Source organism: Microplitis mediator, chromosome 9 (assembly GCF_029852145.1).
Source record: "Microplitis mediator isolate UGA2020A chromosome 9, iyMicMedi2.1, whole genome shotgun sequence".
Classification (NCBI taxonomy): Eukaryota; Metazoa; Arthropoda; class Insecta; order Hymenoptera; family Braconidae; genus Microplitis; species Microplitis mediator.
In genome coordinates, this window is record NC_079977.1 from 19133740 (window position 1) to 19259762 (window position 126023).

The following is a 126023-nucleotide window of genomic DNA, read 5'->3' on the forward strand; positions in this document are numbered from 1 at the left end:
GAAACTGATTCTGATTGTAACGGAGTTAAGTTTGCCGAATGTTCGACAACTAGGATTTGTACATGCTCATCAAATACATTTGCTGTTAATGAAACATCCTGTGTACCAATTTTAAATTTATTCTGCGTGGATGATGACGACTGCAAAGTGGATAACTCGAGGTGTTTCGGTAACTTTTGCGAATGCAAACCAACGTTTCAAACTATTTCTAATACTGAATGTAGAAAACGTAAGTTGAAAATTATTATATTTACCTTATAAACTTGATAGTATATATTAATTTTTACATCTTGTAGAACTAACGATAAGTTTTATAGTTGTGTGTCAGATTAGGAAGCAAGTTGTAGATGAGTGATATCAATACACGAGAGCACAATACTAATTGTTATTTAATAATGAAACTAGTCGAATGTTGGTTTACTTACAATTACATTTCAGCAATTACAATACAGTTGGATTCCATTCACTTGAAACTATTCCTTAACCTTGCCCCCTTCTAAAAACTTTGCCATCTTCCAGATGATTACCTGACCGTTGATCCGAGGACAATTAATCCGCGACAATTGATCCTTGCGACGATTGATCCGCCGATAAAATATACTCACACACATATAAATGTGAAAAATTACGCCCTTTTTTCACTAATTTTGTGTGCGTGTAACATAAAAAATATACTCACACACAAATTTTTCACATTTATATGTGTGTGAGTATATTTGATCGACGGATCAATCGTCGCAAGGATCAATTGTCGCGGATTAATTGTCGCTGATCAATTGTCCTCGGATCATCGGTCGTGTCACCCTTCTATATAATACCCCAAGTTTGCATCTGTCTCTTTATTATAATAAATGCGTCACTCGTGCAGATGCGAAAGCCTGTGCGTTGTAGTGTACTGTTTAAAGCAGAAGGGGCATTCGATAGGTTGGAATTTCTAGGAAAATTCCGCTCCTTCGTAGGCTAATAGTTCAAATCAATGTCATTTGACTGCTATCGGTCGATTAGTTCAATCGTTAATCCCTAAGTCACTATTTAAAGTAAGCTACCTAACTGAAGACCTCCACCAAGTCTCTTACGGGAAATTGAAACGAACTTGAAGAAGATGTATTTCATACCATTACATTTTGGAGATTTCATCAAGGCTTACTTCAAATTCTTTTTAAACACTTTATTATTATTATTTTTATTTTGATTATGTCCTTAATTTATTTTTTATTTCTTAGCACACTTGGGCATGGATTGTCGAGAATCCACAGACTGTCATGACTTCCTAGACCGCTCAGAATGTTCTGATGCATATAAATGTGAATGTCCTCTAGGATACTATGCAATAAGCAATGAGACGTGTGCACCAGCATTCAATGAAGTATGCGTACATGGAGAAATATGTGCACCCGAAAACTCTATTTGCATCAATCATAAATGTCAATGCAAACCTGATTATGTTTATCGAGGATCCAAATGTGTGCCAAGTATGTGATCTCATTTAATTTTCGATAAAATCAAAGTGTAAGTCCTTTGTCAAACTGTATTTTCGTTATTTACTGTAGAACTTTTGGACATGCCATGCCAAACCGAGAGTGATTGTGTGGGAATTCAATTTTCAACGTGTTCCGATGATAATATTTGTGTTTGTGAATTGAATTACGGGGGACGTGATTTATTAACTTGCTCACCACTTATAGGGGGTGAATGTATAGAAGATGATGATTGCATCATTCCAAATTCATATTGTTTACGTAATAAATGCGAGTGCATAGAAAATTATTCTGCTCATTCCAATGATCTATGTACACCGCGTAAGTTTGCTGATAATAATTAAAAATGAATTGCCGAATCGCATTTATAGATATATATATTCTTTTTAATTTCAAGTTTCACTAAACACTCTATGCCAGACATTAAACGACTGTGAACACATTCCAAACTCGATCTGCTCAAGGCGAAAGAGGTGTCAGTGTAGCGAAAATTTTATTGCAATAAGCGGCACAAAATGTGTGGAGCCTCTAGGTCAATTCTGTACAAAGAGTAAACCGTGTACTATTGAGAATTCTATTTGTATTAATAATAAATGTCAATGCGATATTGGTTTTGTCAAGCAGTCAAATGCTGAGTGCATACCAAGTTAGTATTAGATTTAAATGTTGAAATATCTGAATTTAAACTTCTCTGCTCATGTTCATGTATATTTAAGTTATGAGAGATGATTATTTTTATGAATCATCTATTTTTTTGACAGTAAGACCTACTCAAGTTTGCAATACAAATCACGATTGCCCAGGTAGGGGACAAGAGTGTTCTAGTCGAAAATGTGTTTGTAAAGCTAATCATATTGCATTGTCGAGCATAGAATGCGCACCAGTTTTGGATGGTTATTGTGTAAGGGACAAGGATTGCTACGTCAAGAATTCAGTTTGTCTATCAAATAGATGTCAATGTGAATTCGATTATTTGCCGAATTCTAAGTATGAGTGTGAATCCAGTGAGTATAAGTTCTAATTTTGAATTCTAAGTATACAAGTGAAGTAACATTAATTTTGATCACAAGCTACTATAACTGTTGGAATAATAAGTACAGATCAAGATATACTGAAAAAAATTAAAAATCATCTTAGATATTATCAACTTCTCGCTAAAAAAATCATAAATTTGAAAAAACGTCTGGGCAACAGTTGTCCTCGCTGGCCAGCCCCAATACTTTCCGCTGTTTTCGAGTCCAAGAAGCTCGAATACATTGTTGTAAATGCATTTTCGAGCTTTTTGAGCACGAAATTACTCTTGGATGTTATCATCATTAAATTAAGTGTTAGTATAATAAAATTTAAGTCTATGGGAGAATTTTTAAGTTAACTTGGTTGAGACATTAAAATTTTACTTAAGGCTCCAGTACGAAATATTAAGAAAGATATCGAAATAGTCTTATGTGAAGCTTTGCCTTCGAGGACTTTACCTAGTAAACTTTCCATCGCAGTGCAGGTGCGCTTATGAGAGAGAAAGACAGATACTTGTTTATCCGTTTGTTTTTACTTCTATTTCACTTTCTCTTTTTCCGCTGTTTTCGAGCTCTTCCACCTCGAATATGTACTTTAACGAAATTAGTTTCGAGCTGAAGGAGCTCGAAAACAGCGGAAAGTTTTGTGGCTGGCTTTTGCAGGGTCAACCGGTACTCAGATTCATTTTCTTTGAATTCTACGTCTGAAAATTCAGACAGGTTCACCGTAAAAATTGACTTTGATCCACCTCCTGATTTTCAAAAATGTAGTAAAATATTGTTCATGGTATTTCATTTTATAATACTCATTTAATACTTTATTCAGTTTCGTTAGGAAAAGTGTGTTCGGTGGATACGGATTGTGAAAAAATTAAAAATTCAAGATGTTCAGCAGAAAATATATGCACATGTGGTATGAATTACTTTGCAGTTTATGAAATTCGTTGTCTACCAACTTTAAGTGGATTTTGTTTAAATGATAACGACTGTTATTCTGATTCATTCCGTTGTACTGATAATCAATGTCAATGTAAAAGTAATTACACAGGAGTATCCGTTGACAAATGTGTTGAAAGTAAGTACAATTTAATCATGGTTAATTGGAGAAATCATGAAGTTTATTAGGAAATCCAGCAATTAAATTTATTTTCATGATACCAGCATCGAAACTTCAAATTTGAGTGTCTCTACAGCCGATCGAACCAAGCTAGTTCATAGCCGATGCTGCAATCAATTACTAGCGAATTTGTAATTCACAAACAGTAGGCAGAAACATTCGTGTTTATTTGCAACCTGATTACTCTCATTTGTTTGTTTGTCACTTCAGTTTACTCATTCCATTTTTCAAGTAACACGTTTAATTAACCATATAAAATTACTAAAAATGAGTGAAAATAATATTTTTGTCTTATTTACTATCTAGTAAGTGACAGTAAGTCACAGATTTTTCATTCTCTAACAGTTCTCCGCATCGTCGGCTTGAAATTAACTTGTTTCTTACTGGCTGCTGACACCGAATCTTGCAGTTCCGATGCAGGCAATCATGAAAAATATAGTGCGTGACTCAGGATGAAACATGATTTCAGACTGCGGGTGATGTAAGCTCTCGTCTACAATTCGGGCAGCAATCTTCACCCTAGCCTGAAATCGCCTTATTCCATCTCTTTTTATACAATATACTGTGATTTATGAATTGGTCTTTACAGCTCACTTGGTTAGTTCTTGTACTGATGTCTCGGAATGCAGTGATTCATGGCATTCAGCCTGTTCACTTGAAGGAAAATGTATTTGTGCATTAAATAATATAGCAACCAAAACTTCAACATGTCTGCCAATTTTAAACGGATATTGTTGGAAAGATGATCAATGCATGGTTATGTACTCTGTTTGCAATAATTTCCGATGTCAATGCAAACCAAATTTCATCGCTGTCGCTAATAATCTATGCATGCCAGTTAACTAAAAGAAAATCTGAGTAACAGTGGATCCTATGAACCATTTTCAACTTTGTTTCTGTAGATTAGGTGTTCTATCATTTACAATAGAACATTGTAACACTCAATAAAATTAAATATCATCATAAAGAGTTTTTCTTCTTAATCCTTTAATAAAAAATTTATGAAATATTAGTCACCCTTTTCCGAATACCTGATTACTATCTGATTCCGCTTGAAGACAGCGGAAAAATAGGTGACAGGTAGGCAAAATGGGATCGCTAAAGAAATAGTGGATTAGCGAATTCTGATACAGTCGATCCTTTTTATTGACTTATATTTGAAGTTATTGAATAAAACTATTAGTTGCCACAGAAATAGATCACTTCCATAAAACGTTTGAAAAATTTTTTTTTAGTCAAAAAAATGACTATTATAAGATTGGTTATTTATAATCAAAGAAAACAGAGATCTGCATGATACAGATGCCTGGAAAACAAAATCATTTAAGATAAGTATTTTGTATAAAATTCAATCATAGCAAACAAGACACCGTATGTTTTTTTTCGTGGTCAACAATATTTCGAGTTCATTAACAATTCCTGTAAGAAAATTAAAAACAAAAATAAGGGTCAATCAAATTGTACAAAAATTATGATAAGAACTAAATGACAGTCATCACGGTACAGAGTGAAAGTAGTTTTGAGTTAGACCATAACCTTAAAATATGAAATATTTGATAAAACATCAGAGAACAATAATTTCTGTAATGTTTTTCTGACGATAGATTCTAAAATAACAAACCGATTACAATAAATTGTGCAGCAATCGAAAAAGACCGTAAAGGTGAAGACCTGGTATATTTTTTTAACCGTTCAGTACATTCGATTGTAAAGTTTCCATGAAAAACGTTATTTTTAGAATTTTAGAATCAATTGAAAATTGTTATCGACGCGTTTTATCAAATTCTTATGCTGATTAGATTTTGGAATCGATTCATCAAGTCGTTTCTCAAAAAGTTTCAAAAAAATCAGAAAAATTTTTTTTTATATTTTAAGAAAGAACCATCTAAATCAATTAATTTATTAAAAATAGTAGAATGATTACACACACATACACTCACACGTACATACACGTTGAAAAAAATTCGAACTTGACCATCTTGCAAAAAGGAATGCTTACTATCTGTATGTGATAATCGTTATCATGCTTCGAATTTAACTATTCATTTCGCTTATAGTAATAATTACTATTGCCGATAGTAATAGTTACCATCTAAACAGTAATGTAAGCTACTCTTTCCTGAATACTGAGCCGTTCGCTCGGTAGGCATCTTGAGGCCTGCAGCCTCTGACGTCAGGAGCTACCCCCAGCCTGTGAAGGTTCACCTTCACTAGAGAAGGGCAAGATGGACATTGAGGCGGACGAAGAAGAGGCATTCCGACAGAGCCCTCCGAGAGGACCCAACGTGACGTCATCTAGCTATACTCACCCTTTCCCTTATTACGTTATTATTATTAACTGTTCATATTATACGATCAGCTGTAAAGTTTAATAATGTTTAATTGTTAAATAAATATTTGGTTCTATCTACTAGCAACCCGGGAAAAAATGATCAGACCTGACCATGCCTGTTCATGTATGATCAGGCCTGAAATTAGACCTGATCATGCCTGCTCATGTATGATTAGGCCTGAAATTAGACATGATCAGGCCTGATCATACCTGTCCATGCCTGTTCATGTCTGTCCATGTCTGAAGCGTTGAATACACTCAGGCCTGATCATGCCTGTTCATACCTGTTCATGTCTGTCCATGTCTGAAGCGTTGAATACACTCAGGCCTGATCATGCCTGTTCATACCTGTTCATGCCTGGTCATGTCTGAAGCGTTAAATACGCTCATGCCTGATCATACCTGTCCATGCCTGGTCGTGTCTGAAGCGTTAAATACGCTCAGGCCTGATCATACCTGTCCATGCCTGTTCATGCCTGGTCATATATGTTCATGTCTGTTCATGGCTGTTCATGTCTGCTCATAGATCTAAAATTTTGTTGACCAAGAATCTATCACGTATAAGATTTTTATTACTTGAAGTTCATACGAAACTTACTTTTCAACTAAATCTCTTAGGTCAGTGGGTAGCGAGTTACACTTTCGAGCGCAAGGTCCACGGTTCAAATCCTGCACACGCCCGAATTTTTTATTTTTTTTATTTTTATAGCAATAATTATATACATGTATAATTGAATATAGTTATACATAATTATATATAATTATATAGGGCCATTTTTTATATATAATTTTTTTACCCGGATGGGCATGAACAGACATGAACATACCTGATCAGACCTGAACATGCCTGATCAGGCCTGGTCAGGCATGGTCATTTTTCATGTCTGATCAGGCCTGAAGACTCATGCCTGTTCATGTCTGATCAGATCTGATCATTTTTTCCCGGGAAGTGAAATATAAATGTGTATCTTTCTTACAGTACTATTTTCTATATCTGAAAAATTTTTAAATTTTGCCTTCTGAGATAGTAATGAGTATCATTTAGGATAAGAATGCTTGCCATCTGCGACAGGAAAAATTACCATAAAAGAATGAGAATCATTAAACTGTAAAGATAGAAATAGGTATTTTTTTGAGATGGGAAGTATTACCACTTTTTTTTCAGTGTGTACAGAATGTTAGACATCATTTTGAAAATAGTCATGTAGTTTCCTAGGACCTAAAAACGTCAACATCTAACAGAAACACAATTTTTGAAATTCGGGGTGAAAATAAAAATTCCCCGAATTCATCGAAAATCGCCGATTTTCGTAACAGAAAGTTAAGTATTTCGAAAAAATCTGTCTATCAGTTGACCCTGTGGGCCAGCTCCAAAACTTCTCGATGTTTTCGAGCTCGAAGATACTTTTGTGTGCTATTGTTTTCGAAAAAAAAAACGTTTTTTACCATTTATTTCTTCAATGATATCTCTCGAGCGAATTGACCGAATGAGATGGTTGAGGCGGCAAGTGACGCATATTATTAAGTTCTACGGCTGATTTGATTTTGAAGTCGATCATTCAACTCGTTCCGGAGAAATCTATAAAAAAATTTTTTTTGTTATTCGCAAATTCGAAATGAATATATGACAGTCTATTTTGAGCTGCAGATTCTAGAAACACCGAATATTTCAACTTTCTGACATCTGAATTAGTATAGGCGTGTGAAATTTTAAAATACTCGCAACTACTATAACAAAAAAACCTAAAATTTATTTCTTATCATGTAAAACTTTGAAATAATTAATTTTTATATTATTGGTTTTAATACGTAGTTATTAAAAAAGTCTATGGTAGGTCTATTATTTATCAATTTTTAATTATCAGTTTTTAAGTATACCTTGAAGCACAGTAATATTTCTATGTGGGAAGTCATTAGACTTTGTGACATTGAACTAATTAAACCTCAAATCACTGAAAGCAATCAACTAGTAAAAAATAATTCTCTTCTGTCTAAAGTACGTGACCCTTGTAGCAGTGGTTTTAGTGTGGAAATAATTAATTCTTTAAAGCTTGATTGGTTTTATTTCACCAATCATACTGGATAAAATTGGTATACAATGTCAATGCAACATTTATTCTACACTTTGCATATATATTTAGCTGCATTGACAGTATGGATGATTTGTGCACAGGAAAAAAATGGAAGTGGGATTAATCAGTGCGCCAAAAACAATGAAAAAGTAAAATTCTATAAGTAATAATTTATGAATGAGATATAGTAGGAAAGAAAAAGGCACCTTTGAATACTTTCATCTTATTTATTTATTACTTTTAATGTGATAAAATATGTAATATCTTTTACGTCTTAATCGATAGATTGTTAATTTGAGATAAAAGAATTTTGTTCAAAGGTGGGGCATCTCGGAACAAGCCTGGGGCAGGTTTGAACAATCTATAAGTCCCACCAAATAAATTACTATCATTACATTCATAATTTTTAATATCATTCTTATTTTTCATAAGTAAGTTTTACATTTATTAGTTCAATTAAAATTTATAAAATCTTTGAGATAATTATAAGTGAACGAAGTTATTATATAGTTATTAAATCTTTGACATCAATAACTGTACTTATAAATGTAATTTAATAATCTGGCTTACGAGACTTATTTCATAATGTTAATCGTTATACGTAGATTTTTCTTAGGTATTCCTTACCCGGGAAAAAATGATCAGACCTAATCAGACATGAACAGGCATGAGTCTTCAGGCCTGATCAGACATGAAAACTGACCATGCCTGACCAGGCCTGATCAGGCATGTTCAGGTCTGATCAGGTATGTTCATGTCTGTTCATGCCCATCCAGGTAAAAAAATTATATATAAAAAATGGCCCTATATAATTATATATAATTATGTATAACTATATTCAATTATACATGTATATAATTATTGCTATAAAAATAAAAAAATAAAAAATTCGGGCGTGTGCAGGATTTGAACCGTGGACCTTGCGCTCGAAAGTGTAACTCACTACCCACTGACCTAAGAGATTTAGTTGAAAAGTAAGTTTCGTATGAACTTCAAGTAATAAAAATCTTATACGTGATAGATTCTTGGTCAACAAAATTTTCGATCTATGAGCAGACATGAACAGACATGAACATATATGACCAGGCATGGACAGGTATGATCAGGCTTGAGCGTATTTAACGCTTCAGACATGAACAGGCATGAACAGACATGACCAGGCATGGACAGGTATGATCAGGCCTGAACGTATTTAACGCTTCAGACATGAACAGGCATGGACAGGTATGGTCAGGCATGGACAGGTATGATCAGGCATGAGCGTATTTAACGCTTCAGACATGAATAGACATGAACGGCCATGAACAGGCATGACCAGGCATGAACAGTCATGGACAGGTATGATCAGGCCTGAGCGTATTTAACGCTTCAGACATGAACAGGCATGAACAGACATGACCAGGCAGGCATGGACAGGTATGATCAGGCATGAGCGTATTTAACGCTTCAGACATGACCAGGCATGAACAGGCATGACCAGGCATGAACAGTCATGGACAGGTATGATCAGGCCTGAGCGTATTTAACGCTTCAGACATGAACAGGCATGAACAGACATGACCAGGCATGGACAGGTATGATCAGGCATGAGCGTATTTAACGCTTCAGACATGAGCAGGCATGAACAGGCATGGACAGGTATGGACAGGCATGATCAGACCTGACTGTATTTAACGCTTCAGACATGAACAGGCATGATCAGGCCTGAGTGTATTCAACGCTTCAGACATGAACAGACATGGGCAGGTATGATCAGGCCTGATCATGTCTAATTTCAGGCCTAATCATACATGAACAGGTATGATCAGGTCTTATTTCAGGCCTGATCATACATGAACAGGCATGGTTAGGTCTAATCATTTTTTCCCGGGTACTCAAAATCTGAGACGTTGGCTTAAATCAGAAATCTATACAATATATTCAAGATTGAGTTGCTTTCCCAACTACTTTACGCGATAGAATATGGTACCAACTGTCCCTGGTGGAAAAACCGATTCACTTCAATAGGATTTCAATGGAAATTTCCGATTGAATCCTATTGGAGTGAATCGGAATTTTCCAACAAATTTATTAGTTTTCGATTAATACCGATTAAATCTAATTCAAAATTTTTAATCGAAATGAATCGATTCTTTTTGGAAAATAATAACGAAATAAGAATATTATTTTACGATCCAAACCGATTCATTCCGATTAAGTATTTTGAATAGGATTCAATCGGAAAATAATATTTTTGTCATATCAACCGCGAAAGTTGGATTTTCAAGCAACATACAGAGGGCGCAAACTATACGATTTCTGGCAATCTATAGTTTGGTTAACTTTTCGTTAAGGGAAAAGTGACCTCTCTCTATCTGTCTCTACATTCCTACACCACTTGAAACATTTTTGACTGTTTCTCTCTCAAATTCAACTTCCGCAGTTGATATGACAAAAAATTTTGTTCGATACTTTATGCTCAAAGGTAAGACCCCTGACCGACTTGCGGGCACGCGTTTGGGGCAATGGATACATTCTCATCAAGACCTCGTACTATATCCGGTCTTGATAAGAAAGCGCCCATAGCCTCAAACTCGTGACGTCACTTCAAGCCGTCAGAATCCCTACCGTTCCGTATACGTATCGACAATAACTATTTTATTTTTATGAACTTTTTCTGATTTAAACCGATTCATTCCAATTTTACTCAATCGGATGCCGATCGAACTCAATCGGAATTCTTAACCAGGGCGTAATATTATGAACATTTGTAGCATCACTTAGATGCATCGTCGTATTAATTACATATATTATAGCTTTTCGTGTATCATTTTCATTAAAACTGCTTGTCCACTTTTATATTGTGATTCCTAGCCATAATTGACCTTCAAATTAAAAATTTATGTAACAACCATAAATTATGGATCATATATTTTTTTATTCTAATAATTTGAAAGGTAAGAAAATATACACAAATTATAATTACTTTTATTTATTTAAACGTGTCCCCCCCCCCGTTTTTTGTTCAAAGCTGCCCCAATAGCATACTTGACGTAAACAATTTATATAAGCTAATTGAAAATCAATAATATTGAAATTACCCGGGTCGAAAAATTTGATCTGATTTGAGTCTAACTGGACTGTATTTGGACTACTTGGTCTGTTAATGAACTTCGATAAAAATTTTAATCTGTTTTTGATCTACCCGGACTGAAAAATTTGACCTGATTTTAGTCTGATTGGACTTTTTGATCTGATTTTGATCTTTTATGAAAATTTTAAGCTGTTTTCGACCTGCTACTTTAAAAAACAAACGAGTTACGAGCAGACTAAATTAGAGTAATTCGTGAACTTTAAAAAATTTTAGTTCTGAAAATTTACAAGGACAAAACTAGATTAAATCATGGACTTATAAAATTTTTATTTATGGGCAATATTTATGAAAAAATATTGAGTTGCAGAATTGATTATGTTTTATTTACTATCTTTTGTTTGAAAATGTCGGCAGTTGATGAAAATTTGACAGCTTAATTTTTTAGTTGTCTTCATTGAATATTTATATCATTGAATAAAAATGATAAAACAACTCTTGAAATGTCAAGAATTGTCTCTTATTCACTGGATAAAATTGAAAATATTTTGGCATAAGAAAACATCAAAATTCTTGTGCTACGGAGAAAAATGTTGGCTCGAAATCTATCAATTTTTATTATGCTGTCAACCAAACTTGAAACAGAAAGTAAAGTATCCAAAAAATTACTATATGCTCTTGTAAAAAATTATTATGCTGCATCAAAATTATTGTAATGTATGGAAGTAATTGATATTGAAGCTCATCGATAAGTTTCTCGCGCGTAATAAGTAATGTGATACAGTATAATCATTTTTTGTAAGAGCACGATAATTTTTTGGATGCTTTACTCCCTGTTTCAAGTTTAGTCGCCAGCATTGTAAAAATTGGTAGGTTTCGAGCCAACACTTTCTCTGTATGACATCTTATTATGGAAGCGCATTAGCATGTTTTAAATACCAAGAAAATTAAAATAAATTAATAAATCTAGATTATTATTATTATTATTATTTATATTTATAAAAAGTCCTGTATTTGTCCTTAAAAACAATTGAACACAGACTAAATATTATAATAAAAAAGTCTGTTTTTAGTCTAAACGCGATTTAAAACAGACTAAATATCATACGAAAATAAGTCTGATATTAGCCTGGATAAGGAATAGTACGGGCAAAAACAGATTAAATTCTTATATAAAATAAATACGATTTATAAACTTGAATTAAAGGAAAAATATTTGAATTTATCATTTATTTTAAAACAGATCTAACTTTTTGACCCGGGTATTTATTTTAATTAGATAGTAAAAGATATACAAATTAAATTACACTTCATACATTTTTGAATCTATAACTATTTTAACTATGAGATGCATACATAAAAAAAAATATTGTAGAATCGCAGCGTGAAATCAACTATTAATTGTAGGTTAAGTTTAACCCGAAAAATAAAACAATTATTGATGGATTCTAGTTTGCAGCTGTGTTGCTATCTTAAATTTAACATTCACGGTTGGAAAACTTCTTTTTTTTTCTTTTCAATAAACGTTGTTTAAAGCTACCTTTATTCGAAGCTGTCCCCTTTAACCTTATATTATATAACAATGAATGGAACAAGATGATTTCAGACTAGGGCGAATTTGGCTGCCCGAGCCGTAGGTGGGGGCTGACTTCATCAGTTGTCTGAAATCGTGTTGTTGATTCTAAGTAACACACTATATTTTCCATGATTACCTGCATGGAAATTTCAAAATTCAGTGTCAGCAGCCGGTGAGAAACTAGTTAATTTCAAGCCGATGATGCGGAGAACTGTTAGAGAACGAGAAATCTGTGATTTGCAGTCACTTATAAGATAATTAATAAGACCAAAAAATTGTTTTTATTTATTTTTAGTAATTTGCTTTGGTTAATTTAAAACGTCACTCAAAAAATACAATGAGTACACTAAAGTAAGAAGCAAGAAATGATAGTACTCAAACTGTGTACAAAGCTAGATGACGAAACGTTTGCAAATACTGGGATCTAGATAGCTGGGAAAATTCAAGTGATTTTCTATGCTCGTTATTATAATTTATATTTATTACATAATCGTAAAATTCACTATATTTACATTCACATTAATTTTATTATCACAGTTATATTTATTTATTCGAGTCTATATAAACTTAATTTGCAGAAGCGCGGTAAAAGTAAATCACTTTTAGGTTCCCTGATTAAAAAAGTGAATTGAAAAGTATTAAAAATTATTTCAATTCTTTTCAATCCCTCGGCGGTTTTGGAAAGTATTGAATGGAATTGAAATTTCGATCGTTTGAATACTTTCCAATTCCAAAGTGGAATTCGAAAGTATTGAAAAGAATTCAATCTTTCATCATTTCAATACCTTCCAATTCCAAAGTGGAATTCAAAAGTGATCCGAAATATCGGATTATTTAGGTATTGAGAAGGATTCGGAAAGATTCAAAAATTTCAATTCATTTCAATCTTTTTCAATCCCACACATGACCCGAAATATCGGATTATTTAAGTATTGAGAAGGATTCAGAAAGATTCGAAAATTTCAATTCATTTCAATCTTTTTCAATCCCACACTTGATCCGAAATGTCGGATTATTTAGGTATTGAGAAGGATTCAGAAAGATTAAAAATATCAATTCATTTGAATCTTTTTCAATTCCTCGGAAGTTCAGAAATTCTTTTATTATTTTGGGATTGAAAAGTATTCATTTTATGTCAAAATGAATACCTTGGGGTATAGAAAGTATTCGAAAGGATTCATTTCTCATCTTTTTCAATACTTTTCAATTCACTTTTTTAATTAGGGTTAAGCACATGCATGCCATGCGGTCGAGAATTCAACGCCGAGAACGGATGCTGAATTTATCAAAACCGCGATGCAAAGTTGAAACCGAACACTGATGACAATGGAATTAATGTCACTATAACAAACTAAAAAGTAATTAGTGTAATTTATAGCAAGATTGATTACTTTTAGCGAGATTAGAAAAAGCAAAGATAACTTGTTAGAAAACGTGGTTTTTGCAATAAGAGAGCAAAAGCAATAAAAATTAACAAAAGATAAGCTAGAGAGCGCCTGTTGCACAAGTTTGCGACTGATAGGACTCCACGTGGCGCAACTAGCAGGCTTAAGCGGGGCTGAATCGATGGTGCAGAGATCTACGGTACGTGCGATCGAAGCGACGGCTGAGAGAAAGCGAGGGAGATTTGAACAAACTGCGAATGAACATTAAACATAACAAGCACCGTGCTAAAACAATTGTGTTTCTGCCTACTGCATAAAAGTGATTGTGAATTACGAATTCATTAGTAGTTGTTTGCTGCATCGGCTCGAAATTAGCTCGTTTCAACTGGCTTTAGAGACACTGAAACTTGAAATTTCGACGCTGGTATCGTGAAATTCTCAACTCTAATGTTAATGATATTCATTTAATTTATTTAGTGTAATCCTCGAAATTCAATAGCGTGCTGTGATGATAATTTCACCTGTGAACTGAAAGAATCGAGGGGTGAATTCTTCTGTGGAGAAAAAGGTAACGAACTCAGATGCCCTGGTGGATCCAAATGACGGTAAATTACTGTAATTTACCACATTTTGCTACAATTTATGCTAAAATAGGTACTTCTTCGGCAAACATGCTGCATTTTGCGGTAATTTACAGTATTTTACAGCGACTTATAGCATGTTTACCGTAAGCACCATATGCTATTCTACTCTTACAGCTTTTAACGCGTAATACTTTGCTTTACATAAAAGTACTGACGGCTTGCCGCATTTTTTAAGTTAATTGACGTTATTTCACCGCAAATTCAAGGTAAAATACCACATGATTGACTTAAAATGTCGTATCTATAGAAAGAATAAACACACGCATGGAGGGAAAATTATAGTATCCGTTTCTAGTCCATTGATAACATATCAAACCACAACGTTATGGTAATAATTATGGGATTTATGGAATACACTCCCATAGTCTTCAGGAAAAGTGACTATATGTCCTAGCAAAATTTCTATAATTATGGTGTAACAGAGTATATCTCAACTTTGCAAAGAGTTGGCCCCTTCATTCATTGATCTCAACAAGGGCGGGACTAGAATAAACTCGGCCTCCCAAAACCGGGGTTGTTAGTTTCGAAAATCTGAGTTGAATCCAACAGGAACGGTGTGAGGAGTCCTCTTGGCAGGCTGGTCTGGTTCTCTTCTTACTGATTACTGTTTTGCCGTTTTAACTAATTACTTCGCGCCCTCACAAAAGTCTTCGGAAATTTGCCTCCCCTTCTTAATTTCTAATTAGGTCTTGGGGAAGAGCTCTTCAAATTAGTGCGCCCGGTGACAAGTCGGTAAAATAGTCAACGCTTACGGAGTACTCAGGGTAATTAACCAGCCGTGGGAAATCAAGTTGATTTAAATTCGAATATTTGAATTTTACCCCATTACTAATACGTCCTACATTGTATGGAAATTAGATTTTGGTAACAATTATCATACTCATGGTAGTAGTTCCCATAGTCACATCGAAATAACTACTCTGCATTGTGGTGATGGGTTCCATGATATATGTAGAATATTCCCATACGATTATGGTAATCGTTACACGGAGAAAATTTTATGGTAAAAGTTACGATCAAGTTATAGTACAATTTTTAAACTGAATTATATGATTGATAATATCATTTAAATTATTAAATAAACAATCTGAATGGTAGTATCTACCATCTATATGGTAAAGTTTACAATTATTTATGATAGCCAAAAATTATAACTGTTATTATCTTAAATAATTACTACTATTATAAAAAATCGTAATTCTTAATGACCTGATGGTAATAGTTACTATCAGCCAAAATAATGATGACCATCTAAGCTAATAAAAAATTAAAATATAAACATTATAGTCTGACGCTTGTCCATGTGTTATTTGATTAAATGGGGCAGTGATTAATTTCACACACACACACACGCACGCACACACACACACACACACGCATACATATATCTACACACGTGCGCGTGCACGCACACATGTACATACATACGGGGTCGCACGCTCACCCGCACAATGCGCACACACCCGCACCCATGCGCACACTTACGCGCATGCATGCGCACACTTACCCGCACACTTGCCCACACACATGCACACACGCACGTACAAATGCGCACACTCACTCGCAAACATGCACACGGGTGCGCACGCACCCACGCGAACACATGTACAGACACGCGCACACATATACCCACGCATGTACACATGCTCACACTCACGCGAGCACATACACATTCTCAGTTAAAAATGTTTACAACTTTGAATGGTAAGAGTTACCATCTTTTATTGTAACAATTATAATTTTAAATAATTGCAATTAGCATCTTCGATAGTAACCGTTACCATCATCAATTGTAACTGTTATCATTTTCAATGGTAATAATAATTATTATACCCACTGAAAAATGTTATTACCATTTTAGATAGTTAAAATTACAATTTTTGTATTGTGAATACAATAATTAATTTCTCTCCGTGTACTGTACTACTATGGTAAACATTACTATCGTAATGTATAATGATGCCCGATGACTGTCCACTGAGTTGATCCATCTAATTAATCTTGAGAAAATCTTGATGTTAACTTAATATACTGTAAATCGATTTCAAGATTTGTGTGTTGCTTTTTATGTAATAGTAGTAATTCATAACGACTCAATTGAAATTAAAACAATTTTTGATTTATTTTCCATTTACGTACACCTCTAAAAATCGTAAAAAATAACATTTTGAACAGCTTTGGAGGTATAAATGATTTCATTCAAAACTTCAGGTTGCATGACAGTCAGAATTAATATAAATTAACTCATTTTACTTCAATGATTTGATGTACTAATAACCTTGCCCTTTCCTTGAACAAACTTCTTATCAAATACAATCGTTTGAAATTAATTAAATAATCTTACTTAATTCAAAATGCAGTAAAAACTGTATATTCCTGTCAAAACGACGACGATTGTGAGAATATACATCATGCAATATGTTCGAGAAAAAAGATTTGTGGGTGTTTATCAAATCATATCTGGTTGAATACAACTTACTGTGCACCAGCGTTGAGGGCGTTTTGCTGGGAGGGTGAAAAATGTGCAACTGATCATGCTTCTTGTATCGATAATGAGTGTCAATGCGATGAAAATTCCGTACAGCAATCCAATAATCAGTGCTTACCAAGTAACTAAATAAGTTATAATAATAACAATATTATCGTTTTAAGAATCCGGGAGGCGTTCTTCACAAGGGCAGTTCTAGTCGTAACATTCCGAAACAAAAATCGATACTTTAACAGAACTCTAAATTGATTTATTTTAAGACAGTATAGATTCCTCCGGTGTTCGGTAATTTTCAATGCTCTTTCTAGAGTTTGTCAATTTCTGAATTGAATTGCTAACAATCTTGCAGTTAAATGTTTCAAGTATCATTGGGTTATTCTTATGAATTTTAGAAGTTCTGCATAAGTACCGAATGCTGCTTCAAAATGTCCTACGAGCGGAAAAGTTCTTCGGAAGAATCACTCCAGGATTGCTCAAAAATTTTTTTTTTTTTTACATCGGATTGTCGTTTTTTCAGAGCCATTAGGTTCGTCTTGTAAAACTGATTCTGATTGTGAAAGAATTGAGTTTGCCAAATGTTCGAAAACTGAGATTTGTATATGCTCATTGAATACACTTGCTGTTAATCGAACATCCTGTGTACCAATTTTAAATGAATTCTGCGAAGATAATGCAGACTGCAAAGTGGATAACTCTGAGTGTTTTGATAACGTGTGCGAATGCAAATCATTGTTCCAAACTATTACTAATACTGAATGTAGAAGACGTAAGTTCAGAATTATTATAATCATCTTATTAACTTGATGGTATATAATAATGTGTACATCGTACACTGAGAGAAAAATACTATTTCCCAAACAAGAATTTCTTGGTTCAAGAAATCCGTTCAAAATAGTTATTTTATTGTTATTAATTATTAATTTCTTGAGGAAAGAGCATCAAATTTATTTTTGTTGTTATATGATTTTGATATTATATTATGAGTGAACAAAAGAATAGCTTTACTTGAATTAAATAAAAATTATTTCTTTCAATTCTATGAATTCTTGAGACAAAATTATATATTCTTGGAAATTATCAAAAATATATGTTCTTGTGTCAAGTAAATGTACTTGATAAAAGTATTTTTTCTCAGAATAGTATAGAACTACCGATGAGTACTACAGCTGTGTCTCAGATTAGAGAAATAAGTTGTAGATGAGTAATATCAATACACTAGAGCATAATACTAATTGTTATTCAATAATTAAACTAGTTGAAGGTTGGTTTACTTACAATTATATTTCAGCAATAACAGTACAGTTGGATTCCATTCACTTAAAACTTCCCCTCAATTTTGACCTATACTACGAGCTTCGCTGTCTTCCACCTGATACCCTGAATTTGCATGTATCTGTACATAATTATAAATGCATCACTCGTGCGAATGCAAGCACCCATGCGTTGTAGTGTACTGATTAAAGCAGAAGGGACATTCGATAGGATAGAATTTCTCGGAAATTTCCGCTCCTTCGTAGACTAATAGTTCAAACCAATGTCATTCAACTGCTATCAGTCAATGACTCCGATCGATAAACCCTAAGTCATTAAGCAAGTTACCTAATTGAAGACCACTTACGGAAAATTGCAACGAGGCTTGAAGGAGATGTATTTTTCGAAAGATGTTTTGGAGATTTCATCAAGTATATCTTAAGATCCTTTCTAAAGACTTAGTAATATGGTTGTAAATCAAGCAAGTCTGAACTAATACGATATTCACGTTTCTTGGTCAGATTTGTTTAAGATATCTTGTAAAGGCACTTGCGGTAGACTTCTACTAGAGTGACTATGTAAACTTGTAAAAAACATGAGATTTAGACTCCTACAGAATTCAACTGTTATTTATATTTTGATATATCCCTGATTTATTCTTTATTTCTTAGCACATTTAGGCATGGATTGTCGAGAATCCATAGACTGTCAAGACTTCCTAGACCACTCAGAATGTTCTGAAGAAAAAAAATGTGCATGTCGTCATGGTCATTATGAGATGAACGATACGACGTGTGCGCCAGCATTTAACGAAGCATGCCATTTTGGAGACATATGCGCATCCGAAAACACTATTTGCATCGATGATAAATGTCAATGCAAACCTGGTTATGTTTATCGAGAATCCAAATGTCTGCCGAGTATGTGATCTCATTTAATTTTCGATAAACCCAAAGTGTAAGTCCTTTGTCAAACTGTATTTTTGTTATTTACCGTAGAATTTTTGGGAATGCCATGTCAAACCGAGAGAGATTGTGCGGGAATTGAATTTTCAACGTGTTCAGATGATAATATTTGTGTTTGTCAATTGAATTACGGGGTACTGGATTTATTAACTTGCTCACCACTTATAGGGGGTGACTGTTCAGAAGACGATGATTGTGTCGTTCAGAATTCTCATTGTGTTCTTAATAAATGCCGGTGCATAGAAAACCATTTTGCTCATTCAAATGATCTGTGTTCATCGGGTAAGAACGCTAATAATGAATGAAAATAAATTGCCGAATCGCGTTTATAGATATATATATCCTTATTTAATTTCAAGTTTTACTAAACACTCTATGCCAGAACTATAAAGACTGTGAACACATTCCAAACTCGTTCTGTTCGAGGCAAACGAGGTGTCATTGCAGCGCAAATCATATTGCAATAACCGGCACAAAATGTGTGCAGCCTCTCGGTCAATTTTGTACAACGAGTAAATGGTGTACTACTGAGAATTCTATTTGTATTAATAATAAATGTCAATGCAATTTTAATTTCATCAAACATATGAATGCTGAATGTATACCAAGTAAGAATTCAAATACAGTTATAAAATATTTTAAGTTATGACAAAAGTTTCTTTTGGCGGATCATCTATTTTTTCGATAGTAAGACTTCCTCAAGATTGTGATGGAAATGACGATTGCCTGGGAATGGGACACGAGTGTTCTAATCAAAAATGTGTTTGTAAAGCTAATCATATTGCATTGACGAGCACAAAATGCGCACCAGTTTTGGATGGTCATTGTTCAAGGAACAAGGATTGCTATGTCAAGAATTCAGTTTGTCTATCAAATAGATGTCAGTGTGATTTCGATTACTTGCCGCATTCTAATTATGAATGTGAAACCAGTGAGTATAAGTACTAATTTTGAATTTTAATTATATACAGAATGTAACATTAATTTCGAATATAAGCTACTATAACTGTCAGAATATTTAGTACAGATCAAGAAATGCTGAAAAACATTAAAAATCATCCTAGATATTATTAATTTTTCGCTGAAAAAATAAAAAAAAAAGAATTAAAGTCTGGGCAACGGTTGTCCTCGCAGGCCAGCCTCGATACTTTCCACTGTTTTTGAGCTCAAGAAACTCATTTCACTGCAACCCTAGAAATTGAATCATTTTTTTACGAGATTTCGTTACCGAAACACTTTCATGTAGTTGTTTTTTTTGAATCAAATCAATCTCGTCTAATTGTTTATTTCAATAAAATTTTCCGCGTTAAAGACTGAAAATCGTGTCGAATAATGCCTCGATCGTTAAAATCGGTCTATTAGTTCACACGATATCGGCGAGGCAACATTTAAAACATGTGAATTGTCCTCATATTTCCTTGATGACTTGCAATGTAATTTATTAAATCTACCTAAAATTGAACCAAGTTTACTCTATTTATAGTCTCTGTTGATCACTACAGATTTAATTGCAATTGTTTCATCAGAACACGTAACATAATTGCAAAAATTTGAGAAAAATCACTGTATTTTACACTTACCTGGGATATTTTACATATTGATGCTCTGATCTAATTCAAGACTCACTAAGCGAAATCGTGACATTATAGTAACAACCGCTCATTGCAGCTCAAAGAGCACATAAATAAAAACGTATTGAATATGTATTCCAGCTTGAATATGTATTTTAACCAAATTGTTTTCAAGCTGAAGGAGCTCGGAATCAACGGGAAGTTTTGTCGCTGGCTTCTGTTCGGTCAACCGGTACTTAGATTTATTTTCATATAAGTCTGAAAATTGAGACGGGTTCAGCGTGAAAATTGACTTTGACCCACTTTCTGATTTTCAACAATGCATTGATAAATTGTTCATGGTATTTCATTTTATAATACTCTTTCAATACTGTATTCAGTTTCGTTAGGAAAAAAGTGTTCGATGGATACGGATTGTCGAAGGATGAAAAATTCAAGATGTTCAGCAGAAAATGTATGCACTTGTGATGTGAATTACTTCGCAGTTAATAAATTTCGTTGTCTACCAACTTTGAGTGGATTTTGTTTGAATGATAACGACTGCTATTCTGATTCATTTCGTTGTTCTGATAATCTATGTCAATGCAAAAGTAATTACACAGTAGTATCCGTTGACAAATGTGTTGAAAGTGAGTACAATTTAATCATGTTTAATTGGAGAAATCATGAAGTTTATTAGGAAATCCAGCAATTAAATTTATTTTCATGATACCAGCATCGAAACTTCAAATTTGAGTGTCTCTACAGCCTATCGAAACAAGCTAGTTCATAGCCAATGCTGCAAACAATTACTAGCGAATTTGTAATTCACAAACAGTAGGCAGAAACATTCGTGTTTATCCGCAACCTTATTACTCTCATTTGTTTGATTGTCACTTTAGTTTACTCAATTCATTTTTCAAGTAAAAGTATCGATTAACCAAATAAAATTACTAAAAGTGAGTGAAAATAATATTTTCCTCGTATTTACTATCTTATCAGTGACTGAAAGTCACAGATTTCTTATTTTCTAACAGTTCTCCGCATCATCGGCTTGAAATTAACTTGTTTCTTACTGGCTGCTGAAACCGAGTCTTGCAGTTCCGATGCAAGCAATCATGAAAATATAGTGTGTGACTCAGGATGAAACATGATTCCAGACTGCGGGTGATGTAAGCTTTCGTCTACGGTTCGAGCAGCGAACTTCACCCTAGCCTGAAATTGTCTTATTCCATCTCTTGTCACACAATATACTGTGTTTCATTAATTGGTCGTTACAGCAAACTTACTTAGTTCCTGTACTGATGTTTCGGAATGCAGTGATTCATGGCATTCTGCTTGTTCACCCGAAGGAAAATGTGTTTGCGCATTAAATAATAGAGCAATCGGAACATCAACATGTCTACCAATTTTAAATGGATATTGCTGGAAAGATGATCAATGCATGGTTGAGAACTCTGTTTGCATTGATTTCCACTGTCAATGCAAACCAAATTTCGTTGCTGTCGCTCATAACCGTTGCATATTAATTAACTGAAATGAAATATGAATAATAGTGGACCTTACAGACCATTCGAATTTGCTTTTGCAGATTAGGTGTTCTATGCGTTGATAATAGAAAATGATTGTAATACTCAATAATAATAATTACTTCATTAAATAAGTTGTTTTTGATGACGCGTATAGTGGCAATTTTATTGTTTAATAAACATTTTTCAAATTTAATTACATTTTGAATCACTACTAATGTAAAAACATAAAAAAAAACCTATTATTATTTCTCATTTTGTCTCAGGGCATCTCGTCCGTACGTCAGTTGGGGATTTTTTTTTTTCATTGTGCCTAATAAGTACCATCCTCCGATTTTTTTAGACTGGTCTAGGGTCAGATGATAGCAAATACTGGCAGGAAAATAATTGATTTGGTCCTAGAACTTTTGCAGGCTTCCTTATAGACAAAAACCATGTGGGAATCAAGCGTAGATTCCTATGCGGATTCGTCCATGGCGTTGTCGAATGGATGTTTATATGGGTTTTTATAGAAATCAAATATCGATCCCTCTATAGATTCTTACGTTATTTTCCATGGGAATCCACGTCATCCCAAAACCCTGGGGAAATCTAGTGAAAATTCAAGTGTGGGTTTTTACAATGATTTCCCATGGAAATCCACACTAAACGAGAATCTTTAACCGGGAAATGTATATTACATCTTCTCTATTGTATTGTTTGAATTTGCCTTGTTAGCCATACTACGACTGCGCGCTTGGCTACAGAATTCATAATAATTTAAATCCAGTTCTTGTCATTTACTTAAGTCAAGATCTTGAGGAAGGCTTTGAGGGTGCAAGTCCAAACTATAGCGGGCGTTCCACCAGCTCATAAAAGTCGGGAACACTCGGCCTCTCTCTTTTCGTCGACTGGACACCATCCTGGAAGGACTTTCTTTTCCATCAGCCCTAGGAAGCCTCGATTTCTGTCATCATTTGCAGACGCCATATTCGGATTGCGGTGCAACTTGCCACATATCACGATAACCTCAGCTGTATCACTGTCATCTTAGATTCGAGAGCTGGACAAGTCTTGGTTGGCGGGAAAGCTCTTGTTTACTTAGCTTATGGTAAATATTGTATCAAGGGAACTAGGAAGGTTATATCGCTATGGAGGTATTGGATTAGCTCGAGCAGAAAGGATAGACACCTGGACACCTTGCCTTGGATTTGGGATCACAAGTGTGCAGTAAGATTATATAAGTGTGTTGTACGCGAGGTAAACCGTTAATTGAAGTATTGTCATTGTAATTAGTTTTCCGGGTAAATTTATACTTGTAAGATGTGTGAGAGTGAGTCAGACATGTGGGCATGAGTTTTAGTCCGCCATTTTGGGCACATGTTATAGTAAGTGAAGTAGAGTCCGTTTAATATTATCAGAATCGAATTCTTAACATTATAGAGTGACGTAGATTCTATTTAATGCTTCAATTTAATAAAATCAATGTTTGATTTACTGTTTATATTATAACCACTGTGTTGCGTAAATTTCAAATGTTCGCGCCAGAACACTTGACAACTCTACGCTCTACTATACCAGAGGTGCTGCTATCGACGCGCCCTCTGATACTCGGAATTTCAACTCGATAGCCAGCTACGCGGCAACTGGCATTACTCTACAACACTTGTGATAGAACACCACGTGCTACCAGTTTTTATTGTAATTCAATTACATCGTGTTAATTACTCTACACTATCAAGTACATCATTCTAATTGTAACTCGCTGATACACCATGTATTTGTCATCATCTATATTCTTCAATTATATCTGTTTTGTCATATATAAACTCTGTGCTCATTGCTGTGGTGACCGCGTGTTAAACTAACGTGCGGGCTATATCTATTCACATACTCGCCATCACGTGACTTTGCAGCCACAAATAATTTATTTCAATTTACAATTTACTTTATTACTCATTGCTCAATTATTTACTCGTACTCGATGCCAACCAGTGTGACTGATGTCATCATTCAGTCATCCAGTAATCTTAATCTCAAAAATCAATATCAAATTTTATTTGTGACTGCAAAGTAATTATTATACGTTCAGACTCGGCTCGCTAAGCATCTATTAAGTTCATACTCGGCTCTTACTCGTTCTCAATGTCGCGTATCAAAATTAATTGTGACAAAAATGTATACTCGAACTATTGATGATATTTGTAAATCATTAATTGTTAATAATTTACTCTTTATTGCGCTCTTTTGTATAAATTAATTCACGTGTATGGTGCCGTGTAAATTTATAAACTCGTATTCATTAAACTCAACAAACTCGATCTTCAACTACGCTCTATATGTATATAATAATGTTCATGTGTACGGTGCCATGCAATTTATATAAAACTCAATTAAACTCAAATGCAATCGAATAATGTTCAATAAGTGCTCTAATATGAACTCGTGATCGACTCTTGTACTCTACGCTATTATCTGTGATTTATTTTTATTAAATATGGACAATACACCAAATAAGTGAATTTTTATTTCTTTCACCATCCCGATCCAGCAAACTAAATATTTAATGTAGTTTTTAAGTTAATATTTTACACACTGAGTATAGGCAATCAAATTTCTTATCCTTCAATTAATTATTCCTGGTGACCAGGAAAAGGGTGGACACCCGACCCTGGCAGTTTCATTATACATAAGCTAGCTTAATGATCTGACTCAGTACCAAGAGGATGGGCTGACTGTTAACAATTAAAAAAAACTCTTGGTGGCGCCTAACATGTAATCCTTACCAGTCGCCATTGTGATCGTCATTTGGAGGTGTGGGTCACCTTAGCACATCAAAAAGTCCACAGTTATAAATCAATATCAGAAATTACATTGTTCCTTATGTGGATTCCTACATGGATTCCTACATGGAGTCTATATCAAGTCAAAATCTATATAGGAGACTAATATGAGTTCCTTTGTGGATTATGGCAATAATTTCCCGTGGAATTCCACTTGCTCGACATCTTGCTGGTAATCTTGCTTGACATCTTCCTGATGGTCTCACTTGTCGTCCAGCTAACGGGCATGTTCACAATTTCGCTGACGATCTTACTCGTCGTCTTGCTCGACATCTTGCTGGTGATCTCGCTTGACATCTTGCTGATGGTATCGCCCACCATCTTGCTCGTCATCTTGCTGACGATTTTGCTCGTCATCTTGCTCGACATCTTGCTGGTGATCTCGCTTGACATCTTGCTGAGAGTATCGCCCACCATCTTGCTCGTCATCTTGCTGACAATCATACTCGACATCTGTATCAACTGTAACAAGAGTGATAAGATTGGTAAAACATCTAAAGAGAATAAAAACTGAAGAAGAAACCGGCTTTGAATCAAAAACATATATCAGCATGACTTTTATTTGCTAAAGAACATTTAAGTTGGACACATAAATGGCTAAAATAGAATTATAGATCGAAGAGATCCTCAAAAGTTTGAATTAATTTGGATACATCTACTTTGATCAATGCAGATTAACCCTTTAGAGTCAGAGGATCTCGAAACGTCTCCGTGTGAGACTAGTGGGGAGAGCGCGAATCGTAGAGTCCCGTGAGCTTGTATGAGTGACATGTGAGAGTAGTAGTGTGTCTGTGAGTACCCTTCCACTCGTTTGAATCTCGCGCTGCGTTCATCGACAGAACCGTAGTTAGTATTGTTGACGTGAGGAAATAGTCTCCAAAAGTAAGGTTAGAAAAATGTAAAAAATTTTATACATTGCTATGTAATTGCAATATTACTTAAATATATTTATAATGAAACCAAATGTTGTTCTTACTTCGAATTTAAGTCCTTCGATATTTATTATTTAATAAATAAAAAATTAAAAATTAAATAATTTTCAATTCCCGCTTAGGTGAAATTTTTTCTCTTATAATACGGCCCTGACACATTTGCTTCGCGCTCTTTCTAATTCTATCGGGCTCCGCCAGACCGAAGAGTGGGGTTTCAAGGTCAGACTCTAAAGGGTTAAACTCACGGAAAATTCCAATCTTTGTCGTTCTCATTAGATTAAGCTAAATCTAAAGTTATCTTCATTTTCGGCAATCCATTTTTGCTTACAAACAATAATTCATAAATCTATGTGGTTTTAAAAGTTTAATAAAATTCAAAGTAGTTCTAAAGAATCCCAGGAAAATCGAATCATATATAATCACATATGGTTGTGTATGGCCATTCAACTGTATCTAAATAAATACAAAAGACTTTGTATTTCACGTTCATCACTCATCGTAGTGGTTAGCGCGCCAAACTTCGAGTCTAAAGGACCCAGTATCGAGCCCCTAACGCCGCGATTTTTCATCGAAGAAAAAAAATAATAACCTACTTCAGAGACTATTAGATTACATGAGACATTTCATTGTTATGATTTTATTTTTCTCATCATTTTATTAATTTTTTTGTTTGAAAATATAGCACTATATAAGGTCATATATGACTGTTTATGGCCAAATATGTAAATTGGAAATGTATAATCATATATGACTACAGATAGTCATATCTGGCCATATATTGCCAATTATCATCAATGGTTATATATGATTTGTTTTTCCCGGGGAGGCTATTCAGGTGACGCAGACTGTACATTAAAAAATTTTTTTGAATAAATAAATAGAAAAAATTAGTCAATTAACCCTCTTGTAATGAGGTCAGATTAGTTATACTTGCAATTCGAGAAAAATGATAATATTTAATTATATATAATTGGCTAAAACCATACGTAGTTATATATAATCATATATAATTATACATAATCAGATATGACTTTCAAGGCCGGAAAGTAATGATTCTATAAACTATATATGATCATGTTCAATCATATATACTACAGTTATGTACAATTTATCCAAAAAAAGTTGGTGTTATGTCACCGTTTATAGTCGTCATGTCAACGGTTGTTAAGGAGACTGTTAGCATGGCAACTGTTGTTAAGGAAGCCGTTGTCATGGCAACGGTTGATATGGAGACTTCTGTTGTCATGACGACGGTTGCTATAGGGATGGTAATGTGAGTGGCTGATTGGACATTGAGTGACCATGATGAATAGTTTTATAACGACTTTTTTTATAAAGGGAGCATGATAGGTAGTTATCAAATCATTACAAGAGAAAAAATCGGTCTATCAGTTGACCCTGCGGGCCAGTCCCAAAACTTCCCGCTGTTTTCGAGCTCAAGAACCTCGAAAACATTATTGTGAATACATTTTCGAGATCTTCGATCTCGAAAATACTTTTGTATGCTGGTGTTATCGAAAAAAAACGTTTTTCACCATTTTTTCTTCAACGATATCTCTCAAACGAATTGACCGATTGAGATGGTTAAGGTAGCAATCGACGTGGATTATTAAGTTCTAGAGCTAATTAGATTTTGAAATCGAATGATTCGATTTTGTTGAAGTTATCCGAAAAAAACGTTTTTCACGATTTGTTTCATCAACAATATCTCGTAAACGAATTGTCCGATTAAGACGGTTGTGGTAGAAATCGGCGTGTTTTATCAAGTTCTAAAGCTGATCAAATTTTGAAATTGATTTATCCGGTCGTTTTTCAGAAATTTCAAGAAAACCAAAAAAAAAACTTTTTTGAATTCTTTCGTCAACGGTTTCTCTTAAACAAATGAACCGATTCTGATGGTTGAGGTGGCTTTTGATGCGGCTTATAAAGTTTTAGAGCTGATTAGATTTTGCAATCAATCCATGGAGCAAACTAAAAATTTTCCAAATAAAACATTTTTGAAAAAATTTTATTTTTGATATATCTCCGAACGCATCCTACCGATTAAGCTCAAATTTTTACAGCTTCAAGATATTAACAAGCCGCGTCGAATGACACCTCAAAGATCAAAATTGGTTTGTCCGTTCAAGAGTTATGAATATTTACATACAGACATACGTACACTCGGACATCATCGTGAAATTAGTCAGGATAGCTTCCTAGAACCGCAAAACGTCAAAATCTGATAGAAATTCGGTTTTTGCAAATCGGACCGAAACCAATAACTTCCCGAATTTTTGAAAATTTTTAATTTTTTTAGGGGGAAGTTAAAAAAATAATGGGTGCGCGTCAGCACGCAAAAGTCTTCTAGTTATATACAAAGTTCCGGCATAATTTCAATATTTAAATTGAGTTATTTATAGTTATACATAATTGTATATGATCATCTATAACCATATCTGATCTTATAGACTCACTCGGGTATATAAATGATAATTACATATGACTCTATGCTCTTCAGAATGCATCTATTTTATTGCTCATTTTTGTAAGATGGCATGATTATATATAATTGTATATACGTCACAAAAGTAATTATATAAAATTACACACAACTATATATAATTATCTAATTGCATATAATTAAATGTAATATAAGTTTAACTATTTTTTTTTGCATGAGGGCGATCCATGACCGATGTGCCTACTTCTGGCCAAGACATAGACGAACAATTCATAACCCTAAAAGCGTTAAGAACAGCACATATATTTTGTGACAATTAACTCCAAATATATTTTTGATTTTCTGTAGTTAAGTCATCACTCAGTTGTATTAAGTAGATGTTAATTTTTATTTTTTATTCATTCAGTTATGCTGAGAAAGTTGTGTTCACGAGACACGGATTGTAAAAAAATTACAAATTCAAAATGTTCAGTAGATAATTTCTGTGCTTGTAAAATGAATTATTTTGCGCTTGATAAATTGCTTTGTGTACCGACTTTAAATGGATTTTGTTCAGATGATGGCGATTGTTATTCTGATTCATTTCACTGTTTTGGTAATCGATGTCGATGCAAAAGTATCACACGGCAGTATCAATTGACAAATGTGTTGAAAGTAAGTACTATTTTATCGATGTCAATATATAAAATTATCAAAATTATCAGAAAGTTAGGTAATCAAATTTATACATCGTTAATTGGTCGTTACAGCTCACTTGCTTAGTTTTTGTACTGATGTTACGGAATGCAGTGATTCATGGCATTCCACTTGTTTACCCAAAGGAAATTGTGCTTGTGCATGAAGTAATATAGTAATCGGACCATCAACATGTCTGCCAATTATAAACGGATATTGTTGGAAAGATGATCAATGTATGGCCGAGAACTCTACTTGCATTGATTTCAGGTGTCAATGCAAGCCAAACTTCATTGCCGTTGCTAATAATATGTGCGTATCGTTAATCAGAAAGAAAACCTAAATAAAGGTGGACCCTGTGTGCCAGGTGAAGGACATTCTTCCGTACGATAACGATGTTGCAATTTCATCAGTGTAATATTGTAATGCTTAATAAAGTCTACTAAGTTGACATTTTTTTCCGTTATTTGTCGCTTTAATTTTAAACAACTAAGGCAAAATGAGACATCGTGATTGCGATTCTCAAGTGTTGTTTCCTTTCCTCAAATTTTTAGTTACGATCTGTAAAAAATGATGGGGCAAGTTGATCACCGTGCACCCAAATTAAAATTTATGTAAATTATTTTTATTTTCAAATATTCACTATCGAAATCATTAATTGAAAAATAGAAAATTCTAGTTTTGAAGTAAAATGGGCATCATTGTCGAAGACAATAAAATATTACGTGTAATTAATTCTTCTATAGTGTGTCTTGTTACAAGGTCACTAAATGATATTATATCTTTTTCTTCAAAATTTGTCAAATGTTGCCGAGTAGCTTTGACGACTGTTGTTAAGACGTCTATTTTATTTCTAATCAACGTCATTAACTTCTGATATGAAGCTAAGTATGACTCCATTCTATAGGTATAATAATCACATTAAACAAAAAATAACCGCAATGTTGTAATTTCTGTGCACGATAATTGTTAAAATTTTTTTTCTGTAAAAGAAATTAAATATTTTATTTCTGCTTGTCTTTACTCTACAAAGTACAATTGATGAAATTACCAGAAAATGTTGATAAACAATTTAGTTTACAAATTGCACGTAATTTTAGCTGTATTGACAATATGCATTTGTCAATTAGAAGCAAATCATGGAACTGGGGTTAATAAGTGTGCCAACTATAAAGAAACAGTATTTATTTATGTTCATATATATTTATATATATATATATATATACATATAATGAACAAGACAATACTAAACTGAATTTTTTGAACTTTTTTAGTGTAACCCTCATCATCGACCAGCATGTTGTGATAGTGACTTAACATGTAAGCCGAAAATGTCTGGAAATGATTTCTTTTGTATGGCAACAGGTGACTGATTACTGATAGATCTTTTAGTTCTTAGTTAGTATCCTCGGATTTTTAGTGTCATAACCATAATACCACAATAACTACCCTTACGGAAAAAACCTAATGAACATTATTGAATATTCATTAGTGTTGATAAGTGTTTTATGAGTAATCATAAGTGACCATTAGTATTGTGGCTAGTGAATATTACTACACTATTGGATGCGATTAGTGATAATAGTGGTGTATTAGTGTTGATTAATTGGAGTACTGATGGATCTTGCAACACTAATAGCACTACAGGCACTAATGACCTTACCTTGTTTAGAAAATCTTATAGAATTCAATAGATTCTCATAAATTCCCAAAGAGATTTTCTAAGAATAAGAAGTGCTATAGTTAAGTATAGGACCTTTTACATACAACTATAAGAATCTATCGGATTGTTTAAGCAAGGTAGCCCATTAGTGCGCGAAAAAACTAATGGAATAGAGTCTTTCATTGGTGCTGATTTGTATTTTCCTATAAGGGTGGCATTCGTGAGTTGATGAAAATCACTTACGCATTTATTGAGCCAAAATTTTTCAAAATACTCACGCAAGATGAAAATAAATTTTCTAAAATCTACTTCTGAGTTTGATATTCTTTTTCTAGAGAAAACTTAAAATTGTTCGTTATATTGTCAAAGTTTTGATTGTACTAATAATATGTTTAGGCTTAAACATCGATTTAGATGTTGAAGTACTGCTAGTTCAACTTAAAAAATCAATTTTGCTCAAATTTTTTTAATTTTTTGATAAAGATTTATAAGATATATTTGATAACGATAATTAATCATCAACGACGTAAAACGATTTTATTTTAAATGCAGCGTTATTAGGAACTTCTTGTAAAAATGACCAAGATTGCAGTGACATATTGCATGCAAAGTGTTCGAAAGATGAAATTTGTATCTGTAGATCAAATAATATTATGGTGAATAAAACATCTTGCCAACCATTATTGGGAACATTCTGTTGGAAGGATGAAAAATGTGCAGCAGATCATTCTTCTTGTGTTGATAATGAATGTCAATGCAATGAAGGTTACATGAAACAATCCAATGTTCAATGTTTACCAAGTAAGTGTGTAACGATTCAAGTAAAATTGTGATGTATTTATTATAATCGATATTTTTTCACTATTTCAGACTTGATAGGCTCACTCTGTGAAATTGATTCTCATTGTAAGCCAATAAGATTTTCTTATTGTTCTTTAATGAAAACTTGTAGCTGCTCATCGAATACACTGTCTAATGATGATCAAACTTCATGCTTACCACTATTAAATTTATATTGCGAAACAGATGACGAGTGTAAAGTGGATCACTCAGTATGCATCGATAATTGGTGTAAATGCAAACCACTAGACATGACTATTTCAAATACTCAATGTAAAGAACGTAAGTCGTAACAAAATATATCCATTATTCGGTCTTAGTTGGCCATACATACCTTAGGCGATTAGTACAAACACCTTCAAGCGTATCTATATAACGATCTCTATCGCAAAGTACTGGTCTAGGCAATAATCACAAGAATTAGCGAACATGATATTGTAGAAATGAAATTTGAAGATTTCTTAGTAAAATTACTTACTCCTATCTCGAGCGAGTCTTGCACCAAAAATTTCTTGCATACACGAACACATATCTTGCGCCAGATCTGCTCAAGAAGTACCATGTCACACTATTTATGCATCTCACTTCTATCTCTTACGCTTTACCCCGGGATCTCGTATCATATGCCAATGGAGGGATAAAGTGACAGAGACAAAAGTAAGATAGATAGTGGAATATTACTCTTCTTAAGCAGATCTGGTGCAAGATATACGTTAGTATGTGCAAAAAGTTTTTGGTGCAAAATGAGCTCAAATCACTGTCCAATACACCTTGAGCAAGATATATCACATATTCTTGCACAATCCTTGAATTACAACAGAACACAATGTTTTATTTCAGCCTTGTACAAGACTTGCAATCTTTACTTTGTACCAGAGTCTGCAGCAAAATCCATAGTTATATAAAGACCTTGACAACTAGTGTCCTCGTGACTAGGCTTGTGCTAGATTTCTGTAAGATTGTTATATGGGTATATGTGGGTATATATTGAATCGTTACAACAAATGTTCAGTGCGCAAGCTCAATTAATTTCTAGATGCAGGATAGAGGGCTTGGAATAGGCATGTGTAGTCTGAAAATACTAGTCACGTTAACGAACAAACACTAATTCTCAAAACAACCTTTACTATTGAATGACCTTAAACTCATCGATAATTTGTATCAGCTGGGGGGAAGGGCTGACTCTCTATTGATTTTATATTAACTTCAATTCAAATCCAATTTTCTAATAGCCCCAGTAGCAATTGTCTTTTGGAAGTCTCGTCAGCAAATAGTAGCCATTCAGTCGCGCATTTGTCGTCCATGAATTCCATGAAGTGCTGAAATGCATTGTTATAACAAATCAGAACCACTAACCGCTGCGAAAAATTGTGCGAATTTTGATTTCGACATCAAACAGCATATTTCTTATCATTGTCACCCAATATTAAATAAGAAGTAATGAATATCAATATTTCTATTTCAAAATTATTTTAATTTATTTTTAATAATACAGCATACTTAGGAATGGCTTGTGAACGTACTTCAGACTGCGAGACATATATGAATCATTCAACATGCTCTCAATCTAATCATTGTAGATGTGTTGATTTCCATTATAGTATAAACAATAGGACATGTGCACCAGCATTCAATGCAACATGTGATAATGAACCATGTACGCCCGAAAATTCTGTTTGTCATGATTACGAGTGTCAATGCAGACCCAACTACGTCGTTCGAGGCTACAAGTGTGTGTTAAGTACGTAAGCTAACATTTTATTAAATATAATTGATAAAGATACTACACGGCAAGAAATAGATGGTGTTCAACACCATGCTGGTATGGTCTCAAGACAGGTACTAAAATAGTATGTGGAATATTCCAAAACAGTATTGTTTTGAGTCCCAGAAGGATAGCGTTATTTACTATACTGTATAGTGCTGGAGCTATTGTATTGCTCACACGTATGCATAGCAGGCACGGTGGACTAGAATGGCCCTGAGACCCGTACTACAATGCCGAGGATGAAATGCTATTAGTTTATTCCGCCATAATTTCTGGCGTGTCAATCAATGTATACTATCGTATTACCACCAAAACTATATAGATGTTGTAAGACTAGGTTTATCGGGTAGAAGCAATGTGGATACGGCAACGCAGTATGGTCCTGACGGCCATACTGATATTGCGGCGTCCACGACAACTATTGCCAATGTTACTATTACCGCAATCGTTGAATCACCTATGCATACAATTTTATAACCTATAAAAATCTTCGATACCATACAGTATGGCGTTCGCACCCGTACTGTCATAGTGATATCCACAATCAATTTTTTACCGTGTATAATTAATTTTGTTTGTTCATTTTATGTAGAAGCATTTTTGGGAAGTCCATGTCAAAAGGATACAGACTGTCAGATTATTGAATTTGCAACATGTTCAGATGATTATATATGTGTTTGTCAAACAAATTACAGTGAATCTGATTCATCAACTTGCATACCACTGATAGGGGGTAGCTGCACAGTTAATAATGATTGTGTCACTCAAAATTCTTACTGTTTTCTTAAGAAATGTCAGTGTCTAGATAATTTCTTCGCTCATTCTAATGACGAGTGTACACCAAGTAAGTGCAACAATAATTTATAAAACCTTAAGGTTATTAACAATCGTTACATAAAATGAGATTTACAGTAAAAATTACAATGTTGCGTAACAACATATCCGCAGACAAAATAACTACACAACAAAATATCCACGGAAATAATATCCGATGAATAACATATCTACGGACAGAATATCCTGAAAATGAACATGCCAAAGATATGAATTCATCAGATTAAAAGTTTGATGGTTAAAATAATAGTAGATGAAAGTTATTGAAATCATATTTTATAAACATTTATTATTTAGTTTATTAAATACTTCATGCGAAAATACATATGATTGATACATGCATAAATATAAAAAAATTATAACTCTATTTAAATCAAAATTTTCGAAAGTATCAAGTTGCTCTCTGTTTAGAGAATCTCATGAAATCTAATAGATTCTCATAAATTCTCATAAAGATTTTATAAGAATCAATAAGATCTATGAGAAGTGCTATAGTTAAGTGCACGGCCTTATACAGACAGCAAAAGAATTTATCAGATTTTTTAAGAAAAGTTAAATAGATAAACGATCCATACGGTCAAATCTAATACTCTGTATAATCAGTATCGATCAGTTCCTCTATAAGTATTATTTTTCTTATTTTTAGTTTCGCTGGAGAAGACATGCAAGGGATATAACGACTGCGCCAATATAAAGTACTCATATTGTTCAAAGGAGAGGAAGTGTTTGTGTAACATAGATTACATTGCACTTAATGGCACAGAATGTGCCCCGCCACTTGGCCAATTCTGTACAACGAGTAAACCTTGTGAAATAGAAAACTCTATTTGTATTAATAATAAATGTCAATGCATTCCCAACCTTATGAAACACTTAAATGCTGAATGTGTACCAAGTTAGTTTACGCTTCTGTACGGTCAAGTAGTAATGAGTTATCATAATAATGGACTATTTATATTCCAATAGGGCAATCGTTTCAATATTGTGAAGATAATTCTGATTGTGTGGGCACGGGACAAACATGTTCTAGTGACAACAAATGCGTCTGTAAAGAAAATCATATTCCTTTAGGTAACGGAAAGTGTGCACCCCTCTTAGATGGTTATTGTTCGAAAAATAACGATTGCTACGTAAAAAATTCTGTTTGTTTTTCAAATAGATGTCAATGTAATTATGATTACTTGCCACATTTCAATTACCAATGTGAACCCAGTGAGTAGAAATATTATAATCTCACCTCGATTGATACTGCGTGGACCAATACCTGTTCACTAGGGTGTCCGTTATTTACCAAATTAGATTTTTTTACTTGGGTATGATATAAATCATATATTTGTGATCCAAAAATAATAAAAAAAAAAAAAAAATTTATTCTAATGCCGTTTAACCCTGCCTAAGTAATGATACATTCTCATTTCAGTACAATGAGAAAAATGTAATATTTAAGCTTTAAGTTGAAAGAAAAGTTTCACAAACCAACACAAAATTTTGCTCTGATGATATAAAAAATTTCTTTTTTTTCGAGCTTAAATATTTCTTAAACGGTTGAGTTTATCGAAAAAATTATAGAGACCTTTTTTGTAGAGCGGTAAATTTTCCGACGAAAAACTGTTAAAAGCCTACGTAAATATTCGTTTGCTGGAGAGTTATAGAATTTTAATCGAAAAACATTCATTTTTAAATCTATCAACTTTGAGCTTCGATATCACTCAAATGGTTGGATTTAGGGAAAAAGTGTTGGATACCTTTTTTGAAGAGCAATAAATTTCCTACAAGAAAGTTTACAGTGCTTAATTTTATGTCTAGGTGTTAGAGAGTTATAAAATTTCAAACAAAAACGCAAATTTTTTTAAACAAATCTAACTTTGACCTTCAATATCTCTTAAACAGTTCGATTCACGACAAAAGCATAAGAGACCTTTTTTGGAGAGCGGGAAATTTCCTACAAAAATATGTATTAGTCATTACTGTGCACTCATTTTTAAGCAAGTAATTACATTTTTCTCATTGTACTGAAATGAGAATGTATCATTACTTAGGCAGGGTTAAACGGCATTAGAATAAACTTTTTTATTTTTTTTTCTTATTTTTGGATCACAAATATATGATTTATATTATACCCAAGTAAAAAAATCTAATTTAGTAAATAACGGACACCCTACTGTTCACCCAGGTCAAAAGATTAGATCTGTTTTAAAATAAATGATAAATTCAAATATTTTTTCTTGAATTTGAGTTGATAAATCGTATTTATTTTATATTAGAATTTAATCTCTTTTTCCTCGTATTATTCCTTATCCAGGCCAATATAAGACTTATTTTCGTATGATATTTGGTCTGTTTTAAGTCGCGTTTAGTCTAAGAACACACTTGTTTATTATAGTTCATAGTTTGTGTTCAATTGTTTTTAAGGACAAAACCAGACTTTATCTACTATAATTTCTAGTCTGTTTTTAATCGCTTTCAGATCGAAAACAGGACTTTTAACAAATTTAAATAATTATAATCATCATAATATAAATTCATAAATTTATTTTAATTTTCTTGATATTTGAGACATGCTAATGCGCTTCTGTAATAAGATGTCACAAAAATTTTTATGGTTTCTAATGCCAAAATAGTTTCGATTTTATCCAGTGAATAAGGAAAATTTTTTCACATTTCAAGAGTTATTTTATTACTTTTATTCAATACTATAAATAATCAGTCAAGAGAACTAAAACATAAAGCTGTCAAACTTTCATTAACTGTCGACATTTTTAAACAAACAATACTAGATAAATAGTAAATAAAACATAATCAATTTTTTAACAATATGTTTTTTATCAATATTGCTCATAAATGAATATATTACAAGTCCATGATTTAATCTAGTTTGGTCTGTGCAAATTTTTAAAACTAAATTTTTTGAAGTTTGAGAATTAATCTAGTTTTATGCCCGTGACGTTATTGTGTTTAAAAACAACAGATCACAAACAGCTTAAAATTTGTATAAAAGATCAACAGCAGATCAAATAGTCAGATTAGACTAAAATTAGATCAAATTTTTCGACCAGTGTAGTCAGTTAAAACAAGACAACTTTTGATCACAGTGATTAGGTGGCCGATAGTGATTAGCTACTTCTGAATTAATCGAACTGGTCAAAAATTAGTTTGTTCCGGCTCACTGAACAGGTATCAGAACCCGCAGTTTGAATGCAGATTTACTTATGATATAGAAAGTATCTGTTATTTATTTATTTTTCTTGAACTTTAGAAAAAATACTCACGCGGGTTTAAAAAGAAATTTGACTCTTGATTAACTCTTTTCTTCACAGTATAATAATAAATTGATTGTAATACTTAATGTTCTAAATTTTCATTTTGTTCAGTTATGATAGGCAAGTTGTGTGCAACAGACCTGGATTGTATGCACATAAAAAATTTAAGATGTTCAGCAGATAATTTCTGTGTTTGTAAAATGAATTATTTTGCCCTTGATAAATTTTTTTGTGCACCAACTTTGAATGGATTTTGTTCAGATGATCAGAATTGTTATTCTGATTCATTTTACTGTTCTGATAATCAATGTCAATGTAGAAGTAATTACACGGCAGTATCTGTTGACAAATGTGTTGAAAGTTAGTACAATTTACCAATGCCAACTTGAAAAATTATAAGGTTTATTACGAAATTGGGTAATCCAATTCATTTATACAGTGATTGATTGTTGCAGCACACTTGGTTAGTTCCTGTACTGATGTTTTGGAATGCAGCGATTCATGGCATTCTTCTTGTTTACCCGAAGGAAAATGCGTTTGTGCATTGAATAATATAGCAGTCACACCATCAACATGTATGCCAATTTTAAACGGATATTGTTGGAAAGATGATCAATGCATGGCTCAGAAGTCTGTTTGCATTGATTTTAGGTGTCAATGTAAACCAAAGTTCATCGCTGTCGCTAATAATCTATGCATACCAGTTAACTCAAAGAAAATCTGAATAATAGTGGATCCTATGGACCATTTTAAGCTTTGCTTTTGTAGAGTAGGTGTTCTCTGCATTGACAATTGATTATTAAAATACTTAATAAATTAAATAAATAAATCATGAAGAGTTTTTCTTTTTAGTCCTTTAATGCCAAATTCATGAAATATTAGTCACCCTTTTCAAAACGACGGATTGCTATCTGATTCCACTTGAATACAGCTGAAAAATAGGTGACGGGTGGGAAAAATGGAATTGTGAGAGAAATAATGGATTTGCAGATGCTAATACAGTGGATCTTTTTTCTTGACTTATATTTCAAGTAATCAAATGAAATTATAAGTTGCCACAGAAATGGATCACTCCCTAAAAACATAGGAAAAAAAAATTGGTTTATCGGTTTACCCTTCGGGCAAGTCCCAAGACTTTCCGCTGTTTTCAAGCTTCTTGAGCTCGGAAATATTGTTGTGAATACAACGAGCTCTTCGAGCTCGAAAATACTTTTGTATGTCGTTGTTTTCGAAAAAAATCATTTTTTACCCTTTTTTTCTCCAACGGTGTCGTTCAAACGAATTGACTGATTGAGAAGGTTAAAGTGGCAATCGACGCGTTTTATTGGATTCTAGAGCTAATTAGATTTTGAAATCGATCGATCGAGCCATTTCTTAAAAATTTTGAAGAAACGGAGATAAAAATTTTTTTTTTTGTGTTTCTACTATATCTTAGAGTCCATTTAATCGATCAATTCCAAATCTTTAGAAAAGTTGACGGCCAACAAACTCTTTCGATAGCCACCTCAACCATTTCAATCGTTTTACTCATTATAAAGACATGAAGGTTTTACATTCATTCACACACACACACACACACACACACACACACACACACACACACACACATACACACACACACACACACACACACACACACACACACACACACACACACACACACACACACATACCCGCAAGTTGATCAGACAGTGCACCCAAATTAAAATTTATGTAAATTATTTTTATTTTGAAATATCCACTATTCGAATCATTAATTAAGAAATCGAAAATTCTATTTTTGAGGTAAAATGGGCTTCATTGTCAAAGACAATAAAATATTACGTATAATTGATTCTTTTATTGTGTGTCTTGTTACAAGGTCACTAAATGATATTATATCTTTTTCTTCAAAATTTGTCAAATGTTACCGAGTAGCTTTGACGAATATTGTTAAAACGTCATTTTTATTTTTAATTAAAGTCATTAACTACTGATATGAAGCTAAGTATGACTCCAATCTATAGATATAAAAATTACGATGGTTAAAATTGTTTTTCTGCAACAGAAATTAAGTATTTTATTTCTGCTTATCCTTACTCTACAAAGTACATTTGATGAAATTACCAGAAAATGTTGATAAATAATTAAGTTTACAAACTGCGCGTAATTTTAACTGTATTGACATTATGCATTTGTCAAGTAGAAGCAAATAATGAAACTGGGGTTAATCAGTGCGCCAACTATAAAGAAATTGTATTCACATATATGTTCATTTATATTTATATTTATATTGAACCAGGCAATACTAAACTAAATGTTTTGAACTTTTTCAGTGTAATCCTCATCATCAACCAGCATGTTGTTATAGTGATTTTACATGTAAACAGAAAATGTCCGGAATTGATTACTTTTGTATAGCAAAAGGTAACTGATTACCGATAGATCTTTTAGACAAAAACACAAATGAAAACTATTAGAAAACACTATTGAAAAACTAACGGTCTAGTTCTATCGCACACTAATACTTTAGTGTAATTAGTGCGTCTAATTCTTAGCTAGTATCCTCGGATTTTTTAGTGTCATCAGCATAATAGCATAATAACCACCCTTACGGAAAAAACCTAATGAACACTATTAAATATTCATTAGTGTTGATAAGTGTTTTGTGAGTGACCATAAGTGACTATTAGTACTCTGACTAGTGAATATTACTACATTCTTGGATGCGATTAGTGATAATAGTGGTGTATTAGTGTTCATCAATCGGAGTACTAATGGATCTCGCAATACTAATAGCACTACACGCTCTACCCAGTAAACACATTGACGTAAATTTGACGTCGGAGTGACCTTACGCTATGTCTTATTCACGTAAGATATGAGTCGGAATGAGTCAAGTGTGACTCATTATTTTACACTTTATTACGTAAGGTTATGCTGTAAAACTCATGACGTAAACATGATGTAAATGTGATGTTCCTGTGACATTCTATGACGTCAATATGACATATAGGTGATGTCAAAATTATCAATCTGGAAAAAATATTTTTCAAAAAAAAAAAAAATTAAAACATGGAATTTTTGATTTGATGATTACCGCGCGAACCCATTACAAATTTAGAAGCAAGATTTAATACGATAAGATAATGAAAAGATCCTGGGCGTCTGCTGGGCTCGAACACGGCTCCTCTTGGCTGGTAACCTGAACGCTGCTTACTGGTCCACATCATGAAAGTTGGAGCTTAGTGTTTAATTGATGTATTATATACATTATAGTTAAATGTCGGAAAAGACGGAGTTCATAAGTTTTTGTGGTGGTTTTTTACAAAATTTAAAAATACTCTATGAACTTTTATGAAATTTTATCAAGCTTCATAAAATTTTGTAAAAACTCAACATTGTGTAACATTTTTTAGAAACAATAATTCTGTTATTGGAACTGGATGATAATTTTATAGATTTTTATGAATACCTATAAAATTCTTCGACATTTAATAAGAATTCTCATTAAATACTAAAGCAGTCGATCAAATTTTATGAAATTTAACTCGAGAACAAAAAAAAATTATTTTAAACAAATTTTCCGAAATTGTGTAATACTTAGTAAAAATTTTTGTAATTAATTTTTTTTTGCTGTGATGTGAAATTTAGAAAATTTTATAAAACTTTGCGAAACATTAAATAATTCCACAAAACCGTATGAAATTGCCTCTATCGAAAAATTGCGATACTGAACTTTATAATCTTAATATTAAAAGAGTTCAAACTTTCGCAACATTCTCTTTGTCATCCTAAATGATAGGATTTTCGGTATATTATCATTTAAAAATTTAAACTTAATTTTTTCTGCTTACGCTAAAGATTTAATCTAAAATGTCTAAATAGTCTATTATCGAGTTTATCGATAACTTTGGCCTTAGAAAAGTTTGACGTTCAGTTGCTTTATTATAAACTTCTGGAAACTGGTCAGACGGTGACAGCAGAGTGCTACAGTTGACAGTTGAACAAATTGAATGAAGAGCTGGATCAGAAAAGGCCATTTACTGGGCAAGGAAGCCGGCAAGTCATACTACTGCATGATAACGCTCGACCTCACGTTGCTCGCGTGACTCAAAAGACCCTCTTGAATTTTGGATGGGAAGTTCTCTCGCCCGCGGCATATTCACCAGACCTGGCCCCATCTGACTTTCATTTGTTTCGGTCAATGCAGTACAGTTTAGAGATTAAACAGCTCAAAACGCTGGATGATGTGTGTACATTCGTCGATGATTCTATCGTCTCGAAGCCTGCAAGTTTCTTTCGCGACGGCATCCGTATGCTACCTGATAGATGGCGCAAGGTCATAGAGCACGATGGACAATATTTCCAAGATTAAGTTTGTTGTTCATTATTTTTTTATAATTAAAAAACTACTTAAAAATCTGTAAAAATTAAGTTATACACCTAATATATAAGCTGCCGTGACATTTCTATGGCTTACGTATGACGTCAAATCAAGGTCATGTGTTCACTGAGTAATGACCCTACCCTGTTTATAAAATCTCATAGAATTCAATAGATTCTCATAAATTCTCATAGAGATTCTATAAGAATAAATGAGTCCTATGAGAAATGCTATAGTTAAGTATAGGGCCTCATACATACGGCTATAAGAATCAATCGGGTTTTTAAGCAGGGTAGCCAATTAGTGCGCGAAAAAACTAAAGCAATAGTGTTTCTTATTAGTGCTGGTTAGTTTTTTCCGGTAAGGGTAGCATTGGCGAGTTGATGAAAATCACTTAAGCAAATTTTTTTATTGAGCAAAACTTCTTCAAAATACTTACTCAAGATGAAAATAAATTTCCTGAAATCTACTTCTGAGTTCGATATTCTTTTTGTAGAAAAAATTTAATAGTATATTACACTACAAGGGCAGAAAGTTGAGATTTCTACACTGCGCGTCATGATGCCTTGGGCGAAGTCGAGGGCATCAAGGCGCGCAGTTCAGGGCACTCAAATTTCTGTTCGTGTGGTGTATGCTATTTTTCTTTATACCCGGACGAAAGTACGTTGACAAATCAAAGATGTATAGATTATATAACTACGTTTTAGCATGTATTGATGCCTGCCCCGACATTTGCGGCACGAGAGAAGCGAATGCTGCTGGTCAGGGGGCAGGCATCGAGTTCATCTATGTACAAAACAAATTATCATTACACATTTTTCAAAGAAATACTGTCTAATTTTTAAAAAATTTTTAAATTTATCAAAAACGATTTTTTAGTTATTAAAAATTATTAAATTTATTAAAAATAATTTTTTGGTTTTTAAAAACTATTAAATTTATTAAAAACAATTTGTTAGTTTTTATAGATCTTTAGTAAATTTTACTTTTGCAAAAACACAGACCTATCGAATGTCAAAGTTATTGTAAACAAGTTTTGAGGTTATAAATATGAGTGAGAGTGTCAACAAATCTCCTCGAAGTGACGGTAGTATACGTATAACCGGGTAACAGTGTGCACAAATAACTCTTTCGTCCCACTATTACTTTCATTCCGCCCGCTGTTATAGATGGCGCGCAAGTATTTCCAGCACGGCACAAATGTTAGACTTTCTGCCGCAAAATTGATGCCGGAGATACGTACTTTCGACCGAGGTATGAAGAAAAATTGTTTGTTGTATTGTCTAAGTTTTGATTGTACTAATTATATGTTTGGGCTCAAAATAAGGATGGTCGTTAAAAATTAAATTTTCTCAGGCATTTCATACAAAGCTTATTTTTAGTGAAAAAGGACGTGGGGAATTTTGTTTTTTCGTTTTAAGTAAAAAGAACACGTGCCGCAGGACGATCAAAACTCATTTTTCGATACAATCGCGGATTTTTCGAAATATCTCATGAAATATGCAAATTATAGGAAAAAATCATAAGCAAAATTTTGTAGGAAATTGAATTCTTGACAAAAAAGGTCACTTTCATTTTTTTTATTAAATGTGTATTTATGAAGATATTTAAAAAGAACTTTTTTAGATCTTATCGAGTGAGCATTTTAAGGATTACGAATGTTAAAAATAACGTTTTTTCTTAAATATAGACAACTTTGTAACTCGTAGCACATCAATCATTAATGCTTGTTGTAGTTTCTATATACTTAGAAAAATGTTATTTTCGAAATTTGTAATCCTTAAAATTCTTACTCGATAAGATCTAAAAAAGTTTTGTAAAAATTTCTTCGTAAATACATATTTTATAAAAAAAAATGAAAATGACATTTTTTGTTAAGATTTTAATTTCCTGTAAAATTGTTCCTATGATTTTTTCCGTTGATCTGCATATTTTATGAGATTAAAAAAAAAACCGCGATTGTATCGGAAAATGAACTCTGATCGTCCTGCGGTACGTGATCTTTTTACTTAAAAAGAAGAAACTGAATTCCCTACGTATCTTATCACTAAATAGAAGCTCTTTATGGAGCACCTGAGAAAATTTAATTTTTAACGACCACCCTATTAAACATCAATTAAGATCATTGTTCAAGTACACGGAGAGAATTTGATGGTAAAACTTACCATCAAGTTATAGTACAATTTTTAAACTGAATTATATGATTGATAATCTAATTTAAATTATTAAATAAACAATCTGAATAGTAGTATCTACCATCTATGTAGTAAAGCTTACAATTATTTATGATAACCAGAAATTATAACTGTTATTATCTTGAATATTTACTACTTTTATAAAGAATCGTAATTCATAATCAGCCTAAATAATGATGACCATCTTAGCTAATAAAAAATTAATATATAAACGTTATACTCTGACGCTTGTCTATGTGTAATTTGTTTAACTGGGGAAGTGATTAATTTCACACACACACACACATATACATTCACACATGCACACCCATATCAACGCTCGCATACACGCACGCACACATGCGCACGCTTACCCGCACACTTACGCGCACATGCGCACACTAACCCGCACACATGCACACACACACACTCGCCTGCACACTTGCACACACACCTTCTTAGTTAAGAATTTTTGCAACTTTGAATGGTAAGAGTTACCATCTTCTATTGTAACAATTATAATTTTTAATAATTACAAATAGCATTTTGGATAGTAACCGTTACCATCATCAATTATAACTGTTATTATTTTCAATTGTAATACTGATCATTATAAGTACTAAAAAATGTTATTACCATTTTAGATAGTTAAAATTACAATTTTCGTATTGTGGATACAATAATTAATTTCTCTCCGTGTACTACTAGTTCAACTTGAAATAACAATTTAGCTTAAATTCTTTCTATTTTATGCTAACGATTTAGAAGATATCGTTGATAACAGTAATTAAACATTAAAGACGTAAAACAATTTTATTTTAAATGCAGCGTTATTGGGAGCTTCTTGTAGAAATGACCACGATTGCAGTGACATATTGCATGCAAAGTGTTCGGAAGATGAAATTTGTGTCTGTAGATCAAATAATATTATGGTGAATCAAACATGTTGCCAACCATTATTGGGAACATTTTGTTGGAAAGATGAAAAATGTGCAGCAGATCATTCTTCTTGTGTTGATAATGAATGCCAATGCAATGAAAATTACATAAAACAATCCAATGCTCAATGTTTACCAAGTAATTGTGTAACGATTCAAGTAAAATTGAGATGTATTTATTCTAATCAATATTTGTTTCACTATTTCAGACTTGATAGGCTCACCCTGTGAAATTGATTCTGATTGTAAGACAATAAGATTTTCCTATTGTTCTTCAATGAAAACTTGTAGCTGCTCATTGAATACACTGTCTAATGATGATCAAACTTCATGCTTACCACTATTGAATTTATATTGCGAAACAGATGACGAGTGTAAAGTGGATTACTCAGTATGCATCGATAATTGGTGTAAATGCAAACCACTAGACATTACTATTTCAAATACTCAATGTAAAGAACGTAAGTCGTAACAAAATATATCCATTATTCGGCCTTAGTTGGCCATACATACCTTAGGCGATTAGTACAAACACCTTCAAGCGTATCTATATAACGATCTCTATCGCAAAGTACTGGTCTAGGCAATAATCACAAGAATTAGCGCACATGATATTGTAGAAATGAAATTAGAAGATTTTTTAGTAAAATTACTTACTCTTATCACGAGCGAGTCTTGCACAAAAAATTACTTGCAGACACGAACGTATGTCTTACGCCAGATCTGCTCATGAAGTGCCATGTCGCACTATCTATGCATCTCATTTTTGGTGCGAGACTCGCTTAAGTCACTGATCAATACACCTTGAGCAAGATATATTGAATATTTTTGCACAATCCTTAAAGTACAACGTAATACAATGTTTTATTTAAGTCTTGGACAAGACTTACAATCTAATACTTTGGACCAGTGTCTGCAGCAAAATCCATAGTTATATAAAGATGTTAACTACTAGTGCCCTAGTGACTAGGCTTGGGCTAGATTTCTGTAAGATTGTTAGATGGGTATACATCGAATCATTACAACGAATGTTCAGTGCGCAAGCCTTATTAATCTTTAGATGCGGGTTGATGAGTTTGAAATGCGCATGTGTAGTCTGAAAATACAATTCATGTTAACGCACAAACACTTATTTTCGAAACAACCTTTACTATTGAATGACCTTACACTCATCAATAATTTATATCAGCTGGAGAGGGTGCTGTCTCTCTATCGATTTTATATTAACTTCAATTCAAATCCAATTATCTAATAGCCCCAGTAGCAATTGTCTTTTAGAAGTCTCGTCAGCAAATAGTAGCCATTCAGTCACACATTTATTCCCGAGAATTCTATAAAGTGGTGAAATGCATTGTTATAACAAATCAGAACCACTAACCGCTGCGAAAAATTGTGCGAATTTTGATTTCGACATCAAACAGCATATTTTTTATCATTGTCACCCAATATTAAATAAGAAGTAATGAATATCAATATTTCTATTTCAAAATTATTTTAATTTATTTTTAATAATACAGCATACTTAGGAATGGCTTGTGAACGTACTTCAGACTGCGAGACATATATGAATCATTCAACATGCTCTCAATCTAATCATTGTAGATGTGTGGATTTCCATTATAGTATTAGCAATAGGACATGTGCAACAGCATTCAACGTAGCATGTGATAATGAACCATGTGCGCCCGAAAATTCTATTTGTCATGATTACAAGTGTCTATGCAGACCCAATTACGTCTTTCGAGGCTACAAGTGTGTGTTAAGTACGTAAGCTAACATTTTATTAAATATAATTGATAAAGATACTACACGGCAAGAAATGGACGGTGTTAAACATCATGCTGGGATGGTATCAAGACAGGTACTAAAATAGTATGTGGAATATTCCAAAACAGTATTGTTTTGAGTCCCAGAAGGATAGCGTTATTTACTATACTGTATAGTGCTGGAGCTATTGTATTGCTCACATGTATGCATAGCAGGCACGGTGAACTAGAATGGCCCTGAGACCCGTACTACAATGCCGAGGGCGAAATGCTACTAGTTTTTCCCGCCATAATTTCTGGCGTGTCAATTAATGTATACTATCGTATTACCACCAAAACTATTCAGATGTCGTTACACTAGGTTTATCGGCTAAAAGCAATGTGGATACGGCAACGCAGTATTGGCCTGATGGCCATACTGACATTGCGGCGTCCGCGACAACTATTGTCAATGTTACTATTCCCACAATGGTTGAATCATAATGCTGTAACATAATATTTTCTTATACTCAATTAAACCCAATAATTGCACAAAATTCTTACTCAATAAATTTACTCCAAAAACTCAAAACTCAAATTACACGAAATCGGGCTACGTTACACTTCGCCCACCAATCACCCCTCTCATCTCCTCCAAATCCTGACGGGTGCCAGCCGTCTTTTATTTCCCCGGTATCGGCAACCGGTCTATACGTACACGTAGATTAAAACCTAAAAACTATAGCGGCATGTCCTGGTGCACTCAGTATGCTAGGTTGTGGAGAGAGGGTCGCGGTTCTTTCAATGAGAAAGAAGCCGATTTATTAACCAATATAAAAGACACAAAATAACAAAACAAAACTAAATAAAATACAAGAAAGATGACGGTCCAGTACTCTCGGTACATCACGCAAATAAATACCTGGGCAAGACATCGGGACCCTCTCGACGACGACGAATTACAAAACTTTATACACTACTAAATAAAATATAAAATAATGCAGTAATTTACGGCAATTAATTACTACGACAGAACGGCTTCAAGAGCACCCTACACAGAGCCACAAGCTCCAAAACGACAGCAGTCCACGGTTGCGGTCGAGGTCCACCATGGCGACTCTCCGACTCACGACCACTTACTCTAAGACTCGAAACTCGACGACTGGGTCGACTCGTACACGAGCGACGCCAATTCTCAACTTTTCTCCTCAACGGCAGTCACACAACTGTTTCACGATAATCTCCCACTCTAACTCGCTTACTCCACCCCATCTCTTTCAATCCCACATTCTCGCTTCTCCATCCGTTCTTACCTTTACAAACATACAAGCCGTGGAAGCACGGGCCTTCTCGTAATGTCACTCCCCGTGATATTCAAAGTTAGCGAATTGTGGGCTTCCTCGAGCATCGCAAACAAGGCCTGTCATCCCCCTAATAACCGTACACGTACCCCAGCTAACTCCGGGTACCACCACGAAGGGGCAGTGACATCTCAGTCGCACCTCCGCGATCACCACGTCAACCCCGAGGGCTAGGCCTGGGCCTAGTCGTCATCGCTGGTCGGGAGGCACGTTATCTTGGCCATTATCCGTGACACAGCTAGACATCCCCCGTTAAATCCACGCTCCATCACACAGACACTCCAAAACATACCACACACCGTACACGTACTCTATCGCACACTTAACTTACCATACACACTTATACTCCATGTACTCAGCTTACCATCTATTACCCTCAACTCGACACACATACTCACTTTTTCTCTCACTATCACACAGACTCCCACGTACTCCAACCTTCAACTGCATCTCCTCGGCAATGTAACGTCACAATGCATATAATTTTATAACCTATAAAAATCTTCGATACCGTATAGTATGGTGTTCGCGCTCATACTGGCATAGTGATATCTGCAAAATATTTCTTACCGTGTATAATTTATTTTGTTTGTTTATTTTATGTAGAAGCATTTTTGGAAAGTCCATGTCAAAAGGATACAGACTGTCACATTATTGAATTTGCAACATGTTCAGATGATTATATGTGTGTTTGTCAAACAAATTACAGTGAATCTGATTCATCAACTTGCATACCACTGATAGGGGGTAGCTGCACAGTAAATAATGATTGTGTCACTAAAAATTCTTATTGTTTTCTTAAGAAATGTCGATGTCTGGATAATTTCTTCGCTCATTCTAATGACGAGTGTACACCAAGTAAGTGCAACAATAATTTATAAAACCTTAAGGTTAATAACAATCATTACATAGAAAGAGATTTACAGTTACAATTAATATACTACAGGAATGGCTCCCATATCGTACGGTAGCAGGTTTTTTTGGAATATTGGCTATAGGCATGATACCCATACATACAGTAGTAACCATTTCTATTTATAAATATTTAAATCCTATAAATCTGTTGTTGATTCCTATATTACTATAGTAATCGTTTTCATTCTACTACCGTAACCATTACTAGATACGATGGTAAATGTTACCAAACATGATGGTATTGATTCATAATTTATATCAAAAGTTACCATGACATTATGGTTATGGTTACCATAATATTGTGGTAATAATCACCATGATGATCATGATACAGTAATAGTAGTTTATGCAACGCGTGGACTATGGAGCAGATTATTTGACAATAATGTTGTCGCGACATGAGTGTGAGGCTTAGAATGTATTGACATAAGGACGAGTGTGGTGGCCGCTATGAGCTTTAGGCAAGCAAGCGACAACCACAGAAATCCTTATAGGTCAATATAGTACAACCTTAAAGCGAATAGCGTAATCAGGATAGGTCTGCTCATGACAAGTCAAGCGCGAGCACATGCAACATGTTTTAAAGGCGGCAATTCAAAAGTTTCGGACACTTTTCATAGAAATTGCTGAGCAAACATACATACACTGCTCATAGACGTATAAACACTGAAAAATGTGGCGGATATTGAGTCATGCGCACTGAAAATGAAAAGTTCTATTGTCATGTTCGCTTTTTATTCCGCCTGTGGGATACGTTATTTCTTGCAAACTCTACTGTGAAAGTTCAATTTTCAAGATAGAAAAAATTATAACTGTTTTAAATCAAAATTTCTGAAGGTATTAAGTTGATCCCTGTTTAGAAAATCTTATAGAATCCAATTGATTCTCATAAATTCTCATAGAGAATTTATAAGAATGAATGACTTCTATAGGAAGTGCTATAGTTAAGTATAGTGCCTTATACATACAGCTATAAGAATCTATCGGATTTTTTAAGAAGGGTTAAAAGTATTTTTAACCTGGTAGGTTGAATGGATAAACGATCCATACGGTCAAGTCAAAACTCTGTATAATCAGTAATCGATCAGTTTCTCTATAAGTATTATTTTTCTTATTTTTAGTTTCGCTGGAGAAGACATGCAGGGGATATAACGACTGCGCCAATATAAAGTACTCATATTGTTCAAATAAGAGGGAGTGTTTGTGTTACATAGATTACATTGCACTCAATGGCACAAAATGTGCCCAGCCGCTTGGCCAGTTCTGTACAAAGAGTAAACCCTGTGAGATAGCAAACTCTATTTGCATTAATAATAGATGTCAATGCATTCCCAACTTTATGAAACACTTAAATGCTGAATGTGTACCAAGTTAGTTTACGCTTCTGTACGGTCAAGTATTAATGAATTATCATAATGATGGACTATTTATATTTCGATAGGGCAATCGTATCAATATTGTGAAGATAATTCTGATTGTGTGGGCACGGGACAAACATGTTCTAGTGACAACAAATGTGTCTGTGAAGAAAATCATATTCCTTTAAGTAACGGAAAGTGTGCACCCCTCTTAGATGGTTATTGTTCAAGGAACAAGGATTGCTATGTCAAAAATTCAGTTTGTCTATCAAATAGATGTCAATGTAATTTCGATTACTTGCCACATTTCAATTACCAATGTGAGCCCAGTAAGTAGAATTATTATAATCTTACCTCCATTGACACTGCGTGGTCCAATACCTGCTTACACAGGTCAAAAAATTAGATCTGTTTTAAAATAAATGATAAATTCATATGTTTTTTCTTGAATTTAAGTTGATAAATCGAAATTATTTTACCTAAGAATTTAAACTGGTTTTGCAAGTACTATTCCCTATCCAGGACAATATCAGACTTATTTTCGTATGATATTTAGTCTGTTTTAAGTCACGTTTAGTCTAAAAACAAACTTTCTTATTATAATTTATAGTCTGTGTTCAATTGTTTTTAAGGACAAAACCAGACTTTATTTACTATAATTATTAGTCTGTTTCTAATCGCTTTTAGATCAAAAACAGGACTTTTTACAATTATAAACAATTATAATAATAATAATAATAATATAGATTCATAAATTTATTTTAATTTTCTTGATATTTGGAACATACTAATGCGCTCCCATAATAAGATTTCACAAGAATCTTGATGGTTTCTAATGCCAAAATATTTTCGATTTTATCCAGTGAATAAGAAAAATTTCTTGACATTTTAAGAGTGATTTCATTACTTTTATTCAATACTATAAATATTCAGTCAAGAGAACTAAAACATAAAGCTGTCAAACTTTCATTAACTGTCGACATTTTCAAACAAAAGATACTGAATAAATAGTAAACATAACATAATCAATTCTGTAACAATGTATTTTTTACAAATATTGCTCATAAATAAAAATATTACAAGTCCATGATTTAATCTAGTTCAGTCCTTGCAAATTTTTAGAACCTAATTTTTTAAAGTTCATGAATTAATCTAGTTTTGTCTGCCCGTAGGGCAATTGGTTTTTAAAACAACAGATTAAAACAGCTCAAATTCTATATAAAAAATCAAAAATAGATCAAATAGTCAAATTAGACTAAAATCAGATCAAATTTTTCGACCCGTGTAGTCAGTTACAACAAGCCAACTTTAAATCAAAGCGATGAGGTGGCCGATAGTGAGAAGCTACTTCTGAATTAATCAAATTGGTCGGAAATTAATTTGTTTCGACTCGCTAAACAGGTATAAGAACCCGCAGTTTGAATGCAGATTTACATATGATATGGAAAGTATCTGTTATTTATTTATTTTTCTTGAACTTCAGAAAAAATACTCACGCGGGTTTAAAGAGAAATTTGACTCTTGATTAACTCGTTTCTCCACAGTATAATAATAAATTGATTGTAATACTTAATGTTCTAAATTTTCATTTTGTTCAGTTATGATAGGCAAGTTGTGTGCAACAGACCTGGATTGTATGCACATTAAAAATTCAAGATGTTCAGAAGATAATTTCTGTGTTTGTAAAATGAATTATTTTGCACTTGATAAATTTCTTTGTGTACCGACTTTAAAAGGATTTTGTTCAGATGCTCAGGATTGTTATTCTGATTCATTTTACTGTTCTGATAATCAATGTCAATGTAAAAGTAATCACACGGCAGTATCTGTTGACAAATGTGTTGAGAGTAAGTACAATTTACCAATGTCAATTTGAAAAATTATAAGGTTCATTACGAAAATGGGTAATCCAGTCCATTTATACAGTGATTCATTGTTGCAGCACACTTGGTTAGTACCTGTACTGATGTTTCAGAATGCAGCGATTCATGGCATTCTGCTTGTTCACCCGAAGGGAAATGTGTTTGTGCATTAAATAATATGGCAGTCAGACCATCAACATGTATGCCAATTTTAAATGGATATTGTTGGAAAGATGATCAATGCATGGCTCAGAACTCTGTTTGCATTAATTTTAGTTGTCAATGTAAACCAAAGTTCTTTGCTGTCGCTAATAATCTATGCATATCAGTTAACTAAAAGAAAATCTGAATAATAGTGGATCCTATGGACCATTGTCAGCTTTGGTTTTGTAGAGTAGGTGTTCTTTTCATTGACAATAGATCATTGTAACACTTAATTAAATTAAATATCAACATAAAGAGTTTTTCTTTTTAATCCTTGAATGGAAAATCTATGAAATATTAGTCACCCTTTTCAGAACGCCTGATTGCTATCTGATTCCGCTTGAAGACAGTTGTCGACGAAGAATCGACGAAGAATCAGATGTCGACGTTTCGAGGTCCTAGGAAGCAATCCTGACTAATTTCACGATGATGTCCGAGTGTATGTATGTGTGTACGTACGTATGTATGTATGTAAATATTCATAACTCTTGAACGGATGAACCGATTTTGATCGTTGAGGTGTCATTCGACGCAGCTTGTTAATGCCTTGAGGCCGTAAAAATTTGAACTTAATCGGTAGGGTGCGTTCAGAGATATTTCAAAAATAAAATTTTTTCGAAAATGTTTTATTTGGATAATTTTTAATTTGCTCGATGGATTGATTCCAAAATCTAATCAGCTCTAAAACTCTATAAGCCGCGTCAAATGCCACCAAAATCAACCATCAAAATCGGTTCATTCGTTCAAGAGAAACCGTTGACGAAAGAATTCAAAAAAAATTTTTTCCTTGGTTTTTTTGAAATTTCTCAAAAACGGCTAAATAAATCAATTTCAAAATTTGATCAGCTTTAGAACTTGACAAAACGCGTCGATTGCCGCCTTAACCATCAAAATCGGTTAATTCGTTCGCGAGATATCGTGGGAGAAGGAAATGCTAAAAAATTGTTTTTTTTACAAATCAATGGCATACAAAAGTATTTGCGAGCTCGAAGAGCTTGAAAATGTATTCACAATAATGTTTTCGAGCTCAACGAGCTCGAAAACAGCGGGAAGTTTTGGGGCTGGCCCGCAGGGTCAACTGACAGACCGATTTTTTTTTTATAAAATGAATTCTTACGATAATCAGAGTATGTTCAATCTAAACTAGATTAATTTTACTTTTTCTTGTTTTTAAACTATTCATGCATGAATACGTACGTATGATGGAAATATATCGATTCTTCGACTAAGGGGCCGATAAAGGGGGCCTGGCCGATAGAGGAGTCACTTACCTTACAATAACAAAAAAACCTAACATTTATTTATTATCATGTAGAACTGTGAAATAATTAATTTTTATATTATTGGTTTTAATACGTAGTTATTAAAAAAAATCTATTGTAGGTCTATTATTTATCAATTTTTGATTATCAGTTTTTAAGTATACCTTGAAGCACAGTAATGATCTTATGCAGGAAGTCATTAGACGATGTGATTTTGAACTAATCAAACCTCAAATTACTAAAAGCAATCAACTAGTAAAAAATAATTCTCTTCTGACTAAAGTGCGTGATTTTTGTAGTAGTGGTTTTGATGTGGAAATCTTTAATTCTTTAAAGCTTAATTGGCTTCATTTCACCAATAATACTGGATAAAATTGGTGTACAATGTTAATGAAACATTTATTCTACACTTTGCATATATATTTAGCTGCATTGACAGTATGGATGATTCGTGCACAGGAAAAAAATGGAAGTGGGATTAATCAGTGCGCCAAAAATAATGAAAACGTAAAATTCGATAATTCATCATTTATGAATGGGATATAGTAGGGAAGAGAGGGGCACCTTTGAATATTTTTATCTTATTTATTTATTACTTTTAATGTGATATAGTATATAATTTCTATAACGCCTTAATCGATACTTTGGTCATTTATCTTTCGTAATGCATTTTAGTTAATTCAAAAAAAGTGTTTCATCGAAACTATGTCGTTAATTTAAAAAGACAGAATTTCCCCCTTAGGGGCATCTTTCAATAAGCCTGGGGCAGGTTTGAACAATCTATAAGATCACCCGATGAATTAACATCATTACATTCATAATTTTTATTATCGTTCTTATTTTTCATAATTAAGTCTTAGATTTATTAGTTTAATTAAAATTTATAAAACCTGAGATAATAGTGTGGCTCAATAAGTTATAGATCAAATTGAATGGAATATAGTATAGTGCCGGATAACTCAACTGGTAGAGCACTTGGCGCGATACCGATATGGATGTCCATTTAAATATAGTGGAAACCTAAACATGCAATCATGCAAATAACCTTCTCAATATGACAATTTATAGATAAATTGAGAAAAATGTAGATAGCCCGGACTGGGAATCAAACCCAGACCATATCGGTTTAAAAATTAAATGACACTTTATACATTTTTGAATATATTACTATTTTACACTGTAAAAAATCCGGAGTGAATCCGGAGTGAATTCGGATTAAAATTAAATCCGAATTAACTCCGGATTCACTCCGGCGCTCGGAGTTCCGGAGTTTTAAAAAAAATCACTCCGAATGCGGAGTGAATTGGGAGTTTTTTTTTAGCGGAGTGATCGCGGAGTGACGCGGATTATATTTCACTTCCAATTGACTCCAGTCCGGAGTTTTAATACTTAAATAAATTTATATTAAACTGTGTGTGTGTGTGTGTGTGTGTGTGTGTGTGTGTGTGTGTGTGTTGTGTGTGTGTGTGTGTGTGTGTGTGTGTGTGTGTGTGTGTGTGTGTGTGTGTGTGTGTGTGTGTGTGTGTGTGTGTGTGTGTGTGTGTGTGTGTGTGCAACTGTGTGCAGGTGTTTGTGTGTGTGTGTGTGTGTGCAACTGTGTGCAGGTGTTTGTGTGTGTGTGTGTGTGTGTGTGCAACTGTGTGCAGGTGTTTGTGTGTGTGTGTGTGTGTGTGCAACTGTGTGCAGGTGTTTGTGTGTGTGTGTATATTTGGGTGTGTGCAGGTGTGCAAATTTGTGTGTGTGCGTGCATGTGTGCAAATGTGTGTGTGTGCAAATGTGTGTGTGTGTAAATGTGTGCGTGTGTGTACAAATGTGTGTGAATTTCACTCCGGAGGGATTAAATTAATAAAAAATTATCGTCTCTGTGAAAACTCCCCTGCGAAGTGAATTTCAGTCCCAGGGGAGTGAATAATTAAAAATTCATTCACTCCGCATTCACTCCGGATTTAATCCGCATTCAGTCTGCGAATTTCTTACATTGTAACTATGAGATGCAGCGTAAATTCGACCGTTAATTGGAGGTTAGGTTTAACGTGAAAAATAATACATTCGTTGATGGATTCTAGTTTGCAGCTGTGTTGCCACCTTAAATTTAAAATTTGCAGTGGGAAAAATCCTTTTTTTTTTTACTTTTAATAAACGTTGTTCAAAGCTGCCTCTGTTCAAAGCTTCCCCCTTCAACCTTATTTTATATGACAATGGATGGAACAAGACGATTCCAGACTAGGGCGAATTTAGCTACCCGAGCCGTAGGTGAAGGCTGACTTCACCCGCAGTCTTAAATCGTGTTGTTGATTCTGAGTCACACACTGTATTTTCCATGATTACCTGCACGTGAATTTAATAATTCAGTGTCAGCAGCCAGTACGAAACTAGTTGATTTCAAGCTGATGATGCGAAGAACTGTTAGAGAACGAGAATTCTGTGATTTGCAGTCACTTATTAGATAATAAATAAGACAAAAAAATTATTTTCACGCATTTTTAGTAATTTCATTCGGTTAATTAAAACCGTCACTCAAAAAATACAATGAGTAAACTAAAGTGAGAAGCAAGAAACGATAGTTATAAGGCTGCAAATGAACATTAATAAACATAACAAACACTGTGCCGAAACAATTGTGTTTCTGCCTACTGGATGCATGTGTTTGTGAATTACAAATTCGCTAGTAGTTGTTTACAGCATCGGCTCGAAATTAGGGTTGGGCGCGTTTTCATCCCCAGACAAAATATCCTTAAGAACTCCCACTCGGTTATTTTAGTTGTAATCTTATTCAGAGTAACAATTCTAAACAAGAATTGATGTTGTGAGTATATGTAAAGATGATGTCACATAAACCGCCATTTTGATGTTAAGCTGACACGTGTACACTTAAATATCTACTTGAAAACTGGTCGATAATTTGTAGATATCGCGAATTAAAATGTGTAATTTGCCGCGTTAACTCGCCAAACTTATAATCTTTATCAAACTTAAAGTTTAATAGACACCGAACAATATTAGGTTTCATCCCAGATGTGTTGGTGGAATCGTCAGTGAGGCACCTCCAACACATCCTGCCTCATAACTAACACTGAAGTTACCTAAAAATTATAAATGGGTTGGACCTATAACGCCACCGTCCATCGTACGGTTTTAAATAAAATTAATTATTAAATATTTTAATTTCTATTTAATCTATTACAAGATGGTAAGTAACCGGCTACACGTATGTAATTAAACGCCATCTGTGTGTACACGGCTGACTTTCCTATTGTTTATGTGCCACATTACCATACAAAACCGTTTTGAATAGAAGTTCCCAGGGTCAACCATCGGGGGATATTTTGTCTGGGAGATATTCTGTCCGGGGATCAAAACGCGCCCAACCGAAATTAGCTCGTTTTGACTGGCTTTAAAGACACTGAAACTTGAAGTTTTGACGCTTGGATCATAAAATTCTTAACTCTAATGTTGATGATTTTTATTAAATTTATTTAGTGTAATCTTCGAAATTCACTACCATGCTGTGATGATAATTTCACCTGTAAACTAAAAGAATCAAGGAGTGAATTCGTCTGTGAAGAACAAGGTAACGAATTACAAATGCCCTGGTGGATCCAAATTACGGTAAATTACTGTAATTTACCACATTTTACTACACTGTAAAAAGAGCGGTGTTAAAAATGGACTCTTTTTAACTCCGCCCGGTGTTGAAATAAAATTACACCAGCGGTGTAATGTATGTTAAAGCGGGATAATTTGCGTCAGCTCAGAGTATTAGCTTCGAAAAGCTTATAATACGCAAAAAATATCTTAACACACACACACACACACACACAAATTCACGAGTATACACACGCATGAGCTCACACACGTGAGCTCGTGCACACACGCACACACATGAGCGCACATTCCTAAAGTGAAATATTTGAACACCGGAAAATTTCATTTAACACCGGTGAAGAATATTTACACCGGCGGATGCGTTATTTTCAAACCGCTTTCGGGGGTAAATTTAACACCGAAAATTGTAACACCTACACCGCTTGACGTCACCCCGGTGATTTTTTTCAGTGTACAATTTACGCCAAAATAGGTACTTCTACGGCAAACATGCAGCATTTTTCGGTAATTTACAGTATTTTACGATGACTTACGGCATTTTCACCATAAGCACCGTATGCTATTCTACTCTTACAGCTATTACCGCGTAATACTTCGCTTTACGTGAAAGTACTGACGGCTTCCGCAATTTTAAAGTAAAATACCACACCCTTGTTTTAAAATACCGTATGAATAGAAAAAATAAACATATGCATGGAGAGGAAATTATAGTATCCGTTCTTAGTCCAGTCATAAAATCTCAAACCACAACGTTATGGTAATAATTATGGAATTCATAGAATACACACCCATAGTTTCAAGGAAAAGTGACTATATGTACTAGAAAAATTCCTTTAATTGTGATATAACAGAGTGCACCTCAACTTTGCAACAAATTGACCCTTTTCTTCATTGATCTTGATTAGAACGTGACTAGAATAAACTCAGCCTCCCAGATACGATGCCTGATCCACCGAATCATAATTTAAAGTTGATTCGAATGTCCACCGGACTTTCATAAATATGGCCAGTGGCATGATCCCCTGGATCTTTCATTTTATATTATTTCCACCGGAAATTCCTTTTCTCTCTCTCTCTCACACACACACGTTTTAGTTAATTAATTATCTCCCCATTACTGAACTCACACGACTACATACAATTTATTAATTCATTTTAATTAACCGATGGACTGGATTAAATAAGAATTTTCTATGTTACTAACTTTCTCCCTTAATAATAATCATATTTCTCATTCAACGCGATTAGTTATCGTATCTAACGATTTTGGAGAAATTTAGATTACAGTGAAAAAAATTTTGTAACGTTGAGAGAGACGCTAGGGACTCGCGCTGTCTCTTTTTAACTCACGCGTCTATTTCTTTCTCTCTCTGTTTCGGGCACGCGTTGTCTTTCCGCTAACTCGAAAAAAAGTTACTTTTTATATATCAAAAGTTCAATAATTTATAATTTCAGGACTGACATTGATTTGTTCTAATTTAAATTATCTATTTATGCACGTAGTTCACTAATTTACTTGAATTTCTCTAGATCTTCTTATGTAAACAGACTTAAAATTGATTGCATATTACTTTAGTTTATAATTTTTTAATTTTAGGCTACTTGCCGTAAAACTAATTTTCAATAAATAAAAATTTTTAGCTTCCTTGACGAGAAATTGTTTGCATTTTTAAACCGGAAATGGCAACTGCTCCACGAATAGATTGATTAATAATTACGCTTTTGATTTAATAAATTATTAATTCTGGCTTTTACCCGAGAACTGATTCACCTCTTGTTAACTTCTTCCGCAGTACAGCCCACTGCTGATGCCCTGGTACATCTTTCTTGCTCTCGTCCTTTAACTACAACACGTCCTCTTTATTTCCCATTACAATTCTGTTTTTATTTGAATGTAACACGTACGGTGTGAGGAGTCCTCTTGGATGGCTGGTCCAGTTCTCTTCTTACTGGTCACTGTTTTGCCCTTACAACTAATTGCTTCGCGCCCTCACAGCAGTTTTCGGAAAATCGCCTCCCCTACTTAACTTCTTATTGGGTCTTGGGGACGATACCTGTTGGTTTCTATGGAATAGTATTAATTCATAACGACTCAATTGAAATTAAAACAATTATTTACTTTTTTTTCATTTATGTACACCTTTAAAAATAGTCAAAAATAACATTTTGACGAGCTTTAAAGGTATAAATGTTTTTTTTTCAAAACTTTAGGTTGGATGACTGTCAGAAGAATATAAATCAACTCACTTTACTTCGAAGATTTGATGTACTCATAACCCTGTCCCTTCCTTTAACGAACTTCTTATCGAATACAATCGTTTTAAATTAATCAAATAATCTTACTCAATTTTAAATGCAGTAATACTTGGAGATTCCTGTCAAAATGACGAAGATTGTAGGAACGTAAATCATGCAATATGTTCGAAAAATAAGATTTGTGACTGTTTATCCAATAATATCCGGGTAAATAAAACCTACTGTGCACCAGCGTTGATGGCGTTTTGCCGGGAGGGTGAGAAATGTGCAACTGATCATGCTTCGTGTATTGATAATGAATGTCAATGCGATGAAAATTCAGTACAGCATTCCAATGATCAGTGCTTGCCAAGTAACTAATTGAGTTTTAATAATAACAATATTATCGTTTTATTAATCCGGAAAGAGTTCCCCATAAGGGCAGTTCCGCTCGTGACATTCCGAAACAAAGATCGATACTTTTACAGAACTCTATAAATTTCGTGAGTTCATACTACAATGCTTTAACAAAACTGATATAGAACATTAACAATGGTGTGGATAAAGTTGGATTCGATAAAATGTCATAATACACTCTTAGAACATCCTATAGTTTTTTTTTAACATTTCTGGACTATCGATCATAAAACGCCCAGAGTGGATTTCTTTGTTATGTAACAAAGAAGTTGACTTTGAGCTTACGAAAACTGTCCAAAAGGAATGTCATGTCACAAATGTGTGTGGTTAACGAAAAATTAAGCTATCGAACTTTTGAATTGTTGAAAATTTGGGTAATTGGTAGTATTGGTGAGTGAAATTACTGGTAATTGGGATTTTAGGTGATAGGAAATTTGGGTCATTGGGGTTATTAGTAATTGGTAATTCAGGTAATAGGGATCTGGGTTTTTGGGATATGTCCTATCAGTTACTTTTGCAATTGGAACCTGTCCAATAGATGTTTTCCCGGCAGTACTCAAACCAACAGGCGGACAAACAAAGTCATAGAGATGACCGTTCCAAATGAGTCTTAAAAATTTCCAATAATTTTCATGAATTGCAATCATAAAATATGCATTCTGAAGATCAAAACTAGCCATGAAACAGCTTTTTACATAAGCTTAAGAACCGTACGAAAGTCTTCCATTTTAAAATAATTTGTTTCTATAAATAAATTAAAATTTTTTAAATTAAGAATAAATCTCATTTTTCCATTCTTTTTGGGAACAAGAAAAATACTTGACAAAAATTGACCGTCTTTTTTCATGTACTCTTGAATGGCCCCCATAGACAGAAGATCATTAATAGCTTCCTGCATTTTGATTTAGTCGTTGTCAGAGAAGTTATTGTTTCTAGGTATGAATGATTGTACCGGAGTTGACGTAAAAGGAATTTTATACCCATAAATAATTTTCAGTATAAATGGATCAGAGGTGATATAAGACCAGGCGTGTAAAAAATATCTTAAACGATCAGCAACCACACAAGCCTCTATATTTTGTTCTGAGTTCGATTGAACTGAACCGAACTCTGACCTCGGGCTTGAGATCGGGTTGAAATTTGATTGGTCCTGTTCGTCAGGGCTGATCTTGCGAAAAGAATACGCTGATAGTCCGTCTGTTTGGTGTTGACGCAAGATGCAGGTGGGCTTCTCCAGTTTAAAGGAGTTACCTCCTTTGAAAAATCCTTTTTTGGAGGTTGGGTCTTCATAGAATAGCTAGTTTTCTCCACGAAGACAGAATTTTTGATGCGTTTACTAAGATCTTGACCAAAAAGGAGCTCGTCGGTGACAGACTCTTCGAGAATAGATTTTCTTTTGTCATCGACACAAGAATAAATTTACGAACGTCTTGACTTGCCTTGTTGAAACATTGACTCGCACATTAGGCTGCTCTAGTCCCAGAGGAGTTGGAGTAACTCATTTTTATCGACAGGATCATTATCATCATTAAAAATATTGGTAATAGCTTGTCTAAAATCGACAAGGCTACGACCACATAAGTCTTGGGTTTGAGTCAAGTATTTGTCACGGGATTTAGCAGTCTTGTTGAGAAGTTGAATCAGTTCCGGGTTAAGGACAGGAGCTGGCAATATATTCCCTTCATTGGGGTAACTGTCAACCAATCTAATTTCTTCATCCTTCTCTAATCTAGATGATACAATTTCTTTCCTGCATGCAGGAAGTTCGGAATGTAAATTGTAAATCTTGTCTTTAAAGAGACGTTTGTCCGTACCGAGCATTATTAAGATCAGTTCACTGAGGTGGGGAACTTCAGAACCCACTAACTCAAGAGACTCGCCTGACGTCTTAGAATTCTTGGATGAACCAATCACATTATCGTTATCAGAGTATTGACTCTGACGTTGATCGTCATCGCCAGAGTTTGGAAGAGCAATATAACAGCTAGGTTAAGATAAGCGACCAGCAGCTATAAAAATATAATAACAAATTGCTGATGCAAAAAATGAAGGAATAGATAATTAAAATCTAACTTCACTTATATTTTAAATCTTAACCCAGTCAGGAAAAGGTACAACAGAATATATAAAATATATGTTGCCCAAGTATAAAATATGTATAAAACTCAAACAATTACCCTCAGGTGAAGATCCACTAGTAATGGAATTATTTGATGATCTTAATGATTTTTCAATATAAATTAAATCTTGATATTTTTAAAATTTATTTTTAAGACTTTTCATGGAAAGCTCACTCTCATTTTTCCGTTTGTTATTCATAATTAAATGAATAAACAAATAAATGAAATGTAAAATACATAGGATAAAATAACTTAAGATGTTTATTTAAAGCGCACAACGAACGTCATGATTGATAAACAAATTGGTTGATAGCAACAGCGATGACTTGTTATTTTTTAAGCTGAAATGTGTGGAATGAAGAGCGTAACATGAACGGTACTACTGAGTGATCTGAAGGACGAAGCTACTGATATAATTTAGAGACATTTCTCGAATATCAGCGGCATTTGCGCTGTTTTCAATGTTCCAAAAAAATTACTGTAAAGCCGTGCGTAAAGTTTTCGAAAATCTTGCATGAATGATTCATTAATTGCTACAGGATTCGTGCCATGGCTGAAGTTTCAGAAATATTTTAAGAAAATGTCTATAGAATATTCTAAAAGTGTATTATAATATTTTGTGAATTTTAGCAGCACTCGATTTAGCGTCATTGTAACAGTGAAGTTTTGATAAAGCATTATAGACCATATTGGAAAAAATCTTATAGATTCCTCCGGTGTTCTGTAATTTTCAATGCTCTTTCTAGGGTTCATCAATTTCTGAATTGTATTGCTAAAAACCATGCAGCTGAATGTTTCAAGTATCATTGGGTTTTTCTTATGAATTTCTGAAGTTCTGTCAAAGTACCGATTGGTGCTACAAAATGTTCCACGAGCGGAAAAGTTCTTGGGAGGAATCTCTCCGGGATTGCTTAGGAACTTTTTTTCTTACACTGGAATTTCGTTATTCCAGAGCTATTAGGTTCGTCTTGTAAAACTGATTCTGACTGTGAGCGAGTTGAGTTTGCCAAATGTTCGAGAACTGAGATTTGTGTATGCTCATTGAATACACTTGCTGTTAATGGAACATCCTGTGTACCAATTTTGAATGAATTCTGCGAAGATAATGCCGACTGCAAAGTGGATAACTCTGAGTGTTTTGATAATAAGTGCGAATGCAAATCATGGTTTCGAACTATTGCTAATACTGAATGTGAAAGACGTAAGTACAAAATTATTATATTTACCTTGATAATATATATTAATTTTTACGTCTTGTAGAACTAACGATAAGTATTATAGTTATGTGTAAGATTAGAGAAGCAAGTTGTAGATGAGTAATATCAATACACTAGAACATAATACTAATTGAAATTTAATGATAAAACTAGTCGAACGTTGGTTTACTTACAATTATATTTCAGCAATGACAATACAGTCAGATTCCATTCACTTGAAACTTCCCTTAAATCTTGACCCCTACTACGAGCTTCGCTATCTTCCACCTGATACTCTAAATTCGCATGTGTCTGTGCATCGAAATAAATGCATCACTCGTGCAAATGCAAGAGCCCATGCGTTGTAGTGTTCAAAGAAGAAGGGGCATTCGATAGGTTGGAATTTCTTGAAAATTTCCGCTCCTTCGTAGACTAATTGTCCAAGTTAATGTTATTCGACTGCTGCCAGTCAATGACTCCGATCGTTAAACCCTAAGTTATTATCTTAAGCAAGTGACCTAACTGCAGACCTCCAGCAAATATCTTACGGAAAATTGAAACGTGACTTGAAGAACATGAATTTCATGAGAATACATTTTGAAGGTTTCATCAAGTCCTACTTGCGATTCTTTTTAAAGACTTGGTAATCTGCTTGTAAATCAATTAAGTCTACATCTAATGAGATATGCTAGTATATCAGTCAGATTTATTCAAGATTGTAATGGGTCCACTTATTTTATCAATTTGATTGTGGTATTGATAAAACAAGGGCCCACGGATGTGTACAACTTAAAGGTGTCTTACGTTCCTGTTTAGCTATGCTCAGTAATCTCAGGACGAGGGTAACCCCGTATTGGACCACTCAGTATTAAAATTAGAGAGATCTTATACTAAACTTGTCAGGAAGGTTGACATGGTTCGATAATTAATTAATATATTTTAGTAAACATAACTATGGAATTTATTACAGATGAAGTCACTTTACAAATAATTAATAAAAATGAACGTGAACAATGAATAATTAATATGACTGGTGAAACTGACTCGATTTGACTTCAAAAATTTTGACTGACTCGACTTGACTATAATATTTAACAAATTTTAACAATTTAACAAAGACTCTACTAACTGAATAAATTAATTACGCAATTAATCAATTTACCGATGACAATTTTATACTACATGACCGATAAATAATTACGACCAACTTACTTCAACCATTCTCCACAATTATGCGCACAAATCACTTCAACAACACCTTGACCTTTCCAACAGTCCTTTTCCTCAATCCAATAACCTCCGGATCCTCCTGAACTCCAGAATCCTCGATAACCAAACCTCTAGATCCAATCCAAAGTAATATAATTAAACAACTTAATGAAATAAGCTTCCACGTAGCACGTGGGCTTATTGGTTCTTGGCTATTTTAGCAAATGGCGTAAAACAGTGCCAGATGGTAGAGTAGTGATAATAGTGGTAGTAGTAGCAATAGTAGTAGTCAGGGAAAACGTCGGTCTACGATGGTTGCTGCGAGCCAAGAGACCGACAACTCGTTGTCTCTGGGCCTAGTGCCTCTCTCGACGCAGGCTGGCCAACCCCTAAAACCAAATTTCGAGGAACTCGACCACAGCGACCCCGGCGCATAAGTCGGTATATTTTCTTTCAGATTGGCAGTTGTTGAAGAAGGAGGCTGGATCTTTAGGCGCGAGTCGAAATTAAATTTAAACAGAATGCTGAAGCATTCTACCTCGTTACAAGATATTTTGCGAAAGGCACTTGCCGTAAACTTCTACTCGAGTGATTATGTAAACTTGTAGAAAACTTGAGATTTAGACTCCTAGAGAATTCAACTGTTATTTATATTTTGAAATATCCCTAATTTATTCTTTATTTCTTAGCACACTTAGGCATGAATTGTCGAGAATCCATAGACTGTCATGTCTTCCTAGACCACTCAGAATGTTCAGAAGAAAAAAAATGTGCATGTCGTCATGGTCGTTATGCAATAAACAATACGAGGTGTGCACCAGCATTCAACGAAGCATGCGATTATGGAGAAATATGTGCATCCGAAAACTCTATTTGCACCAACGATAAATGTCAATGCAAAACTGGTTATGTTTATCAAGAATCCAAATGTGTGCCAAGTATATGATCTTATTCAATTTTCGATAAATTCAAAGTTTAAGTCTTTTTTCAAACCGTATTCTCGTTATTTACTGTAGAATTTTTGGGAATGCCATGTCAAACTGAGGAAGATTGTCAGGAAATTGAATTTTCAACGTGTTCAGATAATAATATTTGTGTTTGTCAATTGAATTACGGGGGACTGGATTTATTAACTTGCTCGCTACTTATAGGGGCTGACTGTTCAAAAGATGATGATTGTGTCGCTAAAAATTCTCGTTGTTTTCGTGATAAATGCGAGTGCATGGAATATCATTCTGCTCATTCAAATGCTCTCTGTGAACTAAGTAAGTATGCTGATAATAAATGGGAATAAATTTCCGAATCACGCTTATAAATAACTATATATATATATATATATATATATATATATATATATATAGTTGCAGTTCATGAAATGACTAGACAGTTCACGAACTGTCTAATTTCACGATCTGTCTACGACATATGTATATATATATATATATATTAGGGTGATTCAAGAAACAAACAAATTTTTTTTTTTTCTTCCAAACAGGTTCAAAAGTTTCGTTTAGATAAAAAAAGACGCCTGTGAAATTTAGAGCTCTTAATATTAATATTAACATTATCCGCATTGCACTTTTCTATTTCCCATAAGAATGATATGGAAAAAATTTTTTTTATGTCTTCTGATTTTTATAAGTAGCTAACGATGCATCATAGAAATAATTGGCAGGCATATTTTTGTAGGGAATTGAATGCTCTACAAAAAAAGATTCTTATCATTTTTTGCAGAATCTATTTGTTCAAAAGTTATTTGAGGTTGAAGTCGAATTCATATTAAATTTTGAGTTTTTCTTACTTTTCCGGCGAAACTATCAGACCTATTACAAAATATCATAGAACCTTTTTTGTAGACAATTTTATTCCCTAGAAGTTATACCGAATAAAGTTTTTTCGAATTCCGCATTGTTTTCTAGTTATTTTCATTTTAATGTCATGCTCATAAAAAAAATAGTCTTCTGATCGATTTTAAGAGCTTGACATTAAAATAAAAATAACTAGAAAACAATGCGGAATTCGAAAAAACTTTATTCGGTATAACTTCTAGGGAATAAAATTGTCTACAAAAAAGGTTCCATGATATTTTGTAATAGGTCTGATAGTTTCGCCGGAAAAGTAAGAAAAACTCAAAATTTAATATGAATTCGACTTCAACCTCAAATAACTTTTGAACAAATAGATTCTGCAAAAAATGATAAGAATCTTTTTTTGTAGAGCATTCAATTCCCTACAAAAATATGCCTGCCAATTATTTCTATGACGCATCGTTAGCTACTTATAAAAATCAGAAGACATAAAAAAAATTTTTTCCATGTCATTCTTATGGGAAATAGAAAAGTGCAATGCGGATAATGTTAATATTAATATTAAGAGCTCTAAATTTCACAGGCGTCTTTTTTTATCTAAACGAAACTTTTGAACCTGTTTGGAAGAAAAAAAAAAAATTTGTTTGTTTCTTGAATCACCCTAATATATATATATATATATATATATATACATATGTCGTAGACAGATCGTGAAATTAGACAGTTCGTGAACTGTCTAGTCATTTCATGAACTGCAACCAGATCGTGTAATGGTTGATCAGTTACACGAAGTGTCTAAAATCTTTAGACAGTTCATGAAATGTCTAATAGCTGTTTTGCCAATCGAGTAATATCTAGGAATATCGGATTCCTCAAAAGGAGACAACTAAAAAAAGATAAGATAGTAGCTGGAGCAGCCAATGTTATTTATTTATAGATAAAATTTCATGTTTTATTTATTTAAAAAACTTAAAATATAAAATCATTCGACTATTTTTATTTATTTACACCCGGTAAACTCGAGTGACATCTAATGTTGCACGAAACGTTAGCTTTCTTGCACGCACGCCTTTTTGTAGTGCATTGCACGTCAGAAGCTCTGCAAGAGCATTGAACAAATCCTTGCCCTCCACTGCAATTTTTTACAGATTCTCTCAAAGAAAGAAGTTTTTCCAAGCCATGTCATCACGATTAAAGAACTGAGAGCCAGCTCAGAAGAAGAAATAAATCAGATGAGGGTTCGAAACGGGATCAAAAAACAGTGGTTCTGACCCGAAAATATTGTTTCAGCTGGCTCTTGGCTAAGGTTTCTTAATACATCGTCAACCAACAAATTTTCATGCGAGATCGAAAAAAAAAATAGTCGGTTTTTTTGCGCCACCCTAATATATAGGGGAGGGTGGGGCAGAGCGGCCCCCCTGAAATTTTGACCAAAAAAAAATTTTTTTGTTTTTCGACTAATTACTATAAATCCGATATGTTTGCGCATTTTTACCCCTACGCATGACATTTGGGGCAAAATGGACAAGCCCAAAATTTTGAAAAAGTGATTTTTTCATATTTTTATCGTCAAATTAAAAAAAAAATTATTAAAATTCCACATTTCTAGCCTTACGCATAACACCTGGGGCAAAATGGACCAGCCGAAACTTCCGAAAAAATTATTTTTTCATTTTTTTCGACCGTTTCTCTATGTAAGAGGCAAATTTGGTCACTAAAAATTTATAAAAATTAAATTTTTTTTTTTACTTGATAAATTTTTGAAATAAAGTAAAATTATAGAATTGATTTTTTTTTTATTAAATAACAATTAGTAATTAAGGTAATCGAGAGTGAACGATTTTTTACGCTTTAAAAAATTTTTTTCGAGTAATATAAAACCAAAAATAGTTGTCAAGAGAAAAAAATACATTCTTAATGATGAAAACAATTTAAAAAAAATAAAAACGAAAAAAAAAAATTTTTTTATCACTTTTTGAAAGGGGGCCGCTCTGCCCCACAAAAAAAAAAAATTTTCAGAATTTTGGCAAAATGTCTATAAATTTGTTCGAAATAGGACAAAAGTAAAGTGATCTTATAGTTGAAAGCCACAAAAAATAATAATTGGCTTAGGGGGGCTGCTCTGCCCCACCCTCCCCTATCTAACTAATTGCTTTGCGCCGTCGCAGCAATCAGGGTGATTAATCAACCGTAGGAAATCAAGATTTAAATTTGAATATTTGAATTTTACCCCGTTACTATGGTAATACGTCCTATATCGTATGGGAATTAGATTTTGGTAATGATTATCATACTCATAGTAATAGTTCCCATAGTCATATGGAAATGAATTCTTCATCTACATAGGATCGGTTCTTAGGTGCATATGGAAATAAATACTCTGCATTGTGGTGATGAGTTTCATGATATATGTAAGATATTCCCATACGATTATGGTAAATGTTACCATCGTGATGTATTATGAAGCCCGCCCACTATCCACTAAACTGATCTATCTTATTAATTTTTAGTAAATTTTGATGTTAATTTAATATATAATTAATCAATTTCAAGATATGTGAGTTAGTTTTTGTGTAATAGTATTAATTCATAATGACTCAATTGAAAAAAAACAATTTTTTATTTTTTTTCCATTTACGTACACCTTTAAAAATAGTCACAAATATCATTTTGACGAGCTTTATAGGTATAAATTTTTTCTTTCAAAACCTTAGGTTGCATGACTGTCAGAATTGATATAGATTGACTCATTTTACTCCAAAGATTGGATGTACTCATAACCCTGTCTCTTCCTTTAACGAACTTCTTATCGAATACAATCGGTTCAAATAAGTCAAATAATTTTACTTAATTTAAAATGCAGCAATACTTGGACATTCCTGTCAGAATAACGAAGATTGTAGGAACATAAATCATGCAATATGTTCGAAAAATAAAAATTGTGACTGTGTATCAAATAATATCCGGGTAAATGAAACTTACTGTGCACCAGCGTTGAAGGCGTTTTGCTGGAAGGGTGAAAAATGTGCAACTGATCATGCTTCTTGTATTGATGATGAATGTCAATGCGATGGAAATTCAGTACAGCATTCCAATGATCAGTGCTTACCAAGTAACTAAATGAGTTTTAATAATAACAATATTATCGTTTTGAGAATCCGGGAGGCGTTCCTCATAAGGGCAGTTCCGCTCGTGACATTTTGAAACAAAGATCGATACTTTTACAGAACTCTATAAATTTCGTGAGTTCATACTACAATGCTTTAACAAAACTGATATAGAACATTAATAATGGTGTGGATCACGTCGGATTCGTTACGATGATTAAGATACTCTTAGAACATCCTGTAGTTCTTTCTTGAAAAATTTCTGGACTATCGATCATAAAGCGAACACCCTAAAGACTCATGAAGTTGGAGAGTAGTATTAAGAATCATTTACAACACTTATGTGTAAGGAATGATTACCCGGAAAAAATGTTTTGATCAAAAAAAAAAATTACAATTGATGTTTTATTGTTCAAATTATTGAAAATACTATAACTCGAAAACTATGGACTTAAGCGACTTGACTCATAAGACTTTTTTTGAAAAAAAAAAAAATTTTCTATCAAACTTAAACTAACATTCATAGTGTACTTCTATTGGTTTACGTTCTGCAAGCCAATCAATGTCAATTTCATAGGAAAAATGAATGTCGCAACGGACACAAGTGAAACAGCTGGAATTACAGTTCAGTAACTATAGACACTTTTGAAGAACACCAAATGCCCTACAATTTGCGACCAAAATCGCGTTGATATCATAAAACTCTGCTGAGTGTTAAAAAGTTAAAAAAAAATAATTTAATTTACGTTTATTTTGAATGGGATACTTTTGAAATCAAATGAAAAGTACTTAGGATTGGAATTAAAAGCTCAAACTTGGCAGGAATTTCAGTTCCAGCATAAAAAACAATATTTTTCTTGATGAGCAACGAAAAAAATACTTTTGCCGAAAACGAAGCACCTTAATACGTTCCTCCGGTGTTCTGTAATTTTTAATGCTCTTCTAGGGTCTGTCAATTTCTGAATTGTATTGCCAAAAATCTTGCAGCTGAATGTTTCAAGTATCATCGAGTTTTTCTTACAAATTTTTGAAGTTCTGTGAAAGTACTAATTGGTGCTCCAAAATGTCTTACGAGTGGAAAAGTTCTTGGGAAGAATCTCTGCGGCATTGCTCAGGAACTTTTTTTTTCACACTGTTTGTCGTCATTCCAGAGCTATCAGGTTTGTCTTGTAAAACTGATTCCGATTGTGAAAGAGTTAAGTTTGCCAAATGTTCGAAAACTAAGGTTTGCATGTGCTCGTTGAATACAATTACTGTTAATGGAACATCCTGTGTACCAATTTTAAATGGATTCTGCCATACAAATCTTGACTGCAAAGTGGATAACTCTGAGTGTTATGGTGACGTGTGCGAATGCAAATCAATGTTTCAAGCTATCGCTAATACTGAATGTAAAAAACGTAAGTTCAGAATTTTTATATTTGCCTTATAAACTTGATAGTGTATATTAATTTTTACATCTTGTAGAACTAACGATACGTATTATAGTTATGTGTGAGATTAGAGAAGCAAGTTGTAGATGAGTAATATCAATGCACTAGAACATAATACTAATTGAAATTTAATGATAAAACTACTCGAATGTTGGTTTACTGACAATTATATTTCAGCAATGACAATACAGTCAGATTCCATTCACTTAAAACTTCCCCTCAATCTTGACCCCTACTACGAGCTTTGCTGTTTTTCACCTAATATTCTAGATTGACATATGCCTGTGCTCAATTATAAATGCATCACTCGTGCAAATGCATGAGCCCATGCATTGTAGTGTACTGTTCAAAGAAGAAGAGGAATTCGATAGGTTGGAATTTCTTGGAAATTTCCGTTCCGTCGTAGACTAATAGTCCAAGTTAATGTCATTCGACTGCTATCAGTCGATGAATCTGATCTTTAAACCCTAAGTTATTATCTTACGCAAGTTACCTGACTGAAGACCTCCAGCAAGTCTCTTACGGAAAACTGGAACGAAACTTGAAGAAGATGTATTTCATGAGAATACATTTTGGAGATTTCATCAAGTCTTACTTAAGATTATTTCCAAAGACTTGGTAATCTGCTTGTAAATCAAGCAAGTCTGACCTAATAAGATATGCAAGTATCTTAGTCATATTTAATTAAGATATCTTGCGAAAGGCACTTGCCGTAGACTTCTACAAGAGTGATTTTGTGAACTTGTAAAGAACTTGAGATTTACACTCTTAGGGAATGCAACTGTTATTTTCATTTTGAAATATTCCTTATTTGTTATTTATTCCTTAGCACACTTAGGCATGGATTGTCAAGAATCCATAGATTGTCGTGTCTTCCTAGACTTCTCAGAATGTTCAGAAGAAAAAAAATGTGCATGTAGTCATGGTTATTATGCAATAAACAATGAGACGTGTGCGCCAGGATTCAACGTAGCATGCGATTATCTAAAACCATGTGCACCCGAAAACTCTATTTGCATCAACTATAAATGTCAATGCAAAACTGGTTACGTTTATCAAGAATCCAAATGTGTGCCGAGTATATGTTCTCATTTAATTATTGATAAACTCAAAGATTAAGTCTTTTTTCAAACCGTATTCTCGATATTTACTGTAGAATTTTTGGGATCGCCATGTCAAACCGAGAGAGATTGTGCGGGAATTGAATTTTCAACGTGTTCAGATGACAATATTTGTGTTTGTAAATTGAATTACGGGGGACCGGATTCATCAACCTGCTCACCACTTATAGGGGGTTACTGTTCAAAAAATGATAGTTGTGTAGCTCAAAATTCTTATTGCTTTCTTAATAAATGCCAGTGCAAGGAAAATCATTTTGCTCATTCAAATGATCTATGTACATCACGTAAGTATGTTAACAATAAATAAAAATGAATTTCCGAATCTCGTTTCTATATATATATATTAGGGTGGGCCGAAAATACGCTTTTTTTAAATTTTCATTATTAATACCAAAAATATTTTTCTTTATTCAAAAAAAAAATTTTTTGGAAAACAAAAAAAATTTTAGGTCGATATCTTAGGCTCGCCAAATCCCGTTAAAGTTAGAAGTTGTTTAAAAATTTTTTTCCAACATATTTTAATCGGAAATTTAATTCTTTACATAAAAGTTCTTATAACAAAATTACGTAAAGTTGATAGTTACTGAGATAATTGCAATTTTGTTCTAAAAAATATAATTTTTCAAGATATTATCACTTTTTCAGGGTAAAATATGAATTTTATCATATAAATTTTATGGAAAATAAAATTTCTTACAAAATTGGTGTTCTGGTGAAAACTTGAAATTTATAGTTATTCAGAAACTGGCAGTTTTATGTTTAGATAGTCACATTTCTCGTTATTTGGTGGTTTTCACCAAGAATTGCTATGATCTTTGTAACTATCAACTTTGAATAAATTTTTATTAGATCTGTTTTGTAGAAAATTGAATTTTCTACGAAATTTTTATGATAAAATTTATTTTTTACCCTGAAAAAGTAATAATATCTTGAAAAATTTCATTTTTTAGAGCAAAATTGCAATTATCTGAGTAACTAGCAACTTTACGTAATTTTATTATAGGACCTTTTTTGTAGAGAATTAAATTTTCGATCAAAATGTGTTGGAAAAAAATTTTTAAACAACTTCTAACTTTAGCGGGATTTGGCGAGCCTAAGACATCGACCTAAAATTTTTTTTTATTTCCGAAAAATTTTTTTTTTGTACGAGGAAAAATATTTTTGGTATTAATAATGAAAATTCAAAAAAAGCGGATTTTCGGCCCACCCTAATATATATATATATATATATATATATATATATATATATATATACATATATATTTTGTAACGGAATTTTCACTACCGGGGATCTACCAGAGTGAAGCCTTAATACACTTACAAGTTGGCAAACTTGTTTAAATTATTTAAAGTTGGGCGCCAGATCATTCAATAACGACCAACAGACAATTTTTCTATACAATGACTTAGGGTTGCGGATCGGGGAAAGGTCAGGCACTTACCCTTACGATTGAATAATTGTTCAGATTCTAAAAAATAAAATTATCGTATATTCAACACAAAAAAAAAACCGAATTGATTGATGTTACAAATAAGAATAGCCTGTTTACAATGCAAAACAACGAAAGTCGCTGGACTTCGGCTTAAGACTCGATATAAACAAAAATCAAATCCAAAATTTTATTTTGATCATACAGTTTACATTCTATTTCACGTCCAAATTAATCACTCACTCAGAATCCTCGGTATTCAACCGTTTCGGTAATTACTAACAAGATAATAATCGTACTCGATCCAATTAACAATACCTGTTGCCCAAACACAATGGAAACATTCGGTCGACAAAATGAATTCAAATTATATTTTTCTTTTCCGATCAAACATACCACGTACGTTTAACGTTATACTCGACGAGTGACGTCAGAGTATTGTTCACGACAAGACTCGGCTGTCGCAACAAAGAAGATTGAAATAATCTGCAATTCTCAGAATATGTCAAGTAAAATAAAATAAAATAGAAATAATGTTTTGTTTCGATAACGCGTTAAATTGAACTATCATACAATTATTACTCGTAGTTAATTATTATTTAGTGTTGTACAAACGCACGTCACTTATTTATCGAAACTCGGTCGTACACTTTGTTTAGTTGAAGTCGAAATTTTTGATTCTAGATGTCACTAGAACTTGTTCGTTGGATAATTATTTATTATATTTTAAATAATTCGAAACCCTGAGTCGATGTCAAATTTTTCATTACGTAACAATATATATATATATATATATATTTTTTTAAATTTCAAGTTTCACTAAAAACTCCATGCCAGACATATAAAGACTGTGAACACTTTTCGGACTCGTTCTGTTCGAGGCACAAAACTTGTTATTGTAGCGCAAATTATATTGCAATAAACAGCACAAAATGTGTGCAGCCTCTAGGTCAATTTTGTACAACGAGTAAACCGTGTACTATTAAGAATTCTATTTGTATTAATAATAAATGTCAATGCAATTTTAATTTCATTAAACATTTAAATGCTGAATGTATACCAAGTAAGTATTAAATTACAACGATAAAATATTTTAAGTTGTGGGCAATGATTATTTTGGTGGGTTATCTATTTTTTTGACAGTAAAAGTTACTCAAGTTTGTAATGGAAATGACGATTGCCCGGGCATGGGACAAGAGTGTTCTAATCGAAGATGTGCTTGTAAAGATAATCATATTGCATTGACGAGCACAAAATGTGTACCAGTCTTGGATGGTTATTGTTCAAAGAACAAGGATTGCTATGTCAAGAATTCAGTTTGTCTATCGAATAGATGTCAATGTGATTTCGATCACTTGCCGCATTCTAATTATGAATGTGAATCCAGTGAGTATAAGTACTAATTTTGAATTCTTATTATACATATGAAGTAACATTAATTTAGAATTTAAGCTACAAAAACTATTGGAATAATAAGTACAGATCAAGATATGCCAAACAAAATTAAAAATCATCTTGGATATTACCAACTTCCCGCTAAGAAAATTGAAAATTTGAAAAAAAATCTGGGCACTGGTTGGCTCTGTGGGCCAGCCCCAACACTTTCCGTTATTTTCGAGCTCAAGGGCTTTTTCAACTCAAACACATAACAGTACATTATGTCACGATTTATCCGGGAAAAATTAAATAAAATGTCACTATTCAACTCTTCGTTGTTGAAATATTTTTTAAAAGAATTGAAGAATTTTGATGATCAATATACCAATCAGTGCACTTTATTGAGTTTTTTAGCTAATTAAATTTTGGAAATGAGTAGTGCAGTCATTTTAAAGATATTTGCGAAAATCCTTTTTTTACTATTTCTCTCTCCGACAATACTTCTCGAACGAATTAAGCGATTGAGGTGGTTGCGGCAATTAGCGCGTTTTATTGAGATCTAATAGATTGATCTAGTCGTTTTTGAGAAAATCCAAGAAATAAAAATTTTTTTTAATTCTTTCGACGACGGTTTCTCTTGAACGAATGAAACGATTTTGATGGTTGAGATAGTATTCGACGTGGATCATGAAGACTTAGAGCTGGTAAGATTTCAGAACCAATCCATCGAGCTCATTACCAAATAAAACAAATAGTATATTATGACCCTAGGCCAGAAAGTTGGATTTCCTGGCCGATGTGATAGAAGTGTCGAGGCAAAGCCGAGGCTCTTCTATCACATCTGCCAGGTTATCCAACTTTATGGCCGTGGGTTGTATACTATTTTTCTTGATCCTACGCCGAAAATTAATTAAAACAATTTATATTAAAGTAGTAGCACGTTCCGAGGCGAAGCCGAAGTTTTTGCTGGTCGGGGCGGGCATTCAAAAAAAATATATTAATAACTAAAATGAAAAATTGATAAAATGGCATTGACAATTACAAATTTTCAAAAACTAACAAATACATGCAAACTTTATTGTATCATTTAACTTTAAATATTATAATTAAAGAAATAATCATAATTCATATAAAATGAATTCAATAGTACATTTTTTCTTATTTAATCTTACGAATTATGTATGCTATTGCATTGAGTCAAAGTTAAATCAAAAGAACAGTTATTGAACGTACAGTTATTAAAAATATAATCATCTAATTTCATTTTTTGTCTGTTAAAAGGTGAATTCAAGTTGTTGTTATTACAGTCTTCAATGGTTGTCGAATCTTCATTATTTTTTTTTTTTTAAGCAATGGCTGAACATTAGATTGCTATCAAATTTATCACACGCGTTGCGCATACGAAACAGCGCACTCTAGTGGGACCACCTCGTACCTCAAGCTGTCCACAAAAGTCTCAAACAAGGACTCTGGTTGCCTAGGCGGTGGACGTCACGTGAAGCAGTTTAATTCATTTTCGATGCGAACTTCAATGATTTTACTCTAGGTATCCACCTTAGGAGTCTAGATGCCTAGTCGTAGGACAGTCACGATGAACGAATTTAAGAATAAAAGTTTAAGTCACGGAGTTAAAATTTTAAAATAAAAGAATCGAATCTCGATTATTGGTCTAGGACCCCCGGTTGCCTAGGTGTAGAGCGTCACGAGATCAAATGTTGGAATCGACTCAGTGACTCTTATAGCGTTAATGACTGTAAAGACTTTAGTTTATTCAATTTGAAAATAAAAGAATCATATTCCGATTATCGATCTAGAATCCCCGGTTACCTAGGCTTAGATCCGACAAGGGTTTCGATTACAGTGGTAATGACTGACTTTAATTATTTTTATCAGGTTTATATATGAAAATTTTGGGAGAAAAGTGGGGCTCAGAATATCGAGAACGTGAGAATAAAGGATTAGGTCATAATTTTAAGTGACATATCTTTTTATTCTCGGAAACCTATATCATCCAGAAAATTTACTCATTGTAGGGGATTCAGAGATACAAATAGTTGATTCGTTAGCATCCAAATACGAATTACTTAAATCCATTAGTGGTACATATTTTTACAAGCGATAATTTAATTTTAAGAAAAGATTTTAAAATTGACCTCTTATCTCCGTTTAATTTTGGACTTCTGAAAATTGTATTGACAGAAAATTATAGGCTACCAGAGTCCATGAGAAACCATTAGTTCCATTAGCGGGCGGATATGAACTCTTCAATTCCTTTAAATGCAAGACAGAAAGAAATAAAATTTTGATTTAAGACAAGAGCCCTTTACTCTAATTTTCGGGCAAATTAATTAACGGAGAATTCGTGGGAACTGTAATATTCATCGATGTTAGATGCTATTGAATTAAGTGCTCGGGTGATGAAATTTAAGTTTACGGGAGGATTTTTAAGTTAACTTAGCTTAGACATTACAATTTTACTTAAAGCTTAAGTAAGAAACATTAATAAAGAAATCAAAATAGTCCTATGTGAAGTTTAACCTTCGAAGACTTTACCTAGTAAACCAGCCATCGCAGTACAGGAGCGCTTATGAGGGAGGAAGACAGATACTTGTTTATCCGTTTGTATTTACTTCTATTTCACTCTCTCTCTTTCGACGCGTTTTACCATTATATTTTGATATTATAATTATTGTTCATCTCAAAGTAGTTTTAGTTGACTCAGAGTAAGTCCAACACCTTTGTAAAAATTATTCGCTCTAAATGTGCTCTAAATTATAAAAATAAAAGAATTCAATAAAAAGAAAAAATTTTTAAATTAAAGTACGGTTAAATCGCAATTCAAATATAACGATCGTTACATAAATATACCGACAATTAAACTAAGTTTTCTATTTTATAGTCTTTGTTGATCACTACAGATTTTATTGCATTTGTTTCATCAGTATAAGTAACGTTATTGAAAAAATTTTAGAAAAATCACTATTTTTAACACTTATCTCGGATATTTTATATATTAACGCTCTGATCTGATTCAATATTTATTGAACTTTCCATTTGAATCGCGTTCGTTGATTTTTGTCCAAATTCATTGATTTCATTAAGCAAAATCGTGACAATAATTTAAGAACCGCTTATTGGAGTTCAAAGGGCACATAAATACAAATGTATTGAAAGATACTGTTTAGCTTTTCCAGCTCAAATATGCATTTTAACGAGATTGTTTTCACGCTGAAAACAATTTCGAAAACAGCGGGACGTGTTGTAGCTGCCTTCTGCAGGGTCAACCGGTACTCAGATTCATTTTCTTTGAATTCTACGTCTGAAAATTGAGACAGGTTCACCGTGAAAATTGACTTTGTTCCATCTCCTGATTTTTAACAATGTAGTAATCAATTGTTCATGGTAGTTCATTTTATAAAACTCACTTGATATTTTATTCAGTTTCATTAGGAAAAATGTGTTCGGAGGATACGGATTGTCAAAGGATTAAAAATTCAAGATGTTCAGCAGAAAATATATGCACTTGTGGCATGAATTACTTTGCAGTTAATAAATTTCGTTGTCTACCAACTTTAAGTGGATTTTGTTTGAATGATAACGACTGCTATTCTGATTCATTCCATTGTTCTGATAATCAATGTCAATGTAAAAGTAATTACACAGGAGTATCGGTTGACAAATGTGTTGAAAGTAAGTGCAGTTTCATCATGGTCAATTTGAAAAATTATGAAGTTTATTAGGAAATCCAGCAATTAAGTTTATTTTCATGATACCAGCATCGAACCTTGAAATTTAAGTGCAATTTTATTACTCTCTTATGTTTGTTTGTCACTTCAGTTTACTCATTCCATTTCTAAAGTAACAGATCTAATTAACCATAAAAATTACTAAAAATGAGTGAAATTAATGTTTTAGTCTTATTTACTATCTAGTAAGTGACGGTAATTCACAGATTTCTCATGTTCTAACAGTTCTCCGAATAATCAGCTTGAAATTAACTTGTTTCTTAGTGGCTGCTGACACAAAATCTTGCAGTTTCGATGCAGGCGATCATGAAAATTATGGTGTTTGACTCAGGATGAAACATGATTTTAGACTGCGGGTAATGTAAGCTTTCGTCTATGGTTCGGGCAGTCAATATCACCCGAGTCTGAAATCGTCTTGTTTCATCCATTGTCAAACAATATACTGTGAGTAATTATTTGGTCGTTACAGCTCACTTGCTTAGTTCATGTACTGATGTCTCGGAGTGCAGTGATTCATGGCATTCAACTTGTTCACCCGAAGGAAAATGTGTTTGTGCATTAAATAATATAGCAAATAAAACATCAACATGTCTGCCAATTTTAAATGGATATTGTTGGAGAGATGATCAATGCATGGTTAAGAACTCTGTTTGCATTGATTTCCGCTGTCAATGCAAACCAAACTTTATTGCTGTCGCTCATAATCTATGCACATAAACTGAAATATAATTTCATAATAATGGGCCCTAAGGAATTATTCTTGTTTAAATGTTTTGGTGTCATAATCGTGCCGGACCATGTTGGCCACTTGTCGAAAATTGCAATAAACACATCTAGAAATTACTAGTTTAAGCCAATGAGTATCAAAATTTGGCAGAATTTTAATTTCTATCTAGAACCCTAATTGATGATTCTCAATACTAGCCAGAATTTTTATTCCAGCGTACAAGTCCAACTTAAGGGTATCCCGAGTCGATATGATTTTAATTTCAGTGTAGAAGCCTAATTCGAGTCCCAACAAAAGCCTAGTTTTATTTTGGTCTAGCAGCAAAATTTTCAGTATCAGAAGTCATTTTAATTTTAATTTTGGTCTATAGGTCCAGTTCCACGATCGCAGCATTAGCTTAAATTTTTGAGGTGTTCTCTAGGCCCAATTTAAAAGTGTCAAGAGTCACTTGAATTATTATTTGAATCCAGAGGTCTCATTTGAGGTCCTTAACAGACGCTCGAATTTTTCTTTGAAGCTAAAAATCCGACTTCAGGCTATCAAGTGTTGCATGAATATTCATTCCAGAATAGGGACCAAATTTTAGGGTCTTAACATATACCGGAATTTTTATATTAGTCTCAGCAACCCACTTGTAAAACCTCAATGTTAGTAGTGATTGTTTTCAATCGAGAAGCACAAAACTAGATTCAACAGTAGCTAGATTTTTTTTTCTACAGGACGAATTTCAGAGTCTAAACCATCAGCAACGTTTTATGTCGATCTAGAGGCTCAATAGAACTGATTTGACAGTGGCTAGAGTTTTTATTTCAGTCCAGAGATTCAAGATTAATTGTACAAGTCGCCAGAATTTTTATTCTAGGCTGGAAGCCCAATTTTTGGACTTAAACAGTTGCCGGAATATTTGTATCCGTCAAAAGACCCAATTTCAGGATCTCAACGGTCTGCAGGATTTTTATTCCAATCTCAAGAACCCAATAACAAATATCTTCTGTCAATTTATTAATCCAAAATATTTTCTCCCCAAACAGACTTCTGGAAGAATTGTTAAATTTATCTATGAGCGATAAATCGTTGGTAAGTCTCGCGTAGATTGTTTTATTTTAATTCAGGTACAAATCAAAAAGTCTCTGATGAAGAAACCATTGTCAATTTAGATTTTTTTTTAAATTCGATGTCTGGAATGTGGGCGGGTTCCCGGGAAAATTGATTCTGAAATACCTCCTGATTTTCGGCAATTTAGCACTAAATTAGCAATAGTATTTACCGTTATAATGATATTGTAGGGGACCCCGGGGCAAAAAGGCTCCCCTGAAAATTTGATCAAAAGAAATTTTTTTTTTGTCTAATTACTATAAATCCGATACATTTGCGCACTTTTGAACCTTACGCATGGAACCTGAGGCAAAATGGGCAAGCCAAAAATTCTGAAAAAATGATTTTTTCATATTCTTATCGTCAAATTATGAAAAATTGAATATACTTATCTATTTTTCGGCTGATTCTCTGTGACTGAGGCAAATTTGATCATTTAAAATATTCGCAAATAATGAGTTTTTTAATTTATAAATTTTTTTAAAAAAGAAAATTGATCTTTAATCTATCTTGGCTAAAAATTAAAAAACACGTTATTTTTGGGTTAAAAATAATCATAAATAAGATGTATGGAAGTTTTTTTTTTTTAATTAAATATCAATTAGTAATTAATCTTATCGTGGGGAAACGATTGATTTCACCTTAAAAAAATTTTTTGAGTAGTATAACAGTAAAAACAATTGTCAAGAGAAAGAAGTATATTTTTAACGTTGAAAAAAATAAAAAATAAAAAAACAAAATTTGTCATTTTTCGAGGTAGGCTTCCTTGCTCCAGAAAAAAATAATTTTTTTTTCAGAGTTTCGGCAAAATATCCATGAATTTGTTTGAAAAAGGACAAAAGTAAAGTGATTCGATGGTTAAAAGCCATAAAATAATAAAGAGAAAAAAAAAATTCCGATAAACGAAAAAAAAAAAAAAAAGAAAAACCCCGAGTAAAACGTGACCAAAAAAAGGTAAAAATTCTTGTTTTATCTCGTTTTTCGCATATTTTTTTTTTCTTTACCGTACATTTACCGAATAACTAACGCAAAAATGAAACAAAATCCAAAAAAATTCACTTTTTCATTTTGGTAATGATTACAAAAATTAAGGAACAAAACTTGTTCCTTTAATTGTTTTGTGAAACTTTGAGCAATCGGCCCGGACAAACGGTTCAATGGATCGATTTGAAAATTTCCAGGGCTTTTAGAGGTCCATTAAGCTGTAAAATCACTTGGCAATATTACCCTTTCCATGAACATTCTTAAAGCAGCGGTTGATTGACTAAAAGACCACAAAAAGTTCATTTTTAGAAGATTTTTCAAATTGATACTTAGGTTGAAAAACATTTTCTCCTTTTATAAATCGAAAATGAGGCTTGGGGGGGATTTATTCGAGTTTCTAAAGCTGCCCTTAAGATTACTGTGCGACCATTAGTTGCTGAGATATCGATATTCAAAGACAAAAAAATCCTTTTTCATTTGAAAGCTGATATCTCAGCAGCAAATTGTCGTACAAAGAAACAAAAGAAGCAAATTGTAGCTGAAGAAATTTTCTAAACGAGTCATAAATTATTTTTCTGAAAAATAGTATCCCGGCCCCGTAGACCCATAAAACAAAACCAAAAAATTTAGAAAAATTTTGTCTCGAGCTATTTCTTATGATTTCGCAGAAACCGTGGCCCAAGAAATTGGTTTACTGGAAGACCTTTAAACTTGAGATTTCAAGCTTCAATTTGCTTTGTTTATTTTTTCGACACCATCATTTTTCACGAAAATACAGCCTTCCAAAAATCACTAAAAATTTTGTAAAATTTACTTGTTCCTTTAATTTTTTGGATAAGTGTATCTAAAAAATTTTTGAATTTAGCTTTCTGAGATAGTAATGATTATCGTCTCGGATAGGGAAAGTTACCATAAAAGAATGAGAATCATTAAAATGTAAAGATGAAAATAGTTACTTTGTTAAGACAAGAAGTGTTACCACTTTTTTTTCAGTGTGTACAGAAATTTAGACATCATTCTAAAAATAGTCATGTAGTTTCCTAGGACTTAAAAACGTCGACATCTGACAATCTCGATTTTTGAAATTCGGGATGAGAACGATAATTCCCCGAATTAATCGAAAATTGCCGATTTTCACGGCGGAAAGTTAAATATTTCGTAAAAAAAAATTTTTTGCTGAATTTTTAAGGTGATCCACTTTGCCCCCCTTCCCGTTCGGCTCATTATTTTTCTATATACAATTTACATAACAAGATATATTGAAATAAATATATGACATTAGATTTTGAGCTGCAGATTCTAGAACCACCGAATATTTCAACTTTTTGTGATCTCAATTATTTTAGAAGTATAGAAAATTTTTAAATACTCGCAACTACGATACTAAAAAAACCCAAAATTTATTTCTTATCATGTAAAACTCTGAAATGATTCATTTTTATATTATTGGTTTTAATACGCAGTCACTAAAAAAAATCTATTTTAGATCTATTATTTGTCAATATTCGATTATCAGTTTTTAAGTATACATTGAAGCACAGTAATATTTTTATGCGGTAAGACATTTGACGATGTGATTTTGAACTAATCAAACCTCAAATCACTGAAAGCAATTAACTAATAAAAAATAATTCTCTTCTGACTAAAGTGCGTGATTTTCGTAGCAGTGGTTTTAGTGTGGAAATAATTAATTCTCTAAAGCTTAATTGGCTTTATTCTACCAATAAAACTGGATAAACTGAATGTACAATGTTAATAAAACATTCATTCTACACTTTGCATATATATTTAGCTGCATTGACAGTATGGATGATTCGTGCACAGGAAAAAAATAAAAGTGGGATTAATCAGTGCGCCAAAAACAATGAACAAGTAAAATTCTATAAATAATTATTTATGATTGAGAGATAGTATATTGTGTGACAATGAATGAAATAAGACGATTTCAGACTAGGGCGAATGTGGCTGCACAAGCCGTAGATGAAGGCTGACATCACCTCCAGTCTGAAATGGTGTTTTCATCCCCGGCGGACGTATGCAGATTTTTACGTGCAGACGAAACTCAATCGGTAAATAATGCGCTTACGCGCTAGTGGCTAGTGGCCTGTAATGAGCTCTATTCAGTTGAGGAGGAAGTTGCGCATGCGTGGACTGATCTTCATACAGTCGAGTAACTCTGTTGTCAGCTGTAATTTCGAGAAGTTTGCCGGGCGCATGTTATGCAGAAAAGATAATACAAAATCAAAAGCAAATTCTGACGGTATTTCTTGGTTGTTCAATAAGAATTAAAGTTTTGAAAAACAGATTTGGATAATGATAATTCTGATAGCGAAAACTGTAACATACCAATTAATCACAAGTAGTTATTTTATTTCTAATCATTGAATAGGATTACGATAGGTAACTTTGTTGAAGAATTTACTTGTGATTAATATCGCGTTACTAGAACCATAAGGGTGTATCTCAAATTATACGCCCTTTTGGTTCTGCAGGACAATTTTGAACAGTTTTTCGAAATTTTGAAAGATCCCGATTTTTTTTTTATATGCCCTTTTGGCTTTGGACCGACATTTTCCTAAAGCCAAAAGGGCGTCTATCTTAAGATACGCCCTTTTGGCGTTAGTACGTCAAAAATTTTTTTTTTCTGCAGATACGTTTAGAGCGATTCTAAAAAGAATGGCAAAAAAAAATTTTTTATACGCCCTTTTGGCATGGAACCCTATCTAACTGCTGTAATACGCCCTTTTGGCATTCGACACGTGATATGTTATTGTTTCTTATTACTTAATCAAGTAATAAGGACCAATAAGATGAAACAAGAATAATAAGTCAGAATAAAATGTAAAATCTGTGTATTTTTGCGATGTATGCTACTTATTTACCGATCGAGTGACCCCTGCACCTAAAAACCCACATACGTCCACCATAGGATGAAAAATTTTTTACGCACCATGGGCGAACCTCGACCGTAATGGCGCGAAATTCGCCCAAGGTACATAAATAACTATTTTGATCCTGAGTCACACACTGTATTTTTCATGATTACCTGCATTAGAATTTCAAAATTCAGTTTCAGCAGCCAGTAAGAAACAAGTTAATTTCAAGCCGATGATAGGGAGAACTGTTAGAGAACGAGAAATTTGTGATTTGCAGTCACTTATAAGATAATAAATAAGACAAAAAAATTATTTTTGTGACAGACACTTGAAATCTACGACATTTAGCGCCTATAGCCGGCAGCTAAAAATATTAGATAAGATACAGCTGGTAAAAAAGATACTTAATCGTTCTAATACTGACGTTATCATCGGATCAAAAAATATTTTTTGGTTACATGTGCGATAGAAAACGACCAAAAAATATCGAAGTAACTTAACGAGCCATCTTGTGAAAAAATTCATCATCGTTTTAATTCGTGCACGTACCGACTTCTCTCTAATTTTCAACAAACACTCAAAACATTATTACCAAATAAATAAACGCGGATTTAAAACCTGCCATTTATAGGCACTAAATGTAGTAAACTTCAAATATCTGTCACAAAAACTAATGTATTTATCTAGTACAATCGAGTCTAAGACGCTCGCACTCGATAGATAAACTACTATTTCACTCATTTTTTCGTAATTTTATTTGGTTCATTAAAACCGTCATTCAAAAAATACAATGAGTCTACTGAAGTGTGTAACGGGGTGGAATGCTCGCACATTACATTTCAAATTCAATTTCAACTCGCGCCAAAAGATCCGCCCTCCTTCTTCAACAACTCTCGATAACTGAGGAAATACAGTCACTAAAGCGCCGGGGTCGCTACGGTCGAGTTCCGACATTTGGTTTTAGGGGTTGGCCAACCTGAGTGGAGAGGGCCAGAGACGACGAGCTATCGGTCTCTTGGCTCGCAGCAACCGCTGTAGACGGACGTGCCTTACTACGACTACCACTAACATCTTGGTTTCCACTACAAATTTCTATCTACTACTACTACTACACGTGCTGCTAGTCATAACCAAAATGGGCCAAGAGCATATAAGCCCACGACTCGTGGAATCTTATTCCTTTTATTAAGTTTAATTAAGTTTATTTAAACTGGTAATTATATAATATTTATTGTGGATTGGACCTGGTCGATTTGGGAAGGCTTGGAATGAATTGGTGGACTTGGAAGGAATGGCTGGTTATGGTTTTGGTCTTGGAAGAAAAGGATCGGTGGAATAAAGGACTGGTTAAGGTTGGAGATTGTTGGAATAAGTGAACTCGTTTTGTTTATTGTCAGGTTAACTATTTTATTTGTTAAATAATATCTTATAAATTGAGGAGTCGTTATCCAGTAAAGCTATTCAAGTCAGTTTTATTTAGTCAGTCGAGTCAGTCAGTTTGTAATTTAGTCGAGTCAGTTTTATCCGTCATATAAAATTTCTATTGTTCATATCTCATTAATAATTGTTTGGAAAGCGGCTTCGTTTAAATAAATGCCATTGTTTTTTATATTTAAATTTCACATATTAAATTATTTTATCTAACCTTCCTGATAGGTTACGTAACAAATGATCCAAAGACATATGATCCGCAACAATTGATCCTTGCCACGATTGATCCGTCGATAAAATGCGTGTAACATGTAAAATTACGCCCTTTTTTCACTAATTTTGTGTGCGTGTAACATAAAAAATATACTCACACACAAATTAGTGAAAAAAGGGTGTAATTTGTCATGTAACACGCATTTTGTCGACGGATCAATCGTCGCAAGGATCAATTGTCGCGGATCAATTGTCCTCGGATCATCGGTCGTGTCACCTCCTGATAAGTTTAGGTATAAGATTTCTCTCTTCTAATTTTAATACTGTGCGGTCCAGTACGGGGTTTATCCTCGTCCTGAGGTACTGAGTTCAGCTAGACAGGTTTGCAAAACACCTTAAGTTTTGCACATGTGTGGAACACATTACATTGAGACCACAATTCAATTTAATGTAATAAGTGAACCCATTACAAGTGACAAGCAAGAAACGATAGTAATGAGACTGCCAATGGACATTAAACATAACAAACACTGTGCAAAATCAATTGTGTTTCTGCCTACTGTATGCATGCCTTTGTGAATTACGAATTCACTAGTAGTTGTTTGCAGCATCGGCTCGAAATTAGCTCGTTCCAACTGGCTTTAAAGACACTGAAACTTGAAGTTTCGACGCTGGTATCATGAAATTCTTAACTCTAATGTTGATGATATTTATTTAATTTATTTAGTGTAATCCTCGAAATTTACTACCATGCTGTGATAATAATTTCACCTGTAAACTGAAAGAATCGAGGGGTGGATTCTTCTGTGGAGAAAAAGGTAATGAATGACAAATGCCCTTGTGGATCACAAGTACGGTAAATTACTGTAATTAACCATATTTCGCTGCAATTTATCCCAAAATAAGGTACTTCTACGGCAAATGTGCAGCATTTTCCAGTGATTTACAGTACTTTACAGGACTTACGGCATTTTCTCCGTAAGCACCATATGCTATTTTATTCTTAGATCTTTGATCGCGTAATACTTTGCTTTACGTAAAAATACTGACAGCTTGCCACAATTTCGAGGTAAATTTCCGTTAATTTGCCGCAAATTTTAGGTAAAATACCACACGTCTTAAAAATACTATGCATCCACCAGGATTTATAGAAAAAATAAACATATGCATGGAGACAAAATTATGGTATCCGTTCCTAGTCCAATTATAAAATATCAAACCACAACGTTATGATGATAATTATGGGATTTATAGAATACACACCCATAGTTTTTAGGAAAAGTAATCATATGTACTAGAAAAATTTCTATAATTATGGTATAACAGAGTGTATCTCAACTTTGCCAAGAATTGGCCCATTATTCACTGATCTTAATAAGGGCTTGACTAGAATAAACTTGGCCTCCCAGAACCCGAGTGGTTAGTTTCGAAAATCTGGGTTGTTGAAATTTTATAAGAGTGAGGAAGGATAAAGATTTCAACTATTGTGCACTAATTATTATAAATATAAATTCAATTTTATTTACCAAAATAACAATCTTGCCCACCGAGCTTTTATTACTTATTAACTAATAACACCTTGACTAATCCACCGGATCATGATTTAAAGTCGATTCTAATGTCCACCGGACTTTTATCAATATTGGCCACCAGCCTGTTCCCCTGGATCTTTATTAAAATCTAGATTCTAATGTCCCCTGGACCTTACTTGTAATCAAGTGGACACCAGCCTGATCCCTTGGATCTTTTATTTTATAATATTTCCCTCGAAAATTTCTTCTCTCTCTCTCTCTGCTCTGTTGTACTCACTGACTGTACTTTTGAAAATGATCTAAAATTGCAGCGTGCAATAAATGCTTCGATAAGGTTCATTTTTAATTTAAAAAAAGATGAACATATCACACCGTATCGCCGAGAACTTGGATGGTTATCAGTCAAATACCGCAGGCTGTATTTTTTAGTATGCTACTTTTATAAGCTACTAGATGTCGGCAAGCCTCGGTATTTGCGTGATCAATTTGTTGAAGAGACTGATGTTAAGCGTTCAAAAAGACTGGCGGCTAAGAGACATTCGTCATTTAAATTGCCGAATTTCACCACTACTTATCTTGAAAAATCTTTTTTGGTTTTTGATTTTTCGAGCCTATTTTTTCCGGGTCTGGTTTCTGGATCTATTTTTTCCGGATCGATTGTTTCCAAGTCTATTTTTTCCGATTACCTTGGTTCTTATATAATACACGGAAAGAAAATTATGGCAGCGGTTCCCATAATTTTGTGAAATTTTTTCCTATACCATAATAGGAATTACGACCATAAATTATGGGAGCGGTTCCTATAATTATAGGAATGTTTCCCATAATTATAGGAAAAGTTCCAATAATTATGGGAATGATACCCATAACACTATAGGAATGGTTCCTATAATTATAGGAATGGTTCCTATAATTTATAGGAATACTTTCTATAATATTATGGGAATCATTCCTATAATTTATAGGAATGGTTCCTATAATTTATAGGAACCATTCCCATAAATTATGGGAACCATTCCCATAATATTATGGGAATGGTTCCTATAATAGTATGGGAACTATTCCCATAATATTATGGGAATGATTCCCATAATGCAATTGGAATGGTTCCTATACCATTATGGGAATGGTTCCCATATTATCATGAAAAAATTAATTTAAAGAAGTGCGGTAATCACTTCTACAATACACAGAAATATTATTAAACGTAAAAACAAAAATTCAAACATTGAAAAAAAAATCGTATTTGGCAAAAAAACATTAAAATTTTTAACAAGAATTTTTTGTCAGCACAAAACATTCAAGAAAATTCAAATTTTCGGAAATTTCTACACTATTGTGCAAAAAAAAAATTTAATTATATTATAGGAACCATTCCCATATCATTATGGGAACCATTCCCATAATGGTATGGTAACTATTCTCATACTATTATGGGGATGGTTCCCATAATATATGGGAACCATCCCTATAGTAGTATAGGTACTATTCCCATACCATTATGGGAACCATTCCCATAATGCATAGGAAAACTTCCCATAATTTTCTTTCCGTGTAGTAGTAATTCATAACGACTCAATTGAAATGAAAATAATTTTTAATGTTTGTTTCAATTTATGTAGACCTTCTAAAAGAGTCAAAAATTACACGTTGACAAGCTTTAAATTTATAAATGCTTTCTTTCAAAACTTTAGGTTGCATGACTGTCAGAATAAATATAAATCACTCATTTTACTTCAAAGATTTGATGTGCTCATACCTTATCCCTTCCTGTAACAAACTACTCATCGAATACAATTATTTCAAATTAATCAAATAATCTTACTTAATTGATAATGCAGCAATACTTGGACATTCCTGTCGAAATGACGACGATTGTAGTAACATAAATCATGCAATATGTTCGAAAAATAAGATTTGTGACTGTTTATCAAATAATGTCCGGATAAATGATACCTACTGTGCACCAGCATTGAGGGCGTTTTGCTGGAAGGGCGAAAAATGTGCAACTGATCATGCTTCTTGTATTGGTAATGAATGTCAATGCAATGAAGATTCTACACAGCAATACAATCAGTGCTTACCAAGTAACTAAATGAGTTTTAATAATAACAATATTATCGTTTTAAATTAAGGGGGGGGGGGGTAGGGTTTTAAAGGCGAAAAAGAAGCATATTTTTGTGATTTTTTCCCGGCGAGATGAGTAATATAATTTCATTAAACTTAATCACATATTATTGTACAACTTTCAAAGAATATCAGAAAAAATTTTCAACGAAAAATATTGATTAATAAGCCGGTGACGTTGAATCTCCGGAGGCGCCTGGAAAAAAAGTCTTTTTGCGGTGAACATCATAACTCGTTACCGGATCATCGGAAAAAAAAAAATTGATATGCATTTTAAAGTTAATATTTTTCTCGAGGTAACCACGAAGAGTTTTTTTTTTTTTTTTTTTTTCGATTTTTTGCAGCACTTGGAAGTGAAAAACGCGATTTTAGCTCAAAAAATCGCGGTTAATTTGTTATTAAAAAATAGAAAAAAATGAAAAACAAAAAAAAACTCTTCGTAGTTACCTGTTGATTTATGTGAAGAAGTAATGTTCAAATTTTCAAAGGGATCGGTTCAGTACATTTTGAGTTATGATGTTTACGGACTTTAAAAATAACGTTTTCGGGAAAATCCATTTAAAGTTTTTTATTCGTGAAAATTTGAAATAAACTATCAATCAAAAAATATGAATTTTTATACTTATATTGAGTCATCAGTTTACATCATTCGAAAGACACATAGCCGGAGAAAGGGATTCGGAAGAACAAAGAAAATTGCAGCTGATTTCTACTAGGGGTATGTAGGGGCAGGTCGGGCAGGTATAAAAATCAGGTATACCGGCCGGTCATTTGAAACGCTGTAACTCCGTTAGTTTTACTCGGATTGATTTAAAATTTGTATACAATATTTTTGACATATTGTCCATTCAGAAAAAAAATTGAAAAAAACATTTTTTTTAAATAATTTAAAAACCCTACCCCCCCCCCCCCCTTAATAATTGTCTCGTGTAAATAAAAATTTCTGAAGAATCCGAGAAGATTTCCTCATAAGGGCAGTTCTGCTCATGACATTCCGAAACATAAATCGATACTTTACAGAACTAAAAATTTCGTAAAGTCATACTACAGTGCTTTGACAAAACTGATATAGAACATTAACAATGGTGTGGGTAACGTTGGAGTCGATAAAATGTTATTATACACTCTTAGAACATCCTATAGTTCTTTTTTAAATCATTTCTGGACTATCGATCATAAAAAAAATATCGTAGAGACGCATAAAGTTGAAGATCTCCAACTTATATGTAATTTTTTTCCCGGGAAATTGTATTGAGAATATTTTACGACACTTATAAGCATAAAAAACTGATTACCCGGGAAAAAATGTTTTTATAAAATTAAAATTATTTTATACTGAAAATAGCCTGGTAAAATTTTATAAAATTTTACAAATATTTATGAGGTTTTGTGAAATTTCATTATAAAGTCTTAAAAAATTATACGAATTTGTATACAATTTTGTAAAATTCTCTAAAATTGTATCAAATTTCATATGATTCTATAAAATTCTATAATAAACATTTTTTACCGGGTTTATAAAATTATATAAAATTTTATACAATTTTTTAAGATGTTAGAGTTATTTTCTAGAATTTCATAAAGTCTTATAAAATTCTTTAAAACTTCATAAATTTTCATAAAATTTTATAAAATTTTATAAAAACATTATTTCCCGGGTAATTTGGCTCAAATCGAAATGATTATCTACGCAGCCATCAGTAAAATCTAAGAAACTTTTAAAATTTTCATAAAGCCGTATGTGGTACGTTATCCAATATAATTTAGGGACATTATTATGAACATCAGCAGCATTTGCGCAGTTCTCAATGTTCCAAAAGAATTACTGTAAAGCTGTATGTGAAGTTTTCAAAAATTTTCGATGAATGATTCATTCATTTCTACGGGATTCGTGCCATGGCTGGAGTTTTAGAAACATTTAAAAAAAAATGTCTATAGAATATTCTGAAAGTGTGGTATAATATTTTGTGAATTTTAGCAGCACTCGATTTAGCGTCAGTGTGATAGTGAAGTTTTGATAAAGAATTATAGAACATGTTGAAAATTATCTTATAGATTCCTCTGGGGTTCTGTAATTTTCAATGCTCTATCTAGGGTTCGTCAAGTTCTGAATTGTATTGCCAAAAATCTTGCAGTTAAATGTTTCAAGTATCATTGGGTTTTTCTTATGAATTTTTGAATTTCTGTCTAAGTACCGATTTGTGCTCCAAAATGTCCCGCGAGCGGAAAAGTTCTTGGGAAGAATCTCTCGGGGATTGCTCAGGAACTTTTTTTTTTACATCGGATTGTCGTCATTCCAGAGCTATTGGGTTCGTTGTGTAAAACTGATTCAGATTGTGAAAGAGTTAAGTTTGCCAAATGTTCGAGAACTCAGATTTGTATATGCTCATCAAATACACTGACTGTTAATTGGACATCCTGTGTACCAATTTTAAATGGATTCTGCCAGACAAATGCCGACTGCAAAGTAAATAACTCTGAGTGTTTTGATCACGTGTGCGAATGCAAATCAATGTTTCAAGCTATTGCTAATACTGAATGTAAAAGAGGTAAGTTCAAAATTATTATATTCACCTTATAAACTTGATAGTATATATTAATTTTTACATCTTGTAGAACTTACGATAAGTATTGTAATTGTGTGTAGGATGAGCGAAGCAAGTTGTAGATGAGTATATCGATACGCTAGAGCATAATACTAATTGTTATTTAATACTGAAACTAGTCGAATGTTGGTTTACTTACAATTATATTTCAGCAATGACAATACAGTCAGATTCCATTCACTTGAAACTTCCTTTCAATCTCGACCCCTACTACGAGCTTCGCTGCCTTCCACCTGATACCCTAATTTTGCATGTGTCTGTGGATAATTATAAACGCATCACTCGTGCAGATGCAAGAGCGCATGCGTTGTAGCGTACTGTTCAACGAAAAAGGAACATTCGATAGGTTGGAATTTCTAGGAAATTTTCGCTCCTTCATATACTAATAGTCCAAGTTAATGTCATTTGACTGCTATCAGTCAATGACTCCGATCGTTAAACCCTAAGTCATTATCTTAAGCAAGTTACCTAACTGAAGACCTTCAGAAGGGCTCTTACGGAAAACTGAAACAAGACTTGAAGAAGATGTATTTCATGAGAATACATTTTGGAGATTTCATCAAGTCTTGCTTAAGATTCTTTCTAAAGACTTGGTAATCTGCTTGTAAATCAAGCAAGTCTGACCTCATAAGATATGCAAGTATCTTAGTCAGATTTCATTAAAATATCTTGCGAAAGGCACTTGCCGTAGACTTTTACAAGAGTGATTATGTAAACTTGTAAAAAACTTGAGATTTAGACTCCTACGAAATTTAACTGTTAGTTATATTTTGATATATCCCTTATTTATTCTTCATTTCTTAGCACACTTAGGCATGAATTGTCGAGAATCCATAGACTGTAATAACTTCCTAGACCACTCAGAATGTTCTGAAGAAAATAAATGTGCATGTCGTCATGGTCATTATGCAATAAACAATACGACGTGTGCACCAGCATTCAACGGAGCATGCCGTTATGGAGAATTATGTGCACCTGAAAACTCTATTTGCATCAGCCATAAATGTCAATGCAAACCTGATTATGTTTATCGAGGATCCAAATGTGTGACAAGTATATGATTCCGTTTAATTTTCGATCAACTCATCGTGTAGGTACTTTGTCAAACTGTATTTTCATTATTTACTATAGAATTTTTGGGAATGCCATGTCAAACCGAGAGAGATTGTCAGGGAATTGAATTTTCAACGTGTTCAGATGATGATATTTGTGTTTGTAAATTGAATTACGGGGGACCGGATTTATTAACTTGCTCACCACTTATAGGGAGTAACTGTTCAAAAAATGATGATTGTGTTGTTCAAAACTCTTATTGTTTTCTTAACGAATGCCGGTGCATAGAGAACTATTTTGCTCATTCAAATGATCTGTGTACACCACGTAAGTATGCTGATAATAAATAAAAATAAGTTGCCCAATCACGTTTATAGTAACATATATTTTTTTAATTTCAAGTTTTACTAAAAACTCCATGCCAGACATATAAAGACTGTGAACATATTACGGACTCGTTCTGTTCGAGGCACAAAACTTGTTATTGTAGCGCAAATTATATTGCAATAAACAGCACAAAATGTGTGCAGCCTCTAGGTCAATTTTGTACAACGAGTAAACCGTGTACTATTAAGAATTCTATTTGTATTAATAATAAATGTCAATGCAATTTTAATTTCATTAAACATTTAAATGCTGAATGTATACCAAGTAAGTATTAAATTACAACGATAAAATATTTTAAGTTGTGAGCAATGATTATTTTGGTGGGTTATCTATTTTTTTGACAGTAAAAGTTACTCAAGTTTGTAATGGAAATGGCGATTGCCCGGGCATGGGACAAGAGTGTTCTAATCGAAGATGTGTTTGTAAAGATAATCATATTGCATTGACGAGCACAAAATGTGTACCAGTCTTGGATGGTTATTGTTCAAAGAACAAGGATTGCTATGTCAAGAATTCAGTTTGTCTATCGAATAGATGTCAATGTGATTTCGATCACTTGCCGCATTCTAATTATGAATGTGAATCCAGTGAGTATAAGTACTAATTTTGACTTCTTATTATACATATTAAGTAACAGTAATTTAGAATATAAGCTACAAAAACTATTGGAATAATAAGTACAGATCAAGATATGCCAAACAAAATTAAAAATCATCTTGGATATTACCAACTTCCCGCTAAGAAAATTGAAAATTTGAAAAAAAATCTGGGCACTGGTTGGCTCTGTGGGCCAGCCCCAACACTTTCCGTTATTTTCGAGCTCAAGGGCTTTTTCAACTCAAACACATAACAGTACATTATGTCACGATTTATCCGGGAAAAATTAAATAAAATGTCACTATTCAACTCTTCGTTGTTGAAATATTTTTTAAAAGAATTGAAGAATTTTGATGATCAATATACCAATCAGTGCACTTTATTGAGTTTTTTAGCTAATTAAATTTTGGAAATGATTAGTGCAGTCATTTTAAAGATATTTGCGAAAAATCTTTTATGACTCTTTCTTTCTCCGACAATACTTCTCGAACGAATGAAGCGATTGAGATAGCTGCGGCAATCGGCGCGTTTTATTAAGATTTAGAGCTAGCTAGATTTGAAAATAGAGTAATTCAAAAATTACAGAATATTCACATACGTACGTACGTACACACACACACATGCATACATTCGGACATCATTTTGAACTTGGTAAGATTAGCTTCCTTAAGCCTCAAAATTGAATCTAATTAATCACGTCTGATTGATTATTTCAATAAAATTTTCAGTGTTGAAGCCTAAAAATTGTGTTGAATAACGTCTCAAAGGTTAAAATCGGTCTATTACACCAAACGATATTGGCGAGGCACCATTTAAAAAATAACAATTGTCCTCATTTTTCCTGGATGACTCGCAATATAATTTATGAAATATACCTAGAATTGAACCAAGTTTACTATTTTATAGTCTCTGTTGATCACTACAGATTTTATTGCAATTGTTCCAACAGTATAAGTAACATTGTTGAAAACTTTAAGGAAAATCACTGTTTTTTACACTTATCTCGGATATTTGATGTATTAACGCTCTGATCTAATTCAATATTTATTGAACTTTCCATTTGAATCGCGTTCGTTGATTTTTGTCCAAATTCATTGATTTCATTAAGCAAAATCGTGACAATAATTTAAGAACCGCTTGTTGGAGCTCAAAGAGCACATAAATACAAATGTATTGAAAGATATTGTCGAGTTTTTCCAGCTCGAACATGTGTTTTATCGAAATTGTTTTCAAGCTGAAGGAGCTCAAAAACAGCGAGAAGTTTTTTGGTTGGCTTCTACAGGGTCAACTGGTACTCAGATTCATTCTCTTTGAATTCTATGTCTGAAAACTGAGACAGGTTCAGCGTGAAAATTGATTTCGATCCACCTCCTGATTTTCAACACTGTAGTAATAAATTGTTCATAGTATTTCATGTTATATTACTCATTTCATACTTTATTCAGTTTCGATGGAAAAAATGTGTTCGATGGATACGGATTGTCAAAAGATTAAAAATTCAAGATGTTCAACAGATCATGTATGCGCTTGTGATATGAATTACTTTGCATTTGGTAAATTTCATTGTCTACCAACTTTGAGTGGATTTTGTTTGAATGATATCGACTGCTATTCTGATTCATTTCGTTGTTCTGATAATCAATGTCAATGTAAAAGTAATTACACAGCAGTATCCGTTGACAAATGTGTTGAAAGTAAGTACAATTTAATCATGTTCAATTGGAAAGATTATGAAGTTTATTAGGAAATCCAGCAATTAAATTTATTTTCATGATACCAGCATCGAATTTTCAAATTTGAGTGTCTCCACAGCCGTTCGAACCAAGCTAGTTCATAGCCAATGCTGCAAACAATTACTAGTGAATCGTAATTTACAAACATGTGCATACAGAAGGCAGAAACATTCGTGTTCATTTGCAACCGTATTACTCTCATTCGTTTGCTTGTCACTTCAGATTACTCATTTCATTTTTTACGTAACAGTTTAATTAACCAAATAAAACTACTAAAAATAAGTGAAAATAATATTTTTGTCTTATTTACTATCTAGTAATTGACTGTAAGTCACAGATTTTTCATTCTCTAACAGTTCTCTGCATCATCGGCTTGAAATTAACTTGGTTCTTACTGGCTGCTGAAACTGAATCTTGCAGTTCCGATGTAGGCAATCATGACAAATATAGTGTGTAACTCAGGATCAAAAACACCATTTCAGACTGCGGGTGATGTCAGCCCTCACCTACGGTTTGGGCAGCCAATTTCGCCCTAGTCTGAAATCGTCTTGTTTCATCCATTGTCACACAATACACTGTGATTCATTAATTGGTCGTTACAGCAAACTTGCTTAGTTCTTGTACTGATGTTTCGGAGTGCAGTGATTCATGGCATTCAACTTGTTCACCCGAAGGAAAATGTGTTTGTGCATTAAATAATATAGCAATCGGATCATCAACATGCCTGCCAATTTTAAACGGATATTGTTGGAAAGATGACCAATGCATGGTTGAGAACTCTGTTTGCATTGATTTCTGCTGTCAATGCAAACCAAATTTCATTGCTGTTGCTCATAATCTATGCATATCAACTGAAATAAAATCTGAATAATATCGGGCCTCATAAACCATTTCCGGACTTTACTTTTGCAGAGTAGGTGTTCTTTGCGTTGATAATAAACAATAATTGTAATACTTGATAAAAATAATCTCTTACTCAAATAAATTGTTTTTGACGACGTGTGAAGTGGCAATTTTATTACTCTATATACATTTCTTAAATTTAATTACATTTTGAATTACTACTAATGAAAAAAAAAAAAAAAAACCCACTATCATTTCTAATTTTATACAAAAGCACACATAATGACTTTTTATTTTTTTCTTGTGAGTGCGCAGTTACTAACCGAAAAATAGTAAAAATAGATTTATTACATATAAAACATTTTAAAAAACTTTCAAAGTAGGATTTTGAGGTATACCAATCTTTTTATTGTGTCATTGGTTGATATCATATAAATAGATATTTAAACTTCTGATGAGTAATAGTAATTAATCAGATATAAAATGTTAGTTTCGCGACTGAAATGAGTCATTATGGACAACGATTTTTTGTTGAAAATAATAAATTATTTGATTCTGAACCGGCATTTTTTTTTTCAACTGAAGAAAATCCGTTCAAAATGTTAACAGAACGTTTCTTCTACACTTTGCGTGGAATTTTGGCTGCATTAATTTGCATCAATCAGGTTAAGGAAAGCAATCAAACAACGAGTAATCAGTGTGCCAAATTCAATGAAAAAGTAATTATCTACAAATCTAAGTATATATATTGGGCATTCCATGTCAAATCACCGAGGTTTTGACCCGACCCCCTTCGATTTCGCGGAAACTTTTTTATCATTTTTTATCCTTCCAAAGACATTTTTCTGAATTTTTTCAGATTTTTTTACCCAACCCAAAAAAAGTTAAAAATTTTTGAAAAAAAACCGCTCATTTTTTTTTAAATTGCTATAACTTTCTCGCAAATTAATCTTTCGGCACTTTTTTGTTTCGAAATTTATGTTTTCAAATGTAGTTTTCAGAAAAAAATACAAAAAATTTTTCGGAAGTCACAATATATAAAATCTTTCAGTTTTTTCAATAAAACCGTAATTTTTTCGAAGTCCGAAACCTTCGATTCTCAATTTTTTTGTCTCAAAAAAAACCTCAACCAAGCCAGTATTTAACCCCGCTATTCCCATTTTGTGCCGACTTTCCTTTAAATTTTTTTTTTTTCAATTGAAAATAAAAAAATTTCTAAATTTGGCTTATTTTTTATGACTGCGCTGAAATTATTTTTGATTGTTTTTAAAAGCTCAGAAGTTGAATAAAATTGAACAAAAACAACCGTAGAGTGTATTAGGGGCAAGGATTGATTTTTTCGGAAGAAAATTCCCAATTTTTAAATATAGTGAAACCTAAACCTACAATTAACCTTCTCAATAAGACAATTTATAGATAAACTGAGAAAAATATCGATAGCTTTATAGACAATTTTCGATGAAATTGAACAGAAGATCGTATAGTACCGGATATCTCAACTGGTAGAGCACTCGGCGCGATACCGACATGGTCTAGGTTCGATTCTCAGTTCGGGCTATCGATATTTTTCTCAGTTTTCTATAAATTGTCTTATTGAGAAGGTTATTTTTAGGTTTAGGTTTCACTATATTCAAAAATTGGAAATTTTTTTCCGAAAAAATCAATCCTTGCCCCTAATACACTGTACGGTTGTTTTTGTCCAATTTTATTCAATTTCTGAGCTTTAAAAAACAATCAAAAAAAATTTCAGCGCAGTCATAAAAAATAAGCCAAATTTAGAAATTTTTTTATTTTCAATTGAAAAGAAAAATATAAAGGAAAGTCGGCACAAAATGGGAATAGCAGGATTAAATACTGGTTTGGTTGAAGTTTTTTTTGAGACAAAAAAATTGAGAATCGAAGGTTTCGGACTTCGAAAAAATGACGGTTTTATTGAAAAAACTGAATTTTTTATATATCGTGACTTCCAAAAAATTTTTTGTAGTTTTTTCTAAAAACTACATTTGAAAACACAAATTTTGAAAAAAAAAAAAGTGCCGAAAGATTAATTTGCGAGAAAGTTATAGCAATTTAAAAAAAAACGAGCGGTTTTTTTTTCAAAAATTTGTAACTTTTTTTAGGTTGGGTAAAAAAAATCTGAAAAAATTCACAAAAATGTCTTTGGAAGGATAAAAAATGATAAAAAAGTTTCCGCGAAATCGAAGGCGGTCAGGGGATTTGACATGAAATGCCCTATACATTAATTATTAAATAGTAGTTTATCTATCGAGCGCGATCGTGTTTAAGACACGAGTGTGAAAATTGGTGCCCGAGCCGAAGGCGAGGGTACCAACACACGAGCGTCTTAGACTCGATTGTACTAGATAAATACATTAGTTTTTGTGACAGATATTTGAAGTTTACTACATTTAGTGCCTATGAATGGCAGGTTATAAATCCGCGTTTATTTATTTGGTAAGAATGTTTCGAGTATTTGTTGAAAATTAGAGAGAAGTCGATAAGTGGACGAATTAAAATGATGATAAATTTTGTCACAAGATGGCTCGTTAAGTTACTTCGATATTTTTTGGTCGTTTGCTCCGCACATGTAACCAAAAAATATTTTTTGATCCGATGATGACGTCACTATTAGAACGATTAGGTATCTTTTTTACCAGCTGTATCTTATCTAATATTTTTAGCTGCCGGCTATAGGCGCTAAATGTCGTAGATTTCAAGTGTCTGTCACAAAAATAATATAAAATTTAATGTGATACAATATGATACAATTATTTAGTGTTATCCTCGTCATTCACAAGCATGCTGTGATGATTATTTATTATGTAAACTGAAGGAATCAGGAGATGACTTCGTCTGTGCGGAAAGAGGTAACTAATTCCTGATGTACACATACATTTAATATAAGTATTTGATATGTTAATAATGGTATCTTTGGCGTTAAATAGAGATACCTGTTTATTAAAAAAACGTTTAAAAAAAATTTTACCCGTCAATCTCCGAAGATTGAAATGATTTCGAACCTATGAAAACCTTAGTATTGCTGTGAGAGTCGAGAATATCTCGTCGAGACGAGATCATGCTGATTGATGACGAGACGAGACGAGACGAGATAAAATTGGACGAGATAAAGTTGGTCGATAAAAGGCAGAAATTATTTTCTAAAAGTCAAGAACGCAGTTACAGCACTGAATTTGTTATTTAATTTTATATTATTCATAACGTTGCGAGTAGATGGCCCAAAAATTACAAGTTTATTGCCAGTAATGTTTGAGACATGAAATTGCAAGTACAATTGCCCGATTTCCAAATAATGCATGTATAATACCCGTGTTAACAGAATTACAAGTAAATTGCTAGTATATTACAATAGTAACAAATTATACGTCTTATTACTAATTGATCCAGGATCGAAGTGATTGACCGATAAATTTGGGTGTAGGACTAGCCTCGGGACTCTGTGCCTACTGCACCTTTACGGACAAGCGTCGATGTGATGATTAGTCATGTGACCACGGCACTATGACTTGTGTAGTTTCAGACGGACACGAGAATCCCTACTGTTTTGCATACGTATCGAAAATAACTATTCTGATTGTCATTCTAGATATATTAGATTCAAATTGTACAACTGATTCTGATTGTAACAGAGTAAAATTTGCCGAATGTTCGGCAACTAAAATTTGCATATGCTCATCGAATACACTGGCTGTTAATTGGACATCCTGTGTACCAGTTTTGGAGACACACTGCCAGACAGATCACGACTGCAAAGTTGATAATTCTGAGTGTTTTAATAACCAGTGTAAATGCAAACTTATGTTTAAAACTACTTCGATAACTGAATGTAAAAGACGTAAGTTTTGATTCATTTTATCAAAAAATAGAAACAGAATGCCCGTGAAGAAATGATTATTAATATTTTACACCGAAAATGATCTGTCCGGGTAAAAAAAATTCAATGTAATTATATACAATAATTACGTATAATTTTTCTTACCGGGGTAATCGACCCCATACTACTATGATGACTGGTTCCGATAACATAATGATATTAACTACTATAACATTTTTTATATTAAAGAAATAATTACCATTATTGTATGATTACCACATTACAATGGTAATTTTTATCGTAATATTACGGGACCATTTCACATGTATTATGGGAACGGTGCCTAAGATGTATAGGGTTCATCCCCATATGTACATTGGAACCGTTCCAATATTGATGTAGGATCTGTAACTATGTCAGTATGATAACTCTCCTCATGAGTATTAATGATTTAAATCTTACAATTTCCATTATTTAATTTTTGTAAAACAGCACACTTAGGAATGAATTGTAGATTATTCACAGACTGTGATCGGTTCTTACCTCACTCAAACTGTTCTGAAAATAGTGAATGTGAATGTTTTCGTGGTTACTATGCCATAAACAATGATACGTGTGCGCCAGGATTCAACGTAGCATGCCGAAATGGAGAATTATGTGCATACGAAAACTCTATTTGCATAGACTATAAATGTCAATGCAAACCTGATTATGTTTATCGGAGATCCAAATGTGTGCCAAGTATATGATCTCATTTAATTATTGATAAACTCAAAGTTTAAGTCTTTTTTCAAACCGTATTTTCGTCATTTACTGTAGAATTTTTGGGAATGCCATGTCAAACTGAGAGAGATTGTCAGGAAATTGAATTTTCAACGTGTTCAGATGATAATATCTGTGTTTGTAAATTGAATTACGGGGGACCGGATTTATTAACTTGCTCACCACTTATAGGGAGCAACTGTTCAAAAAATGATGATTGTGTTGTTCAAAATTCTTATTGTTTTCTTAAAGAATGCCGGTGCATAGAGAACCATTTCGCTCATTCAAATGATCTGTGTACCCCGGGTAAGAACCCTAATAATAGATAAAAATAAAATGCCGAATCGGGTTTATAGATATATATTATTTTTTAAATTTAAAGTTTCACTAAAAACTCCATGCCAGACATATGATGACTGCGAACACATTTCAAACTCGTTCTGTTCGAGGGACAAAACTTGTTATTGTAACGCAAATTATATCGCAATAAACGGCACAAAATGTGCGCAGCCTCTAGGTCAATTTTGTACAATGAGTAAACCATGTACTACTGAGAATTCGATTTGTATTAATAATAAATGTCAGTGCAATTTCAATTTCATTAAGCATTTAAATGCTAAATGTATACCAAGTAAATATTAGATTACTATGATAAAATATTTTATGTTATAAAAAATGATGATGTAAGTTGACTATTTATTTTGCTCATAGTAAGATTTAGTCAACGGTGTTATGCAAATGCTGATTGTAAAAGTACAGGACATGAGTGTTCTAATCAAAGATGTGCTTGTAAAGATAATCACATTGCATTGACGAGCACAAAATGCGCACCAGTTTTGGATGGTTATTGTTCAAGAAATAAGGATTGCTATGTCGATAATTCAATTTGCGTTGAAAATAAATGCCGATGTGATATCAATCACTTGCCAAATTCTAATTATGAATGTGAAGACAGTAAGTATAGTTAGTTTCTTATCAAAATCATGCATATTAAGTAATTAATTTCGAATGAAAAGTATTCAAGTTATGAGAATAATTGATGCACATCAAAAAATTCCAAAAAACGAAAAATTTTTTAGAATTAATTTATTTTTTTGTGACAGACACTTAGATGAACGTTATTTAACGCCTATAGCCGGCAGCTAAAAATATTAGATAAGATACAGATGGTAAAAAAAATACCTAATCGTTCTAATAGTGACGTTATCAACGGATAAAAAAATATTTTTTGGTTACATGTGTGATAGCAAATGACCGAAAAATTTCGGAATAACCCAGCCATCTTGTGACAAAATTCATCATCATATTAATTAATACAATTATTAACTTCCCTCTCGATGTTAACAAATTCTCAAAACAATCTCACTAAATAAATAAATGCAGGTTATAACCAGCCGTTTATAGGCACTAAATGCGGTTAATTTCAAATATCTGTCACAAAAACTTATGTATTTATCTAGTACAATCGAGTCTAAGACGCTTGTGTGCTAGTACCCTCACCTTCGGCCCGCGCACCAATCTTCACACCTCGTGACTTATACACGATCCACTCGATAGATAAACTATTACTATTTTAAATTCTTTGTCTGGAAGTTGAAACGGGTTTCGCGTGAATATTGACTCCGGATCACCTCCTGACTTTCTATTATGTAGCAATAAAATATTGATGGTATTTTACGTTATAATACTCATTTGATACTTGATTCAGTTTTACCGGGAAAAAAGTGTTCAACGGACACGGATTGTCAAAAGATTAAAAATTCAAGATGTTCAGCAGAAAATGTATGCGTTTGTGATATGAATTATTTTGCGTTCGGTAAATTTTATTGTCTATCAACTTTAAATGGATTTTGTTTGAATCATAACGACTGCTACCCTGGTTCATTTGGTTGTATTAATAATCAATGTCAATGTAATAGTAATTATACGGCAGTATCTGTTGATCACTGTATTGAAAGTGAGTACAATTTCATCAATGACAATTGGAAGAATTATAAAGTTTATTAGGAAATGGGGTTATTAAATTTATTTGTTCATTAATTGGTCACTACAGCTCAATTGCTTAATTCTTGTACTGATGTTTTGGAATGCAGCGATTCATGGCATTCAACTTGTTTACCCGAAGGAAAATGTGGTTGTGCGTTGAATAATATAGCAATCGGAACATCAACATGCCTGCCAATTTTAAACGGATATTGTTGGAAAGATGATCAATGCATGGTTGAAAACTCTGTTTGCATTGATTTCCGCTGTCAATGCACAACAAACTTCATTGCCGTTGCAAATAATCTATGCATATCAATTAATAAAATTAAAATCTGAATTACGGTGGTTCCTATAAACCGGCTGAAGAATTCTCTACTAGATGAGTTGATGCTCTAATCATTTAAAACTTTAGATCATTCTTTAAGAGTTGAACACTCATTATAACTTGAATAATTGATTGTTGATGGAAATAATAAATAAAAATGCTCAAATATTTCTAAATGTGCACGTCTCTCATATCCAAATATCACCATAAAAATATCATGTGTTTTTTTCCTGATTTTGGTGTTAATTATAGAAAAAAAAAAAAAACGGTGTTCTAAAAAGTTAATCTCTTCATGAAATGACTAAAAATAAACATTGATTATCGACTGATGGTCCAGTTTTTTTCTAATTACTGTCAAGGTGCTAGTAGTATATATGGGTCATTCCACCAAATAAAATTATTTTTACGGGGCGACCCTCGTCGATTTGGTTCAAACTTTGTGGAGTCGTTCTATATATTAAAAAAAAAATTCTCTGAAAATTTGAACCTTTTATATGCAGCTGTTTCAAAGTTATGATTTTTTGAATTTTTTAAAAATTTTTGTTTCCAACTTTTTCATTAATTTTTTTAAAGGAAAATTTTTTTTTTTAAAAATGAGCACATAACAGTTTTTTGTAGGAAAAATTCTCAGCTTTCCAATAAAAATATCTATTTTTTATTTTACGTTACAAAAGACCTTTTAAAATTCGATTAAAGACGAAAAAACGATTTTTATGACTGTGCGACGGTTGATACATCTAATTTGATATTTTTTTCTGAAAGCTGAGACTTTTTCCCACAAAATATGTGATTTTCACGATGTGCATATTTTTTGTTTGAATAAAATTAAATAAAATATAAACTCTCTATGATTAAAAAACGTTTATTCTTATTTTTTTTGAGGATGTTTATACATTTTTACCACATATATATCCTAAGCTATCAACAATAAGTGAGATAGGGTGCACTGCTTGTGTTTCTTTTACCGTTTATGACTCAAAGTATCGTACGTCTGAAACATTTATTTTCTAAAAGAAGTCATCATTCCCTGATTAAACGTAACGATTCGAAACGATTTGTAATGTTAAATGCCCATAAAAAAGGTGATTCAAAAGTATTCAAAGTATTCAAAAGCCTTAAAAAGTATTTAAATTTTTTTTTTCAATCGTTTTAAGTCGTTTCTTTTAATAAATGATGATTATGACAGTGAAATCAACGCTGGTAAAATTTTGAATAGCCCGGATGTATAAATTTTGCGGTGTGAGGATATGTTTCCGGGTATGTATCTGCAGTAAAGCTCTAAAAACAAAAATTATAAAACTATTTTTCATGATACCAGCATCAATGGTTCAAGTCCAGGAATTATATAGTAATTTGAACTTTGATTCTTGTGTTTTGTTCAATAGTGATTTCAGACTATTGATGTCATCTGCGTTGATGACAGTTCTGACTTTGTAATCAAGTTTTATAAAAACTTGTGTACATAATCAATAGTATTTATGGTTTCTGTTCAATTATAAATTGCTAAGCATAAGTTAGGCGTACACTAATGGTTGATCGCACCATTGGTCTTAATATAACTTGATTCTAACTGGCTGCTGACACTGATAATAATTTTCAATGCAGGCAATCATGAAAAAAATAGTGTGTAACACTAGATGAAACACGACTTCAGATTGCAGTTATTGTCAGCTTTTGTCTACGGTTCGGGCAGCCTACTTTACTTTCGTCTGACATCGTTTTGTTTCATCTCTTGCCACACAATGAACTATTACAGTTTGTTAAAACTATAAAATCAATGACTTGTATTTAAATAATTATTGATTTTGTTCAAACAAAAAATATGCACATCGTCAAAATCACATATTTTGTGGGAAAAAGTCTCAGCTTTCAGAAAAAAATATCAAATTAGATGTATCAAGCGTCGCACAGTCATAAAAATCGTTTTTTCGTCTTTAATCGAATTTTAAAAGGTCTTTTGTAACGTAAAATAAAAAATAGATATTTTTATTGGAAAGCTGAGAATTTTTCCTACGAAAAACTGTTATGTGCTCATTTTTGAAAAAAAATTTTTTCCTTTAAAAAAATTAATGAAAAAGTTGAAAACAAAAATTTTTAAAAAATTCAAAAAATCATAACTTTAAAACAGCTGCATATAAAAGGCTCAAATTTTCAGAGAATTTTTTTTTTAATATATAGAACGACTCCACAAAGTTTGAACCAAATCGACGAGGGTCGCCCCGTAAAAATAATTTTATTTGGTGGAATGACCCATATATATATATATATTAGGTTGGCGCAAAAAAACCGACTATTTTTTTTTTTTCCATCTCGCATGAAAATTTGTTGGTTTACGATGTTTTAAGAAGCCTCTCCACAAATCAGCTCAATTAAAAATTTTTAAAAGGTCGCTCACGAATTTTGAAAATATCAAAAATGATCGAAATTCGGATTTTTATTTAAAAAATTTTTTTTTTCTCGTGGCAGCAATAGTTTAGATTTGTAAAATCATGACTATGCTGAAAATTTCAGCCCAAAATTTAAATATTTAAACGGCGCTCAAGAATTTCGAATATTAACTGATAATATGTAACTAATAGTTTGAATTAGTTTTTATAACTCAATTATTGTCATTCAACTTAAATATAACTTTGGCATAACCAAAAATATACAGGACAGTCTTAAACAATAAAATTTGGTAAGTTTTGAATAAGCGGAAAAACCTACAAATTGGATTAAAAAATAAAAAAGTATGTAAATAACTTATTATTTCTATTTCTCGGGTTATATTTTCATTCATTGTCATGCAAATTGATGGTGAAAAAATCGAGAAGCTTTATTATTAATATTTAAGGGTCGCTCAAAAACGTCCAAGAGACTGCGCTCGGAAACATTCAAAATTCTTGAGCGCCGTTTAAATATTTAAATTTCGGGCTGAAATTTTCAGCATAGTCATGATTTCATAGATATAAACTATTGCTGCCACGAGAAAAAAAAAAATTTTTAAATAAAAATCCGAATTCTGATCATTTTTGATATTTTCAAAATTCGTGAGCGACCTCTTAAAAATTTTTTATCGAGCTGATTTGTGGAGAGGCTTCTTAAAACATCGTAAACCAACAAATTTTCATGCGAGGTGGAAAAAAAAAAAATAGTCGGTTTTTTTGCGCCACCCTAATATATATATATTAGGGTGCTTTTATTTTTGCTTGTGCCAAGGCTCAGAACTCTGGCATGACAACTGGCCAAAGCCTGGTCCGAGCATTTTCGAACAGATATTACTCATAATTATTTTATTATATAAAACAGAAAGCGGCTGAGGCAGCCGTTCGGCACACGCGTGGGTCGGGCGATCACCGAAGTTAAGCAGCATCGAGCATGATCACTACACTGCTGAGAGACCGTTTAGCCACACGTCGGGTTCGAACGAAGATCTCTGACCGTTAGGTGCGGGATGAAGATCCAGTGATCGGTAAAATGGAAATTTTATTGATCACTGGAGCTTCACCCTAACCGAAACTGTACTGGCTAGGTTTTCTCTGTGGTTTTCCTACGCCACTACACATCCATTGCACAAGGGAGGTTGTAGGGCATCACTGTAATGATGCAGTACAGTATAAGCACAAGTCGGGCCACAGCCGCACAACGAAGGCAGAAAGAGAAGTAAAGCAGTTGCGATATAAAGGCAAAAAGTGTTTAAGGCTATATACTAGAAAACAATTAAAATTAAAAATAAAATTATATGAAACAGAAAAAACAACGTCGTATTGAATTTTTGTCTATTATTTCAAATCACTACAATATAGATTAATTATACTTATTATCAATTAGTTGAGTACAAGGTTACTCAGCAAGATAATATTTGTTTTAAATTTATATTAAGTATCGGACAATGTTTCAATTTAAAAAGTCATTAGCTCATGTGATATAAAACGATTTATCGAAATCTAATAAGAGAAAAAAACATCAGTCTTGTGCTGAAAGTCCATGATTTTGATTTGAAAATTTCTAGCATAAATACAATCGACTATCCGATTCTTCATTACTTTCGTTGTTTAGATTCTAGTCAATAGAATTATTTAACAATGTTGATATTAAATTTATTTTCCACATTGCATGGAATTTTAGTTGCATTGACAGTATGTGTATATCAAGTAGAGGCAAATCATCAAAAGACAACAAATCTGTGTGCGAAAAACAATGAAATAGTATTTATCTATTCGTAAATATTTATGATCAACTAAATAATATTTAATCTATTGTTGATTTTTTTTTTTTTTATTTAGTGTGATCCTCGTAATCTACGAGCATGCTGTGATGATAATTATACTTGTAAACTGAAAAAATCGAGAAACGATTTCGTCTGTGGAGAAAAAGGTAAGAAAAAGTGGATTAGGAATTTAAGATATTGAAATCCTCTCGTAAAAAAATCTTTTTATGAAATTTTATACAATGCCATGAAATTTCCTTAATAAAATTTTTTACCGAACATGGCCTGATAAAAGTTTATGAGATTTTCTGAAATCGTATAAATTGTTATGAAATGTCAGACAGTAATTATTTTTAAACAAATATATTAAATTGTGAAAAAGAAAAAACAAATTCTAAATAGATCTAATATATTGATCTGATGGATAGGGACATACTGAGTTGGATTAAGTATGTTTTATATTGATGAAAAAATACCGTTGACTGCTAGGCTTGAACCCGGATCCTTTCGGTTCCAAGTCCTTGCTGCTATCCACTGCGTTGACCTTCGAACGTGATTTTGTACGAATAAGTAGAATATTTATCGAGATATGAATTTTTTTATTTTTCATAATAAATTTATAAAATCAGATGAAATTTCATGTAATTTTTTGCGATTTTATAAAATCTTACAGAACTCCTTAATATTTTACAAAACTCTATTACATTCCACAAAATTCTATGAAATTTTCCGAAATTTGTTGAATTGGTCTAAATTTCTGAGACTTTTCTTATTTTATTGACCTTGGTATGTAATATACTATATCTTTGGAATAGATATGAATTTTATGAAATGTAATACAATTTTATGAAATCTCACAGGATTAAATTGAATGAAATAAATTTCCATAAGCTTTTACAGAGCACTTTATATAGTTTTATAGATTTATATTAGTTGTATGTCAAGTTTCTTCAACTTTATACAGTTTATAGCTGGCCCGGGTCGAAAAATTTGATCTGATTTTAGTCTAACTGGACTGTATTTGGACTACTTGGTCTGTTATTGAGCTTTGATAAAAATTTTAATCTGTTTTTGATCTACCCGGACCGAAAAATTTAATCTGATTTTAGTCTAATTGGACTATTTGATCTGATTTTAATCTTTTATGAAAATTTTAAGCTGTTTTCGACCTGCTACTTTAAAAAACAAATGCGTTACGAGCAGACTAAATTAGATTAATTCGTGAACTTTAAAAAATTTTAGTTCTGAAAATTTACAAGGACAAAACTAGATTGAATCATGGACTTATAAAATTTTTATTTATGGGCAACATTTATGAAAAAATTTTAAGTTGCAGAATTGATTATGTTTTATTTACTATTTATTTACTATCTTTTGTTTAAAAATGTCGGCAGTTAATGAAAATTTGATAGCTTAATTTTTTAGTTGTCTTCATTGAATATTTATATCATTGAATAAAAGTGATAAAACAACTCTTAAAATGTCAAGAATTTTCTCTTATTTATTGGATAAAATTGAAAATATTTTGGCATAAGAAAACATCAAAATTCTTGTGCTACGGAGAAAAATGTTGGCTAGAAATCTACCAATTTTTATTATGCTGTCGACCAAACTTGAAACAGAAAGTAAAGTATCCAAAAAATTACTATGCTCTTATAAAAAATTATTATGCTGCATCAAAATTATGATAATGTATGGAAGTAATTGATATTGAAGCTCATCGATAAGTTTCTCGCGCGTAATAAGTAATGTGATACAGTATAATCATTTTTTGTAAGAGCACGATAATTTTTTGGATGCTTTACTCCCTGTTTCAAGTTTAGTCGCCAGCATTGTAAAAATTGGTAGGTTTCGAGCCAACATTTTCTCTGTATGACATCTTATTATGGAAGCAAATTAGCATGTTTTAAATACCAAGAAAATTAAAATAAATTAATAAATCTAGATTATTATTATTATTTATATTTATAAAAAGTCCTGTATTTGTCCTTAAAAACAATTGAATACAGACCAATAATTATAATAATAAAGTCTGTTTTTAGTCTAAACGCGATTTAAAACAGACTAAATATCATACGAAAATAAGTCTGATATTAGCCTGGATAAGGAATAGTACGGGCAAAAACAGATTAAATTCTTATATAAAATAAATACGATTTATAAACTTGAATTAAAGGAAAAATATTTGAATTTATCATTTATTTTAAAACAGATCTAATTTTTTGACCCGGGGGTGGATTTCACCAGATCTAGTCTGATAACGATCATTTAAAGATCCTGCTATATCTAAAAGATTGTTATGTATAATAAACGAACTTGCTGTGTAAACTCAAAAAGTTCCTGAAGAATCCGGGAAGGATTCCTTGTAAGGACAATTCTGCTCATAAGACATTCTGGAACAAAAATCAGTACTGTTACAGAACTCATGAAAATTCATGAAAACATACTATAGTACTTTATCAGAACTGCTCTAGAACGTTAATAATGCTGTAGATAATGCTGGAGTCGAGAAAAAAAAATAATTTACCAAAAAAGGAAAAAATAAAAAAAAACCCGAGTTAAACGTAAAAAGAAAACAATAAAAAAATTCTTGTTTTATCTCGTTTTTCGATGATTTTTTTTTCATTTTACCTTACATTTATTGAATAACTAACTCAAAAATAAAAGAAAATCCGAAAAAAAATTAATTTTTTCATTTCGGTAATGATTACACAAATCAAGGAACAATACTTGATCCTTTAATTGTTTTGTAAAATTTTGAGCCATTGGCCCGGACAAGCGGTTCAATGGATCAACCTGAAAATTTTCAGTGTTTTTAGGAGTCTATTAAGCTGTAAGATCACCTGGCAACATTAACTTTCCATCAATATTTTCAGAGCAGCGATGAGTTGACTAAAAAACCAGAAAATAGCCATTGTTTAAGGGTTTTTCAAATGGATATCAAGGATGAAAAAAAAAATTTTTTTTTTAAATCGAAAATGGAGCTTGTAAGGAATTTATTCAAGTTTCTCAAACTGCCCTTTAAATTACTGTGCGACCATTAGTAGCTGAAAAAATCAAAGACAAAAGGATCTATTTATCATTTGAAGGCTGATATCTCAGCAGCAAATTGTCGTACAGAGAAAAAAAAAAGCAAATTGTAGCTGAATAAATTTCTTAAGCAAACCATGAATTCATTTTTTTGAAAAACATTTTCCCGGCCCCGAAGACCCACAAAACAAAACCAAAAAATTTAGAAAAATTTTGTCTCGAGCTATTTCTTATGATTCCGCAAAAACCGTGGCTCAAAAAATTATTTCACTTGAAGATCTTTAAACTAGAGATTTTAAACTTCAATTTGCTTTTTTTATTTTTTCGATACGATCATTGTTCACGAAAATACAGCCTTCCAAATATCACTAAAAAATTTATAAAATTTTCTTGTTCCTTTAATTTTTTTGGATAAGTGTATTATGATACATTGTAAGAGCATCCTATAGTCCGTTTTTGGAACATTTCTAGAACATCAATTATAAAACGAATACCGTAGAAATTCATATCATGGTAGAGAATTTTCGTGAGAATCATTTACAACACTTACAAGCATAAAGTATTAATTAATTGTGCAAAAATCTGTGCATAAGACTTTACTTTTGTCCTATTTCGAACAAATTTATGGACATTTTGCCGAAATTCTGAAAAAAAAATTTTTTTTTGTGGGGCAGAGCTGCCCCCCTCCAAAAAGTGATAAATAATTTTTTTTTCTTTTTTTTTTTTTTTAAATTGTTTTTATCATTAAGAATGTATTTCTTTTTCTTGACAACTATTTTTGGTTTTATATTACTCGAAAAAAATTTTTTAAAGTGTAATAAATCGTTCACTCGCGATTACCTTAATTAATAATTGTTATTTAATAAAAAAAAAAATCAATTCTATAGTTTTACTTTATTTCAAAAATTCATCAACTAAAAAAAAAAATTTTATTTTTATGAATTTTTAGTGACGAAATTTGCCTCTTACATGGAGAAACGGCCGAAAAATATGAAAAAAAAATTTTTTTGGAACTTTCGGCTGGTCCATTTTGCCCCAGGTGTTATGCGTAGGGCTAGAAATGTGGAATTATACTAATTTTTTTTTAATTTGATGATAAAAATATGAAAAAATAACTTTTTCGAAATTTTGGGCTTGTCCATTTTGCCCCAAATGTCATGCGTAGAGGTAAAAATGCGCAAACATATCGGATTTATAGTAATTGGTCGAAAAAAAAAAAATTTTTTTTTTGATCAAAATTTCAGGGGGGCCGCTCTGCCCCACCCTCCCCTATGGCTAAAAATCTGCTATCTGAATATTTCAAGTATTACCGGGGTTTTCTTATGAATTTTTAGAGTTCTGTAAAAGAACCGAGTATTCCGGAATGCCCTACGAGCGGAAAAGTCCTTAGGAGAAAACCCTTCGGGGTTCCTCATGATTTTTTTTTCTACCCGACTTTGATTACACAAATTGTTTTATCAAAAATTCAGTTGTATTGAATGATTCCTGTGTCAATAATGAAGAATGCAGCGGCATAAAGCATGCCAAATGTTCCAAAGATAAACTTTGTGCCTGTATAATAAATAATATCCGGGTAAATGAAACATACTGCGCACCAGCGTTGAGAGCGTTTTGTTGGAAGGGCGAGAAATGTGCTACTGATAATGCTTCTTGTATTAATAATGAATGTCAATGCGATGGAAATTCTGTACAGCAATCCAATGATCAGTGCTTACCAAGTAATTAAATGAATATTAAATATAAAAATATTGTCGGTTTAAATTAATGTCTATTGCCGTCATTCTAGAGCTATTAGGATCATCTTGTGAAACTAATTCTGATTGCGAAAGAGTTAAATTTTCCAAATGTTCAGCAACTAAAACTTGTATATGCTCATTGAATACACATGCTGTTAATGGAACATCATGTGTACCAATTTTACATGAATTCTGCCAGACAAATGACGACTGCAAAGTGGAAAATTCTCAGTGTTTTAAAAACGTGTGTAAATGCAAATCAATGTTCAAAACTATTGCGAATACTGAATGTAAAAAACGTAAGTTTCAATTAAGTAAAGTTTTAATTTTTATAAAAAAACATTATATCTGACTAGATTAACCAGATCTTATCAGATCATAATAACAAATCTAATCAATCTCGATAGAACTCATTTAGTTGTATCGACAAATTTATTTCCTCACAATCGGTCAGACGTGTTCATATATATTTAAATCTATCGAAATGTAGTCATAAATGTTCAGACTTGAACACATGAATAGATTTGATTGAGATTTTGACCTGTCGAGAAATTACTAGCTATGATTACACACGGAAAGAAAATTATGGCAGCGGTTCCCATAATTTTGTGAAATTTTTTCCTATACCATCATAGGAATTGCGACCATAAATTATGGGAGCGGTTCCTATAATTATAGGAATGTTTCCCATAATTATAGGAATAGTTCCTATAATTTATAGGAATACTTTCTATAATATTATGGGAATCATTCCTATAATTTATGGGAATGTTTCCTATAATTTATAGGAACCATTCCCATAATATTATGGGAATGGTCCCTATAATAGTATGGGAACTATTCCCATAATATTATGGGAATAGTTCCTATACTATTATAGGAACCATTCCTATAATATTATGGGAATGGTTCCCATATTATCATGAAAAAATTAATTTAAAGAAGTATGGTAATCACTTCTACAATACACAGAAATATTATTAAACATAAAAACAAAAATTCAAACATTGAAAAAAAAAAACGTATTTGCCAAAAAAACATTATAATTTTTGACAAGAATTTTTTGTCAGCACAAAACATTCAAGAAAATTCAAATTGTGGGAAATTTCTACACTATTGTGCAAAAAAAAAAATTTTATGATATTATAGGGACGGTTCCCATAACATTATGGGAATAGTTCCCATTATATTATAGGAATAGTTCCTATACCAATATGGGAACCATTCCCATAATAGTATGGGAATGATTCCCATACCATTATGGGAATGGTTCCCATAATGATATGGGAATGGTTCCCATAATGGTATGGGAACTATTCTCATACTATTATGGGGATGGTTTCCATAATATATGGGAACCATTCCCATAATGCATAGCAAAACTTCCCATAATTTTCTTTCCGTGCATCCAAATATAAGAAAATTTGATCAGATCTTATATTCAGAAGATAAACAGAAATTAAAATGAACATTTGCATGTTTTTTTCTTCTTTTTTATAAATCATGAGATAATATTGGTCCTTCAGATTTATTTTGAATAATACTTTTTTGTTTTTACATGGAAGTATAATACTAATTGCCACTAAGCTAATAAAATGATCGAATCGTCAATTTTATGTAATCATGTTAGCCCTGATTAAGGAAAAGTATTAGAAATGTTAAAAAACAATTTGAAATGATTTACAACAATTAAAATCGACTAATATCTAGATGTACACTTAGCATGGATTAAATCGTTTTTCGTAATCAGCGGGGAACTAATTGACCCCGATTAATGATTTAATTCATACAATTTTTACTATTTATTTTCTGTAACTCAGCACACTTAGGGATGAATTGTAGATTATTCCCAGACTGTGATCAGTTCTTACCTCACTCGAACTGTTCTAAAAATGGTAAATGTGAATGTTTACGTGATTACTATGCAATAAGCAATGATAAATGTGCGCCAGGATTCAACGTAGCATGCTGGAATAAAGAATTATGTGCATACGAAAACTCTATTTGCATAGACTATAAATGTCAATGCAAACCTGATTATGTTTATCGAGAATCCAAATGTGTGCCAAGTATATGATCTCATTTAATTATTGATAAACTCAAAGTTTAAGTTATTTTTCAAACCGTATTTTCGTCATTTACTGTAGAATTTTTGGGAATGCCATGTCAAACTGAAAGAGATTGTCAGGAAATTGAATTTTCAACGTGTTCAGATGATGATATTTGTGTTTGTAAATTGAATTACGAGGGACCGGATTTATTAACTTGCTCACCACTTATAGGGAGTAACTGTTCAAAAAATGATGATTGTGTTGTTGAAAACTCTTATTGTTTTCTTAACGAATGCCGGTGCATAGAAAACTATTTCGCTCTATCAAATGATCTCTGTACACCGGGTAAGAACGCTAATAATAGATAAAAATAAATTGCCGAAGCGCGTTTATAAATGGGGCATTCCATGCCAAATCACCGAGGTTTCGCTGAAAATTTTTGATCATTTTCTACCCTACCAAAGATATTTTCCTGAATTTTTTCAGATTTTTTTACCCAACCCAAAAAAAGTTACGAATTTTTGAAAAAAAACGCTCTTTTTTTTCTCAAATTGCTGTATCTTTGACACAAATTGACTTTTCGGCACTTTTTTTTTTTTTTTTATTTTGTTTTTAATTGCAGTTTTCAGAAAAAAATACAAAAAATTTTTCAGAAGTCACGATATATAAAATATTTCAGTTTTTTCAATAAAACCGTAATTTTTTCGAAGTTGGAAACCTTCGATTCTCAATTTTTTTGTCTCAAAAAAATCTTCAATCAAGACAGTATGTAACCCCGCCATTCCCATTTTGTGCCGACTTTCCTTTACATTTTTTTTTCGATTGAAATTGATAAAATTTCTAAATTCGGCTTATTTTTTATGACTTTGCGCTGAAGTTTCTTTGGATTGTTTCTAAAAGCTCAGAAGTTGAATAAAATGGGACAATAACAACCGTAAAGTGTATTAGGGTCAAGAATTGATTTTTTCGGAAGAAGATTCCCAATTTTTAAATATAGTGAAACCTAAACCTACAATTAATCTTCTCACTAAGACAATTTATAGATAAACTCAGAAAAATATTGATAGCCTTATAGACAATTTTAGATCAAATTGAACGGAATATAGTATAGTACCGGATATCTCAACTGGTAGAGCACTCGGCGCGATACCGACATGGTCTAGGTTCGATTCTCAGTTCGGGCTATCGATATTTTTCTGAGTTTATCTATAAATTGTCTTAGTGAGAAGGTTAATTGTAGGTTTAGGTTTCACTATATTCAAAAATTGGGAATCTTCTTCCGAAAAAATCAATTCTTGACCCTATACACTTTACGGTTGTTATTGTCCAATTTTATTCAACTTCTGAGCTTTTAAAAACAATCTAAAGAAACTTCAGCGCAAAGTCATAAAAAATAAGCCGAATGTAGAAATTTTTTTAATTTCAAATGAAAAAAAAAAATGTAAAGGAAAGTCGGCACAAAATGGGAATGGCGGGGTTAAATACTGTCTTGGTTGAAGATTTTTTTGAGACAAAAAAATTGAGAATCGAAGGTTTCCAACTTCGAAAAAATTACGGTTTTATTGAAAAAACTGAAATATTTTATATATCGTGACTTTCGAAAAATTTTTTGTATTTTTTTCTGAAAACTGCAATTAAAAACAAAATTTTTCAAAAAAAAAAAAGTGCCAAAAGGTCAATTTGTGTCAAAATTACAGCAATTTGAAAAAAAAAGAGCGTTTTTTTTCAAAAATTCGTAACTTTTTTTGGGTTGGGTAAAAAAATCTGAAAAAATTCATGAAAATGTCTTTGGTAGGGTAGAAAATGATCAAAAATTTTCAGTGAAATTGAAGGGGGTCGGGCCGAAACCTCGGTGATTTGGCATGGAATGCCCCAAATATATATATATATATATTCTTTCTTAATTTCAAGTTGAACTAAACACTCTATGCCAGACATATGAGGACTGTGAACACATTCCAAACTCGTTCTGTTCGAAGCACAAAACTTGTTATTGTAGCGCAAATTATATTGCAATAAACGGCACAAAATGTGTGCAGCCTTTAGGTCAACTTTGTACATTGAGTAAACCGTGTACTACAGAGAATTCAGTTTGTATTAATAATGAATGTCAATGCGATTTGAATTTCATTAAGCATTTAAATGCTAAATGTATACCAAGTAAGTATTATATTACAATGATAAAATATTTTAAGTTATTAGAAATGATTATTTTAGTAGACTATTTATTTTGCTTATAGCAAAGTTTACTCAACGGTGTAATATAAATGCTGATTGCCTGAGCACAGGACAAGAGTGTTATAATCGAAGATGTGTTTGTAAAGATAATCACATTGCATTGACAAGCACAAAATGCGCACCAGTTTTGTATGGTTACTGTTCAAGAAATAAGGATTGCTATGTCGAAAATTCAATTTGCGTTGAAAATAAATGCCTATGTGATCTCAATCACGTGCCAAATTCTAATTATACATGTGAAAGCAGTAAGTATAGAGTTACTTTCTAAAAGGAATCATGCATATTAAGTAACATTAATTTCGAATAGAAATTATTAAAGCTATCAGAATAATTGATGCACATCAAAAAATACCCAAAAACAAAAAAATTTTTTAAATTAATTTATTTTTTGAATTCTATGTCTGGACGTTGACTTGTGACTTTAGATTACCTTTTGATTTTCTATAATGTACCAATGAAATATTGATGGTATTTCACATTATATTACTCATTTAATACTTGATTTAGCTTTGCTGGGACAAATGTGTTTAATGGACATGGATTGTCAAAAGATTCAAAATTCAAGATGTTCAGCAGAAAATGTATGTGTTTGTGATATGAATTATTTTGCGGTCGGTAAATTCCATTGTCTATCAACTTTAAGTGGATTTTGTTTAAATCATAACGACTGCTACCCTGATTTATTTGGTTGTATTGATAATCAATGTCAATGTAAAAGTAATTATACGGCAGTATCTGTTGATCACTGTGTTGAAAGTAAGTACAATTTCATCAATGATAATTGGAAAGATTATAAAGATTATTAGGAAATGGGGTCATTAAATTTATTTATTCATTAATTTGTCGCTACAGCTCAATTCCTTAATTCTTGTACTGATGTTTCGGAATGCAGCGATTCATGGCATTCAACTTGTTTACCCGAAGGAAAATGTGGTTGTGCGTTGAATAATATATCAGTTGGACCATCAACATGCCTGCCAATTATAAACGGATACTGTTGGAAAGATGATCAATGCACGGTTGAGAACTCTGTTTGCATTGACTTCCACTGTCAATGCAAACCAAACTTCATTGCCGTTGCTAATAATCTATGCATATCAATTAATAAAAATAAAATCTGAATTAAGGTTGTACCTAAAAACCAGCTGAAGAATTCTCTACTAGATGAATTAATAGTCTAAGCCTTTCAAAAGTAGCTGAAATTTTATATATATTTAAAAAAATCATTAAAAATTTCAGATGATTCTGTAAGGGTTGAGAATTCTTTATAACTTGAAAAATTAATTGTTGATAAAATAAAAACTATGAGTGTTTAAATATTTCTAAATGTGCACGTCTCTAATATCCAAATATTACCGTAAAAATATCATTTGTTTTTTCCCTGGTTTTGTTTTTAATTAAAGAAAAAAAAACGATGTTAAACATCGTTAAGGTAGTTGTTGCGTGGGTTAATTTAATGTAGGATTTTTATAAAACTTCACGTGATTGCTCTTTGATTGACTACAAATTACATGAGACTAATCCGAGTAACATTTACCACCCTAATTTTATGAAAAACTATTTCCAAATAAATATTGAAATTTCAACACGGGCTCTTATGAAGAATACAGATTTACGGGCGATTTTTTTTAATAAAATCAAAACGCAATGTTGGATCTTTCTAAAAATTTGATATGTTATCAATACTAAAAATTACAAACCACACAAAAAAATGATATTTATTGACCACGTCGTTTTTGAATTATAATTTATCAAAGCTTGAAACTTATTAAAAATTTTAAAGATGTACCAAACAGTAGTGTGATGTGGCAACAGCACTTATTTTATACATAGTTAGATAAGCTCGCGAAAATACAAATAGGCACATAATATAAAAATATACAATAATATAACCAATATAATATAATATAACCAATAAATAAAATTATCGATCATTAATAATTCGAATTATTCTGTTATTAGTAAAATAAATTGATTAATTAATTAATTACCACGATCACTTCTTAAATATTATGGATGTATGTGTATATAAACGTATTGACACTACTTGGGTGTATGTAAGAGCAATGTAACTGTACTTTTACAAAAGTTTCCAATGAGCGGCGATTAACTTACCGCTTCAGTTATACTGTTTTTTCAATTTGGTATGCTATACTTTTGAACGTGACTACTTCGAAACAACTACTTTCCCGGGAAAAAGAATAAAATTTTATAACATTTCATACAACTTTAGAAAATTTGATGTCATTATTGCATCTAGTGTGCGGTAGCATTTTGTAAAATTTGATGAAATTTTACACAATTTTGGTAAATTTTATAAAGTTTATAACATTATAAAAATTGTCATACAACAACTGTATGCATACACTGTAAAAAGAGCGGTGTTAAAAATGGACTCGTTTTAACTCCGTCTGGTGTAAAAATGAAATCACACCGGTGTAGGAGGAGTAATACACCGGTGTTGAAGCGGGATAACCGGTGTAAAAGCGAAGTTAAACCGGTGTAAAAGTGGAGTGATACCGGTGTAAAAGCGGGGTAAATAGCGTCCGCTTGGAGTATTAACTTTAAAGATTGTAAAACACAAAAAATGTCAGTTCTTTATGGAAATTAATAAAAAATATCATTTATTAACAAGTATAGTGATCGAGTAAGTAAAAATATTCACAAAGTAAAATATTTTGACACCGGTCTAGAATATCTACACCGGCGGCTGCGTTATTTTAACACCGGTACAGAATATTTACACCGGTGGCGGCGTTATTTTCACACCGCTTTCGGGGGTAAATTTAACACCAATAATTTTAACACCTACACCACTTGGACTTACCCCGGTGATTTTTTACAGTGTACAGACTTATCTGATTTTGCTATAAAATCTATCAAAATATTATAGAAACATTGCCCTGGGATCTTATAAAATTTTACAAAATATTGTGAACTGATCAAACTGATTCATATCATATATATGAGTTTATACTCCTATATAATTATATGTATGTCTTTACGGTGGTCCATTTAAATATAGTGGAAACCTAAACATGCAAACATGCAAATAACCTTCTCAATAAGACAATTTATAGATAAATTGAGAAAAATATAGATAGCCTGAACTGGGAATCGAACCCAGACCAATTCGGTATTTTTATTTTAATGTCATGCTTATAAAGAAATAGTCTTCTGATCGATTTTAAGAGCTTAATTCCTCAAAAAATGATTAGAATATTTTTTTGTAGTGAATTCAATTCCCTACAAAAATATGCCTGCAAATTATTCCTATGACGCATCGTTAGCTACTTATAAAAATCTGAAGACGTAAAAAAAATTTTTTCCATGTTATTCTTATGGGATTCGTTTAAGGACCTGTTCACCTCGCTGGTGATAAATGAAGATGCGCTAACTGGGTCACAAAAAATGCATTACCTGAAGACACAGGTAAAAGGTGAGGCCGCTGCACTACTCGCCAACCTGCAGGTAACTGATGACGCTTTCCAACCTGCATGGGAATTACTAAATACTCGCTACACAAATCCACGTCGATTGCTCGACATGCACATCGATGGTTTGCTATACAGGCAACCGCTAACTGGTCACTCCGCTGCTGAATTGAACACTCTGTTGCAGCTAACAAAAAATCGCTAGACGCTATCACTGCCTTGGGAGTCCCAATCAATGAATCAGATCCCTTTCTGATTCGCTTGACTGTACATTGCTTGCCTGAAGATCTCCGAGTGGAGTGGATGTCCTCGCTGGGACTCTGCAATGAATCGCCTACCTATCAACAGCTGCACGATATGCTTAAAGCAACAGTACGGGCTTGGGAAAACGCTGAGATTGGTGCAAGAGTGTCTTACGCTACTAATCGCTAATTTGTGTGTGCTACCAGTTCACTCTCCAGAGGACAATCCTGTCGATACCATCGCCAGCGCTGGGGAGAATGTTCAGTCACGAGCTTAATCATTTTGAAAAGCTTCGTGTACTTTCGCTACGTACGGAAGCAGCCGAACTCGCTACTGACTTAAATGTCAGAATAGTGCCGGGTCACTCGCTATTTGGGCCCGACACCTGCAATTTCTTGCTCATGACCGTTTCAAAATGGCATGAGAACCCGCTACCAGCCGGCCAATGGAATAATTCGTCTCATATCAGCGTGCTCGGCAGCCAATTGGAAATTGGCTGTTAACTACTTCCGGTTGGCACGCAGTTAAGCCAATGGGAAAATTCGTCTTATGCAGCAATGCTGCCACGTCAGCACCGAGTGGAAACGCCGGCTCAACACCAGCAAGCCAAGATCGATTTCGTAGTTCGATCAGTACGAATACAGCTATCCATCTAACCGCTTCGCTCGATATATCTCTAGTGTGATATAATTCTGAACCGCTCCGCTAAATCTCCGCTTAAATATTCTCAATAATTAGCTAGTATATCAAGGCTACTAATTATTGAGTATATATTGAATTGTTGCTCGCGTGTTATTGATTATAAATTAATTATCGCGTCATTAACCGCTATCGACTACGTGTCGAATTTATACGCGCATCCTTTTACAGTCGCATTCGCTAACGCGTATCTTGTAGTTGCATTCGCTATTAAGTATTTTTCTCACAGTTATTCAGTGTACATATTGTTAAATAAAGATCTGAATTATTATCTGTAATTTTTGTGTTCATTGTTAGTTATTGAATTAACCACACCTACACCAGAATCCCACAGAGCACTCGCTCATTTTACAGCCCTTAATTTAAATTTTACAGTGCATGACGGTCCACCTAGTACACGTGTAATATCAATAACACAGGAAAAAAGGAAATCTTGAACCAAGAAATAAAATGTCTGTTCAGTCACGAACTTAATCATTCGGAAAGCTTCGTCTACTTTCACTTCATCCGGGAGCGGATGCTAAATAAGCACCTACATTTATTAAAAAAAAAAATCGGTCTATCGGTTGACCCTGCGGGCCAGCCCTAAAACATCCTATTATTTTTGAGCTCCTTGAGCTTAAAAACATTGTTGTGTATACATTTTCGAACTCATCGAGCTCGACAATACTTTTGTATGCCGTTGTTTCCGAATAAAAACGTTTTTTATCATTTTTTCGCCAACGATATTTTGCAATCGAATTGACCGATTGAGACGGTTGAGGTGGCAATCGACGCGTTCTATCGAGTTCTTAAACTGATCATCTTGAAATTAGTCAGAATAACATCCTAGAACCTAAAAATGTCAAGATCTGATAGAAATTCGATTTTCGAAAATCGGACCGTAACCAATAACTTCCCGAATTTTCGAAAATTTTCAATTTTCTTAGCAAGAAGTTAAAAACAATACTATATTAGTAAACATGTGCGTGATGGTAATATATGAAAATAAATTTGTACGTAAAGAAATCGGGTAGATCGATAAAACTAATGTTTTTTGCATTTGCTGGGTCTCGAACCTGGTCGTTCATGGCTGCTAGGCGTGTCTTATTTACTAGGCTGTTACGCTATGCATAAAAGCCAGAGGTTTTTAGGTACCATTTGTTATTTAGACTGGTAAACCAGGGCTTGTTACTTGAGTATTGCATGAATATTGGCCCAAGACTGACAAGCTAAGGCTTATTACTTGAATAGTGGCTGAAGCTTGGCACAAGACTGGCGAACCAAGGCTTGTTACTTAAGTAGTAACTTAATCTTGGCACAAGACTGGCGAACCAAGGCTCGTCACTTAAACGCTGGTCAGATCTCAGACCAATCTTTGGAGGCCGAGGCTGGGTAGCCCAGTATTGTGCCAAGACCGGCCCCGTTGTCATTATTTTTTTTTCCTGCAAGGATACTTAAGCTTATTCTTAATTTATTTATTTGCATCAAACCATAAAATTCCGAATTAATGAATGTGTGTCATTACACATCAGACAATTTTAAGTTCATTGAATAAAACTATACTCTACCTCATCTTTACGATATAATATTTCTGAATAAAGTTGCATTTAAATAGTTAACAAGTATAAAAATCATAATTATCTGAACATCAGATTTAGCACAGTGGATAGCGTCCCGGCCTAATAATCAGAAGGATCTCGGTTCGAGTCTCAGTATCACCGGAAAAATTTTATTTGTTACATCCCGTTAATTCAGTAATAAGCTAATTACACTCAAATATAATGTCGATAATAGTGTCAAAAAACTTTTTTTTAATCATATTTGTTTTTTTAAATAACAACATTGTAGATCAGGCATGGGTGAGCCTCAGATTTTTCGCTCTCCGAAGTTTGGCCAAGGCTTGATATTTTGTTTCCCAAGGCTCGAAACATGAACATCATCCAAGGCTCAGACCAATGCTCACCCGATGGTTCAGCCAAGGCTTGACCAAGGCTTGCGCCAAAGCTCGGAACTCTGGCATGACGACTGGCCAAAGCCTGGTCTAACTATTGTCCAATGGTCCCTTCTTACTAGGGACATTTTAGCTTACAGTGATCTAAATTTTTTTTATTCATAAGCGAACACACATTACTTATAATTATTTTATTTTGTAAAACAGAAAAAACTAAGTCGTATTGAGTTTCTGTCTATTATTTCGAAACACTACGATATAGATAAATTATACTTATTATCAATTAGTTTAGTCCAAGGTTACTCAACAAGATAATATTTGTTTTGAATTTATATTAAATATCGGACAATGTTTTAATTTAAAAAGCCATTAGCTTATGTGATATAAAACGAATTAAAAGATTAACAGAAATCTATTAAGAGAAAAAAACATCAGTCTTGTGCCGGAAGTCCATGATTTTGATTTGAAAATTTCTAGCATAAATACAATCGACTATCCGATTCTTCATTACTTTCGTTGTTTAGATTCTAGTCAATAGAATTATTTAACGATGTTGATATTAAATTTATTTTCCACATTGCATGGAATTTTAGTTGCATTGACAGTATGTGTATATCAAGTAGAAGCAAATCATCAAAAGAAAACAAATCTGTGTGCGAAAAACAATGAAATAGTATTTATCTATTCGTAAATATTTATGATTAACTAAATAATATTTAATCTATTGTTGATTTTTTTTTTTTTATTTAGTGTGATCCTCGTAATCTACGAGCATGCTGTGATGATAATTATACTTGTAAACTGAAAAAATCGAGAAACGATTTCGTCTGTGGAGAAAAAGGTAAGAAAAAGTGGATTAAGAATTTAAGATATTGGAATCCTCTCGTAAAAAAATCTTTCTATGAAATTTTATACAATGTCATGAAATTTCCTTGATAAAATTTTTTACCGAACATGGCCTGATAAAAGTTTATGAGATTTTCTGAAATCGTATAAATTGTTATGAAATTTCAGACAGTAATTATTTTTAAACAAATGAATTAAATTGTAAAAAAGAAAAAACAAATTCTAAACAGATCGAATATATTGATGAAAAAATACCGGTGACTGCTAGGCTCGAACCTGGACCCTTTCGGTTCCAAGTCCTTGCTACTATTCTCTTCGTTGACCTTCGAACGTGATCTTGTGCGAATAAGTAGAATTTTTTTGAAAGGAACATAATATATTCTATAATAGATCGTCGCATTAATATTTCTTATCAATGTTTCCATGAATAATTATTGTTTGAAATTGAACTTGGACTTACAAAAAAAAAATATTAATAAAAAGTATAGAGAGTCTTCACTATATGACCAATATTATACGATTTATGTAATACATTGTAAAGGAATGTAATTATATAAAATTATATAAGGCTATTTTCTATATATAATTATACATAATTATGTATAATTTTTCATACCTGGGGCTTGGTAAAGTTTTATAGCGTTCTATTAGTTTTATGTCAAGTTTTTTCAACTCTATAAAGCTTATAGCCTGTTTAGATATTTGACTATATCTGACTAGATCTGTAGATTTCATCAGATCTAGTCTGATAAAAATCATTTAAAGATCCTGCCATATCTAACAGATTGTTATGTATAATAAATGAACTTTCTGTGTAAAAACGAAAAATTCCTGAAGAATCCGGGAAGGATTCCTCGTAAGGACAGTTCTGCACATAAGACATTCCGGAATAACAATCAGTACTATTACAGAAGTCTGATAATTTCATGAGAACACACTATAGTACTTCATCAGAACTGCTCTTGAACATTAACAATGATGTGGAAAATGCTGGAGTCGTTGAAATATTATAATACACTGTTAGAGCATCCTATAGTCCGTTTTTAGAACATTTCTGAAATCTGCAATCTGAACAATTATCTATGAAGCCATAAGTCAAATTTAAACTATTACACATCTAGTAAAGTCATCTGTGATCCGTTACCTAATATAATTCAGGGACATACACTCATTAACTCCACGTTAAAAACATTCGGCATCACAATCTTGGCTGCTCAATGGGTAACAACAAGGAGTTGTAATTAGTAAAGGGTACCCAATAGTAATGAGTAAGTGGTAAAGGAATTGGTCTGGGTTCGATTCCCAGTTCGGACGATCTATATTTTTCTCAATTTATCTATGAATTGTCTTATTGCGAGGTTTGCATGTTTAGGATTCCACTATATTTAAATGGTGTATTACCGTACGATGGACGGTGTGGCTCAATAAGTTATAGATCAAATTGAACGGAATATAGTATAGTGCCGGATAGCTCAACGGGTAGAGCACTCGGTGCGATACCGACATGGTCTGGGTTCGATTCCCAGTTCGGACGATCTATATTTTTCTCAATTTATCTATAAATTATCTTATTGCGAGGTTTGCATGTTTAGGATTCCACTATATAAAACTGGTGTATTACCGTACGATGGACGGTGTGGTTCAATAAGTTATAGATCAAATTGAACGGAATATAGTATAGTGCCGGATAGCTCAACGGGTAGAGCACTCGGTGCGATACCGACATGGTCTGGGTTCGATTCCCAGATCGGGCGATCTATATTTTTCTCAATTTATCTATAAATTGTCTTATTGAGAGGTTTGCATGTTTAGGTTTCC

At 32.9% G+C, this 126023-nt stretch overlaps 4 protein-coding genes across 4 annotated transcripts; all 4 read left to right on the forward strand.

Annotated features, from left to right (window-relative positions):
- Positions 1–2261: 2261 nt before the first annotated feature.
- Positions 2262–4513, forward strand: LOC130675068 (cysteine-rich with EGF-like domain protein 2-B). The gene is made up of 3 exons (XM_057480532.1): positions 2262–2482; positions 3318–3566; positions 4198–4513. Exons 2-3 carry the CDS (start codon positions 3407–3409, stop codon positions 4452–4454), a joined length of 417 nt encoding a protein of 138 aa, XP_057336515.1. The 5' UTR covers positions 2262–2482; positions 3318–3406; the 3' UTR covers positions 4455–4513.
- Positions 4514–19108: 14595 nt separating this feature from the next.
- Positions 19109–19696, forward strand: LOC130674235 (rh5-interacting protein-like). Its single transcript, XM_057479504.1, has 2 exons — positions 19109–19346; positions 19425–19696. The coding sequence occupies exons 1-2, from the start codon at positions 19109–19111 to the stop codon at positions 19694–19696; spliced, it is 510 nt and encodes a 169-aa protein (XP_057335487.1).
- Positions 19697–29269: 9573 nt separating this feature from the next.
- LOC130674236 (prion-like-(Q/N-rich) domain-bearing protein 25) lies at positions 29270–60688 on the forward strand. Its single transcript, XM_057479505.1, has 15 exons — positions 29270–29321; positions 31558–31806; positions 31876–32127; positions 33341–33586; positions 34206–34457; positions 35211–35342; positions 35414–35518; positions 45076–45324; positions 45395–45646; positions 48898–49149; positions 50421–50576; positions 50648–50893; positions 52163–52411; positions 59858–60106; positions 60573–60688. Exons 1-15 carry the CDS (start codon positions 29270–29272, stop codon positions 60686–60688), a joined length of 3057 nt encoding a protein of 1018 aa, XP_057335488.1.
- A 2363-nt stretch (positions 60689–63051) lies between these two features.
- On the forward strand, positions 63052–113122 carry LOC130674237 (neurogenic locus notch homolog protein 1-like). Its single transcript, XM_057479506.1, has 21 exons — positions 63052–63070; positions 63223–63471; positions 65365–65613; positions 65692–65940; positions 69347–69595; positions 70742–70990; positions 72180–72259; positions 74517–74592; positions 74718–74960; positions 92016–92231; positions 93093–93341; positions 93420–93557; positions 94073–94315; positions 95771–96019; positions 100506–100754; positions 101226–101474; positions 101553–101801; positions 102207–102449; positions 112495–112743; positions 112812–113060; positions 113118–113122. The coding sequence occupies exons 1-21, from the start codon at positions 63052–63054 to the stop codon at positions 113120–113122; spliced, it is 4251 nt and encodes a 1416-aa protein (XP_057335489.1).
- Positions 113123–126023: the final 12901 nt, after the last annotated feature.

Bases quoted from the DNA above. Each gene is read 5' to 3' on its own strand.
- LOC130675068 (XM_057480532.1), top strand. From the start codon at position 3,407: ATGAATTACTTTGCAGTTTATGAAATTCGTTGTCTACCAACTTTAAGT. The intron at 3,567-4,197 runs GTAAGTACAATT...TGGTCTTTACAG, and splicing joins CGTTGACAAATGTGTTGAAA to CTCACTTGGTTAGTTCTTGT.
- LOC130674235 (XM_057479504.1), top strand. From the start codon at position 19,109: ATGGATTGTCGAGAATCCATAGACTGTCAAGACTTCCTAGACCACTCA. The intron at 19,347-19,424 runs GTATGTGATCTC...TATTTACCGTAG, and splicing joins AGAATCCAAATGTCTGCCGA to AATTTTTGGGAATGCCATGT.
- LOC130674236 (XM_057479505.1), top strand. From the start codon at position 29,270: ATGTCGATGCAAAAGTATCACACGGCAGTATCAATTGACAAATGTGTT. The intron at 31,807-31,875 runs GTAAGTGTGTAA...TCACTATTTCAG, and splicing joins CAATGTTCAATGTTTACCAA to ACTTGATAGGCTCACTCTGT. The intron at 35,343-35,413 runs GTTAGTTTACGC...ATATTCCAATAG, and splicing joins AAATGCTGAATGTGTACCAA to GGCAATCGTTTCAATATTGT.
- LOC130674237 (XM_057479506.1), top strand. The intron at 65,614-65,691 runs GTATATGATCTT...TATTTACTGTAG, and splicing joins AGAATCCAAATGTGTGCCAA to AATTTTTGGGAATGCCATGT. The intron at 93,342-93,419 runs GTATATGATTCC...TATTTACTATAG, and splicing joins AGGATCCAAATGTGTGACAA to AATTTTTGGGAATGCCATGT.